The sequence below is a fragment of the Muscardinus avellanarius genome, assembly GCF_963383645.1.
Source record: "Muscardinus avellanarius genome assembly, chromosome: 1".
NCBI classification, from domain to species: domain Eukaryota; kingdom Metazoa; phylum Chordata; class Mammalia; order Rodentia; family Gliridae; genus Muscardinus; species Muscardinus avellanarius.
The window spans coordinates 23,830,408-23,974,586 of NC_137786.1; the positions used below are offsets into that span (position 1 = coordinate 23,830,408).

Below are 144,179 nucleotides of genomic sequence, written 5' to 3' on the forward strand. Positions count from 1 at the left end.
CTACCAGCTTCCTCATTTTTCTTTCCATTTTTTAATAACAATTAAATACAATTGGTAATCAATATTTATTCACTTACTGTCACTTAACTTCCTACTGATTATAAAAGAAAGTTATTCCTTACTATATGTTTGATGTATTTCTAAATCCACCAACTCTTCATCCTCCTGTTCATGTATTTGTCCCACCCATGGTGAAAGAGGGCCAGCAAAGGGTGAATATTACTACCTAAAGTTAAGCAAAAATCTTCTAAGCTAATATTACTATTAACAACTTCTGTTTTCTGTTTTTCTAATTGGTAGAAATTTTTCAAATAATTCATAATTGCCCAGTATGATATTTTTCCTTAGTGTTAAATATTTAATAGATGTTACCTGTTGGTATTATGTTACTGAGTCTTCAGAAATTATGTAAAATATTAAGATAATAACACAGAAGTACCTGTTTATAATTTGGAAAGTGTCTACTCTTTAAAAAATCCTGCTATAAGACTGGTCAACATTAAATTTCTCCCATATAATGCCATCTGTGAATCACCATCACCATGCATTTGCCCCTTAAAGGATAAATAATTAAAGAAGATAAGGATTATTCTTGGCAAGAAAATAGATCCCACCCATTCTCCCTGTGAAGATTTTATCTTTTGGCTTAGGTTTTACAATCCAGAACAATCAGGGCTCATTTTATGTATGGCAGTATTGGGAAAATTTGCAAATGACTTTTATACATGAGTCCTTTCTCTTCTTCTTGTCCTTGTCTTATGGTGTCTATATTCTGTTTTCTAGATAATACCAATATTGAATAAATACCATCATGTCATTTTAGGTTTTTTTTCTCTCTACCTGTCTTTAGTTCTTTCATGATTTTCTTAAATAAAATGACTCTCAGTTACAATAAAATAATCAGTTAAAAATTCTGCAGTTTGTTTATATGCACTTTAAATACAATTACCCAGAGATGAGCAAGTTGCATGAATTGTTTGATCACATGGATATCAGAACTATTATTTCTCATCTTGAAAACAACACTTTTGATGAACAAATAGTGATTAGGTTATACCTAATCTATATTATATGATTGATACATACTTCATTTACTCTCAAATACAATCCACTAGTTGATAAAGACTTGCAAAAAAACTTAGTTTATTATCCACAACTATATATAGAGAGAGATATAATATTTTATATTCCAAATGTATCTCATATTCTATCCATGGATAAATGCCAATGATTCAATAAACATTGTTCATATTTAAGTAGTTGAAACAGAAAAATAACAATTTGTACCAAAGCCCTTTTATATTTCTACCTTAAGTTCTATCTCCAATGCAGTAACTACTTTTCCCTGAGTAAGTCGTGTTTTACACTTAAATATGTAAAACATTTCTGTTGTGAGATCAGAACTACCTCTAGGAATTGAATAAAATGAAATTTATTTTTATAAATGCTAGTTTATTTCATAAAAATACAAAAATATAAATATACATTTATAAAAATATGAATGAATTAACACAAAGACATTCTTCAACTAAATAAATATGGCAGTAATAGTCATTAATATTTCATCAGGGATATAACCTTTTCCATATTAATTTACAAAGCAGTTGCACAATGTTTAATTTAATAGTAAAGGTGACTGAAAGTCAGTTAAGAAAACATTTATAAAGTTCTTATACCTAAGAAAAGGCACAAAAAGCCTTTTAAATAGTTTTATTGATTATTGATATGATATGCTTTTCTCCCAAGATTACTAGGCAGAGAGGGTGAACTGGTTATTATTATTATTGTTTTAAAATCTATATCATTCATATTCATTCACGGAAACTTACTGATTAAGCAAACCTTTACTAAGACAACACCTACGTAGTGTTTGTAATTTTGATTTTTGAAAAAAATTCCTCCGGGGTGGAGAATACAGGCCACTCGATCTAGTAACAAGGACAGCAATTCCACGAATATTGACCCGGTCACACAATACTCTTAGTCCCGGTCACTGTCATCGCCGCCATACATATCGGCGAGTTTTTTAAAGCGAGGCCCCCAGTCGCTGAGGTAATCATAATCTTGGTTGCAGTCGGCCGTGAGAGATTCCAAGGAGCTGAGCGAATCTGCTATGGAATCATTCCCTTCGTAAGCATAGGTGGCCAGTGAATCGTAAGGAGGTGCGCTGGGGTCTGAGTCGTTTTCTTTTAACCTTCGATGGATAAAATCTTGTACGTCAATATTTTCCCACAGGGGCACAGTCCTCCTTATCTGGAAGATTGTTTCTGGCATGACGTCTCTTCTGAGCTTACTGTCCTCTCTGGCTTCTGGGTTCCTTAGGGTGCCAATGTCAAAGGCTTGTGTATCTTCTTCCCCGCCACCTTCGTCATTGTAGGTCACGATGTTGTCCCGGACATCATCCTTTGAAATGATGAGTGGTTCCTTTTTCCTTTGCCTTTTCAATGCAGCAAACAGCACGACTAAAACTATTAATAAAAGAGGAGAAAAATGTGACCGTCCACATACAATTTTTATTCCAAATAAAATATGCTTCTATGTGTAAAGTTTGTGTGATTGGATGAAGTGTATCCTACACAAATACACAGTGCCTGGGGTTCATAAACAAATATCTTGCATTGATAAAAGAATAGATATTACAGTGTGATTCATTTATTTTCAAGGCCCATGAGCCTCAGGCACTGAAAAAGCATTGTTCAATTATAATTATTGCATTTAGCCAATTGCAATTACCTGATACCTCATTCCTTTCCAATACACGTTTCAGAAAATAAAAAAAAAAAAAATAGTGAAAGTTCCAATTGTTGTTATCCCAAGAGAAACTGAATATTTTCTTAGTAACACAAGGGTCTATGTGCAAATCATTACTCATACATAGATACATATTTGCAATGTATTTATATAGTATGTATTTGGGTAAACAAATGCATTTATGTATACACATAAATATGTATAAAATACTGATTTTATCCTATCCCAGTAAAATTTCTTTATTGGTCTTGTTTGGAAAGCCTGCTGAAAATCAGAAGTAAACTCCAAATGCTGTAATACAAGATTTAAACTCAACTTATTTTTAACTTGCACTCTATTTTACAGCACAGCATAGATGCTGTTCTGTTAACACGGACGTCCTTGATTAACAGTCGTACTCAATTCTCATAAATGGATCTGAGAGACATTTTTAAATTTCTTTTTCTCTTCTTTGCCCAATCAAATTTATTGCTTTGTTTCCTAGGTTGAAGTTATTAGTTTATGAGATGGAAACGAAATTTGGAAAGGCTAGAATGAGGAATGGAAAAAAATCCATCAATATATTCACTAATCTGTAAATGGAACTTAGCATTTCTTTTCATTCTGAATATAATAATATATTCACAGTGACAATACCAGCATGAGTGACTTTTAAATAGAAATCACAGATAACTGATATCACATTACAATTTAAAAATATTTCAAATTATGGCTAAACTTGCATTAGAACAAGAGAAGTAGATATTATTTAATAAGAAAGCAATTTTTATGTTTGTTTTAATTTGGTTATGTTTACTTATTTTTTCTATAGGATTTCTTATTTATTTATTTATTTATTTATTTATTTATTTATTTACTTGCAGTGCTGGGGATGAAATTCATGTCTTTATACATTCTAGGCAGTCTACCAGTGAACTTCATACCTAGCCCTTTCATAAATTAATTGTTTTTTATGAAAAAATCAGTAAGATTCATCAGATTGCCAAAGGTGAAAGCGGTTATAAAATTCCAACCTAAGATTTGAAGCCCTGCAAAACACCGAGATTAACTAAGAACTGCATGTCTTCAAAATGGATCAGGGTAGGTCCAAAATATTTCCCATGCTCTGTCCCTGTCTTGTGGAGAGCAATCTTTTCTTAGAAATTAAGTAACTATGTTTGATTATTAGTAAAACAACTTGAAATAACAGCAAGAATGCATTAGTAGTTTTGATAATAAAATCTGAATTAGGACCAATTTGAACTAAAATACTGGAAAATCACTCTGTATTTAGGTAATAGATCAAAAAGGCAAAAAGTAAATGAGTGTGTTTTATCTTACTCCAGAAAGGAAGGAGACAGTCTTTTTAGAATAATAGTAAAAATTGTCTAGGATTCCTACACATAGTAAAACGCTTAATATGATACTTGTGGAATACTGGAACTTATTTGGGAGGTGCTTTTGTTCTTTCATATGTGCATGAATGTCTTTACAAGTGTCCTACATAACATAGAAATTTGAGTGAGGTGCCTTTGGGCATGCCTATAATCCCAGCAATTTAGGAGTCTGGGGCAGGAAAATCACAAATTCAGGTATAACAGATTTGAAGTCAACCTAGTGAGACCCTGTCTCAAAATAAAAATAAAAAGAGCTGAAGATGTAGTTCAGCACTAGAGTACCACTAGGATCAATTCCTAGTAATTATATGTATATATATATATATATATTCCTAATTTCAAAATATATCATGCATATATATACATATATATGTTTATATCAGATTATATTTAATATAAAATTATATCTCTAATTTGAAATATCTGTGTGGAAAAACATATATTATAAATTAGAAAAGCAGGACTGAAAAAACAAAACAGTAAAAAACTAACACTCAGCTAAAAAGGTAAGCCAAATTTTAATCTCCACAAGGATTCAGAAATATTTTACAAAGGATCTGAACTTTCTAACAGCAGGTGGAGGTGGAAATTGCTCATGGAGATGGGGTAGTTCCTACCCTAAACTATTCTGAGAAATTTTTTTTCTAACGAGTTGGATCATTTCAACTGAGACAAATGTTTTCCCCTCATTTTCCTCAATCCCCCACTGAAGTCCTGGGAAGATATCTGGCCAAAGGGATTTCATCCAGATAGCTTCAAAGGATTTACAACGAGAAGAAGCCAGCATATATGATTATTAGAACCTAAATTTGGCTTGCTCTCGCTCTCCTGCCCTAAGCATAAGAATTTTGGATGAATATTTGATGGAAATAATTTTCTGGAAAGCTTTGCAGTGAAACAACTGTTTAATTGAATTAAATTGCTGTCCTGTTAGTACATACTCAAAACATTTGCTATTGGAAGCCTGAGTTTATTTAGAACTTTTTTCAGGGCTAGTATACCATATAGTTAAAATGTATTGTAAAAACTGAATTTTTAACTACTTACCTTGGTGTATTACACCTACATTTAACAAGTCCTACAGGAAAAATGTTTTTGTCATATTGTGATAACTATAATACATTAGGTCACTAGACATCTGTAATATATATGTATATATGTATATTGTGCTTTGTATATATATGTATATTACTTTTTAATATCATTACAACTGTTACAATAAAACAACAGTTTTAATTTTATTTGAAAATATTAAAGACTTAGTTTTGAGGATAATAGAAAATTCAAAGAGTGAATAATTTGTGTTTTAATGCTAGTAAAACCATTTTTTGTGTGTGATACTGGGGATTGAATCCAGAGGTATTTTACCTCAGAGCTCTACCTCCAGCCCTTTTGTTTGTTCGTTTGTTTTAAAACAGAGTCTTGCTAAATTTCTGATAGTCTTATTACATTGCTGAGACTGGTCTGCAACCTGTGAACCTTTGTCTCAGTTTCCCAAGTACTGGGATTACTGGTGTGCACTACCCAACTATAAAAAACACTTTCTAAAGAATGACTCTTGGCATGTTATTTAGTCATTCTGTGGTAGGACAAAACTGTGGTAGAATAAACGTGTTTACCTTATAAAGTTGATATGATGATTTAATAAGTCAGTAAATCAAATGCCCTTTGAACAGTAACCATGGATAAAGATCTAATAATAATACATGCTTTATTATTAAGGTATAAGAGAAAGAACTAAATGTTTAAATGTATTTATAACATATATATATTATATATATATATTTTTTTTTTTTGGGTGGTGGTACTGGGGTTCCTGGAAACCCTTCTACCTCCGGGCTACACTCCCAGACCTATTTTTTATATTTTTATTTGGAAACAGGGTCTCTTAAGCCAGTGAGGCTGGCTTCGAACATGCACGATCCTTTTGTCTCCGCCTCCCAAGCGCAGGGATTACAAGTGTGTGCCACCATGCCTGGCACTTAAATGTTATATTATAATTTTATATTTATAATATATTTAGTTCCTATAAATATATATATATATATATATATATATATATGTATATCTGTGTGTGTGTGTATATATGTATATATATATATATATACACACACACACAGATATACATATATATATATATATGTTTTGTTCTTACTGTTCTTTGCTTTGGATTTCTAGAAAGCTAGACCTAGCTTCCTAGCTTCATGGAGGATAACTGGAATTATTATGACTAGTGGGGAAAAATAGAATAAGATGTTAAAACACGGAATTTTTAGCTATAAACTAGAGTGCTATTTCATGCAGAATTCCTGGCTGGACCATGGCATTGAGAACGTTGTGTGTAAGAAGCATGACAGAGGCACAGCTTACTGAGCAGTATGATGACACAAAGCAGAATGGCCACCAGCGCTCCGGTGCTTAGGCCAGCCGTGAGGATCAAGGCCTCTGCGTTGCAGGACTGCATGTTCCCTTGATTATCACAGGCACACACGCGAATCGTCAGGGTGCCAGTACTGCTCTGAATAGGATAATCATTGTCAAAGATTAAAATTGGCAGTAGGTAAGTGCTCATTTTGTTTCGGCTGTATCCATCTTTTCGAGTCATGATTCCTGCTGTATTATCTGGGGGGAGAAAGGTGAAAATATTTCACATTCATTTTTAACTTCGCATCTTAAGATTTCACACTTTTTAGCTTTAGAAACATTCTCTACCTTTATTGTCGACAATGGTGAAATTTGGATTGAGAGGAAATTCTGGCACGGGTTCAAAGAAGAATTTATGCCCTCGGGGAGGGTCGTCTTTGTCCATAACACTGACAGTTTGAATCAACTGAAATCCAAACAAATACATTCATTTAATTAAAGCAAAACAAAAAGAATCTCTTTTGTTATTACACATATTTTAAAATCTGTGTTTTCAAGAGATACTAAAATTAAAGAAACAAATCAGTTCCTCTCAAATAAATGAAGCCAAGTTATGTTTTCAATGGTGTTACACACCTGTAATCCCAGTACTTGGCAGGCTGAGACAAAAGAATCACAAGTTCTCAGCCAGTTTCAGAAACTTATGACCTTCACAACTTAGTAGACCCAGTTTCAAATTAAAAGAATAAAATAGGCCTGTAGGTATACCTCAGAGATAGAATGCACCTGGGTTCTATCACCATTGCTATACCCCCTACACACAATGAATGTTATACAAAGATAACATTAAAAATAAAAAGTGCTTATCAGTGATTAGTTGGCAATACATCTTAGTGCATCACAACTAAGACATTCAACCTTAAAGAACAAAGTGATTCTTCCAATAACTCTCTCCCTTTGTCATTATAGTAAAGCACCAGTCTCTTATTAGTATTTGATTACTAATCTGTTTCCTGTACTAGAATGTAACTTCTCAAAAGGTTAAACATGAAATATTCCTTTTAAAAATATAAGTGTTAATATCATAACCACTACAGTACATTAAGAGTGCTATTAATAAGTTTTTGAACAAATCAGTAATTTCTCATGCACTATCAAAAGATTTCACAGCTACAGGCATCATTATATCAATTATACCGCTTATTTTATTCAGAGTGCTTGTTATTTTCAATGTTATTTGAAAATATACATTTATTAAAAACATCTTATCAAATTTTATATAATCTATGTTGAAGCTGCAAGTTGACCTGAGTTCAACATAAATCGAGAGTAATCCATAGAAGATGGAATGACAAATTACACATTGGGTAGAGCAATTTCATTGAGAATTTTATAGTAATAAAAGCACTAGGCTACATATCAATGTTCCAGCTTTTCTAGTCCTGGGCCTACCATCTGTCAGACTTGAAATTGCCATAATTTAATTACCCTACTTTCAGTTTACTCTTCTGGAAAAATGATCAGTTGCATCACATGTAGATATACTAGTCCAACATTTTTTTGTGAAGAGTTATTGGATTTCATAGTAGTTTAATTTGCCTATTTTTTTCTTTTCTTTTCCTTTTTCTTTCTTTCTTTTTTTTTTTTGTTTTGTTTTGTTTTGTTTTGTTTGCGGTATTGGGGATTGAACCCAGGGGCATTCTACCTCTGGGCTACAGCCTCAGTCCTATTTTATTATTTTTATTATTTATTTTGACACAGAATCTCACTAAATTTCAGAAGGCCTCACTAAGTAGTTGAGCCTGGCCATGAACCTGTGATCCTCCTGTCTCATCCTGCTTAGTACTGGGATTTCAAGCATGTGCCAAGACATCCAAATTGTTTATTCTTTTTGTGTTCCTCAAAACACATACCAACCTGCATACTCTCTAGTCAGTATTTTCCAACTTTCACTTAATATAAGCTATAATTTTACCATTTGTTCTGGCAGAGTGACATGTGGTGTTCTATTTCTTTATATGGTGCTTCTAGAAGTACACGATTACTTATGAAAAATAATACAAATTTTCTGTTTACAACATTGGAGCACAACATGAGCACCAACATGAGAAAATATACATACTATTCAGTGTTCTTGCTTAGCCTCCATATTCCAAATAGCAATGATAAATCTAATTTTGAACAATTTTTAATGTTACTGAGGATTGAACCCAGGAAATTCTACTTCCAAACTGCACCTTCAGCCATTTTTGTAATTTTCTTCTGAAACCAGGTCTCACTAAATGTCAATATGTTGGCCTCAATCCTCCAATCCTCCTGTCTCAGCCCTCCAAATTCTGGGATTACAGGAATGCACCACTATGACCAGCCAATAATATTTTTAATCATAAAAATATTGAAAAAATAAAAAGTAAGCATCAAGTGTTGGGAAATGTGAAATTATTATTACTGAAGAAGCTTATACTGGAACTCAAAACTCACCTTTCTGGAATGGGTTCATTGTAATGAATACTTAGTTCTTAGCAATTTTTTAAGTACAAGATCTTATCAGGATGGAAAAAAGGAAACAATAGTTTCTGCTCATTTTTCTTCAGTGAAAACTGTACAAATGAAGATAAATGAATATTGATGCTGCTTGGCAGAGTGAAAAAAATCTAGTTGTAATCAGAGTCATGGAGCTAGTCCAGGTTCTGTCACTAAACTAGCCTTTTACTCTGCCCAAGTCAGCCATTCTGTTTTTTTTTGTTTTTGTTTTGCTTTATTTGCCATACCAAAGATTGAAACCAGGGCTTCACGCATGCTAAGCAAGTGCTGTACCACTGAGCTAAGAAAGTCAACAAACATGCATTGAAAGCCTATTATGTAACGATCATTTCATTATTTTTGCACGTTGATAATATTCATTTTCTGTGCTATAGCTCCTTATGCATTAGAATTTCCTACAGATCCTACTTCTAAAATAGGCAGCTGATCTAGGCTTTTTGTTCAGCTCTATTTGACTCAAATCCATAATTTTTGTTTGATTCTTTGTGGTACTGGGAATTGAACGTAGGGCCATTCTATACTCTGAGCTACAAATCAGCCCCAAACCCACTCTCTCTTTTTTTTTTTTTTTTTTTGGTGGTACTGGGGTTCCTGGAAGCCCTTCTACCTCCGGGCTACTCTCCCAGACCTATTTTTACATTTTTATTTGGAAACAGGGTCTCCTAAGCCAGCGCGCGGGGCTGGCTTCGAACCTGCGCGATCCTCCTGTCTCTGCCTCCCAAGCGCGGGGATTACAAGCGTGTGCCACCACACCCGGCTCTCTTTTTTTTAAAACAGGGTCTCACTGTGTGGCTGAGAACCTCCCTAACTTGCTGATGATTTCTGGAATCTGCAGTCCTCCTATCTCAGCTTCCCAAGCACCATCATGCCATACCTGAATTCCATAGTTTTAATAAAACATCCATTGCCTCTCAAAAAATATTTCTTTGTTAAATGAGTCAAGTTTTAAGTTCTGCAAATGATTAGATGGAACTATTTAAGTATATTCTGAGAAATATATTTTACTTTAACTTTGTTGATTTTGCTAAACAAGTAATAGTATATATTAAGTACTTACGATTAGTTTTTATAAATTGTATTTTATTCATCTCAAATGTTAATATGTCTTGCATCAATAACTCACAAATACTAATAAAGGACAAGCACACTAATACTTAACTGAGTAAAGAATATCTGTAGGCTATTGTAGGTTAATTTGTGTTTCCCCTAAAAGATACAAGGAGTCCTAAATCATAGTTCCTATGAATCTGGTCCTGTTTGGAAATTGGCCTTTTGTGGATACAATCAATTGTGAATGATATCTAGAGAAGGCTCTAATCCAATGTCTAGAGTTTTCACTGAAAAAAAGGCAAATTTGGATGCAGAAATAGAAACAGAAAAAATAAAATGCAATGATGGATGATGAGATTGGTTTAATTCAAGTCCACACTCCAAGGAATGTCAAGAAATTACTGACAAGGACAAACAATTTGAAAGCGTCAAGGAAGGAGCCACTTGTACACCTTCAAAGCACAGTTCTGTTCACACTTCAGAACTGGACATAAAACTTCAGAATTATGAAAAAATTATGAAAAATTATGAAAAATTATGTTGTTTAATAATCATCCAGTGTGTGGTAATTTTTCATAGCAATCCCAGGAACTTACTATAAATATGAAGATTAAAAATAAGAGCCACACTTTCATGAAAAAAATGTTCAACTTCAATAAGTTTGAAAGAATGCACAGAACTTACTAGAAATTGACATACTTTTAAAATCTAGGTAACCATATATATTTGGAAGAGGTATCCTTTAATATATGATATATTTAAAAATATTTGGCAGCATCTGTTAGTATACACAGTAAAATTTAAGTAATCCTAATTTAAAATTTATAACAAGGGAAAATAATACTAAGTAGCAAACAAGAATAATATGCCATAATGCTCATTTTAGTACTACCTGCTAGAATAACATTTTATTAATCATTAATGTCACTTAATACAAGAATAGTTGAATAAGTTAATTAATATGTGACCACACTATAAAATTAATGATTATTTATCTCCTGCATAATCATATCATTTGAATATATTAATAAAGATAATTACTTACAGAGACTATACCTGTGACACATTACAAAGTGATAAAAGAAAAACAATTTTGATTCAAAATAAGTATATAGTATATGTAGGCTATAAAAATAGCATTTTCTTTTTGACACATTCCATTATGTTGCCCAGGTTGGCCTCAAAAACTTATGACACTCCTGCCAGACCTTCCTAAGTATCTGGGATTACAGGCATGAGGTGCCACACCTGGCTTTAATTGTGTTTTTGGTATGTAGGTGGAATGTGAAAAAGATTTTTGACTTAGACATCCGGGTTGCCATAACAAAATACGAGTATGGCTTATACCACAGAAATGTCTTTTCTCAGAGTTCTGGAAGTTGGGAGATCAAGTTGCCAGCATGGTTGGCTTTTGTTGAGAGCTCTCTTTCTGTCTTACATATCCCTGTCTTTCTCTGAACCCTCACATGACTGCTCTTGTGTTCATGAGCTCAGGGAGAGAGAACAAGCATGGGATCTCTGGGATCTCTTTCTATAAGGGCATTAATTTAATCAGACCAGCCCTCCTTATAATCACAATCTTTATTTCCTAGCGGGCTCTTGTTCTAATTCAACATATGAATGGGAGGCATCGACATTCTATCCATAACAATCTTAACTGGAATATAAGAAAGACTGTTTTCCATTTTATTTTCAAAATTTCAAAAGAAAGACATGATAAAATTGTAGATGATCCCTAATATCTGCCTACTTTTTCCCTTAATTAACTCCTTAAATTACTTTCAGTAAAATCTATGCAGTTACTTTTTTATCAAAATTAACATATTCTTTGTTTAAAATTACTTTAGATATATTTGAAACACTTTTCTGTGAGGTACTGAAGATTGAACCTAGGGTTCTTAAACTATTATCCTAACTCATTTTAATTTTTATTCTGAAACAAGCTTAGTTACCATACACTGGCCTAGAACCTGAGGTCCTCCTGTCTTAGCTTCACACGTACTTGGATTAACGGCATGTGCCACCATGCCCAGAAGAAATATTACTTTCTAATAAGAATTTATAATTCCAGTGTAGACAAATTTTTAGTTTAATATGATGAAAATTATGAATCACAAAATATCATATAGATCAACCTAATATCTCCAGAGCATACTACTTAAAATGACAAAATATAGTCAAAAAATAATTATGATTCTCTGCATATTAATATAAAAATATTTTATCCTCATACTTCATGCTTGTTATTGTGCTTCCATGTTATTAATGTATATAACTCAACATCAATCTAATTATGAATCTAAGTAGGAACTTTTTACATAAGTGGTATTCATTATATACGTAGTATATAAATAAAAGCATGTCATCATAATTTTCTCTATTATATCCTAAGTTAATTTTAAAATTATTTTTAAAATCACTGATTTTTTTTGGTAAGCAAAGATAAAAAAAGTGGCAAGGAGTATAACACTAAAATGAAAAATATTATAAAAATAAAGCATTAATCTGATCTAGTAAACAGAAAAAAATCTCAGTTTTATAATAATGTCATTTACCTGCCCAGGTTTTGCATTTTCACAAACAAATGTTTCGTAATACATGGCAAATTCTGGAGCATGGTCATTTATATCTAGAATTCTGATGAAGACAGGAATGTGGCTACTTTGTTTTGGATTATCTGCAAAAAAAAAATGTGTAAAATTTTACTTTCATTTACAGAGAAGCACTAAAACCACTTGCCCATTAGTAACTTAGCAACAGATTACTTTTGTGGTATTCAATATCTCAGTTGATTGCTGATGAACAGCTCAACTTCCTTACATGGTTCAAGTGGAAAGCACAATAAAAAGAGGAAAATATGATTGCGAATGAAGTACTATGAGTAACTGATAACTTTTATAGGCTAATTAATGATTTCTACAGGGTTAGGTTACATTTCTGTTCTACTGGAAGGTGTAAAAGAAGAAAAATCTGAAATCAATGAATGATTTGGAATCCTTTAAAAATAGTATTAAAACATAAAACCCCTAAATCTTTTCTCCAAAATTATGATAGTTAAATAACCATTCCACTTGAGGTAAAAATCTACTTAGGGCATTATTGTGTTCTTTGGTAAAAAGTAATATGTCAGATAGTTGTGTTTACAACTTACTTATTTCTGTGGCAGTGACGGTGATGTTGTGCCAAGGGGAAGATTCCCGGTCAAGAGGCTTCAGAGTGAATAGGGATCCATTTTCTGAGTGAATACTGAAAATACGATCCAAGTCAGTATGCCGATCAACAGAGTATCTGGTAGAAAAAAACAAACAAACTTGTAAATCCTGGCATTGTTTGAAGATAATTAGTTCTCTTAACATTTCTTAAAGTTGTAAGCAATTTCTACAGTGATCTGACAGAGACATAAAATATAAAGTGCAGATAACTTTCTTAAGTACAGTCATTATTGAAACAATTTGATAGATTTGATGGTTTCTAATATTGTGATTGCTTTACAATATACACCTTGGAGGCATTATTTATACTTGTGATTCCTTGTGGCAGCTTTAAAGTGAGTTGTTGAGTGTCTCTTGACTTCTTTTATCACAAGCCTAGTTCAGTACTTGAGATTTACCATCATGTAACAGTCATGTTAAACTAGATTGAATAAACATCATTGAATAAATTGCATGCACTCCAAAATAAGAAAGAATGCAAGAAAATGTGTTCATGGAGTACATGAGAAGAAGCTGTTATAAGATGCACTATTATTGAGTCGCTCTCTACTCAAGGAGCATTTCAGCTGAATCAGAAATCTCCCTTCAGTCTATCCATCTAACCTATTAAAAGTAAAGAGAAATGTCATAGAGTTCAGTGATGGTCTCATTAAGGCTTGATACGGCTGAGGCCGCATTAAGCTTTGTACTCCTCTGTGATTTACAAAATGATGTCTCTTCTCCCAAAAAGTTCCATGAGCAATTCCCCAGAACCTGTGCATAGGTACATGACAAAAGTACTTTTGCAGGTATGATTTAGGTTAAAAATTCCAAGAAAGAAGATTGTCCTAGATTATTCAGATGTGCCTAATCTAATTTTTGAACATTTAAGAGTTAAATGAGAGGGAATGCAGAGAAGTGGCTTAGGGAAAAGTTACAAGAGAGAGAGAGAGAGAGAGAGAGAGAGAGAGAGAGAGAGAGAGAGAGAGAGAGAGAGAGGGAGAGAGAGAGAAAATTTGAAGAGTAAGAAGAAATGAGTCATTTTTGCTGGCTTTCAAGTGGAGGAACAAGCCAAGTGATGAAGACGACTTCTAGAAACCTGGAACAGTCTTTAAACTGACAGCCAGAAAGGAAATAAGGACTTAGCCTCCACAAAGTCATGACTTGAAATCTGCTAACATTCAGAATGCTTAAGAACACAATTCTCTTATAGTCTACACCTACACCTTGATTCATGTTACCAGTCCAGTGAGACTCATACCATACTTCAGACCTATAGAATTGTAAGATAATTACTTTGTATTTAAGTTACTATATTTATATTTTATGAAAGTAATAGATAAAAACTCTCAAAATAGTTGTTTTTTTTTTTTTGTTTGTTTGTTTTTTTTTTTTTTTGGTGGTACTGGGGTTCCTGGAAGCCCTTTTACACTCCGGCTACACTCCCAGACCTATTTTATAAAATTTTTTTAAATTTGGAAACAGGGTCTCTTAAGCCAGCGAGGCTGCCTTCAAACCTGTGCGATCCTCCTGTCTCCGGCTCCCAAGCATGGGGATTACAGGCATGGGCCACCACGCCTGGCTCAAAATAGATTTTTTAAAGACTACCTTCTATAAAATTTCTTTAATTATATCAGTCCATATAATGCCATACTAATTAATACTTATACATTTGTCTGAGACTTCCATGGATGAATTTGAGTGTTTCTAAAACATAAGCATTCAAATGAATCACATGTGAGTCTTATTAAAAACCAAATTTGATGCATCTCAGTCGTAGAGCTCTTACTTTGATGCATGAGACCCAGTTCTATCCAGAACACTCCAACACCAATGCTAACTCAAACCTTAGAATTTGAATCAGTAGATCCAATGTGGAACTAGGACTCTGAGCTTTTGACAAACTCTTAGGTGAGTCATGGGTTGTAGGTGAATTGACCAGATTTTATATTCAATATTAAAACGTTGGATAAAGTAGTAAGAACAATGACCGAAGAAGGAGCAATGAAGGATAGCACACAGAATTATCAGCATCTGGTCTATTTCTCATTTTTCTAGGTATCTTATTTAAAGCATTAAACAAAGTAACTTGTTTTTGATCTGCTGATTTCAGAAAAATTTGTTTCCATTATAAATGTGTTTAATAGTTACTATCTGGCACTAACTTTGAAAAATGGTGATAGATACTTAGATTTCCAAACATTGTACAGAATTGACAAATTTTAAATTATTTGATGAAGCTGGGCGTGGTGGCACATGCTTGTAATCCCTGCGCTTGGGAGGCTGAGACAGGAGGATCGCACAGGTTCAAAGCCAGCCTCAGCTACTTAGTGAGGCTTTCAGCAACTTAGTGAGACCCTGTTTCCAAACTAAAATATAAAAAATGGGTCTGGGAGTATAGCCCGGAGGTAGAAAGCCTCTGGGTTCCACCCCCAGTACCACCAAAATAAAAATAAAAATAAAAATAAAATTAAAAAATTTTAAAAATTAAATTAGTTGATGAAAATATATTTACATAAATTCTATGATTTTGTTTGGGCTGTAAATGAAGGACATGTGACTGGGGACTTATGATGAACTTAAAAGATCCAAAAGTAAATTTAGATATTGAAAATAAACTTAATAATTTGACATACTTCACAAAGGTACTTGCTAGTTTATTTTCCATTAAAATTTGTAAAAAGATGGTTTTAGAGTTGGAGTTGTTCTTTTAAATACAGTATTTGGGCCTGGGGAAATTATGTGGGGTTTCACATCAAAGGAAGAATGCCTAAAATATTTTATATAGTCTCAAATTTCTTTCTTAGTCACTTCTCTGTCCTCGGGAAGAATTATAATGTGAGTAACACACTTATATACAAATGGTCACATTTCAGGCTAGGGATGTAGTTCAGTGTAGAGCATTTGTCTTACATGCATAGGGCCCTGGATTACAAAAAACAAAAAAAAATTAAATAATTACTGTAATTTTTCTCCATAATATTATAAAAACTCATTTGGCATATTATCATTGGCCAAGAATAATTATACTTCTGGAATGGGAAATCCTAAGGCAATATAGAATATTTGGAAATACAGATATAAAATCAATCAATACATAAAAGTTATACAAGATTTAACCAACAATTTATTGTTACACAGATTTAATAGACTGTATTTAAAAATAATTAGTAAGGTATTAAAATGGAGAATAGTAAGCACACAGAATTTTTAAAAATGCTAATTATTCAATTTTGCTGAAACAAAACCAGATTTTCAATTTTCTCTCCATGGGTGTTAAGCATTCTACAATTTAATTTCTAGTGTGAGGTTTACTTATATTTGGGATTAAATCTCTATTACAAGGCGTTTAAAGGAAAAGCAAAGAAAGTTATTGCAGTACTAAATTTTTAAAATTTTTCTTAAGTACACCAAATTATACTTATGAATAAAAACAAACCTAAAATGAACACTTGGAAAGCAAAGTAAAAGCATATGACCGCATTTCTGTGTTGAATTAAACTCAATTCATAATAGTCACCTGTAAATATGTTTCTCCATAGTTGGAAAGCTGCATATTTAAACTATTATGTTTCTCTCAGAATAGATTTTAGACTTCTTCCTACTGTTCTCATTGAGATCAAAAAGGAAAACAAAAGGCCTTTTGTCGCCATTGCTATTTTCCCTAGAGACTAGCTTGGGGATTCTATGATAAAGAAATAAACAAAATTTTAACATTAAACATATCAAGCTTTGAATCCCTTATCGCTTATGTAGGATCAAAATAAGTCCTGAGTTTCTGGCGATCCTACCCGATAGTTTAACCTTTAAAGGCACTGTTTTTCAGGTGAAGAATTCATGAAGGAAAATAATTTTGACGCTTTTAAATGGCTCTCTTTTGTCATTAACATTGCAAACTTCCAGATCTATATTTAGAAATTTGCCTCAGTGCAGATGATGTCTCCCAATTAGTCAAAGCCTAGAGTAATTTTCTTTTATCTAGCAGCCAAGTACTATCTTCAACACAGAATAGGAACATTCTGATTTCCCTATTAATAATAAATGCACTGGATTACAACAAATGACCAGAAGATGGCCTATAATAACAATGACATTTTTATTTATTTCTCCACATTGAATTTTGAATAATAAGGTAAAAAAGACCACTGGCATAATTTTTTGTGTTAATACCTTCTCCAGAAATGGGGTCCGATCATATGGGTGGCAAATAAGTGGGGAAAAAAAGAGCAAAACAGAAGCTACACTGTGTAAACTGTGGCAGCTAAACTCTAGATTTTATTTCATTTTATTTTTGTCTGTGTTCCAATTTTATGCTCTACCATTAAACATCAATTACAAATCAGATCGCTTATCCACTACAAAAAAATTAAGCTGCATTAAGACAATAGAATCAATCAATAATATGCAATAATAGGTTACAATAGCCCTACATTTCCTTTACTGGATTCCAATTACATCTTACAATAGCTCAATAGCATCAGGATATGGATTTGCTCCTTTCCAGCTACTGCTTTCTAGAAACAGTTTCTCATCACTGTGAATTATGAAAATGTCATTGCCCTTCAAAGACTGAATGCCAGCTATGCAGTGAAATGACTTATAATTTGATTTGGAAAATACTTCACGCATCTTCACAGGGATTGGTGCCATTATTATATGATTATTATTTTACCCTCTTCCATAAAGCCAAGTAAATATGAGCAAAGCACTGCTATATGTAGATGCACTTAGGCACATATTTCAGTTTGTGTTGGAGTCTTGTATATTTTACTGAAGCATAACTAAATCCCTTGCCAATAAATTCGTTTCATTGCTTACTTTTTGGTTTGACAGCAGTAGAAAGAATTTCTTCTAAAAAAACTACTGAACTTTAACTATGTTAAGCATAAAATAGGTATGAAGTGAGGCAAGATGTTCTTTCAGAACTTTTAAAGCTATAATCAACCCTATAATTTTGAAGATCTATGATAACTAATGAGGTGAAGCAGAGGTGACAACAGCTGCTAATTGTAACCATAATTCCATGTTGCAAACAGCAGATGCATTTCAGAAAATATGTCTGAAGCATAGACTTACTGGAAGGTTGGAATTAGTTCCCAACTTTTCCTGGAAAAAAAAATGTATGTTTTTGAAAAACAATCCAATTGTAGCCTCTTTCTACTCTGGGGACCAATTGCCTTCTAAATAGGATCAGAAAAAATAAGAATCCCCTCTTTCAATGTCACATTCATTTTAGATTATTGCTATTTGCACTATAATTGGAAATCTAATGTATTTATACTTACATGCTAATAGAAAATCAGCCTATGTGCCATAATTTCAGGTATAACTTTTATTATTGGCAGAATCGGTAATGTAAGTTATGGAACATGCTATGAGATTCATTTGTTTTGTAAATATATTTTTTCATCATGATTTTTGATATTTATAGGTGAACTTACAGTGAATTGTTTTTTTTTATTTTTTTTCTGCAAGATTTGAGTGCCATAAAGAAAGCAAACATTTCTGAGAGAAGAATAAATGTAAAAATGTGCCAGCTTCCATTTTAATCTGTAAAACGATGATGAAAATTTTACTACCAGTATTTGACCCAGAAATTTTACTTTATAGTTTTGAAATTGCATCTTCAATAAGTTATCCGTTTTAGGAGTTATTATGCACACATATATGTATATGTAAAAACCATATTTGCAAATATATATAATAACTCAAGTATATATAATATAAATATATGCATATACAAGAAATTGAAATGATGATGAGTTTTAATGACATTAATAAGTATACAGAATTTTAAAATATATAGATTAATGAATTCAAGAATATAAAAATGAGAAAGACTGATAAACTGTTTCTTTGAAAGATGAAATAATTAATAGGAGCGTAAACAATACTAGGGTAACTACTGAGCAGGTAATTACATAATGCCTTTTTGCTACAAAATTTTTCTTGCTATCTGAAATGAATTATAAAATCTAGTAGAATATATTTAAAATAATTTTTCTAACTTTTTCATTTGGAAAAAGTTGAATAATAGATGCCTAATTTTTTCATCTACTCTAAACACTAAAATCAGACAAAATGCATGAAACGATAATCTTTAAAGAACTAGACATTCAGAAACTAATACTGAGAAGTGGGAGGAAAGTGAGGGGAGTGCTAGAACTCCCTCAGTGTGCAGTGCAGAGAGGGTTCCTGTAGCACAAAGAGTAGAAACCCCAATGGCTCCTGTCAACTTCTGAGTTGAAAAGATGGCAAAGCGTCTACATGAACCAATATGGTTAGAGTTGTTGGAGGTAGAACTAGAGAGGACAGATCTTTTCAGAATAACTGTTCAAATCTGAAAAGGATCCCACTCAACTCCTGAGCTGGGTGCATATCAGAACATGAATAAGAAGAGATAGCATATCTGCATAGTGGTAATGGATTTTACAGATTAGTACAAATAAAATATCAACTAGGAATACTGGTAAATTATGCAATTGGGAATAATTCTATTTCTCGCCATCCTTAACAGAAAACTGTAATTCTCAGGGTTTGGGGTAGATTACTGAGAAAGGTTTTATCCAACTAATGGGACAAAATTCCTCATAATCTAAGAGATGCTAATAAAAGCACAAAAGTAAGATGCAAAAGGTTTAAGCTTCAAATGACTCAATCACACATCAGAATAAAGATCATGAATATTCATTAAAAGCAGTTCTCCAACCACTAAATGTGATAAAAGTCACAAATTCTGTAATCCAATAAGATATATATTGGCATTCAGAAAAGTAAGAAAATATGAATGTAGAAAAATAAAACCAAACAGGAAATGACACATTTGATAGAATTTGCTGAGAGTGAGATTTAAAAGTTCTTCAACTACATATTTTACTAGAGGAATAATGATGTAGGAGGAAAACATGTGTAAAGGGCACACAGAAACATATCCACACACAATACACACGTACACATACATACATGAATATAGAATGCTTGTGTGTGTGTGTGTGTGTGTGTGTGTGTGTGTGTGTGTTAACAGAACTCCTACAGAAGAAATTACAATGTATAAGACGAAAAAGTACTTTGGATTGATTTAAGGCTGGTTATATATTGAATAAATAATTAACTTAAAGATGAAATTGAATGTGATATATTCAAAACTGACAAAAATAATAGAAAAAAATACGGAGAGCATTGGTGAACAGTTACAAATTCATGAACGATAATGTACTAAAATTTTACTCCATTAGGGAGAGAAGAGAGTAGAACAAAACACTTCAAAGAAAGAATAAGTAAAATATCTCCAAACCTCAGAAAAGTTATAAACTCACAGATCTGAAAAGCTTAATATACTCAAACAAAAGAAATGAACCGATCTATGTCAGGTATATTCTAGTCACAGGGCTTAAAAATGGTGAGAAAATGGAAATTAAGAAACAATAGCTAAGTTACAAAGGGAAGAAGAGGAACAAAGGAAAAAATTCTTATTGCACTCCTCAAAACAAACACAAAATCTAAAATTCTGTATAAATCCGAATTAGGCAGACAATAACAGAAGACAATGAAGAGAAGAAATAATCAGAAAACCAATGACAAGAAAATAATTAATTTTAATAGCACAAATAATCATATCAAACACAAATGGCCTGTAAATATTTCAATTAAAAGACAACATATTTAATTTGGCTGTAAAGTAATTCAGCGCCATATGTCTCCTAAGCAATTTGTATTTTAAATGAAATCAATAATTAAAAAAGATGAAGCTTATAGAATAATATCAGATCATGGTACAACCCATCTGTTATGATTTGAATTTAGAATGTTTCCTTAAAACTCAAAAGCAAGCAGCCATTTTGAAGGTGGATACAGCTTGGCTACTGAGGAGGAATGTCTTGAAGGTGTGATCTTGGGGATTATATATGGTACCTTCTCCTCCTCTCCACAGCTCCCCTCCTCTTCTCTTTTCCTTCTCCCTCTCCCTCTCCCTCTCCCTCTCCCTCTCCCTCTCTCTCTCTGTCTCCCTCCCTCCTCCCTCTCTCTCTCTCTCTCTCTCTCTCTCTCTCTCTCTCTCTCTCTCTCTCTCAGGAGAGAAGAGCTTATGTGCTCTCTCTCTTTCTCTCCCTGCCTCCATCTGCCATGCTCTGAGCTCCATAGATGTAACCTGGCCTAGCATGGATTGAATCCCTCAAATCTACAAAACTGTGAGCAAATAAATCTTCATTTCTTTATTTTGTTGTCATCAGGTCTTGGATTACAACAGTGAAAATGTTGACTGAAACAACACTTAAAGTTATACTTACAGAGAAAGTTATATCACTAAAATATAAGTGTAGGAAAAATAATGTCTCAAATATAATACTTTGAGATGCAATTGAATGAAGCAAAAAAGCAAAATAAATACATTATAAGCAGATAAAATGTAATAAAAAACAAAAATAATGAAGTAAAATAATTGAAACAAATGAATCAATATTTTTTCTCAAAAGTCATATCAAGAAAAATTAATAGATTTTAAAACAAGCTTAGTTAGAGTGGTCAGAGAAAAATATTGGTAAAAGTTAATAATATTAGAGAGAGTTGTAATCACTATAGATATCACAAGACTAAGATAAAATATTTTAACTAGCTTTTATAAATAAATTTGACAACATAGGTGTAATTCACAAATTTCCAGCCGGGTGTGGTGGCACACACTTGTAATCCCAGCACTTGGGAGGCTGAGACAGGAGGATCATGCAGGTTCAAAGCCAGCTTCAGCTACTTAGTGAGGCTCTCTGCAACTTAGTGAGACCCAGTTTCCAAATAAAGTATAAAGTAGGTCTGGGAGTATATATAGCCCAGAGTTAGAAAATCCCCTGGGTTCCACCCCCAGTATCACACACACACAAAAAAAAAGAAGAGTTAGATAACTTAAATTACTTATCTGTAATGGATTACATTTGTAGTTACAACTCATGAAAAATAAAATTAAAATATTTTTATTTTTAAATCCTTCTTAATACTTAAAAATGCCCACTCTGTACCAACACATTATAGAATTGTTGTACTTCTTGTTACATTGTATAAAGCATTATTAATACTATGAAAACAAACTCAAAGACCTTACAGGAAAACAAAATTATAAAGTTTTATATTTTACAAAGATATAATAATGGTTAAGTGGTATTTATCCTAAGAATGTGAGTTTATTCAATATTTGGAAAATCAATTAAAATAGTTTACCATTTTAGCAAACCATATAGCCATTTCAATAGGCACATAAAATAATATTTGACAAAATATCTAGTTTATTTCTGATAAAAATGGTCAGCACAAAATCTAAACTTTATTTGACATAAATGGTCAGTGCACAAGAAATAGAAAAGACCCCTCAATTTTGATAAAATACACTTTAAAATGTGTACAAAGGTAGCATACTTAATGGTAAAATAATTAAATAATTTTGTCATAAAAAAGGAAGTGAGGCAAAGATATCTGCTCTGATAATGTCTATTCAACATTGTTCTAGGGACTTTTGTCAGGGAAATATAGTAATCGAAAGAAATGCAATAAATTTTTATTAATGGTATGAAAAGAGTTGTCAATAATCTCAGCAAATTTGATAATTCTTGCATAAATGAAAATGGAATCTATACCAAAAACCTATTAGCACTAATTAGTAAGCTTAGCAAGGTTGACAGATATATGACAGACATATAAACAAAAATCAGTTGTATTTTTCATGTACTTAAAAAAATCTACTTAGGGCACTTGGAAGGTGAGTTAGTTAAGAGTTTTTATTATGAAAATGTTTTTTATTGTAGTTGACTATACTTTGTTCAACAGGATTTTTCCTCCTATGGCTTGAAAACAGAAGATTATTATATTTCTACAAACATAACTCTTCTCAAATTACTTACTTAACCAAATTGTTCATGGCATCTGGGTCATATGCTGTGACTTGCCCAATGATGCTGCCTTCCTTCACATCTTCATCAACTTCTATCAAGTATGATAATTTACTGAACACAGGAGGCTCATCTATATCTTCCACAGATATTTTTACTATGGCTGTGTCTTTGAAAGGTCCCAGGTTTAAGAATCGTGGATCAGGGTGAGTGTTACTTGCATCGACTCTTAAAGTATACAGCATTTTTTTTTCAAAATCTAAATTCTGAAGTTAAATAAAATAAGAAAAATTAACATAATTATAAAAATTAACATAATTATATAATAATAAATTCAAATTTTAATAACCTGTTCTTTAAATGATAGTAATGATCATTGCTAAATAATTTCTCAATTATTTCTATAGAGATAGATCAGCCAATTTTCATTTTACCTTCCTCTTATTTATATGGAGTTACTAAATATAATAGAATATAAAGATAGATTTCCACTCATTATTTCAGTATTTTGTCACATATAAATGAAGTATTATATAATGGATACAGAATCATATATTATTATTAAAGTTATAGATAGTTAAAGTGAGAATACGGGTTGAATAAAGTACAAATTAGAATAAAATTATATTTCATAAATTGCAGCATTTGTGGAAAACAATATATTAATGAAATAAATGAAATAACTAATATTGAGCTATATTTTTCCATGTAAAGCTTCAGAATTCTCCTCCTGCACTTCATTGGGAATCAAGCAAAGAAATATAAAACACGTAGTATTATTAGTGTTCACTTATTTAGAGAACCACACTTAGAATTAAAATATTTTGAAAAGTATATGAAATTACATGATGCTTATTTTTCTCATAAATAAATGCAAAACAATTGACTCTGAGTTTACTTCTAGTTTGATTCTTAGCTACTAAAAACACATGCAGTTGAGACAGTATATATCTTTATAAGTGTCAATGATAAAGATGATTCACTTTTTGAAGTGAAATCATAATCACCCCCATTTTTGTGAAGGAGAGACAGGATGTAAAAATTGGACAAAAATAAATCTAAGGCTGTTCTTCCCTTTGCTGAATAGCAGGAATAAACTATAGAGCACTCAATATAAAAATGAAGACAGCAAAAAGAAACCTGTTTGACAGTTATAATCCCTTCCTGTGTATCCTTGTCAGTTGTGACATCGAACATGTCCGCTCCATCTCCTCCAGCAATCTGATATTCCATCTCAGCATTTTCCCCGAGGTCAGGGTCATTGGCTTTTATTCTTCCAACAGGGGTTCCAAGAGGGACAGATTCGGGAGAACTAAATTGATACGTACCTGCAGATAAAATCAGAACTGCTTTGACATCTCATCCGTACATAATTTCTTAAAATTTCCTCTATGTTGTTACTTAAATAAATTAGTCTTTAAGCTGAGAGAATTTTTCATCTTCTTGAATTGTAAGCTGTCAAAATTATAAATTTACTAGGTCGGTAAAATAATGTGTAAAGTCAGATAGCCTTCATTTTGTGAATGAGAAATAGAAGTTTCTGAAAGAATAAGGAAACTTCCCAAGGTTATTTAACTAAGAGATGAAAGCCTGATATTAGCATGAAAAAATTTTGACTTAACAGAACAGGAATCGCAATTATTTATTGCTTCTGTGAGAGCCTCAAAATTGACATCACATATTTCAATATGAATTTAATTTTTTGCCTTTTTGTAATTCCGTAATGTTTCTAAATATTTTTGTTAGTGCATTATACTCTACATCATAGTGAGATTCAAAGGATCCCTTCGTACATGCACACATCACTTGGTGTATTTCCCTCTTCATACCACTCAGCTTCCCCTCCTCTTTCCCTGTTCACGTTAGTCAGTTCGATAGTGACACCTTCATATATGGACATATCATTACTTAAACTGTTCTTTCCTTCAATTTTCACCTGTCCCCAAAACACACCTTAAACCAACCCTCTTTCACTGTTCTATTGAAGTCACTTTTGTTTCTTATTTTCTCCATAGCTTTCACATTTGGAGGAAACATGTGACCCTTAATTTTCTGAAACCAGCTGACCTCATTTAGCATAATATTTTCTAATTCCATTCATTTTCCTGCAAATGACATAATTTTGTTCTTTTTTATGGCTGAGTTAACCTCCACTGTGTATATATATGACATTTTCTTTATTCAATTCTCTGTTGGATTCTAGTCTGCTTGCACATTTGACAACTGTTGAGTTGTATTGCAATAAACTTGGTATGCATGTATCACTTTAATTCAATTGGAAAGCTATAAATAAATGGGGTAGCTGAGTAATATGGAGGTCCCATTATTAGTCTTTTTAGGAATCTCCATGTTCATTTCCATAGTAGTTGCACTAATGTACAATCCAACCAATGATGTATAAGTGATCCTTTTTTTGTTCCCCGCAGTACTAGGGATGGAATCTAGGGACAGTGAGCTACACTCCCAGTCCCATTTTTTAGTCTTTTTTTTTTTTTTTTTTTTTTTTTGCAGGTCTGGGGATGGAACCCAGGAGCATTTGATCTCTGAGCTACACCCCCTGCCCTATTTTTTATCCTTTATTTTGAAAACGGGTCTCACTGAGTTGCAGAGGGCCTCACTAGGTAGCTGAGGCTGTCCGTGAACCTCAATCCTCCGGTCTCAGCCTCCAAAATGCTGGGATTACAAGCATGTACCACCATGCCCAGCATAATCTTCTCATTTTTGAAAGGTCTCACAGGCTTTTTGCCAACAATGACCCTCTGGTCTTCGCTGTACCGGTACTGGGAAGAGGTTTCAAAATGTATTAATGTACCAGTATTGGGAAAGATTTCCAATTTTAAAATATATCTTTGGTAGTGAAGAAAGCCAGGAGCTATGGGGAGAGGGCAGTAGATTGCACCATGGATAATTAGCAAAGGAATAGAAGCCTAGGGCCTTTTTACATTTCTGAAGAGAGGCAAACTTCCTCAAGGATGTGAGGAAATCCCAGATTCCTGATAAGCAATTTAACACATTTTGGAGCATAACAAAAGGTGTGGGGGTCCTTACCAGAGGCAGAACTGCCCCCCTGCCCCAGAGGGGGTGGCTCTGGTTGGGTAGGAGACAGAGCAGGTTACATTGGCTAGATATGGGGCAGGATATCTACATATCAAAGGACCTGCCACAGACCTGGTCTATCTGGCTATAAGAATACTCTGCATCCAGGGATTTTTGGTGATTTCCTTTGAAGCCACCCCAAGGGTAACATGAGGCTGTAACTGTCTTCTGTATTTCTATCTTTTTAAATAAACTTCTTTAAATCTTCAGCAAGAGTCTGAGCTATTGTATATCTATCCTTAGCTCAGGACAAGAACCCGTGCTTTTTTATTTTTTTATTGTTTTTGTGTTTGTGAGAAATTATTCCCAGGGGTCTAAAAAAGTTCCCTGGGGACAGCAGACTGTAATATCTTCTCTGAAAACCATAACATTCGCCTCCTGAATGCTGGGATTTCAAGTGTGGGCCACTACACCCAGCTATAAATGGTGCTTTTTTTAAATAAAAATATTCTTTCACTATAAATCAGGGCTAGAAAAGCAATTCCACAAAGACAAATACCCTTTTTTTTTTCTTGTCTATTTGTTTTAATTTTAATGTCATTAAGAAGTTCTTTGTTTTTCCTGCAGATCAAGCCAATCAGTATATTGCATTTTGCTATTCCTGAAAATGCTTTAGTTTGTAATTATTTGTTTAGGAGACAATAGGGAACAGGGCATGGCAGTACATGCTTGTAATACCAGTACTTGGGGGGCTGAGACAGGAGAACTGTGCAGATCCGAAACCGCCTCAGCTACTTAGATAGGCTCTCAGTAACTTAGTGAGACGCTGTTTTCAAATAAAATATAAAATAGGTCTGGAAGTGTAGTCTGGGATTAGAAAGCCCCTGAGTTCCATCCTCAGCACGAGAGAGAGAGAGAGAGAGAGAGAGAGAGAGAGAGAGAGAGAGAGACAGACAGACAGACAGACAGACAGACAGACAATAAGGAAATCTATTTTAAAAAGTATTTAAAGTCAGAAGTTATACTGTTCTGAACTATATATAAAGTCAAAGGCCCTCTTTATACCTTATGGAAATCCTCTAAGGATCAAAATAGTTAAATTTTCTACAGAACCAGACTCAAGAAAATTACCTTGCAGGTTTGGGAAAAGGAAAATGAAGAACCTAATTTCTCTAATTTTAATTTCTAATCTTTCAGTTTGGTAGTCGAGTATGAGATTATAAATATAAATGTATGTGATAAAATTCTACTAGGCAAATTAGTTAAATTTTCTAAACTTTGATGTAGATGTCTTTATGAAATGAGAGAGACAATAAAAATAATTAATTCATAAGTTTGTTATGAGGAATATATATATATGTATATATATATACATATATATATATATATATATTTATGACTGTGATTTATTTAACTCAAGATCTAGACCTCAACATTTTATTTGTACTCTAATAACTTCAAACATTTGTTAAGGTTCTAACACAATGAATATATACAGAGTAGCCGGGCAATAAATAATTTGTCGATTTACAATTTTAGTTATATTTAAGAAATATAATTGTAAGCTTTAGGCTGGTGTCATTTGGACTTATTATTCACGTTCTCTACAAAACATATTTAGAATTTATCATACAGATGTCACTACCAAAGCTGATTAATCAAATTTTTTTATTTTGTTAATTGAAAAGAGTATTTTTGTTTTAAAAACAATTGTATGAATTTAAATTTTAACACTTAAATGAACATTTTGAGCCTTTTATACATTTACTCATTGCAAAATCAAAAACTTTTAGAAGATACTTAGAAACTATTTTTGTTGAACATAATGAAATTTTTAAAGGACACATTTTTCAAAGTATATTCTAAAATGGAGACAACTGAAAAGAACTAAATAATTTAATATCCATGTTCAATAACTTAGATCTATTAAACTTAAATATATCATCACATATTGAATGATATCAATAAGATGCCATCACAACTAAAGTAAATCATGACCATATTAGCCCTCTAAGGAAATATAGAATGCTGCCAACTTAATATGCTTACATTGATTTTAATAGAATGCCTGACTTTAGAGATGTTAAAACATTAAAATTTGTTTCTAAAATAAAATAAGTGCCAGGCATGGTGGCGCACGCTTGTAATCCCCATAAAAGCTGAGATAGGAGGATTGCACAGGTTTGAAGCCAGCCTCAGCTATTAAGTGAGACTCTTAGCAACTTAGTGAGACCCTGTTTCCAAATAAAATATAAAATAGGTCTCGGAGTATAGCCCAGAGGTTGAAAGCCTCTGGGTTCCACTCCCGGTACCACACACACACAAAAAAAAATAAATAACAAAAAAATAAAATAAAATGAGAATGCTAATGTACAAATAAAAGAACGGAGACAAGGCAACTAACAGGGAGAGAAGTTAGTCTAGAAAGCTTTTGACCTCTTCAAAATTTGAAAAAGAGCCGGGCATGGTGGCACACACTTGTAATCCCAGCATTCGGGAGGCTGAGACCTGAGAATCACAGTTCGCAGACAGCCTCAGCTACTTAGTGAGGCCCTCAGCAACATAGTGAGACCCTGTTTCAAAGTAAAGAATAAAAACTAGGGCAGGGGATGAAGCTCAGAAGTCGAATTCCCCTAGGTTCCAACCCCATACCTCCCAAAAAATAAAAAATAAAAAATTAGGCTAGGGTTGTGGCTCAGAGACAGAATGCCCCAGCGTTCCATCCCCAGACCAGAAAGAAAAAAAAAAAAAAAAAAAAAAAAAACATTGATAAAGATAATTACAGCTGCAAAACAACCCTGTTGTCTTTTTTTTCTTTCACTGTCTACTCAATGATGAAAATGGTCAGAATCACATAATTTGGAGGAAACTGATTTTTTTATGTGGAGGGAAGGATTTGGGGTTTGCTTGTACGCATAAACTAACAAAACACATAGTACAGATACCTTCATCCATAAACGAACAAAACACACAGTAGAGATACTAGTAGTACATTCGAGAAGCTTGTCAATGTGAGATCACCAAATCCTTTCTTACTTTGGGGAAATCGAGGAGGATTGTTGTTGACATCAGTCAGAGTGATGTTCACTGTGGTAGTTCCAGAAAGTCCTCCCATTTGGCCGCCCATATCTTTGGCCTGTATCACCACCTGGTATTGCTCCCGATTTTCCCTACTCATGTCGGGTAATGCAGTTTTTATTATACCTTTTGAAAAGAGTAGACAATTAATATTATTTTTTGAGTAGACAATTATTATTTTTAATTTTTTATTAGTACATTGTATTTATATGACTTAGTGGTTGACTATGATATAAATTAGTACATTGTGCTCTTTAAAGAGTTTCCTTCTCCCCCACTCTCATCCCCACAGTTAAGTTGCCTTATTTGCTCCTCTATAGGATCTCCTTTTTTACCTGGAGTTCCTCCTATGACCCCTTTCACCTTAGCTTTCACATAGTAGGGAAAGCATGTGATTCCTTACTTTTTGTGACTGACTAATCTCTCTGAGCATAATGTCCTCAAGATCCATCCATTTCCCTGTAACTTTTTTTTTTTTTTTTTTTTGGTGGTACTGGAGTTCCTGGAAGCCCTTCTACCTCTGGGCTACACTCCCAGACCTATTTTATATCCTGTCTCTGCCTCCCAAGCACAGGGATTACAAGCGTGCGCCACCAAGCCTGGCGTTACAATTGTGTTTTGTTTTAAAGGAGTAGACAAGCCGGGAGTGGTGGCACACGCTTGTAATCCCCGCGCTTGGGAGGCAGAGATAGGAGGATCGCGCAGGTTCGAAGCCAGCTGCTCTGGCTTTAGAGAACCTGTTTCCAAATAAAAAGTATAAAATAGGTCTGGGAGTGTAGCCCGGAGGTAAAAGGGTTTCCAGGAACCCCAGTACCACCAAAAAAGAAAAAAAAGAAAAAAACGTAGACAATTAAATCAATGTAGTTTTTATAATTTCATTAGTACATCGTAATTACATATTATAGTGAAATTCAAAGTGATACCTTTATAGAAACACACATCACTTTGTATATTTCCCTTACTTTTAAAATTAAATTACACAAGATCTATTTAATAAAATGTAATCATAGCAAATGAGTAATTTATTGATATACTTAAATGTGTCCTTCAAACCACAATCTATTCAATATAATTCTTAAAATAGGAAGTGTTCAGCCATGCAGTCTTCTTTAAAAAATGGGTTTATTTAAAACAGGCGTGGTGGTGCAGGCTTATAATCCCAGAATTCAGGAAGCTGAGACTGGAGAATCGCAGTTTGTGAACAGCCTCAGCTACTTAGTGAGGCCCTCTGCAACTTAGTGAGACCCTGTTTCAAAATAAAGAATAAAAAATAGGGCAGGGGGTGTAGTTTGGAGGTCAAGTGCCCCTGGGTTCCATCTCCCAAAATAAAAAAGAAATGGGTTTATTTAAATAGGTGCAATAATTCTTTTGGTTTAAAAATTAACCTAATTATGTATATATCCCATAGTGTTGCAAACCATTCATCTGTTGATGGGCATTGACCATCTCAACCATTTGTAGAGAAATGGGAGGAACTGGAGAATTCTATGCTAAGTAAGATAAGTCAATAACAAAAAGTGAAAGGTCACAAGTTGTTCCTCATATGTGGAAAGCAGGGAGAAATTGGGATACAAGAAGGACCCCAGACAAAGGTGGAGAAACCTAAGTGGGGTGAAGGAGGGGACATAACTCAGGAAGATGTGAAGGAGGGGTAAAACTTGAAGAGGGAAACACCTCAATGAACATGATGTACATACACAAATTTGTCAGTGCCAATCACAATGTCATATATGGAAAGGTGGGGAGGGGGAGAGGGTGGGGTGAGTACTGGGGAGGACTCAAAATGTACTGTGTGCGTGTATGCCTCTATCGCCCTGAACTTCATCACAATATATGATTACAACGCACAGTCACAAAAAAAGGGAACATAATGACATTAGCTTCCGTCAAAATTTTTTTTGATAACTAAACTTGCTTTATTTTGTTAATGGGCACATTATTCGAGATATGAATATTTTTATGCCACTTCATGTGCTGAATAGCTGTGAAATTTTGTAGTTCGTATCATAAATTTAAACCCCAAATGCATATAGCACTTGGTGTGTTTCTCTCTAGAAAGGATGTCTCCATACTCCTTTTCATGCGCGTGTTACTGAAATCAGTATGATAATTTCACATGAATACACAGCAAGTCTTTTAATGCTCTTATTTTATTAAAATCATGAAAAGTTTTCCATAATTGCACTTGAATTCCATAATGTAGTTGCATATGCTTGGTTTTTCCTATTAGGTAAGCCTTCCCTGAGGTAGTAACCTGAGGGCTTACCTGGTCTTAATACTACTGTGTGAGTGAGTGAGCCTGTGCATTTTCTTATCTCTTCCTTGATTTCTATCCAAGAAACTTATGCATCATTATTTAGCAACCACTGCTGCTTCATAGCTTCCCTCTCTCCAGGATTTTCTGGTTCTTTTCCCAGGATTTCCCTATGTTACGCTTATGTTTCCCATTTTACGCACTCAGTCAACTCTTGCAAGACTTGCCCTTTCTTACTCTCAAATAAACTATGCTCCTTTTATAACACATCTGTAATTTACTCTTGTCTCTTACATCATTCTGCTTGATCTGAAGATCTAGCAGAATGGCTTATCAGAGAAGATAATTTTTTTGCCTCCTTATCTATGCCTCAATGAGAGATATGGTAATAAGCTGACTGTTCTCTGTAGTGTTCCTTTATATCATTCTTTCTTTGAAGAAATGATGTAAAGCTCCATGTGACAAAAATTGCAAAAGCTCCCTACATTTTCTAAGACACATTAGACAATTATCAAAATGCAGTTTTGGTTGTTGGTCATGCAGACCTGAAAGAGACTGAAAAGAATATGAAAAGTGTATGCCATTAATACTCGTTCAGTTTTGATTTATATATATCACACACATAGTGTTTAAAACAGTCAGTGATAAAACTATAAAAATAATAATGCTGCTTCCCTGGGAGAGGTTTCAAAACTAACTATTGCAATATTAACAAAAAATGTAGACATCCACTTAAAGGAACATGTCTATCTCATCTCTACCTCACTACAGTTCCTTCCTTCCTTCCTTCCTTCTTCTCTTTCTTTTCTTTTCTTTTTCTTTCCTCTTTTCTTTTCTTTTCTTTTCTTTTCTTTTCTTTTCTTTTCTTTTTTCTTTCCTTTTATTTACTTTCCATCATACCAAAGATTGAACCCAGGGATATTCTGCCTCTGAGCTATACTCCCATTCCTATTTAATTTTATTTTTTTAAAATTGAAACAGAGACTCACTCAATTGCAGAGGGCCTCACTAGGTTGCTGAGGTTGGCTGTGAACCTGTGATCATCCTGGTTTTGCTTGTAAAATAATGGGGCTACAATTATTTGGACACAACAAGCTAGAGTTTTGTTTTCTAAAATAAAGATATTAAGCCGGCCATGGTGTCGCATGCTTGTAATCCCAGCATTTGAGAGGCTGAGACCCAAGGATCATGGTTCGCGGCCAGCCTCAGCTACTTAGTGAGGCCCTCTGCAACTCAGCAAGATCTGGTTTTAAAATAAAAGAATAAAAAAATAGAGCAGAGGGTGTAGCTCAGAGGTCAATGCCCCTGGGTTCCATCCCCAAATCCGCAAAAATAAAATAAAATAAAATAAAGATATTAGAATTATTTTAAAAATAGTTTAAAGAAATAATGATTCAAATAGCCTGTTTCAATAATAGAAAATTTGCTTTGGCTTTTAGGGTATAACTATAGAAAACAGAAACATGATACTGCATGCATATGTTTTAAAATATAAAGAGAAAAATAATTGTATGTCCATATGTATATATAATTAGAAATAAACCAAATATTTTACCTGATTCTGGGTCCACTGAGAAGTATGGCTGTCCTTGCAGTATACTGTAGACCACCTTGGCACTGTTTCCATAGTTGGCATCGTCTGCATCAGTTGCCGTCACCTGTATAACAGGTGTACCTACAGAAAGTCCCCGGCAGAGGCACATGAGTCCTTCCAAACTTCAAACAATGTTTCCAAAGAGAGTATTGCTGGTAGTGTGGTAAGTTAGACCATGATATATGTTTGAAAAATAGACGGGGCTCACTTTGACAATTGCCATATTTGTTTCAGTGGTATGGCCTACAAAACAATTTAATTCCTTCATTCTTTGTAAAAATTTAAATAGTCCTTAGTTTTTCATTTGTTGTCTAAGATATTTAAAATGGAAATATATTTTGTTACAAGGATAGATATGAGAATAACTAATGAAATAAATATTTAATTGAATAGAAATATTGTAAGGAGCTGAATATAATGAACACAAAATTTTAATTAATAAATTTATTGCTAACTGGTAGTGTGTAATGATAAATCCAATATTTCTAAATTTTCTTTTGTTCTTCACTCAGATAAATTGTGTGAATATTTTGAAGAGGCTGAAAAAAGAGGTCATATTATTATTATGAATAAATAAATAAAATATAACTGAAACAGTGGCACACACCAGGAACCCATGCCTCAGGAGGCTGAGGAAGGAGTATCACAAGTTTAAGGCAAGCCTGGTCAACTTAGCAAAACTCTGTCTCAAAATAAAAATTTGAAAGGCTGAGACTGTAGCTTAGAGATAGAGCATGCCCAAGTTGCAGCCTGGATGATAATTTTGTAAAATATTTCATATGTCAAAAGTTTGAACATTATTTTGGTGTTGCTACTTTTAGAATGTATAGTCTTAAGAGAGTATGACTACACTTTATGACTTACTTTACATGAAAATATGTATGGGATAAAAAAAGTATTGTGATACTTAACTCACTATTCTCTTTATTGTAAATCTAATAATATTTAGATCAAATTTCAAAGCAAACAGCCAAGTTCATAATAGAAAGTCATGGAGAACTGTTAGATCAATAAGTAATTTATTGAGTAACGATTTCATGGAATCAAAATTATTTCTTTGGATATGGAAGAAATACTCATATACTTTATGTTTGTTGCTATAATTTAAAGGTAAAGAGTTTAAATCATGCAAACAATATGTAACATGTAAGCAAACAATAGCATCTGGTATTACATCTACGTTTACTAATTAAGGGAACTTATTCTATATCAGTTGATCTCAGAATAAAAATATTTTAATATGTAAAATAAAAGAGATTTTAATTTATCTTTGTGCCTTAGATTTAGATTAAAATATCTAATTTTTGAAACATTAAAATTCTAAAATATAAGAGTACCCATCTAGTTCATCAGTAGAACTTTTTTTTTTTAACGGTACCAGGGATGAAGCCCAAGGGCATTCCACCTCCGAGCTACACCCTCAGCCCTATTTTTTTAGTCTTTTTTATTTTTTGAAACAGGGTCTCACTGGATTGCAAAGAGTTTGGTAAGTAGCTGAGTATGTCTGCGATCCGTGATCCTCTGGTTTCTGCCTCCCGAATGCTGGGTCATTGGTAGAACTTTTACTCTTAAAATTTAAAATTTAAATGATCCCCAAAATATAGATGTCATATCTAAATATTATCTATGGATAAATATATATTCAAATGCAATAAAAATGCAATAAAAAGATGTATACACAAATTATTTGGTAACCCAAAACTATACTATTTTAAAATGTTTTAATTTGGCAAACACACAATAGTATTGAGAAAGAGAAATATTGCTTTGAATCTTCTTTAATAAATAGAAACTCGTGTAGTAATATTGTAAACTATACATTATAGCCTAACATGTTGTATAATGCTTAATGATTCTCTCTCTATATAGTAATGGATACACACAAATATGCATACTTCTGCAAATGTAGAGTTGTTGATAAAATGATGAGAAGGAAGGGAAGGAGGAACAGAATCAATCTATAAACTAAAGGAAACCAAGGAAAATAAGACACATAGCATAGGTTTTATCCTAACTCATTCTGTAAGACCTTCCTTTTAAAGCATAAATAAAAGATACAGGATGTATTTTAAATTGGCACAATATGAGAATAGGTGATAGAAGTTACAAAAATATGAAGAAGAAAGTCATCCTTCATACTTTTCTGCCATAGGCTCTGACAGTCATTAACTTTGATAGCAAGACAGGTCACCCTTGCTGTTTATGCTGCAGGGCCACCAACAGAAGAAAGGGTGATATTTCCAGACAGTACAGCAGAACCATTTTTAAATGATCTATGAATTAAATGAGTAGTACTTAAAGTTACCCTTTGTTAGATATACATGTTTTGTTTGTTTTTCCTGTGAAATGTAAACTCTCCAGTAGCTGATATCATGTCTGGTTTTATATGCAGCCTTTTGTCTCGAAAACTTAGCAGAATACTTAGCAGTAAGTCATAAGGAGAACTAACATTTGTGAATGGCTCCGTAGGTTAGCCAGGTTACCAAGTACTTTATTTGTATTGTTATTTAATATTCTTGGTATTTTTAGGATGCAGGCTTTGGGAAACATGGAAGTTGCTCTTGATCACAAACTAAGTAAGTAAAGACTGAATTAGACACTTAATATGTGTAAAAAATAGCTATTCTAAACACTTACCAAATGGTCAGTCTAGTGCTGTGGATATGACTGGATGCACTACAGAATCCACAGGGAGTATATCTCAAAGAAATGGTCTCATTAGAACATGAAGGATTTATTAACTGAGTTATTTTTGTGAAAATCTACAAAGCAATTCTTAGTTAGAAAAATGCCTACAGTGTGGAGAGGAGTACTGAAATATTTTATAATACAGTTAGGGACAAATCTAGACCTTGAAAAATATGCATCTCAGACTATCAAATTTATACACTAGCAATTTGCTTAGATAAAGATAGATGCATGCAAATATAGAAAGTTGATAAAAAAAATCCTTAATCTAGATCAAATCAATGCATGCAAATACAGAAAGTTTGTAAAAATCTTTATTGAATTATGTCATGACCACAAAAAAGGGAAAATATAAAATATAGAAACCTTCCTCTAATGTTTTAATCAAAGTGTGTCCCATATTCCATACTTAAGTATCATGTTTGATCAAAAGATACTAATTCATTCAGCTGTCATAAATTTATTGGAATCGTTGAATTTAAAAAATTGATACGTGATTCTATGATCTAAAATAAAATATGAAAAACAGTTTTGACAGAAAGAGACAGAAGGGCAAACATTAATTGGTGAGGGGAAAAAGAAATGACAACTACCTTAACAAACAAAAATAAATGAAAAGAAGAGGAAACTGGAGGAGATGGCTAGAAGATAACAAATTTAATATCATCTGTATGTACTGGTGTAAGCCTGTATTCCCAGCCCTTGAGGGGCTGAGATAGAAGAATGACAAGTTCAAGGACAGATTTAGCAACTTAGTGAAACTCTAAGCAAAATGCAAGACCCTGCTTCGAAACAAAAATAAAAGTGGCTAGGAGTGCAGCTTGAATGTAGAATGCCTTTGGTTTCATTCCACACAATAACACACACACACACACACACACACACACTCACACAAACACACAAAAAAATTAATTTTATTTCATTAGACCTTATATCTCTCCAAAACTAATAACAAATGTAGTTTATCAACTCATTTATTTAAATAAAATCAACAATGTAATAGAAATAGTACTGGAATTGAATTATTGCATATGATGTCACTTATAGGTTCATTCTTTATTTTGTAATTCATGAGCTCCAAATTTAATATATGGATGATACAAGCAAAGTTCCCAGGTGTCTGCCCTTTGTTTCCCACTATAAAATGGTTTATTTGTACAAGTAAAAATAAAGATTTTATATCTGCACTAATTATGGTAAGTTAATGTTTTATTTTTAAAAATAAGATATGGGAGTGATAGCAAAGGAGTAACAACTTAAGAATGTAAAATGTATCTACTCTTTACTTACACATTGCATGTATGTGTATAAATATATCTAAAATTATATTAAACATGTAATGTTTTATCCTGTTGTACCCTCATTCAAATTTAATTTTATTTATTTTTATTGAACAAAATATTTGATTTATAAATAAAATATATAAATACTATTTGGTGGGAAATACTAAGAATCTAACAAAATGGAAGATTTTAAAATTAAATTTACCCAACAAGCATATCGAACAGTGAAACTAACAGTGGAGAAAAGCATTAAGATTGTCTAGAAATCTCTTCATCTATTAATATCATATTTTTTTAAAATGTGGTTAATAGTAAGCTGACTCTTGGTACTTTTGGGCAAGACAATTTAACTCTTTTGAAGTCATTGGTACATTTTTATTAAACAACACTATTAAACCAAATACGGTATCTTCTGATTATATGTATCACATACACTAATATGATTCATAGTTTAAAAAATAGAAGCACTTACAAAGTCTCTGGGTGGGCCAAAAGGAACCACTTAATACATTGATGTCAGTAGTAGTAATAAAAAAAGTAGTAAATCTCCCATACACTGGATCAAAATTTATCACATTTTTAAATTTGTATTATTTATTTATTATTGTTTAAAAAATTACAATTGGAGCCACACAGCTGCCTGCTGTGTGCTTTTCTCAGTTTTGCGGAAATCCTAGACGTGGAGAAAATACAATTGGCAGTGGTTCAAAGTATCATTTTGAGGCATACACTAATCAGAAGTTCTACTACTCAGAACCTAAATGTAAATGGAACATAGATTATCTTATAATGACAATTGTTCTAAACAGGTAATCCACAAGCTTCCTTTCATGCATAAATTTGTATGTCATATATTTTATTATGATTAGTTTAGTCCTGATATTACATATTTAATAAAAATCAATAGTATCTAAATTAGACTAGTATTTAATTTCAGAAAGAATAGATTTCATCATGCAGATAGAGCAAAGGAATGTATACAATGAATAATAATAGTTTATTAGCTATCAGAATTACTAAGGAGAAAACACAAGTAATTTGAATTTATATATCAATAGATTCTTATAGAGAAATATTCGCGCCCAAATAGTGAATTAACTCTTAGAAAAAATTTAAAGTATATTCAAAATTAAATTATGATCAAAACTCCTGAAGTTCAAATGCTTCTGTCATGTTAATTGTGCTTTTTAGTTTTCTAAATATGCCGATTCTTTCTGAGCATGAATAATTTAAAGTTTTTGTATTTTCAGATGTCAGACTATCTGACAAGATAAGCTATATACAAAAATGTAAAACAAATATGTTTGACAAAATTTGTAGGGTGTTATTAGAAAAACAAATCATTTGAAAATACTCTTGATAACTAAGGTAGAATCTAGATCCTTTATGCCAAGTAGAGCTCGTTAAGATACCATGATGTGTGTAGCAATCAGCCTTCTGGTAGACCACTTTAGATCAATCCAAATACCAGTACCAGGCTAACAGATAATAGAATAATATTAAAGAAAACACACTCGCTAGCATTTCACCCCAAAGATTTATGATATTTTAGGAATCCTGTGTAATCTAATAAGTCACTTTTATATTATTGATAACGGTTATCTGAAAAGGAAATAGAACTGCACTTTCCTCAAATAGATGAGATTCCATCTGACTATAGAAGAAATAACTTCTTTACAAACTCTTGCTTCTTCTGGCTAGATAGCACACATTGGTAAGAAACATTTTATATCAAACATTTAGTAAATGTATACGTAATTTTTTTCTTTCTCCATAAAAGCTATTTTAGACTAAAACATATTAACTATAATAATGCCAAATATATACTTAAAATGATTGTGAAGTAATATTTGACTAATTATAATAAATTTGGAAAATTGCTTGCATATTTTGGGTATTATAATTTTAATTATTTTTGAAATGTTTTATGACTTAAGAATCAGCACGTATTAGCCAGGCTTGGTGGCGCACCCTTGTAATTCCAGCATTCGGGAGGCTGAGACTGGAGGATCGTGGTTTGCGAACAGCCTCCGCTACTTAGTGAGACCCTCTGTAACTCAGTGAAACCCGGTTTCAAAATAAAAAATAATAAAAATTAGGGCTGGGGATGTAGCTCGGAGGTCGAATGCCCCTGGGTTCCATCCCCAGACCCGCAAAAAAAAAAAAAAAAAAAAAAAAAGAATTAGCACTTAGTAAAAAATCTAAACCTTTCATATGAATAGAGTTACATGTAGTCACACATACAAGTATGTTTTTCAATGAGGAAAGTTTTCAAAAGGTTGGGTAGAATTAAAAAGAGAAACAGTTATTTTCTATTTGAGTGATAATCAATGTTTAGTAATGAAAAATGCATAAGAATAAAAAAACTTGGAATCTTGCCATGAAGCTACCAAGTTATTTGATCATAATTCAGTTGTTAAATCTTTCTGAATCCTTGCTGGCTAATTAGCAGAATGGGGATTTAAACTTCTATTTCCTATGATTACTAAGTGGGTTTGTTATAAAAATCAAATGAAACAATAGAAGAAATTTGTCAGTTGCAAGCATTAGGTGTTATCATTCAAAATAATTCAAGCAACAAAATAATGCCCAACACTGCTGAATATATGTTATTATTTTTCTTTCTACCTGACTGCTTTTTGAGGGACAGTGGAGTATAGGTGAAGGTGTTGAGTCCAATACAAGAAAAATGATTAATTTTAAGTAAATTTATAGATATCAGGAGATATTAAGATATATAGAATTCAAAATAATAAGAAAGGGATTAGTTTATGTCAAATTATAGTATCAAGTTACAGAACTTTTCTTCAAAGGCTACATATTATAACTACATCTCAATAATAATTTTAGCAAACAAACATACATGTCAGTTTACATAGATTTGTATATACCTACCAACTTCAGACATTTCAGGTACACTGGCAGTATATAAGTCTTTCGTAAATTTTGGCTCGTTGTCATTAATATCATGGATTTTAATGATAAATTCCGACTCAGGCTCCACTTGGCGACCAGTCTTTCTGTCTATAGCCTTGGCTCGAAGAATGTACAGGGATTTTTCTTCTCTGTCTAATTTCTTTGCAGCATGAATGTCTCCTGTATTTTCATCTATAACGAACAGACTGCCAGCCCCATCTCCTGTTAATATATATTTTAAATTTCCATCTCCTTTATCTTGGTCAGTGTGGAGCTTCAAAGAAGTAGAAAAGAAGAATTCTGTAAATACATGCATTATTATGACACTGAAAATAATTTCAGTACACATCAATTAGTATAATAAAACCTCATAGCAATAATGATCTTAATGGCCATTTTAATTTTTATTAGAAGGAAACTATACGATTCAGTTTTGTTTTATTCCAAGATTTTAAACAATTGTATTTAGACATTTAAGGGGCTAGATCTAACATTAAATGAATATAAATATACCTTTCAAAACTAATTGCTTCAAAGACATTTATAAGATTTAAGCCTCTAGTGCATTACAGATAAAAAAAAATCCATTATCCTAGACCTTGTGTTTAAAACACCAATTTATCTCAATTACATTTAAAATAACTCAACCTAATGATATGAGGAATTCCTGAAATTATCACAAGATAAGATTTGGGTGGATACCTTAATTTTATGATGATTTTTATCCCCCTTTAATGTAATATTGTTGAAGCACAGGCTTTGTTTTCAGGGATACTAGTTAGAAAGAGAGAATTATGAAATCATAGATTATTTTCCATATGACTTTCACAGACTCATTTTTCAATCACAATGTTCTCATTTGGGAGAAATGATGTATTTTATAGACCTGTTAAATTTCAAGTGATATAAAACAGGTAGCTTTCCTACTACTGTCTTTATAAATTATGTCTTAAGGAAAACATTAGGATTTTTTTTTTTTTTTTTTTTTGCGGGTCTGGGGATGGAACCCAGGGCCATTTGACCTCTGAGCTACAACCCTTGCCCTATTTTTTATTCTTTATTTGGAAACCGGGTCTCACTGGGTTGCAGAGGGCCTCACTAAGTAGCTGAGGCTGTCTGCGAACCACGATCCTCTGGTCTCAGCCTCCCGAATACAAGGATTACAAGCCTGCGCCACCACACCCGGCTTAAACATTTGGATTTTTTAAAAATTAATTTCTTTCTTTTAATATATGTTATTCTATCAAAATAACTTTTCTTTTTCTTTTGTTGTAAGCTTAAGCTATTTTTATTATTACAAGGAAAGATAGAACATAGCTTAGAACTACGCCATAGAGGATGACATAGTGGGGTAACTTGAAGTCACCTAAGGTTTCTGGATAGAGTTTCTTTATAACCAGTCGTCTGACCCGACTAGATCCACCCTTTCTCCAGGGCAGGGCAGGTTTTTTTTTTTTTTTTTTTTTTTTTTTTTTTTTTTTTTTTTTTTTATGGTACTGGGGTTCCTGGAAGCCCTTCTACCTCCGGGCTACATCCCCAGACCTATTTTATACTTTTTTTATTTTTGGAAACAGGGTATCTTAAGCCAGTGAGGCTGGTTTAGAACCCGCTTGATCCTCCTGTCTCGGCCTCCCAAGCACGGGGATTACGAGAATAGGCCACCACACCCGGTGTGGGGCAGGTTTTTGGACGAGGGGATTCCTTTCTGTAGACCTGCCCTGTCTCTGGCACAGACCCCACACCTTTTTCTACACTCCAACATGTGTTGATTACTGGGGTCTGGGATCTCTTGGGGCTCATGGCATTTCCCCTCATCCTTGAGGAAGTTTGCTTATCTTAGAAATTTAAAAGACCCTAGGCTTTGGGGCTTCCTCTGTTCTCTTGATAATCACCCTGGGTACCTGAGTCCTCTGCAGCCTTTTTCCTGAAGCTGAAGTTATTTTCACATTTTGAAACCATTTCCCAATACCGGTACATTTACATATTTTAAAGCCATTTCACAATACAGGTACATTCCCCCCTCTTTCTATTAACTTCCTGACACCTGTTAGGCAAAAGGTAACCATAGGAAATACATTTTGACTTTTTACAGCTCTTCTTAATAATCAGCATAAGTTCAATTCCCGGCAATCCCCCCACCCCATCTTTACTACTGGCATGCACCCATAGCAAAGGAATAGGGACACTGAAATTTCTGTCATTAACTTCTTCCATGCTAAGAAGGAATGGAGTGGGGGCCAGCTTTAGGGTGCATGTAAGCAGCTTGGCTTTGAGGGAGTCAGATGGGTGAGTGTCTTAAGTCTATGACCATCCAAAGGTTTTTGGCAGATGTTCATCTTAAGTTTCATCTGGAGCATTATCCTGGAACTTAACTCTGTTAAAGACAAACTCAACCACATAATTTAGAAACCATAGGCTAAATATAAGTATGAATAGAATGGCCAGTAGAGGTTTTAAAAGAGGTAGGCTTAATAGAAACTTATTATCTTTTAACTAATAAAACCATCTTCATCACATATGCACACAAACATCCCACAAATGCTTCCAAAATAACGTCTTAATATGGAAAGTCCATCATTAAGTACTAAAAACAGTTGTGATATATAATCACAGAAATGGTGAATTGTAAAAATCTTAATTTTTAGTAATCCTAACATTATTGTTAAAGTGGATTCTTTTTTAAACATTGAAGTGACAAATAATAATTTTATATATTTTATGATTATGGAGTGAAATATGTTTTATATATGTTTACACTAGAGAATTATTAAATCGTTATAGAAGAATTAAATCAAGCTATTTAACAAATCCAGCATCTCACTTAACATTTTCTTGTGGTAAAAATATTAGAGGGAAATAGTTGGAGAAGGTGTGATGCTGATCAAAATGTTGAAAGTTTCAGTTAGACAGGAAGAAAAAGCTTCAGTCATCTAGATAATAGGTTATAATAATAGGCACTAAAATAATAATGCATGTTTCAAAGTTTCTAAAACAGTAGATTTTAAGTAAAACTGATATCCTCCCTAGCTTACTCCTCGCATATAGTCTGACATTATATACTTCAAATTTATAGTAAATTTATTATTATAGTAAATAGTAATACAATGTTTCTAAAACAGTAAACTTTAAATAAAACTGACCTCCTTCCTAGCTCACTCCTCATATGTAGTCTAACATGGAATACTTCAAATGTCCATATCCTGACCTTATTTCTTTCTTCTGTGTCTCTTTTGTCTGAATTATTTGTTTATCTGAACATTGCTTCTTACTATAGCCACAATTTGAAGATCATCTTCTATTTTACTCCTCTTTTTGCTTTTAAGCCCATCAAAATAATCATAATAAATTCTTCTCCTTTTTGAAACATCTTCTCCACCCGTCTCATCCCTTTGGCTAACATCCTTGCCTGTGCCTCATCATATTTTATTTGGACAATGGCAAGCAACCTCCTGATCATGCTGCCTCTATCCTTACTCTCTTCTGAGTAATTTTCTTTATTAAATATGGTGATATTATTTAACATCACAAATATGATCATATTTCTACCTTGCTTAAAGTACTCAACAAAGCACGGTGTTTAAGACTAGAAGCTTAAATTCCCATAGGGTTTGAAGAAGTTTAAGTTTAATTTGAGGAACTTAAGTTTATTATGCTTATTGATTTTTTAATCTAAACCCATTAAAAGATTATAATAATGTTTACTTCTATTGTGATTGTAATTGATTGAAGACTATTGTCTTTTATATGCACCCTCCACAATCTGGCCCTTGATGCTGAAATTATCTCTGTCACCTTTTCCGTTTTCAATGCATTCTCTATCTATCAAATGTTCTGCTTCCCATTGTTTTGTTACTGTTGCTTATTTTTCCCCCCATAATGCCTGTTCCTGCTTTCACACATGATTTTGAACCTGTTACTATCAGCTTTTAATACCCTGCCTTATTTTCTGTGTTTTCTCTTAACTAAATATTTTTTTACATCTCACATTTATATTTCTTGCTTGGGGACACCTTCTGTGGTAGGTTATGATGGATGCTTCTGCACTGGAATAACATCGCACTCTTCACACACTGTCATGATACTCATCATATTTAGTGTAATTTTTAACCTTGTCAGTGAAAATGTAAAACGCATTAGGGAAACACTAATACATGTTTTAAATCACTTAACATATTTTAAAGACAACATGACAACATATATTTAAAGACAAAATGATCCCCCCCTTTAGCAATATCTTTTCAAGTAATACCAAAGTTTTATCTAGTACTGAGTATTAGAAAAATTAGAGCAGAAATAAAATTATCAAACTTGTCCTTTGAACCTAAACTGCATCTTATAAATATTCAAATGATATTATTTTAATGACATTAATGACTCAAAGTATTTATAATAAATGTTTTTGTGCCTATATCTTTATATTACCTGTACTTATATTTCAGGGGAATAAAAAGAAAAAATACATTTAAAAATTTTATTGATGCATTCTTTTCATACATTTTTTTGGGTGGTACTGGGGTTCCTGGAAACCGTTCTACCTCCAGGCTACACTCCCAGATCTATTTTATACTATTTTATATGGAAACGGGGTCTCTTAAGCCACCGAGGCAGGCTGCGAACTTGCACGATCCTCCTGTCTCCACCTCCCAAGCACAGGGATTAAAAGTGTGCCACCACGCCCGACTGTATTCAAACATTTTAATGGGATGCCAGATGGTGGAAACATATATGCACATATAACCCAAAACAATTACAAAACATAAAAGATAGATAAAGAAATATATATATATATATATATATCGCATATACTATATTAACATGCATATATATGTATATATTCATTTAGGCAAAATTGTGAAATTAATTAAAATGTTTATTCATTTGATTAGGCTAATTGATGTATAATTGAGTCATCTGCAGATTGTAAAATTATAGCCAAGATAAATATTGGATGTAAATCATTGATTAAGCAACATACTTTATAGTATTTACATTATAAGGTAGTTTAAAGAGTACATTTTTATGGATTTATATAAATATTTTTATAAAAATACTCTCAACAAATACATATATTAGTAACAGTTATTACATTTTTATTTTATATTATTTTTGTGACATCTCAATATATTAATTTTTTGAAACACAGAAAAGCAAAAAATAAGAAACAAGGTATAAAATAAATTAAAAGTATATATTCAGAGCTTTTCTCTATAGTTCTCAATAGAAAATTAAACATAAGATTCATCAATTATATAAACTGTCAAATATATTGTCAGAATTAAAACAAGAAAATCTGATGAGTATGCTCCTCCATCAGCCTCCTAGATGCTGGAATTACACACGTGCACCAGGATCTAACTTTGAATAGCAATATTTTGTGTATTATTAATTTTAGTATAAATAAAATTCTAGAAATAAAAGTAAAACCTATTTACAGAAATTCAATATAAAATTAAAATTTTACATACGAATCTAAAGTTCAATATATTTCTATAGAATCAATGAAGTAAAAATCCAAAAGATATTATTTATGTATTACAAGATTAAGTCCATTAAATGCCTTATGAAATACAGATACCAAAATGAAATTATTTTCTTTATGTCTCAATGAACCATCTAGTCCTCCCTCCGAAGAAGTAATTTATTTTACTTTCATAAACTTGACACAATGCACGGGAAGGATAGTGGACATGAATTCTAGGAAATAATTTTGAAATTCCATTGGGTAAGGGCTAATTGGGTGATGTGTGCATGTATGCCTCCACCATCTTGTACCTCATTAAGATATATGACTATAATGCACTAATTAAAAAACATTTTAAAAAAGAAATTTCATTATTTTCCAACAGTGTTCCAATTTTCAGTACTCTGAAAATTTAAAATATACTTGTGATGATTTTTTTTTTTTTTTTTTTTTTTTTGGTGGTACTGGCGATGGAACCCTTCTACCTCTGAGCTACTTTTCCCAGACCTATTTTATATTTTATTTAGAAACAGGGTCTCTTAAGCCAGCAAGGCTGGCTTCTAACCTGCAGGATCCTCCTGTCTCCGCCTCCAAGTGCCGGGATAACAAGTGTGCGCCACCACGCCCGGCAATGTGATGGTATATTTTAAGTGTCAACTTGACTGGTCCATGAAGTGCTCAGATATTGGTTATGCATTACCAGGTTATGGTTGTGTTTATGAATGAGTAAAACATTTAAATGAGTGCATTTAGTAAACCAAATTCACCTTTCTGAAGTGGATGGGTCTTATCTTTATTTTTGAGAAGCAGTTCTGAGCCTGCTATTGGTTCTCAGATACTAAATACTAAAATATGAGTTATGAATTTACCATGTGACCAAAGCTTCTCATGATGTACTGAAAGACAGGAGTTTCTTTGGGTGTAACTCTGAGTATTGCCATGTGCTGGACTAATGAAAATAACAAATCAAATAAAATCAGGCCCAATGGTCCAGATATTCAGAAATAAAGGTTTGGAACAGTCAACCACAAAAAGAACCAGAATTCACTGGCATATTTGCTAAAGAAAAATAAAATATTGAAAATAGTGAAATAAAATTGTTATAAATATCAGTTATGACCACATGACCATTTACATAAAGACATATTTTAATGAGTTTTTTTTGTTGTATTTTTGTTTTTTGTTTTTATGTGGGCCTTGGGATGGAACCCAGGGGCATTTGACCTCTGAGATACACCCCCTGCCCTATTTTTTATTCTTTATTTTGAAACCAGGTCTCACTGAGATGCAGAGGGTCTCACTAAGTAGCTGAGGCTGTCCCCGAACCATAATCCTCCAGTCTCAGCCTCCCAAATGTTGGGATCACAAGCATGCACCACCATGCCCAGCCTTTTTCTTGTTTTGATTAATATATTTGCATGCCTATATTTCAAATATATTTTTCTTCAGACTCTTTATTCTCTTATCATGTAATAAAAGATTATGATTTTAAATCGTAGTATTTAATTATTGCTAATTTTATATCATGGTATTTAATTTATAGGATATCAAGGAGAAATTAAACACAACTCAAGGATTTTGTGTTTTTTTCTGTGTAAGAAAATTATGGTTTTGATGTTTGCTGGACTGTTGTGTCATATTAGATAGAAAGTGACCTTGTTTCTGGTTTTATTTGAAAACTATGTATGGTTTAAAGAGCTACAATTGAGTGCCAAATTTGAGCAAATTGGACTTTTGATGTTTAGTTTTATGGGTAAACTATTCTGTATCTGTGCATATATTTGGTTATATACTATTGTGTGTCTTTGAGAATGTTTTTGAATGAGATTAATTTCTAAATTGGTAGAATTAGCAAAGCATATTGGCCACTTGGATGGGGGTATTCTCTCTTCAATGCCTTAAAGAACTGAATAACAAAAAGCCTGAGTAAAGAATTTACTCTGTCTACATAACTGTGTGTGAGCTGACACACCATTCTTCTTCCCTTGGAGCCAACCCAGTCTGGACTTTATCATTCACTTTCCAGGTGCTCAGGCATTTAGACTCACACTGAAATTATACCATTTTCATTCTTTAGTTTTCAGCTGGCCAACTGCTGATCTTGGGTTTACCAGCCTCCATTATCATGTAAGCTAATTCCTTACAATAAATACACATATACATTATTTTTCCCTGAAAAACTCAAAGAAATCTAAATTTGAAATTAAAAATTATAAGAAATTTAAGTAAATACACCCATAGTTTTATTTTATCTTTTTAAAATTAGGAGTGAGGGCTTTGTTCTTTTTCTTGTTTAAACTTTTAAACATTATTAATGTAGCCGGGCGTGGTGGCACACGCTTGTAATCCCCGCACCTGGGAGGCAGAGATAGGAGGATCCTGCTGATTCGAAGCCTGGGTCTGGGAGTGTAGCCCAGAGGTAGAAGGGTTTCCAGGAACCCCAGTACCACAAAAATAATAATAATTAAAAAAAATTATTAATGTAGAATTGATATCCAACAAAATCTGCATGCTAAATGTATACAATTTGACAAATTTGACATATGCATATATCCATGTTGTATGTTTCTTAAGACAATTGTAGCAATAACATTATAATTATTTTATGCTTTGTTTAAAGTGTCTAAGTGCAAAATATTAACAACTTCCCAATACTTAATATCAACAATCATAGCATTTTAAAAAATATTTGGAATTTTATAGCTTCTTGTTCAATGTTTAATGTGAAAGGCCATGAAACAATTGCTGACAGTAACTAAAATAACAAATATAATGTGTCTGATGTTTTCTTAAGGTTAAAATACATTTCCAAAACATTTTCAAAACTGATATTCAGAAATGATTTTCTTAAAGTTATATTTGTATTTATTTCAAAGAAGTTAATTTATATGTTTAAATAAACTCATATTATATATTGTTTTATAACTAATATGTTAGTATTTGTTTTGGTGGTAAATAAAAGCTAAATACAACATAATTGCTTCACAATATATTTACACCATAAAGACTTTCAGATTCAAGTTAAGTTACATTTGCATGACACAAACTCTCCTATTAAGCAACTGTAAACCCAGAAAGAATATGTGAAAACACTGTTTTTAGGAATCAGGCAGTAAAAGGAAAGCAACATACAGTATTTATTCACCCAAGCATTCTTCTTTAGAAAGAATATTATTACAGCCAAGTGGAGCATAAATAGAAATTGACAATCTCAACAGGCAGAGAATAAAAGGTCAGAATTCAGGGAGGTATTGTGTCACTAATTTTCTGGATGACATAGAAAAATGAAAGAGCTACAGAGAATATCCCCATGAAGTTATATTTGTAAAAGTTCTGCTAAGGACTTCCGGGAAGATGGAGACCGAGAAAAGCAGAGTTTACAAGTTATGATAAAACTCGATATATATTGCCACAAAATCAGGGATTTTCATAGCCAGAAAACACTATCAGCAGAGAAATAAAAGTAGACTAGAAGAACAACCAGAGACCAGAAAAGAAACCATCCTCTGTTGTGGAGATGCACTGGTGCCATCATGCCTCACAGCACCAGGCTCCAGAGAGGAAAGGTAAACAAGGAGCTGAAGTGAGAAGCTGTGGATGATTTAGGTGCAATTCAGAAGTTCTTTCTGCCCAAAAAACATCTAAAACTCCCAGTGGCCAAGCTCATCATGCCTTTCAGGTACTCAGAACAGAGCTCAAAACCAGAAAAGAAATACACCAGCCTCAAGGCCGAGGATGTGGCAGCAGCACCATATTGCCAGCAGTGGTGGTGAGATCACCACGCCCATGGCAGCTCCAGATCAGTGCCCACAATAACTGTAAGTTAAATTGTGGCACCTATAGGAGAAATCCCAGCACTGCACCTCAGGGACTTGCACAGCTTTGATAATCTCCCTGGGTCTGAGATTTTGCAGTCCAACTCAGTGAAGGAGTAGTGGTGGCAAAGATACCACACCCTAGTCACAGCTCCCCATTGGAAAATGCCCAGCTTAGCACCCCACGGTCTTGCACAGCCTCAACTAACTCCCTGGGTCTGAGACTTTATGATACAACCCAGTAAAGGAGTAGTGGTGACTGAGTTTACCATAAACTCCAGATCCAGAGTACCCTAAGTGAAGTTGTGGTCACCCAGGGAAGATCCCAGAGAAGGCACAAACTTCTGAAATCATGGGGAAGAGGAACAACAATAGAGCAATGAATGCCCACAAACCCATAATATCAGAAACTGATAACACAGAAATTCAGAGATCTCCAGAAGGTCAAATCAGGAATATAACTGTATAAATAATACAGGACTTTAGAAAATAATTTAGAGAGAGTCTAAAAGAAATAAAGGATTTAATCATTGAAGTAAAAGCATCAATTCAAACTATAAACAATTGGTTAGATCACATGGAGAATAGAATCTCGCTCCTAGAAGATGATCACTCCAAAAACGAAAACATAATTTATAACTTAGAAAAAAAATCAGACATCAGGAATCTGACATTGAAGAAATATGGTCCCATTTTAAGAGAGCTAACCTAAGATAATTAGAATAGAGGAGGGAAAAGAAGGTGAAACCAAAGGGATCAATAATCTCTTAAAAGAAATAATAGCAGAAAAATTTCCAAATATAGAGAAAGAGGTTGATACACAGGTCCAGGAAACTTATAGAACTCCTTTTTCACAGGATCAGAAAAAAGGTTTCCCACACTGTTGGGGACTGCTTAACTGCCTGACAGAAATTGGGATGAATTAGCTACATGTAGCACTGAGTGCCTTGGGGTCTGCACAACTACCTGACAGAACTTCAGATGAATCAGCTACATGTAGCATCAAGCACAGGTCTGCCTGAACTTTAGATGAATGAATCTGCAACATGTAGCACTGAGCGGATAAGGAGGGTGTAACTACTCTCCTTGCCCCCGCTAGCCCAATTTGGTAATGTTGAGCCTTATTGGCTCATATAATGCTTCCGTGCTCGTGAACCTCTCGTGCATTGGATAATAATTGGCTGCAAGTTATGTGCTTTGCTCATGCAAGAGTGACCTTTACCTTGATAGGTTAGAATAGTTTCCTGTTGAAAATCCCCTTGCAGTTTTTTGCTTTAAATTGGGTTGCCGGGGAAAAATAAATGAGATTCTGCTTGACACGTCTCCCGACTCATGTGGTTCTGTTCGGCCGTCAGCACCCACCTTCCTTCTCAGCCCCACTGCTGACGGGCTGGACCCATCACCACACCACATAATTGTCAAAATGACCAATGTAGAAGGCAACCAGAGTATCTTAAAGGCAACAAAAGCAAAAGGCCAAGTGACATTCAGAGGCAAACCAATTAGAATCACTCCAGACTTCCCAAACCAAGTCATGAGAGCCAGAAGGGCTTGGAGTAACATATCCCAAACTCTGAAAGAAAACAACTTCCAGCCAAAAATTTCCTACCCAGCAAAACTATCTATCAAATTAAATGGGGAAATAAGAAGCTTCCATGACAAACAGAAACTGAAGGAATTTGTCTTCAAAACCAGCACTAGAGAAAATACTCAAAGAGATTAACTACAAAGAAGAAATAAGTAAAATACACCAGAACCAGAGAAACAAGATTTTTCTTCCAGCAGACAACTAAGCAAAGAAGAATAAACAATATTTCAAACAGAAATAAAATCTTAACATGTTAGGAATTAAAAGTTATTTCTCAATAATCACACTGAATGTAAATGGCCTCAATTCCCCAATAAAAAGACATAAAGTGGCAAAATGAGTTAAAAAACAGAATGCATCCATCTGCTGCTTACAAGAAACACACTTTACAAGTAAAGATAGTAATAAACTCAAGGTAAAGGGCTGGAGCAAGGTAATTCATGTTAAGTAGCCATCCTAACAAATGAGAAGTAGTATTTCACTATAGTTTTTATTTATATTTCCTTAATGATTAGTTATATATGATAATGATGAGTGATATTCATGTGTGTATTGGTCATATAAAAATCTTTGGAGATTCATTATCTATTTTAGTCTTTTATCTATTTCTTAACTGTATTGTTTGCTTTTATTGTTGTTAATTTTTAGGATTTATATTTGGAATATTAATATACCTTCAGATATAGCATTTGGAAACATTTCATCCCATTCTATCAGTAACTTTTAATTCTGTTTACATTGTCTTTGGATGTACAATATATTTCTATTTTGTATAAAGTTTGTTTATTCTTTTGTTGCCTGTGCCTTTGGAATCATATCCAAGAAATCACTGCCAACTTCAATGTTGTGAAGTTTTATGACCCTGGTTTTCTTCTAAAAGTTTATAATCTTAAGATTTACATTTATATATTTTATCTATTTTGAGTTAATATTTATATATGGTGTTAGGTAAGGCCCCAATTTTATTCTTTTTCATGTAGTTATTATTTTTCAACAATATTTATTGAAAAGATTATTATTTCCTTCTCATTAAATGTTCTTGGAAACTTTGTCAAAAATAACTTGATCATATATGGAAGAAAAAAAACCAAACATATCAAAGTTAATCAGGAAACCAAGCATGGGAAGGAGGGAGGGGTAGGGAAGAGTTAGGGATTGGGTAGCGGCTGACTGGGTGATGTGTGCGTGTATATCTCCACAATTTTTTTTTTATCCCATTAAGATGTATGACTACAATGCAGCAATAAAACTTTATTTTAAAAAGTTCAGCTAATATTTATATTGGGATCATAAACCCTGCATGAATAAAACACTCTAACCTAAAATATTTCTGGAGATATGACATATTAATAGATAATTTCAGAGATTATAAAATATGAGAAGAAACAGAAGTTTTGACCTAACCACAATAGTTCTGTCGTCACTGAACACCATGGTTATTAGGACTTAATAAAAGCCATGCCTTGCAAATAAAATCACATTATATAAATAAATAGTGCATTCTAACAAAAGTAAAACTAAAATGAACACATTCAAACAAAGCTTAAAATCATTACTTAATATTGTATTATATTATCTATGATATCTAGAATATAGTACTATAAAAATAATTACTACATAGAATGTCGGGAATCCAGCCCGACAGCTGGCGGTGCTTGGAGAGATGATGAGTACCGATGACTCGAACACAAACCCACGAGCCGAGCTGGGAGTCAAGTCAAGCAAGATCTCATTTATTTCTCTCCAAGCAGTCCTATATATAGCACCAAGCCACGAGGGGAATTTCCATGAGAAATAGCCTAGCCTATCCGGGATAAAGATCACTAGCACGTAGTTTACAGCCAATCCCAGGCCAGTACATGAGCCATTCATGTGTGCAGGAAGCTCCTTTAAAGGTAGAAAGGGAAAAACCGCTCAGTCTCCCCACCCATGATGAATGGGGAAACCACGCCTTCCTAGCTTCCTCCAGGCACCATCTTTAGTCCATTTTCTGCAGAATCACTTTACTTAAAGTTTTGCCTTAGGCTGTAGGCCGCTCAGGCGGAGGAAGGCTGCATCTTGTTAGGCGCTGTATGGACACACCCAATCAATAGAATATCAGGATATCAGAAGGAAGTGTGTGTGTGTGTGTGTGTGTGTGTATGTGTGTGTGTGTGTGTGTGTGTGTGTGTTTTAAATGAGAGCAGAAACACAAATAACTCAGATGTATATATTCTAAATTCTACAAATCTAGGTAATTTGTGTTTCTATTTTTCATTTACTTAGGACACACACACACATACACACACACAGATACACACCAATGTAATGCATGTATAATATATACATATATATCACATTTAATATATTGTTATTGTTCATAGAAATTATCAGATATACATATAATTTGAGAAATAAATATATATGAATGGGAAGTTACAAAAGGAAAGAAAGACTATGGCACTCAAGAATTTATTAAAGATTCTATCTAACAAGTTAATGATTATCATCAGTCCACACATCCCAATTTAGGGAATTTCAAATAAAAGAATTATAGAGAAATATAATAATGGTCACATCATAGTCAAATTGATAGAAATAATTTTTTTTTAATTCTCATGTTTTATAAATTATTTCTCCTTTTCCTCAGTGGTTATTTAGAATAAGTTATTACTTACAGATGTTTGAATATATTTTTACAATTCTTACTGGATATATATATATATATATATATATATATATATATATGGTGTATTATAAAAGTAAAATCTTAAAAATACTCAGCAAATAGCTATATATTCAAGGCAAATATAACACAAAAACCCTGCCTTCAAATAAAAATAGATTTCTTCAGTAAGGACACTACCAGAATAAATAAATAATGACCTCTTTCATAATATGAAAATACTTTATATGTAACAGTAGTTTTAGGCTCAAAGAAGAATTCAGAAGTTCCCATAGAAGTCTTCCCTTGAATTCTATAGCCTCCCGTCTTAACAACATTCCTCAGAAAAGTGATGTTTCTCAAATAATCTGCATTAAAACATTATTTCACCCTACTTCATAGTTTGCATGAAGGGCTATTCTTAGTATTGTAATTCTTTCTGTCTGTAAAGATATTTTAAATATACTTTTATTGGTGCATTGTAATCACACATTATAGTGAATGTCCGAGTGATAGGGACACATGCCCTTGGTGAGCTTACTCCCACTCCAGCCCCTCTCCCGCAGCTTCCTCATGCATGATATTGACACTGGCATTGATTATGGCATGTATGTGCATGATGTCAAATAAAGTGTTTCCTTCTTCAAGTGCTCCCCCATCCTCCTTGACATTCTAAGAGCAAAATATACTGAGAAAATTCACCGTTCTGAATCTCTCAATTGAAGAAACACTAATTGGCTATTGGCAGAATTGAAATCAAATTTAGATTGAATCTTTGACAAAAGATACAAATGAACAACAGTGGAAAATGCAGAAGAGTTGTTAAAAATGAAACTATTTTAAAATTTTTCCTCAAGACAATTGACTGCTTAAGTCTAGTATAAGTATATTATAATGTACATATAATATAGTAAAATAAATTTTACCACAAATAGTAGCCAGATATGTATATGGTAAATATAATCATTCTGCAAAGTTCTGTCATTTTGAGATAATATTAATTCCAACTTAACTCTGTTAAATTAAAGGTTCATGTGGTGTAATCCTTAGAGCGACTACTAAACAAAATCTGAGAAGTTGGATGGTCTTTCTAATATGCAGAAGCTAGGGAGAAAATGGAACGTAGGAGAGACTCCAGATAAAGAAGGAGAAACTTTAAATAAGTAAAGAAAGCGACCTAACTGAAGGAGACTGGAGTGGGAGAAGAAAACATCCTAATGCACATGATGTACTTTCACAAACCTATCAATCCCTAAGCCAAACATGAAGAGGAAGGGGTAGAAAATGGGGTAGGACTGGGGAAAGGCTGAATGAGTGATGTGTGCATGTATGCCTCTACCATCCTGTACCTCATCAAGATGTATTATTAAAATGCATCAATAAATTTAAAAAATTATGAAACATTTGAAAAAATTATTTGATATTCTAATAAATTTGTAGGATTGCCATGAAGAAAACATTCTATATTTAGGATGAAATAAATAGGACAAATAAATTAAGTAACTGCACACACTATATTATTGGAAGATAAAGCTGAATATTACAAATATGCCACTTATCACAAAGTTAATATTTATAATAATGTATAATACATAATATTAAATTATTTGTTTGAAGTTAGCCAATCTATTTTAAAATTATCTGAGATATTATGGTAATAGCTATTACACAGAAAATAAAAAGTAAAGCAGAGGATATATACTGGTAAAATATTATTAAAATATTGAGCCGGGTGTGGTGGTGCACACTTGTAATCCCAGCATTTGGGAGGCTGAACTGGAGGATCGTGGTGCGCGGACAACCTCAGATACTTAGTGAGGCCCTCAGTGAGACCCTGTTTCAAAATAAAGAATAAAATTTGGGCAGGGACTGTAGCTCAGAGGTCAAATGCCTCTGGGTTCCATCCCCAGACATGAAAAAAAAAAATTATCAAGTGTTATTGTTTTTAAAACATGAATTATTATAAATACAAAAGCAAACACTAGTTAGAAATTGAATTCATGATATAATTACAGCTTGCAAAAAATACACTAAGAAAATATCAATTCTAATTGATTATAAAAAAGTTATATAAAATTTGAATATATTATATCACATATAATATTTAATATGATAAATATTAAATGTATATAATTTTAATCTATACAATATGTTTTGCTCCCAAATTTACAAATCAAGAGGAATGATAATAACGTTGGGATTCATAAGTAGATACAAAAGGCTCTGGTGACTATGTAAATTTGTTTTAAAACATTCTGGAAAGCAAATGGCCATATTTTGTCATATAATTAAATTTGTACATTTCTTGGTCTGGTTATCACAATGAAGATTTTTTTTTTCTATAAGGACATAAAAAACACATACTTGAAGGTATTCTATAAATATATTTGTTCATCATTATCTCTGACTTAATATAACAATAAAGGCATCATGACATAAAAATGGTTTATAAATACATGAGAATTTTTACCTCTTATTCAATTAAAATAGACAAAATAAAAATTAATGTATTAAGAGAATATATGAAGGCTGAACATGGTGGTCCACATCTTTAATCTCAGAACTGGGAATTTAAGAAGATTTCCAGTGTGGTCATTTATTGAAATCATGTTTCAAAATTAAAGTTAAAAATTGGGATGGGGTTGTAGCCCTCAGACCTCCAGTGCCACCAAAAAAAGAAAAAGTGAGAGAAAGAAAAAAGATAATAAATGAGGGTTTGTGACAACTTACTAAGTAAAAAATGAAAGTATATGTCATAATACCTAAAACATAAGATGACTGAAAGCATATTTTAAAAATGAAATTGCAGGTATTTTGTTGACACACACACCCATTTGTATGTCCTAGAATATTTTGTTCTGTATATCCTGAAATGACATACAATAGTTTACTCTGAAAGGCAAAGAAAGACACTGGTAAAAAGATGAGCTCATTCAGAACCTTTTAACCTGCTTCCCTTTCTGTGAAAGGATTCCCAAGGGCCTGTATTAGTGGTTAAAATGGAGTCACCTATTTTAAGTGATAGGAAATTAAGAGCACACATTATCAAATACCAGACATTTAAAGAAAATACAGGGCCAGAGAACTTAGAGTTATTAATTCTGCCTTCAGAATATTCTACCAAAAATGTTAGAAAAATGATGACATTTTAGATGCACTTTTTCAGGAAAGATCTAATAGCATCTCAGAAATAATTTTTATTTCAGTGACAAGAAAACAAAACAAAACATTTCTTTCATTCAGGCACTAAAGTGAGCAGAGTCATTGTCACAAAGGTTTACTCATTAATTATCTGAACTAAGGCAAATGTGATGCAGTAGAATTGATGTTTGAATTCAGGCAGAATTAAAGTGATAAGAACAATTAACCAGGATATATTATTGGAGAAGATTTACTAATATACGGAGGGCACTTTCCTTAATTGGTGAAGTTAATGTCAGGTATTAGAGAGAAAATGTTCGCTATTTCCCACAGTACACTACTGAAAATATACTGAGTGCTTCCAGGTTGAGACAGTTGCGATAAATATGTTTTTAGAAACCTGAAATTGTACTTCGCAAAATACGTGCTTCATAAATGACCACTGAATGAAAAAAAAAAAAAAGAATGAGCAACTTCTGTCAAGTCATCAACACATTAATGTGGCTTCTTAAACTAGTCACCTTAAGACAGCTTCAAGTATCTCAATATTGCTCAGCTTTAAACAAGTATTAATGTCACAACCTTGCATTTCAAGAAGCATTCTTGCAAAATACAAACAATGACGAATAATCAGCCTTCCTGGTTCAGCAAGACATTGTGTTCTGTAAGGTAAAGGCGGACTGGCTTTGATGTTACCTGTATCTGCAAACTTTTGTTATAGAGGCCCCTTTAGTTGCATGCATTTCCCTGTAAACATTATGCAAAGTGAGATTAGTCAGTCACAAAAAGTAAAAAAAAAAAAAAAAAAAATCAGTGCTTTCCCTAATATGCGGAAGCTAGGGAGAAAAAGGGTCATAGGAGGAGCTCTAGATGAAGGAGAAACCATAGACGAGTAAATAAGGCCACCTCACTGAAGGAGAAGGAAGGGGAAAAGAGGGAAATTCCCTAATGTGCACGATGTACATTCACAGATATATCAAAGTCAATCACTAAGCCGCTAAGGGAATGGGGTGGGAATTGGGAAAGGGCTAAGTGAGTGATCTGTGCATGTATGCCTCTACCATCTTGAACTCTATTAAAATGTTTGACTACAATGCATCAATAAAAAACTTTTTTTTTTTTTTTTTTTTTGGTGGTACTGGGGTTCCTGGAAACCCTTCTACCTCTGGGCTACACTCCCAGACCTATTTTATATTTTTATTTGGAAACAGGGTCTCTTAAAGCCAGCGAGGCTAGCTTCGAACCTGCGCGATCCTCCTGTCTCCACCTCCCAAGTGTGGGGATTACAAACGTGCACCACCATGCCCAGCATAACAAAAAAGAAAATTTAAATAAAAATAAAGATCCCTTTATTCGGCTGAAGTTAACTTCCCATGGAGGATAAGGTCCACACTCTTTTTAAACCATAAGGAAATTATTGCTGTTTTTCTATGCCTCTTTAGAATGACAACATCTTGGTGGCCACAACTCAGAAATTCTCTGTCCCTGGAATAACATATGGATTTGACTTTTTTAAAATTTTTATTGGTGCATTGTAGTCATACATCTCAATGGGATACAAGATGGTAGAGACATACATTCATACATCACCCAATTAGCCCTTACCCAATTCCCACCACATTCCTACCCCTCCCTCCTTCTCAGGGCTTAGTAATTGATATTGATATGTTTGTTAAAGTACATCTGTGCTTTAGAGAATTTCCCTCTTTCCTCCTCCCATCCCTTCAGTTAGGTCAGCTTATTTGCTCATCTATAGTATCTCCTTCTTCGTCTAGAGTTCCTATAGACCCATTTTCTCCCTAACTTCCGCATGTTAGGGACAGCATCCTATTTATTTTTTTTGCCACTGACTAGCACTTAGCATAATGTCCTCTAGTTCCATCCATTTCCCTGTAAATGACATAATTGTGTTTTCTCCATTCAGCTGTCTCCTCTTCTTGTAGAACAGAGAATGAGAAGGAATCTATCGCTTATTGCAGTTAAGGAAAGAAATTAGGACACTCTTCCCTTTATCTCAAATACTCAAATTTTCTGCGTGTTCAGTATGCTGAGGCCAAGTTCTAAGACCAAAATTGATTAAAAAGCCCTTATAATTGGAATTGAAATTCTAACTCCAGATTTTTCACAGAGTGTGAATCTTATCCTTGTGTGGTAAAGTCGATAGGGTAAAGGTCAAGGGAAACTAGAGTATGGTTACTCATTCTAAGAGTGATTCTACTGCCATGTACTGTGTGTATTATCCACTATATTCATTTAGACATGGATTGTGACAGTTCTGTGTTTCTTTCCAGGTTGCATCAAAATCTACTACCAATTATTCATCAACACAGGATGAAAGGGGAAACCAGTGATCTATAACAGCTATTTGAAGTTCTAAAATCTTGGAGATATCTTGGGTTAGTTTGCTTATAATATTCAGAATGCTGTACATTTAGGGCATATAGTTGGTTTAGTCGATTAAGGAGTCTAGCTTGCCTATAAAGCTATGGGTATACAACTATATTCTCTAGACATTTTTGCTATGGCTATGTTGATATGAAATACTTGAGTGCATCTTGATATTTCATACTTGACTAAGATTTTAACTTTTTCCTATTTTGTACACAGCAGTTTTGAATGTGCTCTTCATTGACAGACATCCCCAATACAGGCGAAAAGTATAAATAATGATGACAAGTTCAATTATTTTTTGTGCTATCTAAGATAAGACCAAAGAAACCGAGTCTTATGGAATAAGATGAAGTTACTTTTCTGCGAATACTAGCAGGGACATTTGCTCAGATACTGTCTATAAAGAAAACAAATGGAAACTAAAGTGGGAACTAAAGTCTCTGGTTTTTAATTAGACAGTGCTGAATAATGTGCTCCTGATGTCCTGGCTATCGACAGAAAGCTGTCATCACTGGGATATACAGATGACTTGCAGGGATTTCATGAAGTCCAGAGGGAAGGATAACCTGGTGTAGACAGTATCAGTCAGAACAGAATGACATAGGACGAAAAATATCCAAGGGCAAAGACAGTTGCAAGACCAAGACTCAGTAGAGGCTGCGAGGCTAGCTAAGTGATAGCAAATTAGTAGTGCATGCTGTTGGAAATTGGCTGACATATCCATGCTTATACAGAGATAAGAATGAAGATGACAGATTGCTTTCTGATGAACAAAGTGTACTCGCTAAAACATTTGTTTCCAAGAGATAATTAAGTCTCGTTCAAGTGACAATTGGGTTATACTAATTACCTCACAATATTATTTAAAGTTTAATGAGATAATGTTTTCAAAGTCTTAGCTCAGTTCCTAAACTTTAACATCTATTCGATAAATTAGATTGTGATTAAGACTGCTCTTTTGGTATTTTTATTAAGATCTGTTTATTAAATTTGATTTTTATATTCCCATATATTTGAATGCACAATTGAATCAGCTCATTCTATCGCATATCTAGCAGCAGTTTTACTATTTTTACTTTCTTATAGTTAATTTTATTTATGGTACATTTTTTCACCTCATTCATTAATTATTGTTTTTACTTCTGATTTGTTGTTGTTGTTGTTGTTGTTGTTGTTGTTGTTGTTGTTGTTACTGGGGATTGAATCCAGGGGCATTCTACGTCTAAGCTGTAGCCTATTTTTCTCCATACCCCACCTGTCCTCAAATAGGTGAGAATGGTAAGAAAACCTTCATGTATGGACATAACACTATTTGAACTGTTCCCTTCCTCTCTATATATATATATTTTCAATAAAGATGATTTTATAAAGCACAGATAAATCAATAACTCCTTAACTTGGAGTAATTTTATAAAAGTTATTCTATACAGATAAAATGTTTCCAGGAATAAATAGGCTATTGATACAAATTAGACAGTATATGAGATCTAGAGACTGAAAGGTCAGGAATAGCTGTGTGCTTGGGAGACCATGCACACACAGAGCCTGGGCTTATTATTTTGAAACAAGATTTCACTAAGTTGTAGAGGGCCTCACCAAGTATCTGAGGCTGTGAGTGAACCTGCAGTCCTGTCTCAACATTCCAGGTACTGGGATTACAAGTGTATGTCACCACACTGGCTCCTGTTTCTGATTTTTTCCTCTGGAAATGCTATTCTTTACTTTCTCTGTTATAATTACATATTGAATTTCCAAGGGTTCTGCTTTATTGCACTGATTTTTCAATTTCCTGTCATTATTTCTTTTTTATCACTTACTCTTTTGTATCCCTTGATACAGTGTTCTAGAAATTGTTTTCTATTAAAAGAAATCAAACAGTTTTCCAATTTTTTTTCTAAAAAGGATAATTTGCTTTTCTTCTTCCCTTGAAATAATTGTTTACTTGAGCATTTATATATTTCTGTATTTTAATTGCAATTTTTCCTTTCTTATGGTTTTCTTTACTTATATTTCACAAAATATGCATTTGCCTCTATTTCTAGTGCTGACAAGCTTAAGTCTACTGTTCAACATTAAAGCATAATTATTACATAATAAAACTAAAGTTATAATAATATCAAACATAGAAATGTTGGGATAAATTCTCAATAGGACTTTGCCTGAGTGAGACGCTATCCTCCATGATTATCAGACATCTCTTTAAAACTCTTTCCCCTAATTTATACTTAGTGGGTTTAAGAATTTGCACCTTTTCTCATGCGTAAAATTTTGGAGATAAATGCCTATTTGTTATAAGTAGTCTTTTAGATAATATTAAGAAATTGTATAACTATCCTCTAATTTTCATTTTAAATCAGTAGTTCAATTTTTCGTATTTTTTCTGGCTCTCTTTTCTTTCTGCTAAACTAATTACATGGCAAATATATAATGGCTACTGAGGAGTAGATAACCTTTTGTGGTCTCAAATGTGTTCTCTGACTTTAACATAAGAATAAGTCATAATTTATTATTTATAAATTGATAAGTAATAAGCTTATTAGAAAAACATAGATGTGTATCTTTTTTTTTTTTTTTTTGGTGGTACTGGGGTTCCTGGAAACTCTTCTACCTCCGGGCTACACTCTCAGACCTATTTTTATATTTTTTATTTGGAAACAGGGTCTCTTAAGCCAGCGAGGCTGGTTTTGAACCTGCACGATCCTCCTGTCTCCACCTCCCAAGTGTCAGGATTACAAGCGTGTGCCATCACGCCCGGTAAGAAAAACAGATATGTATCTATTTTAAAAAAATAATTTGTGGCTTCATCATTTTGTTTTTTCTTAGAAACTGTAGTAATTATTCTCTACTTTCAACTTTTTATTAATCTCTGCCCTAAATAGATTAAGGTACTGATGCCTAATGAAACTAATCTTAAAATTTAGAATAAAGAAAAATAGTCATAGGCATACAACATTTTTATATATTTTTTTACTTTTTTAAAATATTCTGTCAAGTAATCATTCACAGATTCAAAACTCCAAACTCAAATGTATTAAAGTGTCACAAACTCCCAACTCAGAACTTCCAGTCCAAAACTCCCAACTCAAATGTGTCTTAACGCTGATAAGTGAGTTGAGTAAAGTAATGGATAAAATATTTGTTTGTAATGGAGTAAAAGCAAATAAGCAGTAGGTATTGCCAGCCATATTTTGCTATTATTAGAGGAATATTTTTTCATGAATAGGTTATTAAACAAACTAAGAAAAGAATCTTGACTCAAAGATAGCTTTAACAGGATATTTGTGATTTCGAATTGCTGTGCTTAAAATTTGTAAGCATGATGAAACAGGGCCTGCTGTATATTATCACACATGCTGCATAATTATCTGATTAAATAGAGATATTTGCTATATTCAATTCATCTACTGCCTAAATGAAATAATCATACATTTCAAATGCATTTTTGTTTTTGTTTTCCTTTCTTCGATCTGCACTGAAGAGAATTCTCCATGTAAGAAGTAAAATCTGGTGGGACCTGAATATTCCAGATTCTTCCCTGATCCACCTCTATTTCCCAATTGTTTGAATCCTTGAAATTTATCATAAATCTTGATGGTAAGTATAATCTATCATTAACTTAAGTCTCATTTGTAAATACTTTACATTAGATTGGTACTATTCTGCAAGATACTATTGGAACTATAGAGCCTCATATTTGAAGTCTCTTTTGGAAGATAAAATAGGACAGTATGCTTACAATGAGGTAGCAATTCAGGATATTTTGTTATTATTAAGTGAGAAATGTTTTGTATCAGATAATGGGATAGGCCCAATAACTGAATTTAAGGATAAGATACTTTGATGCGAGATGAACAGGATAAGTGGATTGACAAGTGAAGGACATCAGAAAGAATTTAGTGATTTTTTTTTTCTGGCAACTGTTTGTTTCGTGTTATAAATTTGACTTTTCCAAGAGGATTTGATCTCAGGTCTTCTCATGATTCTGTGGTTCCATGAAAAATTGTCCTATTTATTTAAAAAGTGACAAAAGGCTGCTGATTGCCTGAGAAAGTATACAGGTAGCTGTAGGTCGAGAACAAATGACTCCTGAATCCTGAAGGTATTCTGTTAATGAGTTAGAGAAATATCAGCAGGGATACATTCTGAAAATGAATGGTGTTGGGAATACGTTAGGGTACATTCTGGAATGTCAAAGTGTGACTAATGAGATATTTCAATGGCTGTGTGGCTTCTACCTGATGCATAATTTTGATGGATATCATTATGTATAAAGGGGCCATGTTGTCTTTAGTCTTTTCTCAGGGCCATTCCACTGTATTTGTCATTCAATCATATTTAATGGGAAGCTTTGGACTGTCACAGTCCTTTTTGATGGGAAACAATAAGCAATGCCAAATTCTGGAAGTTCAGCAATACATCACTGCAGAGCTTAAAGAAATGATTGCAGTGACCGATGTGTTTCTACTAACTCCCTTTTAGACAATCTTTCTTGGTCAGCATGTACAATTTCTCTTCCTAGAACAAAATATGAATTTGAGTGAAGCCCTGAGCAGGAATAACCATTAAAATATTTACAGAGAGGGTGGTGGCACTAGCAGTCCCAGAAAGCTCATAGGAGCCACTTTTTAATATTAGAAGTAGCTGGGACCAAATCCCATGCTGACAGCAGCCTTTGCAGAAATCATGCATGGCTACTTAGCAGAGACCTCTTGAATTTTGTCCTCACACATTGCCTCAGGATGTTCTTTGTTAGAGCTTATTTGGAAGGCAGTTGCTAATACTAGTAAAACGTATTCTTATCATAAACAGGCATCAAGAAAGACTGAAGTTGTAAAATAGTTCTGGTCTCGGCTAATGATAGAGAGATCTCAGAATAAGGAAGCTACAGAGTGAAAGTCACGTATGAAGAGATGTTACTTAATATGGAACATGTCATGAGAGAAAAGATAAGGATGAGTCTCCCACACACATATGTTCATTAGCTGGTCGAGTCACTGGCCATAAGCTGGAAGTAGGGTGTCCCAATAATCTTCTCCCTACTCTCTATGTGGCCAAACCTATCATTTTCTCCTGGCCAAGATACAGAAGTGTATTTTGTTCATTCATGAAAAATCCTGGGTTGAGGGTCCTTTTGCTATTTGACAAACAACAGACATGTTTACAAAGTTGAAAGTGGATTCAAGAAGAAACAGGCAATTTTGAATACTGGATGTTGAGAATCACCTCTCTGGCAGTGGAAGAGAAATGTTTGAATATTCTTAGATTCTTGGGCTATAGAATTGCTATGTGGTTAGGCAAATTTAAAGGAAGACTTAAGTGGACTTAACCACTTACATAGCGTTGCCAAAAAAAAAAAAAAAAAAAAAAAAAACACTACAGATGACAGCTCATGAGGGAATAGAATGCTAAGGCAGTGACTTAGATTGGAAATTGCTATGTGGGTTCCTGAAATGGAAGGACACGTTTGGGGATCATCCAATCCATCACTAGAGGCATGATGGAGAGCATATTCTTTTCGTATCTAACACATTTTTAATTTGTCCAGAATCTCACCCAAAATCAAAAGGGAATAAATTGCTCAAAAGTGTCTGTGGCTAAAAGTCTCTAGGGACTGAAAGAGCACATAGCACACAAGATGTGACATCTACTACTAATCTTAGGGGTTGCAGGTATACTTTATCTGGTGCTGGCTCTGATTTTAGTGGTAGTTTAGTTAATCATGTAATAACAAAATATACATTAAAAGGCTTGGAAGACAGCGGGGCATGGTGGCGCATGCTTGTAATCCCAGCATTTGGAAGGCAGAAACAAGAGGATCACAGTTTGCAGAGAACTTTTGCTACTTAGTGAGGACCTTTGCAATTCAGTGAGACCCTGTTTCAAAAGAAAGAATAAAAAATGGAACTAGGGTTGTAGTTCAAAGGTAGAATGCCCCTGGGTTCCATCCCCAGTACTGGAAAAAAAAAAAAAAAGGCTTGAAAGAGCAAATTTTCTTCATGTGGTCTACATGGGTACATTTCTTATGCACAGGTACAACTTTATGTCATCAGTATATAGAGACAAGATATTACATTTTTTATGAATGTAACACACTCAGGAAAGTGATCTATTTAATTACATATTATATGTTTCAGTCAGTGACAATATATGATACATGGAAAAATATTAAAAATGAGCAGTTAAAAATGACTATGGTTCACGATGAATTAACTAAGCTTAAGTATAAGAAAATATATCATAGAATTTTTAATAAAATTGTATCCTAAAATTTAATGAATGATAGAGCTAGGATTGAGAAAGCAAGAGACCACACACAATTCAACCCTGCTTCATATTTTCATCTGACAAAGTTGTTTTTTTTTTTTTATCCAGAGTTACCAGATATGCTCTTTTTAAATTCTGTAGATCTAAAAAAAATGCACTGTACCTAATTTCAATGTCATATAATTTACCTGTTCATATTTTAAAAGATATTTTGGAGTGAGTCAGAACCTCACTACTTGTTGTTTAATTAGGACTACCAGTAAATGCAGTTCCATTACCAATAAATGAGGCTTTCCTGTGTTCTCTGACTCCTGAATCTCTCGTGGACCTGGAGTTTAGGGCAGGCAGAGAAGTACTGGTAAGTTCTCTTTTCTTTTTTTTTTTTTTTTTTTTTTTTTTTTTTTTTTTTTTTTTTTAATTAATTTATTTTTTAAATTGGTGCATTGTAGTCATATATCAATCACATTGGAGTACAAGACTTGAGAGGATATACAAGCACACATCATCCAATTAGCCCTCCTCCAGCCCCCGTCCCATTCCCTCCCCCTCCCTCCATGCCACACTTCTTTGGTGATTTACTTTGATACATTTGTTTATGTACCTCCTGCATTTTAAAGAGGCTCCGTCCTCCAGTATTACATACCCTCTGATTGATCACATTAGTTGCTTCACTATAGGGCCCTTTCTATAGCTCAACCTCTTCCTGTTGCCCTTTTCCTCCTAGTTATTGCTGATTAAGAGAAGCGTCTGATTTATATTTTCTGCGATATTTCTCTGTGCATGCTGCGTTGCAGGTACCAATCCCACTCTTGATGGTCCCAGTAGTGGCCTGGCTACTCAGTGGACTGATCCAGACCTCGCTGGCTCACGCAGCGGCCTTGCCTCATGGGAGGACCCAGTTCTGGTCTCGCTGGCCCCTGAACCGGTCAAACCCCTAAGCTGGCTTTGGTCCCGACCTTGGAGGCCGCAGGAGTGAACTTGCCTCACGCCAGGCTCCGATGCTGGCCATTGGCCCCTGCACCGGTCTAACCCCTTGGCAGGATTCCAATCCCGGCCTCGGAGGCCCCAACACTGGTAATGCCTCACGGCAGGCTCCGATGCCGGCCTCACTGGCCCCAGCACCGGCCTAACCCCTTGACAGGCTCTTATCCTGGCCTCAGAGGTCCCAGTACCGGTCTTGCCTCACGGCACGCTCCGATGCCGGCCTCGCTGGCACCAGCACCGGCCTAACCCCTCGGCAGCATCTTATCCTGGCCTCGGAGGCCCCAGTACCGGCCTTGCCTCACGGCAGGCTCCGATGCCGGCCTCGCTGGTCCCAGCACCGGCCTAACCCCTCGGCAGGCTCTTATCCTGGCCTCGAGGCCCCAGTACCGGCCTTGCCTCAAGGCAGGCTCCGATGCCGGCCTCGCTGGCCCCAGCACCGGCCTAACCCCTCGGCAGGCTCTTATCCTGGCCTAGAGGCCCCAGTACCGGCCTTGCCTCAAGGCAGGCTCCGATGCCGGCCTCACTGGCCCCAGCTCTGGCCTAACCCCTCGGCAGGCTCTTATCCTGGCCTCGGGGGCCCCAGTACCGGCCTTGCCTCACGGCAGGCTCCGATGCCGGCCTCGCTGGCCCCAGCAGCGGCCTAACCCCTCGGCAGGCTCCGATCCCAGCCTCGGAGGCCCCAGCACTGGTCATGCCTCAAGGCAGGCTCCGATGCCGGCCTCGCTGGCCCCAGCACCGTCCTAGCCCCTTGGCAGGCTCTTATCCTGGCCTCGGAGGCCCCAGTACCGGCCTTGCCTCACGGCAGGCTCCGATGCCGGCCTCGCTGGCCCCAGCACCGGCCTAACCCCTCGGCAGGATCCGATCCCAGCCTCGGAGGCCCCAGCACTGTTCATGCCTCACGGCAGGCTCCGCTGCCGGCCTTGTTGGCCCCAGCACCGGCCTAACCCCTCGGCAAGCTCTTATCCTGGCCTCGGAGGCCCCAGTACCGGCCTTGCCTCACGGCAGGCTCCGATGCCGGCCTCGCTGGCCCCAGCACCGGCCTAACCCCTCGGCAGGTTCTTATCCTGGCCTCGAGGCCCCAGTACCGGCCTTGCCTCAAGGCAGGCTCCGATGCCGGCCTTGCTGGCCCCAGCACCAGCCTAACCCCTCAGCAGGCTCTTATCCTGGCCTCGGAGGCCCCAGTACCGGCCTTGCCTAACGGCAGGCTCCGATGCCGGCCTCGCTGGACCCAGCAGCGGCCTAACCCCTCGGCAGGCTCCGATCCCGGCCTCGGAGGCCCCAGCACTGGTCATGCCTCACGGCAGGCTCCGATGCCGGCCTCGCTGGCCCCAGCACCGGCCTAACCCCTCGGCAGGCTCTTATCCTGGCCTCGGAGGCCCCAGTACCGGCCTTGCCTCACGGCAGGCTCCGATGCCGGCCTCGCTGGCCCCAGCACCGGCCTAACCCCTCGGCATGCTCCGATCCCGGCCTCGGAGGCCCCAGCACTGGTCATGCCTCACGGCAGGCTCCGCTGCCGGCCTCGTTGGCCCCAGCACCGGCCTAACCCCTCGGCAAGCTCTTATCCTGGCCTCGGAGGCCCCAGTACCGGCCTTGCCTCACGGCAGGCTCCGATGCCGGCCTTGCTGGCCCCAGCACCGGCCTAACCCCTCGGCAGGCTCTTGTCCTGGCCTCGGAGGCCCCAGTACCGGCCTTGCCTCACGGCAGGCTCCGATGCCGGCCTCGCTGGCCCCAGCACCGGCCTAACCCCTCGGCAAGCTCTTATCCTGGCCTCGGAGGCCCCAGTACCGGCCTTGCCTCACGGCAGGCTCCGATGCCGGCCTCGCTGGCCCCAGCACCGGCCTAACCCCTCGGCAGGCTCTTGTCCTGGCCTCGGAGGCCCCAGTACCGGCCTTGCCTCACGGCAGGCTCCGATGCCGGCCTCGCTGGCCCCAGCACCGGCCTAACCCCTCGGCAGGCTCTTATCCTGGCCTCGGAGGCCCCAGTACTGGCCTTGCCTCACGGCAGGCTCCGATGCCGGCCTCGCTGGCCCCAGCACCGGCCTAACCCCTCGGCATGCTCCGATCCCGACCTCGGAGGCCCCAGCACTGGTCATGCCTCACGGCAGGCTCCGCTGCCGGCCTCGTTGGCCCCAGCACCGGCCTAACCCCTCGGCAAGCTCTTATCCTGGCCCGGAGGCCCCAGTACCGGCCTTGCCTCACGGCAGGCTCCGATGCCGGCCTCGCTGGCCCCAGCACCGGCCTAACCCCTCGGCAGGCTCTTATCCTGGCCTCGGGGACCCCAGTACCGGCCTTGCCTCACGGCAGGCTCCGATGCCGGCCTCACTGGCCCCAGCACTGGCCTAACCCCTCGGCAGGCTCTTATCCTGGCCTCGGGGGCCCCAGTACCGGCCTTGCCTCACGGCAGGCTCCGATGCCGGCCTCGCTGGCCCCAGCAGCGGCCTAACCCCTCGGCAGGCTCCGATCCCAGCCTCGGAGGCCCCAGCACTGGTCATGCCTCAAGGCAGGCTCCGATGCCGGCCTCGCTGGCCCCAGCACCGTCCTAGCCCCTTGGCAGGCTCTTATCCTGGCCTCGGAGGCCCCAGTACCAGCCTTGCCTCACGGCAGGCTCCGATGCCGGCCTCGCTGGCCCCAGCACCGTCCTAACCCCTCGGCATGCTCCGATCCCGGCCTCGGAGGCCCCAGCACTGGTCATGCCTCACGGCAGGCTCCGCTGCCGGCCTCGTTGGCCCCAGCACCGGCCTAACCCCTCGGCAAGCTCTTATCCTGGCCTCGGAGTCCCCAGTACCGGCCTTGCCTAACGGCAGGCTCCGATGCCGGCCTCGCTGGCCCCAGCACCGGCCTAACCCCTCGGCATGCTCCGATCCCGGCCTCGGAGGCCCCAGCACTGGTCATGCCTCACGGCAGGCTCCGCTGCCGGCCTCGTTGGCCCCAGCACCGGCCTAACCCCTCGGCAAGCTCTTATCCTGGCCTCGGAGGCCCCAGTACCGGCCTTGCCTCACGGCAGGCTCCGATGCCAGCCTCACTGGCCCCAGCAGCGGCCTAACCCCTCGGCAGGCTCCGATCCCGGCCTCAGAGGCCCCAGTACCGGCCTTGCCTCAAGGCAGGCTCCGATGCCGGCCTCGCTGGCCCCAGCACCGGCCTAACCCCTCGGCAGGCTCCGATCCCGGCCTCGGAGGCCCCAGCACTGGTCATGCCTCAAGGCAGGCTCCGATGCCAGCCTCGCTGGCCCCAGCACCGGCCTAACCCCTCGGCAGGCTCTTGTCCTGGCCTCGGAGGCCCCAGTACCGGCCTTGCCTCAAGGCAGGCTCCGATGCCGGCCTCGCTGGCCCCAGCACCGGCCTAACCCCTCAGCAGGCTCCGGTCCCATCCTCGGGGGCCCCAACACTGGCCTTGCCTCACGGCAGGCTCCGATGCCGGCCTCGCTGACCCCAGCACCGGCCTAACCCCTCAGCAAGTTCCGGACCCGACCTCGGAGGCCCTAGCACAAGCCTTGCATCATGGCAGGCTCCAATGCCGGCCTCGCTGGCCCCAGCATCGGTCTAACCCCTCTGCAGGTTCCAATCCCGGCCACGGAGGCCTCAGTAGTGGCCCTGCCTCACAGCAAGCTCCGATGTCGGCCACTGGCCCCGGCGCCCGCCTAACCCCTCAGCAGGTTCCGATCACTGTCTCTGTGGTTAGTATTTCAAAGGTTCCAGTTGTAATGTATCAGATCTCTGCCTCCCCCGAATATTGGCCACTGGCATTGCCACTGCCTCCACCGTTTCAAATCCTTCCCAGGCTCTTTTTCCACTCTGAATGTTGTCCAGTGTTCCTAAGCATGCGTGATGGTAGCATTCGACATTTGGTGTAATTTCTCCAAAAAAATAAAGTTGGTAAGATCCGGTTTCTGCTTCTCCTGAATACAAGTCTCTACCACCATCGCGAAGAACTCTTTCAACACCGCATTTCTCCTTGGTCTCCGCTAAACTCTCTCCTTATATGTGATGTCTGAGATTCTTAACAATATAGAGAAATAGCAGTCCTCTTTCACGGCGAATTTTTCCATAAGTTCCAGTGCATTTAGATAAGTTTTGTCTGCATCTCCAGTGTCCTGGCATCCATAACGGCTTTCTTACCACCTCTCCGATATTTTTCTTTATCTTTTTCTGTTCTGGGCCCGGTTTCTCCAGGGGTCTGGCGTGCTACTCGCAGTTCGGCCGGGACCCAGAGTCCCACGATCCGGGCCCCAGCTGGGGTGCCCTGTGCTCGACCCCCGCTCAGAACCCAGCGTCTTACTGGGCCTTGTTTCTCCATGGGTCTGGCGTGCTACTCGCAGTTCGGCCTGGGGCCCAGAGTCCCGCGACCCGGGCCCCATCTGGCGTGCCCAGCCCGCGACCCCAGCCCAGAACCCAGCGTCTTACTTGGCCTGGTTTCTCCAGGGATCTGGCGTGCTACTCGCAGTTCGGCCTGGGGCCCAGAGTCCCGCGACCCGGGCCCCATCTGGCGTGCCCAGCCCGCGACCCCTGCCCAGAACCCAGCGTCTTACTGGGTCCGGTTTCTCCAGGGGTCTGGCGTGCTACGCGCAGTTCGGCAGGGGCCCAGAGTACTGCGACCCGGGCCCCATTAGGCGTGCCCCGCCCGCGACCCCCGCCCAGAACCCAGCGTCTTACTGGGCCTGGTTTCTCCAGGGGTCTGGCGTGCTACGCGCAGTTCGGCCCGGGGCCCAGGGTCCCGCGACCCAGGCCCCGGCTTTTGTGCGCCGCGCGCGACCCCTGCCCAGAACCCAGCGTCTTACTTGGCCTGGTTTCTCCAGGGGTCTGGCGTGCTATGCGCAGTTCGGTCTGGGGCCCAGAGTCCCGCGACCCGGGCCCCATCTGGCGTGCCCAGCCCGCGACCCCCGCCCAGAACCCAGCGTCTTACTGGGTCTGGTTTCTCCAGGTGTCTGGCGTGCTACGCGCAGTTCGGCCGGGGCCCAGAGTCCCGCGACCCGGGCCCCATTAGGCGTGCCCCGCCCGCGACCCCCCAGAACCCAGCGTCTTACTGGGCCTGGTTTCTCCAGGGGTCTAAGTTCTCTTTTCTTTCTTTTATTTTTTATTTTGTTTGTTTGTGTTTTCTTTAATCAGCTTTGAGTGGAAGTAATACCAATGTTGAGAAGAAATGTCAATCATATGGGGAAAGAAAAGTAATAAGTAGAAATTGGAAATATAATAGATGGAAAATATACTGGGAAGAGGATTAGTAACACAGGGAAGGCTGAAACTATGTGATTTTCAAGTGAGCATGTCTGAACAGGAAAATAATACTCCTAATTATTTACAGATCTCTTGACCAATGGTAGTTAGGGGTAGAAACTTCAGTATTTCTTATATCCACAGAAGAAATACTGAACTAACTCCTCTTGCTCATTATACCAAAATAACAACATATCTGGTGACTTGAACTACATCGGTCCCACTGCTTCAAGTGCTTTGTAGTTGGATTAGGAACTCATCTTAGAATTCTGAATAGGAAGAACATGGCAACATCCTACGAGCTTGTCAGCCTCAGAAAGTCTTACTAAGCAAAACATGGATGCAAGGAAGTGTCACATTTCCAATAAATTGTCAATAGCTGAAAATTGATCTCGAAGGAAAACAAGCTCTAGTTATATGAAATAATTAAATAATAACATTAGTAGAGCTTCTCACAATGATGGAAAGGGCTGATCCATTACAAAGAAAGGTTATATCACGACTCTGACATTTTTGATACTCAATTACTACGAAGCTTAGAGAGACAAAAGACATTAATTGTTTGAATACTATATGGGCCCATCTTAAGAGAGCTAACCTAAGAATAATTGGAATAGAGGAGGGAAAAGAAAGTTATACCAAAGGGATCAACAATCTCTTCAAGGAAGTAATAGCAGAAAATTTTCCAAATATAGAGCAAGAGGTTGATACACAGATCCAGGAAACTTATAGAACTCCCTTTAGACAGGATCGGAGAAGAGGATCCCCATGCCATATAATTGTCAAAATGACCAATGTGGAAGCCAAGCAGAGAATCTTAAAGGCAACAAAAACAAAGGGCCAACTGACATTCAGAGGCAAACCAATTAGAATCACTCCAGACTTCCCAAACCAAGTCATGAGAGCCAGAAGGGCTTGGAGTAACATATTCCAAACTCTGAAAGAAAACAACTTCCAGCCAAAAATTTCCTATCCAGCAAAACTTTCTATCAAATTAGATGGAGAAATAAGAAGCTTCCATGACAAACAGAAACTGAAGGAATTTATGTCTTCAAAACCAGCGCTAGAGAAAATACTCAAAGAGATTAACTACAAAGAAGAAATAGGTAACACTCACCAGAACCAGAGAAACAAGAGTTTCCATCCAACAGACAACTAAGATTGGTTATCTGTGGAGATTCATTATTTATGTTAGTCTTTTACCTATCTCTAAATGGTATTGTTTGCCTTTATTGTTGTTAATTTTTAGGATTTCTAGTTGGAATATTAATATACCTTCAGATATAGCATTTGGAAATATTTTATCCAATTCTATTAGTAACTTTTAACTCTGTTTACATTGTCTTTGGATATACAATATTTTCTTTTATTTTTTAGGGAGTTTGTATATTCTTCTGTTGCCTGTGCCATTGAAATCATATCCGAGAAATCACTGCCAATTTCAATGTTGTGAGGTTTTATGACCCAGATTTTCTCCTAAAAGTTTATAGTCTTAAGATTTATATTTAGGTCTTTTATCTATTTTGAGTTAATACTTGTATATGGGATTAGGTAAAGGTCCAATTTTATTCTTTTTCGTGTAATTATTATTTTTCAACAATATTTAGTTAAAAGATTATTATTTCCACCACCAAATGTTCGTGGAAACCTTGTCAAAAATAACTTGAAAATATAGGGAAGAATTTAGCTCTAGGCTTGTATTTAACTCCAATGGTCTATATATCTGCCTTTAGAACAGTACTACACTGTTTCAATTATTGTAGCTTTATATGGTTTGAAATCAGAAAATATATATCTGCTAGCTTTGTTCTTTTTCACGATCGTTTTGGGTATCTAGAATTCATATTCCATATTAGAATAGATTTTTTTCTGAAAAATAAATATATAAATATATGATAGTTTCACCTAAAAAAACAGAAAAAAATATGCTCTAGTAAGAAAGAAAGCAAAAAGAAATATTGAAATGCTATCTTTAAATCATCAAACGCTTGGTATCAGACAAATGAAACTGTTATGTGAGATTATCATTTTTAATTTTGGATAAATTGCTATAATACTAGATGTCAACCACTAAGCCAAGCATGGGAAGGAGGGATGGGGAGAGAATGGGGTGGGGATCGGGTGGGGGCTGACTGGGCGATGTGTGCATGTATGTCTACAAAAGTTTGTATCCCACTATGATGTATGAATACAGTGCACCAATAAAATAAAATTTAAAAAAATTTAAATTATAATAGGAAATCACAATTAAGTGCAACTTTTGTCCTTTTATAATGGCCTGCATATCACAGATTAATAGGAGTTTTTCTTCTATGTAGTATAATTCACTGGGATTGAACAGATATGTGGACAAAGCTATATTATCGCTACCAGTATACATAAACACTAGGCAACATGTTGACCCTAGAAGCTGGTACTCTAAATTTTCCCCATGATATCTGGGGTATTGTTATAGCCAAAACAAAAATGTAATTATTAAAGTTTTAAAATTAAAATTATTAGCTAAGATTGATGCTGGGTAGTATCTGTAATCCATCTGAGTCTGATTTAACCAATCTTATTTTTGTTAGCTCAGGAAGAGAGGGAAGTTTCTACAAAGAAAATATTTCTTAGTCAAATATAATAATATGGTTTTCATATGTATCTCTTTGGGTCAAATGTGTCTTCAAAACTTGTGTACTAAATGCATAGATACAATTTTTTAAAAAGTGATTTTTCCCTGGAAATTTTTCTAGAAAATTCTCAGTGCATTGAAATAAATGCCTCATTCCTTAATGAACACAGGGTTTCAAAAGAAAACAAAGTTGAAATTTTTATGGTGAGGCAAATAACTTTAAAGTCTTAATACAAGAGCACATTAACATGAGTTCTTTTGTGAGAAAAAAAATTGCCTCCTCCAGATCATATTTGCAGTGGAAATTAAAACTGAACAGGGAGCTTGGCATGGTGGCACACACCTGTAATCCCAGTACTTGGGTGACAAACAGGAAGATCATAGTTCAAGGACAGCCTCAGCAACATAGTATAACTTTCAAAACAAAAAATTTAAAGGTCTAGAGGCATAGCTCAGCTGTAGAACACACCTGGATTAACAACATTTCAGAGAGAAAAACACAACCTTCAGTGTAAATTTAGTCATAGTATCACTTAATTTCTAGTGTTTTGTGTTGAACATAACTACAAAGTAGTTACATTTTATAGTAATTCAAAACCAAAGTTGCTAGCATCATTTCACTGTTGAGCCATTTAATATTAATAGTCATTAAATGCAATCACAGAGAGAATATCAAATGCAGAGGAAACCATTGGATAAATGGATTTCCAGTAGGAAAATATACCATCGATGTCTGCTTCTGGACTTTGTCACTTTTTCTGGTTAACTTCAGTGTCTCAGACCTTAATGGCTGGACACCCAACTTGGCTTCTTGGATTTCTGCCTTGTGGTATTTAATACTGTCCCCTCTTCAGTACCGTTCGTTTGTTTCAGAAAATACTGTGATTCAGAAAATGTACAGAAGCAAAGAGAAGAGTATTTACTACCTTTCCCTCTTCAGTATCATTAGTTTGTTTCAGCAATAATGTGTTTCAGAAAATACACAGAAGCAAAGGGAAGAGTATTTTAATTGCTGGTCAGAAGCAATCATGTTGATAATTTTATATACAGCATTCCACGCTTTTGTATTCACGTTTATGGTTTCAGTTTTTTTTTTTTTTTTATCAAAAGTGAACTCATCTAAAACTACATAAAGCCAGTTTGTTTCCTTAAAAAATTCTTAACACTAGCCGGGCACTGTGGCGCACGCTTGTAATCCCCACGCTTGGGAGGCGGAGACAGGAGGATCGCACAGGTTCAAAGCCAGACACGTTGGCTTAAGAGACCCTGTTTCCAAATAAAAATACATAAAAAATAGGTCTGGAAGTGTAGCTCGGAGGTAGAAGGGCTTCCAGAAACCCCAGTACACACACCTACACACACACACACACACAAAAAAAAAAAAACCTTAACACTAAAAAAAAATCCCAAACAAAAAAAAATGGGTAAGTGAACTAAATAGACACTTCACAATAGAAGAAATACAAATAGCCGATAAATATACAGAAAAAGATCCAATATCATTAACAATCAGGGAGATGAAAATCAAAACTACTCTGAGCATCTATCTAAACCCAAGTAGATTACAAATAATTAAGGACACAAACAATAATAAATGCTAGCAAGGATTGCACATTAGTACTAATGCTCTGGAGATCATGTGGCTTCCCAGAAGACTGGAAATTAAACCATCATATGATCCAACTATATAATCCCTGGGTATTGCTCTATAGGATTTGAAACCAGAATATTATAGTGATACATGCACAGCTATGTTTTTAGTAGCAACAAATCACAGTAGAGAAATGATGGAACCAGCTTAGGTATTCATTAACAGATTAATAGATTATGAAATTATGGCATATATATACAAAAAATTCTACTCAGCCAATAAGGAAGAAAAAAATCATGACTTTTGCAGGAAAATGGGTGGAACTAGAGAACATTATTCTACATGAGATTAGCCAGTCACAAATAGTGAAGGGTCATATGTTTTCTCTCATTTGTGAAAGCTAGGGAGAAATAAAGATACAAGAAGGACTCTAAGCAATGCAGAAGGAAATTCAGTGGAATGATGAAGGGAATCTGGGGTGGGGGCAGATTTGATACAGAAAACACTTCAATGAACATATAAAAAATGATCAATGTCAGTCTCAATGTCAGGTATGGGGGAGGGGCAGAGGAGGAGGAGGAGTGGGAGGGAGCTGGGAACACAAGAAGCTCACCAGTCGCTGCGTGCATGTATTTCCCTACACTCTCAACTTCATTATGATGTGATTATAATGCAACAACAAATTACATTTAAAAAAATTAAATCCAATGTGTCACTAGGAAATCTTATATAATTGACATTCTACACAGTATCAGCACAAAACATGCCATCTGCTTTGAAGTCCTCACTTCAACATCAATGTATCCTCAGTATTTATAGAAGCTTTTATAGTTCTGCAATGTTTTTCCTTCATTTTGATGATAAAACATTAAAGTTCATACTCAGTGGCATATCAAACACTCTTTTTCAGAAAAGATAATGAGGCAATAACTTGACTTTTACAGAGACTATGTAATTTTGATCCAATTATTGCTTGGTGAATTTGAATATGCGACTATTATTCTATTAAATATTTCTCTATTATGCTTCAAAAATATTAAAAAACAAAGTAAAACTTGGGCACTTATACTGCATAATTGTACTCACAATGCACCTTCTCCTACACTGTCCTGTAGTTATGGTTTTAATGAATTTATTACAAAAAATACAGGTCCTTACTTTGTCTTCCTGTTATAATTTATCCATAAGCATCATTCCTAGTAAAATAACTTTATATACAAACTATATGTAACTGTTTCCATAATCACTTCTATATCCTAAATTCTTCACTGGCATTTTGAATTAGATTTTTCTATTGCCTGCCTTAACATCCCCACCAATGTGTCGAATAAACCACTTAAAACTTTATGCAGCTTAGTTCATTTTCCATTTATAGAAAAAAAACACCTAAGGATGTTTTTTTTTTTGGTGGTACTGGGGTTCCTGGAAGCCCTTCTAGCTCTGGGCTACACTCCCAGACCTATTTTTACATTTTTTTTTTTTAATTTGGAAACAAGGTCTCCTAAACCAGCGCGCGCGGCTGGCTTCGAACCTGCGCGATCCTCCTGTTTCTGCCTCCCAAGCGCGGGGATTACAAGCGTGCGCCACCACGCTGGCTCTAAGGATGGTTTATTTGCAATTAAAAAGAGGAGTATTTAGCTCCAAATTGTGGCTGCTGATACTCCAAAGAGCACAGAGATGAGGTGTCCAAGGTACCCCTGACTACATCACAGCATTTTGGATGGCTAACAATATGGAGGGAGAATAATGAAAAATGTGGTACATATTTAAAAATCTAAAAGAAATGATTTTGAATGTTTTTGCATAAGAAAATGATACATGTTTGAGTAGACAGATATGCTTAACCTGATTTATTTTTATGCATTTATTGATGCAGTGCAGTCATACATCATAATGAAATTTATTCAAAGCAACACAAATAGATATGCACAATAAATGCATGTATATATTGAAACATTGCATAGTTTTCGTAAGTAGGCACAATTTATTTGTCTTTTGGTAGGTTTTAAAATCATTTTTACTTAAATAAAATGTAAAGAATAAAATTTAGATTAGAAATAAAAAGTTAGTGAAGAATTTTTTTAAACTTGCTGAGTTGACATTCTCATGAATATTTGGAGTTGTCTAAAAGTGTTTTTTTCTTTGTTGTCAAATTTGATACACAGCTGCAAGCATAATGCAGATTGCGTTGTACACATATCTGTGATTTGCCTACCTCCAATAAATTAATATTTTTGCCACTGCTTATACTTTAGACAGATTACCATTATTTTACATATAGATTCTAGAGATTACCTCAAAGTCTTTGTGAGGCGTCTGATTTAAGAAGACAGATGAAGAAACAAATTTAGCTTCCTGCTCTTCTATCAATACCTTAATGAAATACGGATTTTAAAATACTACAGTGAATTAATTTGTAATAGCTCTGAGAAGAAACTCTAGAAGATTCCTTTTTTTTGGAAATTATATTGGAAATTATGCCTTGACATTCTTTAAAAAATGATGAAGTATATCAGTAGACATTGTGATATAATCCCCAGAGATTAGGTGTCTCCGTGAATGTTAATTGAATCACAAAATAAGAAGATGGAAAGTACATTTATATTAATAGAAAGAAATAACACTGATTCAGAGTTTGAAAACCTGTGTGATTAAATCCTAGTATCCTCTTAGAAAAGACAATTAAAGGACCTCACTGACTACTTGAAGATCTTTTACCAATTATATGCAAGATCCATGGCAGAATTAACATTATAGTCTTCAATAAAAATAAAAAAAATTGAGTGTTCATGCTAAACACAATCAAGAAATTGTGACTAGTATTTTCACAAGCTTCGTAATAGAGCTGTCATGTTATTTTATGTTTTAGGTTTTGTTCAAGAAAGGACTCTCTTATCTTTATAAAACTTATGTTCAATATAAAGCAAGCTTTTATGATGAGTAACACATATATACACATTATAGAAGATAGGAAATGAGAAATATTTTTCAATTCTGTTTTAAGCTCTATTCCCCCTAGCACCTCAGGGAAACTGGGTGTTTTATCCCTTATTTTGTCACTTTGGTACATTTATTCATTGTGTTCTTTCTCAATGAATGCATAGATATAAAAATCACAAAATACTTAAAGCTATAAGGAATGTGTTATTTTCTCTTAGTTTATCTATTCTACTCACCCATTATATATACATATATATATAATATATATTATAATATAGATAGATAGATAGATCAAACAAAATATATTACTTTTTTGAATTGGAGTTTCTATAACTGTTTTTAAGTACCTGTTTTATTGATTGGGTGTTGGATGGAAGGAAATAATGAGAATCCCTTTGGGTCCAGCACAATTCCAAACAATTGTTGCTTTGGTAAAAATTTCCAGTTACTATTAATTTATTTTTAATATTCTTTTATTGGTGCATTATAATTTCACATCATGCTGTAAATCATGTTGACTGCGACATTCATGCACATAGCACTTGGTAGCCCCCCTTTTCCTTCATCCCCTCTTCCCATTACAAAATACTGAGATTGACATTGGCATTTTCACATATATACACATAGTCGGTGGTAATAATTCTATGAATGTACCTCACCTTTCCCTTTCCCCTTCCCTTAGACCACCTCCCTGGCTCCACTGAGGTTTCCCCTCCATTATCTGGAATCCCTCTGGTATCCCAATTACTCCCTAGCTTGTGCATATTAAAGCAAACATATGACTCTTCACTCTCTGTGATTGGCTAATCTCACTTATCATAATGTTCTCCAGGTCTTTACATTTTCTTGAAAATGACATAATTTTATTCTTCTTTATTACTGAATAGAATTCTCAGCTACTAATTTTTATTCTTACCGGTATAGTGATACTATTTTTTATTTGTTGGAACTGCGGATTGAGCCCAGAGGCATTCTACCTCTGAGCTACACTTCTCTTTGTTATTTATTTATTTTTTGAACAGGGTCTCACTAAGTGTCTGAGGATCTTGCTAAATTTCTGAGCCTGGCCTCATATCTGCAATCTTCCTGCCTCAGCCTTCCTATTCATCAAATTACCACAACACTTCCAGAGTGTCTTTTACCCCAGATATTCCCGTTAAACAAAGCAGTTTTTCAAATTTTTTCATAACACATGTTATCTCTTTTAATTTAAACATTTGGGTACCATTTTTTTTAATGTACTGTATCAGTGAAATAGCTACCTATTTTATCATTAAAATAAAATACTTTCCTTTCACACTTCTGAACTTTAAAACCAGAAAACAATAATTGGACAACTCAAATGCACATGATTTTAGCTTAATTGTTTAAATACTTATTGGGATTGTTCCAGAAAATATAGAACATAGTGTGTCAAAAAAAGCCCAAGTGCAATATTAATTTTATTTCTTTTAACATCTACCTAGAACTCATTCACAAGCAATGCAACAGCAGCAGCAACAACAAAATAAGATTTGAAATAGGTCCTATGATAATATAAAGCAAAACACTACACTTTATGTTCCTATAAGCATATAAAATGTGAAATAATTATAAATATATAAATATTCTTGGTATACTTAAAGCTATTTTGTGTCAAGTCAGACTATTTTTGGCCGACTAAATTTGCACTACCAACATGTGTGTTCCAGTCAACCTGAGCTCCCATAAACCATGACACTCATTTCCCAACTCATCCAGGGGGGTCCTCCTCAGTCACTGCTCTTTGGTGAAGAGAAGCCAGCTCACCAGATTGACACCCCTCTCCTGGGGGTCCATACATATAGTAAACCCATGTCCGATCTCACTTGGGGACCACTTTGAAGAGTAATCCCAGCCTCAAAGTTCCCCACAGGGCTGGCTCTTGAAGTCATATCACAGTTGAAGGTTTTCTTCCATCCAATCCTGAATCCATCACTGTCTGAAGGGTCTTGTTTCAAAAGCACTCCTATTTGCCCGGTGTGGTGGCACAGGCTTCTAATCCCAGCTCTTGGGAGGCTAAGACAGGAGGATTGTGCAGGTTGAAAGCCAACCTCAGCTACTTAGTGAGGCTCTCAGCAACTTAGTGAGACCCTGTTTCCAAATAAAATAAAAATAAATAAATAAATAAAAATAAAATAGGTCTGGGAGTATAGCCCGGAGGGGTAGAAAACCCCTGCTTTCTACTCCCAGTACCACCAGGAAAAAAAAAAAAAAAAAAAGCACTTCTATTTGACCTTTTTCATGAAAAACACTGCTTCAAGCTGCTCACTTGAGAAACAAGTAAGATACAACCCATGTTTAAATCGTTCCTCTAAATGCCTGTCGCAGCTCAGCTCAGCCAGGTGTGGTGGCACACTCTTGTAATCCCATTACCAGGGTAGGGCTGAGGGTGGAGCGCAGAGGTAGAATGCCCCTGGGTTTAATCCTCAGTACAGTAAGTAAATAAATACATAAATAAATAAACAAACAAGCAAACAAATAAATAAATAATAAATACAGAAATGCATATTAAACATTTCCTCCTAATTATCCAAAGAATCAACTTTTATCTCCACATTTTTTAATCTGTACTGTCCCTTAATCTGTCATTTATTTTTCTCTACAGTAAATGAAAGGTCTCTACTAGCTCTGACTTTTCTCCAAGTATCCCAAGAGATTTCTTTCCATTAATAAATTCTGTTTTTCTCTCTACCCTATTAAAGTAATGCCACTCATTTGCTGCGAATGGTCCTTGCTTCAGCTGTATCATACTGAATTTTTCTCGTTCTCCTGTTGGTCCTTCCTTTTTGTATTTTTTTAACTCTTTTGGAAATTACTAGGACAGTTTTTTACTTCTCAGTGTATCTTCAGTCCCTCATTTCTTTTATTGTCTTCTCCCCCAACCCCTCCCCTCAGGGGTTTAATCTTTAACAGGGGAAGTGTTTTGATTCAACAAGGGAAATAGGGCCATGTCTGGAAAGGTTTTTCTGTGGTGCAAAATAAGATAGCAATGCTAACCCTTTTCTCAGTATAAAATCAATATTTAAAGATAAGAAGAATTAAGATATTACTCTGTTTTTTACATTGCGTAATATATACAAATATTGAAACATCACATCGTTCCCCATAAATATAGATTTATGTGTCAGTAAAAATAAAATCACAAAATAAAAAACAACTGATACTCTAAAAGTATATAAATAAAATAAATATGGCACCTGTTCTCACATAACTAAACTGAAACGCACTATGGAATACATCTACTATGTTATGTATGTAACTATTAATTGATATTTGTTGTCATTTTAATTTTTAAAAATTTCTGTACATTTTTCTATATTTTGCTAAATAATTTTTCAGAGTCTCTCCTATCATTTGAACATTTCCATACATATATTTTTCACAGTGGAAAAATTGCTCATTTTCTTTAAGCGATCTTCAGTAAATGTAAATTTAGATGCTTTCTTTATTGCTTTTATTTATTAGTATATTGAGTGCTATGATTAATCTGCTTTTACATGTATCTGCTGATATTTCTAAGAACATATATATTAGTAAAATCCTAGTGAGAGAATTGCTGCATCAATACTAATTATTTTTTTGTTCTTGGATACTAATGCATTTCAGATTCCCTTTCCAAGCATCAAATTTACTTTTTTTTTTTTTATGAGATTCATTATAGAAGAGCTACATCATCGTATTGTTTTATTGTTAGTATTATTCTGAGTAAAGACAAAAATGTTTCTATCTTAATTATCGAGGAAAGGATGGTTATTATTTTAAATTATTAAAAATTGATGTTATTAATTAAAACACACAAGTAAGGGAGAATACGGGTTTACATGCAAATAAGGGAGAAAACAAATTTGCAATTAATTTGGAGCTTAAAAAATATATAGCATTTGTTGTCTAAATATTTCGTGCTCCCTAGGCCATTGGGCTCTGTGGTTACTCAGAACATTCTCTGCCAGTCTAGAATATCCTGATATATTGCTTAGAATTAATAGGAGTTTAGTTCATTGTTATAAAGATTAACAGTACTGATATTGAGACTTCGAAACTTTATAATCCCCCGATACGTATCTTGTTTGACCATCTTTCCTTGTTTTATGGCTTTTGAAATAAAAAAATCTTATAATTTTTTAATTTATTTTCTATTTATTTAATTGCCTTGTTAAAGATTGAAATTATCTTGGTTAAAAAGATTGTTTCAATATTAATCATATTATTGTGCAAACTTTGTAACAAAGCCAATTTTAAGAACTTAAAATCTTCAAAAGTAATATTTTTAATTTTTAAATTATAATGAATTAAGAATATGCTTATAAAACCTGAATTCTAGTATTATGAAATGCATGAATTTTGTTTTGTTTTTATGTCCGTGTCAACAAAATAAATGTTACTCATTTTGATATTTTGGTGGTACTGGAGATTGGACTCGGACATCCTACCTCTGATCTACACCCCTATCCCTATTTTGTTTTCTTATTTGGAAACAGGGCCTTGCTAAGTTGTTAAGAGCCTCACTAAATTACTAAACTGCTGCGGCTAGCTTTGATCCTCCTGTCTCAGCCTCCCATGTACTGGGATTACAGGAATGAGTCCCACACCTTACTTACTCTTTTATTTATATTCCTAGTTTAAATTACAGGTATTGAGCTTAGAGTAGTTTCTGATCACTTAAGTATTTTTCAGTGGCTGTGTAAAGAAGGGACCAGGAAGCAAATTATTTTATGGTGAGAAATAACCTAACGAGTCCATTTACAGTTTTACTAATAACTTACCAAGCCTGAAAACTCAGCACAAACAGCTTACTGTATCTGTATACATACACACATATAATATGTGTCATTTCATGTACAGCATAAAATCTATTTTTCAAAATAAAGTAGTTCTTGTTTACTCATGATCAAATTACGTTAAGTTACATTATATTTGTAAGACTTAGGGTAAGCTTAAGACAAGCATAGAAAATAAAGTATTGCCATAACATGGCAAAAAATAGAATAACTGAGTACCACTGAAATTTATGCACTAATAATCAGAAACTTTTTTTTCTGTCTCCACTAAATTTCCTTTCCACGTATTTACAAAAGCTAAGCCTTATTTCTTTGAAGAAAAAGCTAATTTTGTAACATTGATCTTATTCTGTACACCTGCATAAATATAAATAAGATAGCTTTTCTTATGAACCTCGCAAGTCCTATAGTGATTCAAATGTCTAGCATAAATACTATAAGAATGGTCCTAGGATGTTCATATATAATTCAAATTGAATACCAACATAAACCTTCATTTCCTCTAAACTTTCTGATCCATAGAGGGGAAAAAAATGTTAGAAATGCTCCTGACACAGAAAAGGCCATTCTTATCCTAATTCACACATTTCAGCTACCTTTTATCCTATGAAGTTCCTTTTGACATAAATGCAAACTCTGCTTCTTTTTCAGTTTTATGCTAAGCTAAAATGGGAGCCTCTATTTCTATCCTTGACCAGAAAGTCAGAAGAGAGTGTGTACTGTATTATTCCAGCATTATTCACCATAAAAATGGTCAAGATGAAACACACATTACCAGGAGTAAAATGACATGAGAGGAAATTAGGATTCACTCATTGGTCATATTATATCTCACAGAATACAGATGAAGGTTATAGCCTTGAACACATCATTTTCAAGAGGCAATTTTTACACTCTGGAGAGTGCTAACTATAGCAATGTATTTTCATTCTCGCTATTTCATTCCAACTTTAGAGAAATACCTGTTCAGTAGGATGAGCTTTAAATAATAATATCCTTTGTGCTTGAAATGGACAAATTTTATTAAAGGCAAAACCCACAGTCAAAAAGGAGAAAGTTTAGAGGGAATCATTATTCTACAACACATTATTTGTATATGTTGCTAAAACTGAATACAAGAATGAAATGTACCTTGGCAATAGAATTTATTTTAGGTTATTGTCTTGTGACTTTTAATCTTTTTACAATGAATCTGCACCTGTGTTGATCTAACATGTGTGTACATATACCTGACCCATGCTAAATGCCTCAAAAATGTAAGACTAAATAGCTTTTCTTTTTATATCCTGCACACAGTGCACTTATATACACACAAAAAGCCAACTGCATAATAAGAAAATATAAAAACACTATAAAATATATGACAACATTACAGAGAACACAGTAACTGCTGACTGATGTTGGAAAAACAGCTCCTAAAAATGACATTTGAAAAATGTTTAAGTAGATACAGGACTTAATATTCATAGAATAAAAGGAAAGGGACAAATAAACTGTGGAGATGCAGAGATCAAATGGTAAATTAAATATGGTATGAGTATGTTGTAAATAATAGTGAATGCCCTATACTAAAAAGGGCTTTGTTGCTGTTACTGATGGTTAAATCCAGAGATATTCTGCCTTCAAGCCGCACCCCAGCCCTATTTTATTTTATTTTATTTTATTTTATTCTTTTTGAAACAGAATCTTGCTAAGTTGCTGAGGGACCTTGCTAAGTTGCTAAGGCAGGCCTCTACCTGTGATCCTCCTCTTTCAGCCTTCCAAGTACTGGAATCACAGTTACAGGCCACCACAACTAGCTTGTAGGTAAGAGTTTTTAACTAATGGCAGTCTCAACATTATTGTGCATTTTTCCATTACAAGTGTTTCAGGAGAATAGCATGGTGATATATAGTTAAAGAAATCTCTCTGGAAAGAGTACATAAAGTGAATTTGAAAGGAAGAGAAAGAAATCCAGAATATGAAGGTCAGTGAGGGGTTTATTACAGCGTAAAGACAGCAAGGGACTGATTGCTTAGAATAGCAATGGGCACAGAATCACATCCAGGATTCTGGGAGATGGATCAATAGAGTTTGATCAATCACTAAAAAGAAATTTTAAAAAGAGGGAATATCAATAACAAACTAAATAAATTCATTTTTCTGAAATCTTGTGTTTATACAGTCTTTCTACCCAATGTTTTCTAATATTGTTTGGAGCATAATTTTAACTTTTTTCAGGACTCACAATATATGGACAAACATTGAAAAAACCCTGCTAATCTTGCATCTTAGTTGCAGTTTGGGGGGAAGAGAAAGAAAGTAAGGATAAGTGACAATGATGAGTCTCAAGTTCAGTATTTTCTACTGGAACAAGGGAATAATGAACACAAATTCTTATCCAACTTTGAGGCAAAATGGTATCACTGGGGCTTTACTATTAACTCTTGAGTTTCTAAAAATTTCAAATTGATGACTTGTTAATGACTTAAAACATCAGAAAACTTAAAACTTAAGATACAAAGCTCTCCTTCGCCTCTAGAAGTCACTACTAAGTATCGGATTATCTAGCTATACTATTTTTTTGTACATTTGCTGGCAATCCCATTTTTAATATACATTTTTGTTTTGCAGTTTTTATGAAAAATATTCCTTGAAGATTAGCAGTGCAAGCCGTGTTAAGTACTGTTACACAGTTGAGACTGAATTTAAGTTTTTCAAAAAACATGTAATAAAATTATGCATCTACTTCAATTTCTTTCATCATGAATACTTTGCAAGTAATTCCAACAAGAATAAATTTCACTGGTTTGAGACTGGCTCTCTGCCTTAATATGCTTTAGGGAGCACATGTCAATGAATATATTTCTTTGAATAAATTTTCTTTCATTTTGTGTTGCTGTTTCATTTTCTACTTTAATACGAAGAATAAATTTAAAGGTTCCAAACAGTGTTTATGATGCATTTTACATGCACAAAATAGCATATACTGTTTATGTTATTGAGTACAGCTCAGTTTAACTAAGTATCTTGTATTCATCTGAGGAAAATATCATCTTTAGTGAGCAAAATGACGATTTTGTACTTATTGAGATAAATAAGTAAATGGAAATAATAGGTGCTCCTGACCTCCTTTGCACACCTCTAGCAAAGCAGTTTCGGGTTTGAAAGATATTTGCCTGATCATTTTTAGCTGTTATAGCTTGTGCTTAAATCACTGCTGTAATTAAAGCAGGAATAAGCATCATCACAGTCCTGTTCTCAAAAGCCAAGATTTAAATCAATACTGAATTGAGTGCTATGTGCCAGACACTGAACTAGGTGGGTGAGATATCTATATTTTTCAGAAATCAGTCTGAATAGGTATGATAGGTGTTTTGTATAATAATCTATGAAGAAAAATGAGAATGTGGGTGTAATTTGTTTTTCCCGGCTTTATTGAGGTAGAAAAGACGAAGGATATATTTAAAGTGTACAATTTGATGTTTGATTGTACATATATATTGTGATTGCCATAATGAAATTAATTCATTCAATGTTTATATTATCTCATAGTTTACTATTGTGTTTGTGTATATGCTCATGCTTGATGAGAATACTCTGTTAGCAAATTTCAAGTACAAAGAACATTATCATTATCCATACCAATTATCCTGGAAGTTTGATGTATAGAATTTATTTTATAACTCTAAGTGTATTATCTTTTTATCATTTCTCATCTTCTTTATTACTACCTCTGTATATGCATTTTAAATATATGAAATAAAATGAAAGGTATAAATCTCAAAAGACAAGGCTGCTGAGTAACACTTGATGAATGCTTAGTCCTTTATTGATATAGGAATGGAAACACTGGAAGCACCGACAGTTGGATTTGAAAGAGCAAAAGAAAAGTATTAATTTTACAAGAACTTGAAATGTCGGGAAAAGGAAGGGGAGTGCTCTGGTTCTAAAAAAAATAGGCTTGCGAGGTCAAGATAACTGATGGATAGAAAAATAGTTTCTTAACATGTTATAATGTCTCTATATACCCAAAATTATATCCTTAAGCATGACCTTTCTGTTTAAAGAAGTAATTCACACCATCATGTGTGATAGAAAACGCTTCAAAATTTCTCCTGATTTTAACAGATTATGAACTAGAGCTAAGAAATATAGATTTGAGGAGGACAAGAAGGGTTTATTTTGGCTCCGAAATTTTGCAAAAAATATTTAAGTATTACAATATTGGAAGCCTTATTAATTTATGAATTGTATTTGTTTATATTTTACTTTGTTTCATAGAAATAATCATGGTGCACAACTGTCTTTAGAAAATAATTCATTTGAGAGGCTGAGACTGGAGGATCGCAGTTCACGGACAGCCTCAGCTACTTAGTGAGGCCCTCTGCAACTTAGTGAGACTGTTTCAAAATAAAGAATAAAAAATAGGGCAGAGGGTATAGCTCAGAGGTCAAATGTCCCTGGGTTTCATCCCCAGACCCGAAAAAAAAAAGAAAATAATTATATTGGACAGAGCTACCTCTTATAATTTTAAAAGCCCAAACAAACAAATATACAGATAGGAAAATTTGGATATCACTGGAAATCAACAGGAAAATGAGGAATTATGGAAGCTATGATTCTGAATTGAACTTCTTATGACCTGTCCTATAGCCAAATTTCTTATGAAAGATCAAAAAGCCTGAAGATCTGAGAATATGTTAGCAAGAAAAATAAATTAGTTCAATCTTTTGCCAGTTAGTATAGTTATATAATTGCAAGTCCTTCTGACATTCTATAGAAATCAAGACAAACTGAGTATAAGAAATAATGAAATAGTAGAAATGATTAAACTATAACATAAAATCTGTATAGACAGTTATAAAACAAATCAGATAAATGAAATATTGATGATTGATGAATCCAGCTGAAAAAGCTGTTTATTTTGCACAATTTGAGTTATTCTCCAAAAATTTTACAATAATTTCAAAATATGGCTACCAAAAATATGTAGGTATATTGATTGGGTAGGGGCTGTGTGATGCATGATGTATGTTTATACAAGTTTTTATCCAATTATGATGTACAAATACAATGCACCAAAAATTTTTAAAAAACAATATTTTATCTTTAGGTTACTTTTTAGTCTTCTACACTCATTCACATACTGAATTCCTCCATGTATTGTATTCTTTAATGTTTCTTGGATGTGTAATTCAACCTGAAACTATGAGAGTTTTAGCTCATTCAGATCATCATCGCCCCTTAGAATTTTCTGTTTTATTATAATTAGTCACACTGGTTCTTGAGTGACTTAAATCTATATTACCCTTGTAAGCTCCTTATCAGATGATTTCAGAGCACTTCATTATCATCTTTTGTAAAGTATCTGTGTTTTGACTCACTTTTCTATTTTTATCTTTTTAAAATTGATTCATAAACTTCTAGATGCATAAAGTATTTAGTAAATAAAATAATAGGTAACTATTATTACACATATTATTTTATTAGATTTATACAGACATATGATTATTCTCCTAAATGAATATTTCAGTATCTATAGTCTAAAAATAAACAATAGCCTAATATAAAGATGATATTATTATAAAATTGAGATACTTAATAATATAATTATATTTAACATTAAAATAAAGTCTATCTTCAAATATGCCAACTCTTCCTATAATTTCATTTCAACATTCGCATCCAAGATTCACCCTAGAATCAAATTTTCTTAAATAGACATGCCATTTTTGATTCTTTAATCTTAAAAAGTTTCTCAGACCAAAGAAATTGAAAACTTAATGCTAAAAATTTTATGGTAGTACAAAAATTATTATGAAAAACACAGTGATCTTTCTGGCAGCTGGAGGGTGAGGGTTACTGACCGGATCAAAAAACAAAACCCTGAGCCGAGCATGGCGGCGCACGCTTGGAATCCCAGAATTCAGGAGGCTGAGACAGGATCACAGGTGCGCAGGCAGCCTCAGCTACTTAGTGAGGTCCCTTGCAACTTAGTGAGACCCTGTTTCAAAATAAAGAATAAAAAGTAGGGCTGAGGGTGTAGCTCGGAGGTAGAATGCCCCGGGGTTCCATCTCCAGTACCACACACACAAAAATAATAATAATAATAATGTTTCCGTAATCGAAGTAGTTTTGTACTAACACAAAAATTAGAGAAAACATGTTAAAAGGAATAAAGCAAACATAAACAGCTACATTAAAGTAACAACAAGAAAAAAGAAAGGAAGGAGGGCAGTTGGAGGGAAAGAAGAAAGGAAGGAGGGCTGTTGGAGGGAAAGAAGAAAGGAAAGAAGGAAGGAAGGAAGGAAGGAAGGAAGGAAGGAAGGAAGGAAGGAAGGAAGGAAGGAAGGGAGGGAAAAGCCCATTGGAGTTAGATACAAAAATGGCCTTGAAAAAACAATGTTGGAAAAGACTTTAACTTTCTAGATCTTTGTGTGTGTGTGTGTGTGTGTGTGTGTGTGTGTGTGTGTGTGTGTGTGGTACTGGGATTCCTGGAAACCCTTCTACTTCCGGGCTACACTCCCAGATCTATTTTTTTTTTATCTTACATCTACCTATAAGTCTATTCAAATCTATTTATACGTGTAAATGTGATAAGACAAAACAATGAAGTTCTAGAAGGAAACAAAGAAATGACATTAATGGCAAATAATCATTTCTTAAATAGAAATTTGCCTACATACCGAATGTTCATCTCTTTCCCTGAGTTATGTTAGACTCTAGTTCTTAGTGTAGTGGTATTTGGAGAGGTGACCTCTAGGAAGGGATTAGGTCATGAGATGCCAATTCTCATGCATGGGACTAGTGTCCTTACAAAAGAGATGCCAAAAAGTGTGTTGCTCTCTTCTAATCTGTAAGGCATAACATAAATAGAGCATAAACGAAAATATGGACCTCAGCAGACAATCTACTGATGCCTTAATCTTAAAATTAAAAAAAAAAATTTATAGGTACATTGTAGTCATACATCTTAATGGGATACAAGATGGTGGAGACATACCTGCACACATCACCCAATTAAATTAGACCTTACCCAATTCCTACCCCATTCCCTCCTCCCTTCTTCTCATGTTTGGCTTAATGATTGATATTTATATATTTGTTAAAGTACAAGATGGGCGTGGTGGTGCATGCTTGTAATCCCTGCGCTTGGGAGGCTGAGACAGGAGGATGGCGCAGGTTCGAAGCCAGCCTCAGCTGGCTTAAGAGACCCTGTTTCCAAATAAAATATAAAATAGGTCTGGGAGTGTAGCCCAGAGGTAGAAGGCCCCTGGGTTCCATCACCAGTACCACAATAAATAAATAAATAAATAAATAAATAAATAAAGTACATCATGTGCATTAGAGAATTTCCCTCTTCCCCCTACTCATCCCCTCACTTAGGTCACCTTATTTGCTCATTTATAGTATCTCCTTTTTCATCTAGAGTTCCACTTATGACCCTTTTTCTTCTAGAATCCACATATTAGGGAGAGTATCTGATTTCTTATTTTTTGTGACTAGCTAATCTCGCTTAGCATAATGTCCTCCAGTTCCATTCATTTCCTTGCAAATGGTGTAATTGTGGTTTTCTTTATGGCTGAGTAAAATTCCATTGTGTTCACACCATTGCGAAACTATGGAGCCAGCCATGATGTTCATCAACAGGTAAATGGATTACAAAACTATGGGATATGTACACAATCTTGTACTTTTCAGTCTATAGAATGATATGAAATGTTTCCATCATTGATAAACCAGTCTATGCTACTTTGTAGAACAGCCTGAATGGACCAAGGTATAATAAAATCAGCTTTGTAGAAAAGATTACAATCTTGAATTCAAAGAGAAGCTTTCTTCATTAAAGGATAATATGAAAGTAATAAGCTAATATTGACATAAAATATTTCAACACATATTTAATAAATAACTTGTATCTACTATACATTAAGAATTTAATACAAAACCAGATAATCTAATAAAAAGTGAACAAAGGCTTATACAATCAATTAAAAATTAAATAATCAAATTGCCAAAATAAAGTGAAAATATGCCTAATTAAAATATGCCTAATTATTAAGGTCATTCAACTTAAAACTGCAGTGAGATAGTACTGACACCACCAAAACTGTTAAAACTAAAATAGCTACATAGAGTAGCAAAATAAGCATTTGTGAGAAAATGGAGTAATTAGAACTCTTACTAATTCCTGATGAAAACATTAATATGTACAATTTTTTGTGTGTGTGGAATGGGGTTCCTGGAAGCCCTTCTACCTCCGGGCTATACTCCCAGACCTATTTTTTATATATGTTTTTTTATTTGGAAACAGGGGGTAAGAGACTGGCTGGCTTGGAACCTGTGCCATCCTCCTGTCTCAGCCTCCCAAGCGGGGATTACAAGCGTGTGCCACCACACCAGGCAATATATACAATCTTGAAAAACCTTTCTTAGGGTTTCTACTATAGACAAAAATTGAATATGCCGAGGAAAATGCATATACATATGACAATAATATGTAAAAATGTTTACAGCAGTTTTATTTATAATAGTCTCTAGAAAAACAGATCAATATTAAGTGGATAAAACAATTGTGGTATATTTATATGATATATTTCATGGTTGCTTAAAATATAATAAATCTTATGCACTATGCTATGGAATAATGTAATTTCTCTATTGAATATGAATTATGAAAGTCATTGATTTGAAAAGGGAAAGAGAATATTTTCCTGTATTCTAGAAGATTTCTGTATGTTGATATTGGTCATAGTAACACAGTTATATAAAGGTAAAGCTTCACTGAGCTATACAATTATTATTTTATACAATAGTTTATGTATGTGCACCTTCAAACAATTTATTTTGTTAACACATGCACATGTTCATTCATTAAAATTTGTAACTATTTCTCCAGAATTTATGTTCACAATGATTAATTTTAAAGAGGCTATTCATGATTTTATTTTCTGCATGATGTAATATTGCATAATAATTAAAAACTTTTCTGGAAAATCATCTTGAAACACACTTTAACCTTAGGTACAAAAGGCAGAATATAATTTTTATTTTCCATATAATTAATAGATACATATATTTTACTGCAGAAAAGAATAGAAAAAGAAATTTATCTCCTCATAGTTACCAATAAATTGTGGGTTTATGTATTTAATACTTTTTTATTTATACTGTTTTTCATATTCCCAACTCTCTGTTTTCAATAAACATTTAATCTTTTCTTTCATACCAGGAGAGAAAATGTGTTCTTTTCCTTTATAAAAAAGAATATTTACTACTGGTCACCTCTTGTTTTAAAATTATTAAAAATACTCTCATTTTATTTTCTTAAGCTCTGATTTTAAATCTCCATACATTATATTTCCACTTTTGACTTAGATTATTTATTTATTTATTTATTTATTTATTTATTTATTTATTTATTTATTTTTGGTGGTACTGGGGTTCCTGAGAGCCCTTCTACCTTTGGGCTACACTTCCATACCTATTTTTTATACTTTTATTTGGAAACAGGGTCTCTTAAGCCAGCGCGGGTGGCTTCAAACCTTCTCGATCCTCCTATCTCCACCTCCCAAGCACAGGGATTTCAAGCGTGTGCCACCACACCCAGCTTGACTTAGATTTTTAAGAGAATAGAAAAGAACATTGTGATAATTGATGGCCAATCCAAGAGAAGGAAAGCAAATTAGCAAGAAAAAGTTTTGGAGGGAATATGTAACACCATTTTCCTATCATTTATGGAAGTTATGTTAAAATTAATTGCGTGTATGCCTTGGCTGGATAAGTATTTCAATCTCCCTAAATCTCCTAATAAGTGGTCAGTAAGTTACCTCTATGAAATTAATTCTAAAAGGTTATAAGTGTTAATAATCAGAAAATCAAATTGAATTTAAGGACATTCTTAAAACCACAGGGTTTCAGTGCTTTTTTATTCAAACACTTTCCAAGGCTTTTGCCTCTAAGCCATGACCTCAAGAGGCACAGTTTAGAGTTGAGATAGACATCCTCTTAGAAGGCATCTATCTATCTATCCTTCTCTCCTTCAATATTGTAAGTTCACCCTGATTTTTAGATGTGTCACCAGCAGAACACAATGTTCTTAGCTAATGTTAGCCAAATAGGACTAGAGGAAAAAATACCTTTTTGAATTTATTTTTATTGCTGCGTTATAGTCATACATCTTAATAGAGTTTAAGATGGTAGAGACATTCATTTTTTAGTATTTTGATATATATTTTATAGACAGATACTGAAGACTTCTGAGTTACTTCAGAGTAGCCACTATAATTAATTTATAAAAATTAACAATTATTTTATTTTTATTACCTTTCATTACCCTTTTTTTTGTTGTTTTTTGTTTTTTGGTGGGAGTGGGAGTGGAACCCAGAGGCTTTTTACCTCTGGGCTATACTTCCAGATCTATTTTTTTTTAATATTTTATTTGGAAACAGGGTCTCACTAAGTTGCCAAGAGCCTCACCAATTAGCTGAGGCTGGCTTCGAACCTGTGTGATCCTCCTGTCTCCGCCTCCCAAGTGTGGGGATTACAAGCGTGTGCCACCACGCCTTTCATTACCCTTAAGTGATTCTCTAACTTCAATTTTGAAATATAATGTAAACATTTCTTTGTCTAGAATAATTTTGAAGTATAATTGTATATATTCATTTATATGAAATATATTTGCTAATTTTTAAAGATTTTTAAAAATGTATTTTGTCAAAAACAGTATATTTTGTGACAAACTTTAGAAAAAATATTATTTAATTTCCTTTTGTTTTACACGAGTACAGAAACTATTTTATAATATATGGTAAAAAAAAGTTCCATGTTATTTGACTAAGCTATCTTATTTCTTCATGTATACAAAAAAAAAAAAAAAAAACCTCTCCTTTTTTTTTTTTTTTTTGGTGGTACCGGGATTCCTGGAAATCCTTCTACCTCCGGGCTACACTCCCAGACCTATTTTTATACTTTTTATTTGGAAACAGGGTCTCTTAAACCTGTGTGATCCTCCTGTCTCTGCCTCCCAAGCACAGGGATTACAAGAGTGCGCCACCACGCCCAGCTTAGTGGAAATTTTAGTCTTGAAATTTTTAAATCAAGAGCTGCACCGAATTAAATTAGCATAGAGTGATTTTACTTTTTGCTGGAACAAAACTCAACAATTGAGGAAGATTAACAGAACCTCAGATATCCACAAAGTATTATTCATAAGGCCAGCATGTAATCTAAGCATACCAGAGATTTAAAAACAGAAAAATTGGCCGGGCATGGTGGCACACGCTTGTAATCCCAGCATTTGGGAGGCTGAGACCGGAGGATCACGGTTCATGGACAGCCTCAGCTACTTAATGAGGCCCTCTGCAACTCAGTGAGACCCGGTATCAAAATAAAGAATCAAAAATAGGGCAGGGGCTGTAGCTTGGAGGTCAAATGCCCCTGGGTTCCATCCCCAGACCCGCAAAAAAATAAAATAAAATAAAATAAAATAAAATAAAATAAAAAATAAATAAAATAAAAATAGAAAAATTAAAAAATAAATAGTAGAAACAAATAGATACAAAGACACCCCATATGAAGGATTTAAACAGGAAAAACTTCAAAAATAAGTGACATGAATATATCAAAAGAATTATTGGACATAGTAAAATGCATGGTGAATAGACAAAGAATGTCATAAAATATGCAAACAGTCAAAGAGACAAACTACTAAACCTAAACCTAAAACTAAAAATATAACATCTAAAATAAAAATAATCTTATTCTCAGGGGAGGAGAAAAGTATGATTAGGATTGTTGCCATGCTGATCTGGGAATGAGAACATCTCACTGAACCAGATGTCATTTCCACTGATCAAAGGCCCCCCTATCCAGAATCCAAACTGGAATAACAATAATACTTTCCAAAGAAATCATATGAAGAAGCTCAGAGAAATAATTCTAATGGAAGTAAGAAGTGGTCCTTCATTTTCAAAATCTCACCAAAGCTTCTGATATTCAGGAGGGAAAGGAGGGGGAGCCCTCTGTGTGCTTAGCCAGATTAAAGAAACAGATGAGGGAATATTCAGGGTTAGAATCAGAGGGTTTATTGTGATAGAGAATGCTCAAAATATATTTTGTGACTAATAGTTGACCAGATATACCTAAAAAGTTACAAAAACTGAAAAACTGAAGAGATAGAAACCTTGACAAACTTTTTATACTTTTATTGGTGTATTACAGTCTCACATCACAATGTAGTTCCCGCATCATAACGTAGTACTAGTGACATATATGTATGCAGCACTAGGTGAGCTTTCCCCTGGCTCCCTCCCCATACAGGGCACTGACATGGGTATTCTCACATATGTACATAATGTTGACTGAAGTAATTTCCTTCATCAATCCTCCCTCTCCCACCCTTTCTCCTGGACCACTTTCTTAGCTCCTCTGAAGTTTCTTCTCCATTAGCTGAAGTCCCTCTCGTATTACAATTACTCCCTAGATTCTGTATATGAGAGAAAACATATGACCCTTCATTTTCGGTGACTGGCTAATTTTCCTGCAAATTACATTATTTTGTTTTTCTTCTTTGAGGAACTTTTAAGAGAAGCCCAAAAGGCCCATGTAAAAAGAGATAAAGAAAAAAAAGTTAGATTAATGTTATCAACCACAGAACAAGTAACTCATAAAAAAAAAAAGAAGAAGGCCACACAGATAAAGGTCAGGGAGATCAACAAAAAGTAAATTCACAAAATCTAGATGTGAGAGCCCCACCAAAAGGAGAAGTAGAAAGTAAATGTTACAAATATAAAAAGACAAGGCATTTTAAGAGGAAATACCCTGAGAGAAACAAGAAGGAAAAAGTGATCCCTCTGACATTTGATGAAGATTAGGTGAACCAAGGGCTCTTTTATTTGGAAGATCCTACCAAGAGCCCTTAATAAATTTAGAGGTGGGATCCAACAAGGGAGAAGTAACCTTCCCAGTTGATTCTGGAGAAGATCTCTTGCAACAAACTCTTATCTCTAAAGGTATGCAGTTATCAGACAATCAATTAGTCCCAGGAGACCAGAAAGAAGGATTTGAGGTTCCATCATTCAACAAAGCTCCCATAAAATATAAAATTAGATGAGTAAAGGTCACTCTCCTCTTTGTAATTGAAGGGTGAGCTGTAATTGTAGAATTATGAATTGAATTAGGCATAGATAAAGGAAAGAGGGTTCAATTAAACCTAAACTTCCTGACAGAAAAAATGAAAAATAGATTCATCATCAGGTATAGGTTAAAGAGGGCATGGGGTGGGCAAAATATCACACCTATCTGCATTAATTAAAAAATAAAAGTGAAAGCATAAGGAGAAAACAATATCCCATTACTCTTGAAGCCTGATGGGGATTACAGACAGTTATAGAAAGGATAATCATATATTAATCGCTAGAACTCTGCATGGCAGCCTATAATAGTTTTTTTCCTGCCAGCAAAGAAGCTAAATGGGTCTTATATTTTGGTGCAGGGTTTCAGGGCCATTAACCAAATTGTTCAAAGCCAACATCCTGTTGTGCCTAAATCCTATACACCCTTGAGTAATGTGCCTCATTATCAAAAATGGTTCACTGTGGTTTGTTTGCTTTTAAATGAGAAGACCCAACCACGGGGCAGAAAAATAAATATTACTGGATAGCCCTCCCACACCGATTTGTAAGATTCTCTAGTTTATTTGAACAAATCTTAGAGTTGGTCACATAAGGATTTAACTTAGAACTCCAAACAGCACTCTTATAATACGTAGATGACCATTAATTTCAGGAGCTAAAAGGAATAAAGTTACTAAGGCCACCATAAATCTCCTCAACTTTCTGGACAAAGAAGGATTGAGAGTTTCCTGAACCAATTTACAGATCATAGAATCAGGGATATTTGATTAGTGAAAGGAGATGAAAGGTAAATCATGAAAGGATGTCTGGCATAGTGGACATGCTCTTGCCAAAAACCAAAGAAGAGCCGGGCATGGTGGCACACGCTTGTAATCCCAGCATTTGGGAGGCGGAGACTGGAGGATTGCTGTTTGAGGACAGCCTCAGCTACTTAGCAAAGCCCTTTGCAACCCAGTGAGACCCTGTTTAAAAAAAAAAAAAAAAAAAAAGGAGAACTTAGAAAATATTTAGGACTAATCAGGTACTGCAGTCTGTGCATTAACTCCTGTGCACCGAAAACCAAAGATTTTTAACTAAAATTCCTGGATGAAGAATCTGATCCCCTCTTTTGGAAACCCATCAAAATCCTACAAGTAGACAACCAAAACAAAACCTTAATTACTACCCTTGTCCTATCTTCGCTGTACCTGAGAAAATTCTTCAGTTTCTCTTTTATTTGTTTTCACAGATCAGAGGACAATGTTAGTAGTCTTAACTCAAAACATGGCAGGAAATGACTATTTTTTTATGTCTAAATTCTTAGATCCCATCTTCTGAGGATGACCATAATATACCCAATCTGTGGCTGCTACAGCCATCTTACATGAAAAAAAACAGAAAATTAAATTTTGGGGAAGCTGTTATGTAAGGAACACCCCCATCAGGTACATGCTATTCTCAATTTTAAAGGATGGAAGATAGCTGACTGATTCTAGAATCTTAAATTATGAAGCCATACTCCTAGATAAAAAAATGACTTAAGTTTAGCAACAGAGAACTGCCTAAATCCAGAATTTCTAATAGGATAAAAATCTTTCTTTCCCTGGAACATGGCTATTTTAATCTAAATAAACATCAGACAAAGATTCCCCCAGACTTACAAGAAATTCCCTTTCAAACTGGCCTTAAATTATTTATAGATGGTTGTTTTAGGAGTAATTCAAAGTATAAAGCACAATGGATGTTCTGTAGTGGATAGAGAAAAATTAAAAGTGTCAGAATCTGGGAGATTTCCTAAGAGTTGGTCCCCCTAGGCTCGTAAATTGTTCACTTTAAACTAAGCCTCAAAAACTCTCAAAGAGACAGGAGAGAACAATCTATATGGATTCCAAATATGCCTTTGTGATGGTACGCACTTTGGGAAAGATTTGGGAAGAAAGAGTTCTAATTAAAAGAAAGGTGAAAAAACATTCTGTAAGAAATTTATCTTTTAAGTACTAGAAAATCTTATACTGCCAAAAGAAATAGCTGTAGTCAATGTCCTGGGCCATTAAAGACAAGAATTTTAGAGGCTTAAGGAAATAGGGTATTTGTTGAGGCTGCTAAGGAAACTACAGTCTGAGATGCCTATCTTATACTTGATAATAGCTTTGCTCCCTATAACAGTGTCTTAGTCAGCATTACACTACTATCATCTAAGTTTGATCACACAAAGAATGATTTCTTTTCTCATGGTTTTCTTGGAGGATTTTGGGTTCAGTCCATGTGAGGCCGGGGACCATGGATCTCAGGGTATGGCGGCAGCAGGAAACAGAGAAAGGGAGAGTATAAGTCTCCACTCTCACATCATGGAGGGCAGAAGCAAGAGTAAGAGAGTGATCACATGTATTCAAGACATAAGCACAGTCCCAAAGCCACACTTGTGAGAACCCACATTCTTCCTCCACATGCTACAAGCCCTAGCCACCACTCAGATAAATTCTGTACATGTCAAACCTGAGCTTAATACATGAGCTCTTTAGAGGCCATGACAAAAAGTCAATTCAAATTTATCCAACAGGAAAAACAACAGTTAATTGAAGTAGTGACTAGCTAAAATGATGAAGAAAAGTAGAAATTAACAGATGGTCGTGAATTGGTAGCCAAAACAATCATGAGAGAAATTATGACTTATCTCCACAGGGATCATCATTGAGGACTTTGCGTGATGCTATTCTTAGGACAGGTAGGTACATGGAAACATATACTGTAGCCAATCAGGCTAAAAGGGCTTTTGTCCCAAATCTCTCATCTTGAATTTCTATCTCATCAACAACAACCTGATGATTATGTTCTAATCAAAATCTGGAAGGAGGTTAAGCTCCAGCCCAGCTGGGAAGGTCCTTACCAAGTCTTCTCACTCTTGAGACAGCTCTTCAAACCACAGACTGTGACTGGACTCATTATACTCAAATAAATTGGTTCTAGATAGACCCAGATTCAGGAAAAAACAATTCAGACTGTACTATCATCAAATTTCCTGATCCACTAGAACTTGCTATTCATAGGACAAAATGAACCCACTTTTGTTCTCTGTTATCTTTCTTTTCTTTTTCAAACGTACAAGTACAAATATTACATGTCCCTTTCCCTGCAGGTAATCAAAGACTCAAATTCTCTAATCATTATTTTTATGCTTGCCAGATACAGTCATGTTAAAAAAAATTTTTTTAAGAGGCAGTTTTCAATAGAGAGTAAGGTTTTCTGTCCTGAACAAGTAAATGAGTATATTGGGGTGGGGCCCTGTCCTATCTGGCATGATATATGTTGGACAATAGAGTACCAAGGGTGGTCTTCAAACCTGGAATGGGTAACTCCATTCTTGAAACTCCTGAATGAGTTAGGAGCTAATATTTATGACCAAGATCCGTTGTAGTGATCCTTAAGTATATCCAACCCACCACAACAGCCCTGGTCACTGCCACCCACAATGTTATCTTTTTCTTACAGTCTTCAAATCCTATAAATGCTCCTAGAAATTAGTAATTTTAAACAGACTGTAAAAATATAAATGAGTTATAAAGAGCAAATGTCTGGGTGGAATTAATTAAATATTCTGTAAGTACTCTTCATAAAAGTAACAGTTATGCTTGCAGGGCAGGAAGGCCTGAGGTATAAGTAGAACTTTTTTGAATTTCATAGAAACTGTTAGCCCTGGAATATCTTGCATAATATCCTCATTACAGAAGAAAACTTCTTGGAGAAATGAGACTCACAGAAACCTCTTGCTCCTCTTTCTAGTGGTAACTTTAAAGGATCCTGTGAGGATTAAGGACTCTGTTAGTGTGAACTATACTTCCTGATTCTCTGGGTAGGATAAAGAGTACATTAACTTTTCAAGCAACTGGTCCAAGTGCGTGCATACCTTAGTGCCTGGAGAAAATAAGAAAAATAAAAAGAGCCAAGAACTCTGCTCTTAACATTTCTAGAGCTGTTGGCTGGTGGCACTGTGGGGGAAACAACTTTCTTGCTACCATGCCTAGTAATTGTAGTGGCACATGTGCCCTCATTCAATTGGGTATTCCTTTCACCCTAGCATTCTAAAGTGCTACAACAGCCTTGACCATGCACCAGAGCTGATTCAAAGGAAGGGCTTTGAAGACTCATTTCACACACACACACACACACACACACACACACACACACACACACACACAATGAAGGCTCATTTGATCCAGGTATAGAGACAGATAGATGACAGATAGATAGATAGATAGATAGATAGATAGATAGATAGAGATGCCATTGAAGTGCATACAAAAATACCAAATTAATTTAAGGCCACAAACCAGATTTCTGTAGGATTTGCATTTGTGTTATTCTGGTGGTCAAAAGTTAATAAAAATGTAGAGTGGATCAATTATATCTATTACAACCAACAATGGTTTGTAAGTTATACTTGGGATGCAGTAAAAGGTATAGCAGAACGAGATCCCACTATCAGAATGGCTTGGGGAAATTGTCTAGCCTTAGTTATGATATGAATGAAAACAGAAGAGTATATGTTATGAATAATAATATTGCACTTTCATCCCCAATAACATGGCCCTTGAAAGAACAATCACTAAAGCTTTACAGAGATTTGAAACCTTACCAACATGCTAGCTGAAAATTCTGGAATTGATGACCTCTTGAAATGATTAATGCAGTTTTGGTTTGGAACATGACAAGAAATAATTAAATATTAAATAATCACCTCATTAATTATTGTTTTAGGAGTAATAACTGCAGTTTGGTGCTATGTCATTTCTTGCATGAGGGCTTAATCCAGAGACTAATTGAAACTGCCTTTACTAAACTAATCCCAGTAACTTCTCAAAATAATCTCCTCCTAGATATTGAGGAACATGAAAGCCAGTTGATGATAACAAAATTTAAATAACAAAAAGCATAAATAAAAAGGGGGAAATTTATAAAAAGTATAATATTGTTTCTGTTAAATAGGTAGCCAGACAGCAGCCATTTTAGCTCATATAAACTGTGACTGATCTGAATCTGCCAGAATCTTAAACTTTGTTTCAAAACTCCCACTCCTACTAGAAGTAATCCAGTGACTGCAGAGTTATGTGTTAAAATGTGTTAAAATGTGTTTCTTTGCTAAACTTTGTTTCAGAATCTCTACCTGTCCTAGTAAATAGCTAATTATGCAAGTTTGTGAGCTGAAGGCCCCCCCAGTCAGGGCAAGGGGGTCACGTCAGGAATAAAAACCTGAGTAGATTTTTTACCCAGTTTGCTTGCTTATCAGACCTTGTCTCATTTGCACACCCTTCTGCAGCAGTTTCAGGGCACAGGCTAAGGAAAACATCTCATGAAAAAACACAATGAGTCTCCTGAAAAATCTGAGAAGAAGAATCTTTGTCCTGAGAATATAATCTATCGTGCAACATGCATAGTGCTGTCACATAGTCTGTAACCTATAATAACCTTCAGGGTCCAACTGGGGTATAAAACCTTGAAATCCTGAAATAAATTGACTATTGCTTTAAAACTTTAGTACTGTCATCTATGCAGCTTCGCAGTCCAGGTTCAACACCAGCCTAGAGAGTGGTGGTCTATAAGTGGCGCCCAAACAGGTACCCGGAGGGCTTCAGAAAGAAAAACTGTGGAGACCTCTACAGAAAGAGCTTAGTAGGCAAAGGTGGGACAAAATCAGGGGAGAATAACCACGTAATAGAATTAATACACCACTTCTTAAAGAAAAGTGGAGCAATAAAAAAAAAAAAAAAACAAGAGGAACAAATGCTGGTACTATTTTGTGTCACATGGGCTTTAACTTGGATTATTATTATTGTGCTACAAAATAATAAAGAGGTATGGACCAGGAGAAATTAATGAGAAATTATGTGAGTATAAAACTTTAAATTTAATCAAAGATGCTCAAAAACAAATATTATCGGTGCAATTAAAAGCGGAAATAAAATGGCCATACTAAAGACTCTGGGCACCTACAAATTTAGGAGGGGAGGTAAATTGCCTGCTAGGCTTAAACCCTCCTCACCTAAAGTGGAGGACAAGTTCCTTGATCTCCCTGGAGGTCTGCAGGATGTTGTGGAGCTGCCTTTTCAAATGCTAAACTTTCAGCAGAGAGACACCCAGAGTACTCAAGAAAGCCTGGAGCCCTGAGCAAAAAGGCAGCAGCAGCCCGAGTTATGCTTACAGTAAAACTAAAATGTCTATGAGAGGTTAAATTTTGCTATGAAAGAATTTAAGAAGGCATATTCCTCCTATGGCTATAGAGAGATAAATTAATTGGTAAACTAAAAGATGCTATAAAAAAAGCATGTCAAAGGAGATTTACAGGATAAAATATAGGGTTTTTTTTACTTCTAAAACTAAGTCTTTTTTTTTCCTTGAGCTCAATTATTAAGTTAAGTAAATACAAAAGGTAATTAACACATTAAAATACTTTTGGCTTCTTAGGAGCTAATCCTAAAAAGTAATGGTTTGTCTTTAAAAGGCATTACATTTCATATAGGTGTCATCAGTGAGGGTTACAAAATATAGAAGGCAATAATGATCTTTGTTCCTGTAGTTTAAACATTAAAAAGGAAAGCATATAACCCAATTACTGTTAATACCTTATATACAGCTTAAGAGACAAAACATGCAAAAACAAAAAAGGATATAATAGTACAAACTGATGACTTTGAGTACTATTCTGAACTCAGAAGAAAACCCACTTTTAGATTTGACAATTAATGGCCACACATTTATAGGATTCAGGGTCAAATGTTTCTATCATTATGAAAAGTAAATGAACCAATCCTCACCTACTATACCTAGAAATATTTTGCTTATTGGCCAGGAAAATCAAGATGCAGATAACACTGAGCAAAGTGCTTGAAAGCTGAGATGTGTAGGACCAGAAGAAATTGTTGCTACTTTGCAAAATTATGTAAGCGAGATTCCCATTAATCTGTGGGGTTGAGATTTTTTTTACCATAGTTGAATGCAGAATTATACTTCCCACTTTTTAGTAGCAGTTCTCCCTAGTGTCCTAGCACATTAAAAAAAAAAAAAAATTAGGTTATGTTCCAAAAGAAACAAAAAAGGACTTGAAAAAAATGTACAGGGGCTGGCAGAGCCTATCTTACCACAATCTAAAAAAGATCAGCATGGGCTGGGTTTTTTCTAGGGGTGATTAAAAAGTTAAACCTATTCAAATTACTTAAAAACTGAAGAGTCTGCTTGGACACTGATAGGTCGGGTCCCTCCCTTCCCCTCTTATATCCTACAGCATGGACAGAAGGAGGAACCTGGGAAAACAGAAACAGAGATGTCGCAAGACTCCAGATGGCACAAGACTCCAGATGTCTCAAGAGGACCAGCATTCCCACGCCACTAGCTCCACCTCAAACTCTGGCTACATAAATCCTCTTGCTTCCTCTCTGCTGGGTGACTCTGCTGACGGCATGACTCTATTGCTCAGTCATTGGTCCCTTTCTCCATGGTTGGCAGACCTCACCTGAAGGTGCTGGTTGATTGAAGAGTTCTTTAAGAACTTAACTGGTGTTTGTCTCCTTCGAGATCTCCAACTACTTTCAATGTTACATCTGGTGCTGAAAACCTCCTAACCCATGAGGACTTATATTTTATTTTATTTTATTTTTGTCTCTTTTTATACCCTTCCCTAAGCCCCTGTGACTCCTGTCAGGAGCTCTTCTCTTTACCCCTCCTTCAGCCCCAGACTCTCCAACCTGACCCTCAATTGTACCAAGTACTTTTATTTTAGATCGGTCACACCCCTGAGGTCCCTTATCAGGCTCACTGGAGAACATGCAGTCACTAGCAGCTCATGCACCACTGCCGCTGCTCTGGCTTCACAGTCCCGCCCCCTGTAGAGGTCTTTCAAACAGGGTAAGTTCCTTCCACTTCCTCTGGGCAGCGGGTTCTAGCTTCTTGCCTCCTCTCTGGACTTTGGTCTTCCCTTTCTGCTTGTCCAGTGGGATCTAAAATCCAAGTATTTTGTGACCCTTTCTTTGGTCTACTGTGACCACTCACCTCTTAGACACTGGTGACAACTGGGTTTCTTGATTGAGGCCCCCCAGACGACCTGGTCATTTTCCAGTCTTGAGAAGGGAGACATCTCTCCTGCCCTCTTGAGTCCTGTTTTTGAATGTTGATCAGGATAATTGGGGACACCTGTTTTTATTCTTCATTCTCACCCATGGACCAGACATGGGAAGTCAGAATTCCAAAATAATGGGTCACTGCAGCCCAAATTCAGAACTCTGGATTTTAATCCCTGACCAATCTCAGCAACTTTTGTAAGTGGTCTGGTAAATGGTAAGAAGTCCTTTACATCCAAGGCTTCTTTTTTCTGCACTCCTGCCCCTCAGACAGCTCTCCCCCATCAGCTGCCATTTTTCCATCAGCCACCATAATGTTATGGCATGTAGTCACTACCTAGTTACATCACAGTTGCCATCTTGGTCGCCATCTTGTGACATTACATAGTCATGACCTTGTGACATTACATGGTCACCATTTGGGTTGCAATCTTGTGACATTACAGTTGTTGTATTGTGATGATGCATGGTCGTCATCTTGTGACCTTGCTGAGTTATAGGTGCCATTTTCTGATTTTTACCCCCATCCCCTAGGATCGCTCTTCACTGCCCCAACCACCACCCTACCCTAAGACAGCCTCTCATTCTACCCTGCTTCTCCTACCCCCCTCCACCATCCTCCCTTACATTGTGCAAGTGTACAGTCTCACATGGCCGGATCTTCATGTTATTTTAACCTCTGCTTTAACTCTGGATGAATAGGATCGTATGGTACAGGCCATCCGAGAACAGGCTGACCAGGCTTATTTAACTACCTACAGGAGCAGCCATGGTACCTTCTAAAAATCCTCACTGGGAGTATTAGCCAGCCCCAAATGGTGGGGATAAGAGATTAAAAATGAGAGATCATATGATACTATGCCTTCTTGATGGCATGTTGGCTGCTTCCCATTAAGCAGTTAATTACAATAAACTTAGGGAAATCACCCAGGGTCCAGATGAAAACCCAGCCATTTTTCTTAATCGGTGTCAGGAGGCTTTTAGCCCCTATATCCGCTTAGATCCATCTACTGAGGCAGCATCTGTGGTGTCAGCAACCCATTTCATTGGGCAATTCACTCCACCTAGGGGTGGAGAACAGCAAGGACAACTACCTTCAAGAGCCTGCCTCAAGTGCAGCAAGGCCATTTCTACCAACCAGAGCTTGTCCCGTGTGTGACCAGGAGGGCCACTAGAACAGTGCCCTTAGAAAAGCGGTCCACTTATTTATATGGTGCAGTGCTCTCCCTCTCTGGATCCCAGACAGCCACAACTCCTCATCTGTTAAAGTTTATTCAAATGTGCATTACTGAGCTGTCCAGGGTAACCTCCAATAAACTCCCACTGCAGCCATACTCCCACCTGCCTACTTCCATTGGAACCAACCTCTTCTGGCCAAGGGGCCCCCTATGGTGCCCCCTGACAGCAGGAAGTCATTATGGACTCAATCACTGCCCAATATCACTAAAAGGGCAGGATGATAGGTCGCGTCCCTTCCTTCCCCCATGAGACCCCACAGTGAGGATAAGAGGCAGAACCCGGAAGCCAGAAGTGGAGATGTTGTGAGACTCCAGGTGTTGCGAGACTCCAGACATTATGAGACAGACTCTAGATGCTGGGAGACTTCAGATGTTTCAAGAGGACCAGCATTCCTAGCTCCACCCCAAAACCCAGACTACATAAATCCCCTTGCTTCCTCTCTACCACATGACTCTGCTGACCATGTGACTCTGCAGACTGAACGTGACTCTGCCGACTGACTCTGATGACTGCCTGACTCTGCTGCTTGGTCATCGGTCCCTTCCCCCAAAGTTGGCAGACCTCGCCTGAAGGTGCCAGTTGATTAAAGAGGTCTTCAGTAACTTGGCTGGTGTTTTTCTACTCTGCAACCCCTAACTCAATTTTGTTACGAACACCTCAATAGACCTTAAATATAGAGAAATTACAGACTCTACAGAAGTTTGTTCAAGATCAACTACTGGTAAAACATGTCAAACCCACCTTCTATCCATGAAATTTCCCAGTGTTTGTTATTTTAAAAAATTAGAAAATGAAGATTGCTTATTAATCTAAAACATGTCAATGCCACTATGTTATCTTTGTGGGCCTACAGTGAGGTTTTCCTGTACCCACTGCTATACTTCAAGATTGGCCTTTAGTAGTGTTATATTTGAAAGACTGCTCTTGTACTGTATATATACATCCCCCAAACCAAAAAAGCATTTTGCTTTCCAGTGTCTTCTATAATAGCAATAAACCTCAACAATACTATCAATAGGTTGTTCTACCACAATAAATGAGAAATTCTCCTATTATGTGTCAATACTGTGTTGGTAAAATACTGCAACCCATTCGCCAGCAATTTCCTCATACTTATTGATTACATGGATGACATTCTTCTGTCTGTTCCAAATAAGGCAGAGTTACAGTTACTTTATAAAAAGACTCAGCAACAACTAAAGCAACATGGACTAATCATAGCTCCAGAAAAATTTCAGAGCAGTGACCCAATTTTATACTTGGGGCAAGTAGTCAATTGGACAATGGTGTGACCACAAAAATGCCCATTGAAAAAGATGACTTACATACCTTTAATGACTTTCAAAAACTTTTGGAGATATTAATTGGTTGTGGCCCACTTTAGCAATTCCAAATTATGCATTAACATATTTGTTTAAAATCCTAGAAAAAGATTTGGTATTGGAGAGTCCAAGGATTCTGTCTCAAAGTAGTCTTTGAGATATTTTTTTACCTGTGTGGATTCACATTGGTAAAATGAATAGGCTTATTAATTTACTTCAAATAAGCCAATAAATGTGCTTGTTTTTCCTACTCCCGTATCTTCTACAGTTATCTTAACATAGGAAAACAAGCCACTGAAAAGTGTGTATCTACATCATAAGGGTAGCAGAGTAGTTACATTCTATGTAGTCCTAATGGCTACGTTGATCACTCAAAGTAGCATTAGGAGTCAACAAATTAAATGGGTATAACCCATAAAGTGTCGTTTTTTTTTTTTTTTTTGCAGTACTAGGGATGGAACCCAGGTGCATTGAACCTGTGAGCCACACCCCCTGTTCTATTTTTTAGTCTTTTTATTTTTTTTTGAAACAGGGTCTCACTGAGGTGCCATTTTTACCCCTAACTAATCAACAATTCAAAGATTTTATGTCAAAGTATCTTGATTTTCAGATTGATTTTGCTGATTACGTGGGAGCTATAAATATTCATTATCCAGATAAAAAAAAACATTGGGATTTTCTGCAAAAGATACAACTTGTAATTACAAGGGTAATTACAAATTGTAATTATAAAATACAATAAATTACAATAATTTTTAATTACAAAGATACACTCTTCTCCTATTCCAGGTGTTCCTATTTATTTTATAGGCAGATCTTCTACCGAAAAAGGAGGCATTCATGGTCCTAATTGACACATTGAGGTACCCACTAATTATACTTCTGCTCAACAGGTAAAACTTGCCTCTCTAAATTATTTGCTAAAACATTTTTATAGACTATTTATATGTGACCAGCTTATTCTTTGCTATAAAAAGTTTTATTATCATTTTATCATCCTCTAATGCTCTGTTTGCTTTAATAACTCAAACTTCTCAATCTACAGTGGTCTAAACCTTTATTTATTACTCACACACAAGCACACTCTAATTTACCAGCCCCTATAGCATTAGGCAATGCACAAGCTGATGCATTTACATTATGTCCTTTCAATTCTCTTTCTGATGAGCATCAACATTTACGTACAAATGACAACAGGCTGCATGTTAAATATCAGATCTCATTACAAAATGCTTGAGCTATTGTGCAACAATGCCCTATCTGTGCACCTCTATGCTGTACCTTACACATATCAGGAGCTAACCCTCATGGGAAATAAACCAATAAGCTATGAAAAGTGGATGTCACACATTATCTTCTAGGCTCAAAATTCTCATATTTACATGTATGTATTGATACTTTCTCTAACTTTATTCAGATGATGCTTTAGACTTCAAACCCAGCTACTGCAGTATGTTCATCTCGAATTCAAACTTTTGCAGTTATGGTCATTCTGGCCACTACTAAGACAGACAATGGTCCTACTTACAACAGTTATAAATTTGCCCAGTTTTGTGCTTAATGGAAAATTAAACATATTACTGGTATACCATATAATCCTGAAGATCAGCTTATTTTTAAACTGGCCCATAGGACACTTAAACTTCAACTTTTACAAAGCAAACAGGGGGGAACCCCCATGGATATATTTGCATTAACCCTATTTACTCTTAATTTTTTAAATTTGCCTCAAGAAGATGTTGTGATGTGCACAAAAAAGTACTTTTAAAACTGATTTGTCATGTCCAATTAAGGATATACAAAAACCTGTTTGGTAAAAGCAATTTGATGAATGAAAACCAGGTTTTATTAAAAAAATTGGAAAAAAAAGGATAGGATTCTGTGCTTGCAGATGGATTCTCCAAAACATTATTGATTCCTCTTCGATGGCTCTGGCCTCAGGTCAGTGCATGGAAATCCAAAAGTAGCACAGGAAACAGAGAAGGTCACCCACAAGATGGCCAATTTTCAGATTAAGACAAAACACAGATATAGGCCTTATTCATCATAAGGCAGACCTGCCAACTTGGGGTCAAATTAAGAGCCTGTCAGCATGTGGGGAAGCAGTTCTTCACAGTGCTAGGAGTCCTTGTACTTCAGAAAATTTATTCCTTGCTATGGTGGCCCTTATCATCTGATCTTCTGGGGTAAGTACACAAGACCATATGTACTGGTCATATGTTCCCCATCCTTTATTGCAGTTGGTGAAGTGAATGGATCCTGCTCCTATGGTGTATAAAAATGATCCCATGTTTATACCTGGACCCTGGCATTCCCAGTGTCCCACTCATCTTAAAGAGGAAGGAACTCCTTTTAATTTTTCTCTAGGTTATGAGACCTTGGCTATTTTTGTGAGTCATAGTCAGAAATGCTTGCCTCTGCAGCGACAAGTATGGATTTATGAACTAGACCACAACCTGCTGGGATTGTTTTCAATACAGTCATTTGATTTTTTGGACAGACATCATTACATCACCAATATCACAGGAATAAGGCTGATCCTATTTGTGAGACAATGTCTTATAGATATTACATGTGTTATAGATATTTTTCAGAAGAAAACAGCATGGATGCAACCAATTGGTGTCAGCATACTGTTTCTGTGCAATGACATTTACTTAGTCACACTACTGCACTTATTATGGACTTATGTCATGGCACGATGGAGCCTTGCTTCTCCACAACCATGGTTATATATCACCCAGAGTAACTTACCAGGACCTGAACAGTGGCATCTTGAAAGCTTGCTACTGCCATATAAAGCTTATAGACATGGAATGAAAATTTTACTTGATCCACACCTAGTGAATATACTTTCCATCACAATTATTCTTTTTTTATACAAGCTTGTGTAAAAATGCCTTATGTTCTATGTACATTGTACATGAATGTAACTTTACATGGTGTGGATTGTTGGGATGGCCAATTGTATACTTGTTTAAACCAGTCAGTTAATTTTAACACATCACAACACTCAATTATTTTGCTAAAATATCCAATGGGAGTTTGACTCCCTATAAATTTGATGCAACCATGGGAGGAAGGACCCATGGTTGGATTGTTGTCTAATGTTCTAAAAGAGTTATTACATCAATCTCAACAATTTATAAAATAAATCATTATTATTATCTTTGGCATATAATTATCTTTGGCATAATTGTCATTGCAGCTATTGCTGCTGTGGTTGCAGTGCCTTGCAGACCTCCATACAAACCCATGACTCTGTACGTAATTGGCAAAAGGATTCCCATGATCTGTGGGTATGGCAAACTCAGATAAATGAACAATTGGTATCCAAAGTACAGAATCTACAACAAGCTGTAAAATGGTTGGGTGATCAATTAGTTAACGTACAAAAACAAATTTCTAAGAAATTTGATTAAAATACTACTTCTTTTTGTATTACACTTGCTAAATTTTATCAAAACAATCATACCTGGGGAGAGATTAAGTACTACTTACAAGCTCTTTGAAAAAACCTTAGCCTAAATGTGGCTTAGTTACTAAAGGCTGTTTTGGAGGATGGTTTAGCAGAAGGAATAGCTTGAGCCCTTCAGGAGATGGATCCCTGCACATGGTGGCAAAGTGTGACTCACAATTTTATCTCTAGTTTTGTTGTTATAACTCTATGTCTTCTTTGCCTTGTTCTAGGATTTTCCTGCATCTGCAAACAAATGAGTAGGGATCAAAAGCCCATATTGTAATGGCCCTTGCAGTGTTACATTTAAAAAACAAAAAAGGGGAGATTTCAGATCACAGGCTAATAGAAACATCTTATGAAGGAACACACTGAGTCTCCCGAGAAAGCTCTGAGAAGAAGGACAAAAGTCTTTTTCTCATTGTGCCTTGGACCAAGATGTGGTATTGGTTGTGTTCTGATACTTTCTGCCAGATCAGTATGTTTTAATCAAACAGCCTTAAAAAAAAATGCATATTCCTTGTAACCAGACAGACTTTTGCAGAAGTCCTTGACTTGGCTATTTCTGAGAATATAATCGAGTATGCTATGTGCATAGAGTTGTCACATAGTCTGTAAACTCTAGTAACCTCCTGGGTCCCTCTGGGGTGTAAAACCTTGCAAATCCTGAAATAATTTGACTATTGCTTTAATACTTCAGTCCTCTCATCTATCCTGCTTCGCAGTCCAGGTTCAACACCGACTTAGAAAGCAGTGGTCTATACAGCAGAAGTAAACATTTTTTTTTTTTTTGCCTTGCTGAATGACTCGAGTGTTGATAGTCACTTACCACAGTAATAAAAATTAGAAGACAGGATTTTATTTTTAAAGTGGATTTTTTTCACACAAAGTGTGAAACAAGTCTTATAGTTTGCCCTGTGAATCTGGTTCTAAAGCTTAGTATTTTTCTCATGTATTCCGAGTTTAAAAAAAACCAACATACAGTGAGAACTTTGAAATATTTTGATGTATTTATATATCAGAAGTGGCTGCTACATGTATTATGCTATAAGTAATGATATTATAAAACCTTCATAAAGATATTTTATTTAGATTTTGAGAAACACTACAACATGCCGTAAAAATTTATCAAAACGTCTTCAGTAAATCTGAGACTTTATTTCTGTCTCTAATTTCTCATCTGCCTGTTACTTATCCACATCAATCTGCCATTCTCTAAAAGCCTAAGAGAAAATTCCATCCAATAATTTACATGTTATTCAGAAAATATCACTATTCACTACATATATCATCATATGTAAGTGTGAAAATGAATCACCTCACATTTTGATAATTAAATATAAACCAGACTCAAATCTGTGTTACATTTGGTACCTGTGGTTCCATATTGTTTTCTGTAACAACTAAATCAAATATAATCAAGTACACAGTGCTTAAAAAGTATTAAAATCTTCTCCTAGATTTATTATTATACTCATAATGATTTTAATTTTGAAATAACAAGTTTCTGGATGAAATTTATAAAATGAGAACTAACTATAACAAAGATATCCTCTTATATTCTATTGAGGATTATTTGTAGACAGTTCCTTGATACTGTGCACCTTGGCCTAAATAAAGCAAATGTGCTAAAAACTTATCTTCAAGTTAAAATGTAATGGCAAATTAATTTGATATTAAAAATATTAACAAGTCCTTTTCCTTCTAAAAAATTAGGCACTATGTCTGGAAACTGGGCATCTCTTCATGCAATGAACAAGGTTTAACAATAAGATATGAAAATCATACTGGGAAACTCTGTTCATTTATTCAAAATAATTTATGTATGATTGATTACTGACCCATGTTAACCAAAATTCTTTGGAAATTTGATTTATGTATATAAAAAATGAAGTGTGGCCTGTGGTTATAGCTTAGTGGTAGTGAGATTGCCCTGGGTTTGTTGCTTAGCACCAGGAAAGGAAATAATAAAACTCAGAAGCATGTGAAGATTATCTAAGAAAAAAGTGGAAAAATTTGATTAGCTTCCTGTTAAATTTATTTTAATTTCTCTATTGAGTAGTTTTATTATTCTGCCTAAATAATTAAATGTCTATTCAGATAATACAGAAGCTAGATGACAGTATGTCATGACTTTGTAATGCTCCTGAGTAAGAACAAAAGATTTTTCTTATTACATGAAACAGTATTAGGAAATCTCTGATAGCTTTAGTCAAAAAGATCAACTAAACTTCAAGTTGCATTTTTGAGAAAAACAAAATGTTTCTCTTAATTTCAATATTTCTGTTTTTTTGTCATATATTACCAATAGCAACCAAGTCATAAACAACAAACTCCTATGTTTATTTCTTATAAAAACATCATCTTAATTCATTTTATTGACCCTCTAATCCATCATAAAAATAAAGAAAAATTAGTTATGTTACATTCATGTCCCACCCACAACAAAATTGTACCAGCACTTTGAACATGTTATTTCATATTCCATAAAGTGTGTGAATAACTCAGCTTTTAATTCTGTACTTTTCATAATAGAGAATTACATTCATCCCAAAAAACCAAGCTTGTTCTAGCTATCATCTATCTATCATTTAGTTCTTCTTGTCTCCTCTCTATCTCTCTCCTGTCTCTCTCTCTCTCTCTCTCCATATATATATATATGTATATATATGTATATATATATATATATATATATATATATACATATATATATATATTCTTGCTCTCTCTCCTCAACATGTATATTAAGTATATTAATATATTTAAGTACATTAATTATAAATATATTAGTATATATTAAATATATATTTAATTTGTCTACATCAGCTATCCTATTAAATTTTTACTACAAAATGTGGCTTCTCTTGCCACATTTGTAGACCCCTACAAAATCCTAGGTGACAGAAATTTAAAATGGAAGAAATTATAATAACCATCATTTAATCTAATAAGAATTTGAGGGTTGGAAAATTCAGTACAGTTACTGAATGGCTTATTCAGGATTAAATCTTGTTAGTTGCACGTGTGTGTGTGTGTGTGTGTGTGTGTGTGTGTGTGTGTGTGTGTGTGTTCACATATATAGCATATTAGATTTTCTCCCCGTGCTTGGGAGGCTGAGACAGGAGGATCCCAGAGGTTCGAAGCCAGCCTCAGCTACTGAGTGAAGCTCTCAGCAACTCAGTGAGACCCTGTTTCCAAATAAAATATAAAATAGGTCTGGGAGTATAGCCTGGGGGTAGAAAAGCTCCTGGGTTCTACCCCCAGTACCACCAAAAAAAATATAAAAAATAAAAATACATTTTCTGCTATTTTTTTACTCTTAAAGTGCTTTTTATATTTAAGATTAAACTAGTTTTTAAAATTATATGTTCTTCCAGTTTTATATAATTTTATAGCACCTTTAAATTGTGTTTTAAACATTTTTTTCTGTTACAACTAGTGTTTACAAAAGCTAAAAGCAAACTATAAAAATCTATCAGTGCTTACAAAAACTAAAAGTAAACTATAAAAATCTTAATAATTGCAAGGAGTTATTTTTCTCTTCCCCATTCTGGTGCATGGTGAATAAGGCAAGTATTTTCTTTACAAAATGTCTTGCCACCATTGCATTGCATTTTGGAAGGATAGGCTTGGATTTACTCAGGACAACCTGAAGCAATATGATTATTTAAAAAATATGTGGTATTTAAGAAGTTAAATCTTTAATAGAATTTATGTGTTTGACCAAGTTCAAGATTAGGGGATATAGGTAGCCTATGTACATACTAATCAATAGTGATGTAAAAAGCTGGAGAACTGCTTGCAAGACAATAAGTAAGCCTTTAAAAACTTAATAATGCTAAAGTGTATTATTTCATTCATAAACATATCAAAGTCAATCATCAAGTCAAATATGAGAAGGAGGAAGGGGGAAAGGAATGGGGTGGGAATTGGGGAAGGACTAAAGGAGTGATGTGTGCATGTAGGCCTCTACCATCTTGTACCTTATTAAGATGTATGACTACAATACGCCAATAAAAAAAGAAAATAAATAAATGCATACATACATAAAATGGTTAAAAGTAGTTGGAAGCCCACTTTTAAAGTGATATATATATATATGTGATATATATATATATATATATCACATATATATATATATATATATATATATATATATATATATATAATCTCAAAGGGCCTTACACAAACACCGAGAAAAAATTTTATTTTCAAAAAGTAGCACAAGCATCTTATTTTGTTAAATTCTTTCTTTCTTTCATATGCATATTATTTTCTACAAAAATGTAAAAATACTGGACAGGTAGTTTTCCTTTGATTATTTTCATTGGACAAAATATTTGTATTACTATACTGAGTTTTCCACTATCATCTCCTGGCATATTTGTTAAGGCTAAATAGGCACAAAAAGACTGAATTCCTTAATTTTTCATAAGTAAAAATAGATTATTTTCTAAGACAAAAATAAAACATTTTGTGAAAAGTAAGTAAAAACTTTGCACACATTTTTAGTAATTGCTTTGACAGGTTATAAAACTTATTGGAAATAAGTAAGATCTTGCAGAAAGATTTAAAATATATGTGTGCATCAAATTATCAGTGTAATAACGAGTCAGTTTCGAAGTTAATCAACATACATTCAGCGTTCAGAAGAAAGCATTTGTATTTACAACTACAATTAAAGGCTTGCAATAGAGCTTTAACAGCCTAAAGATTCTAGTATCTTTCTACCTGGGGTTATTTTTCTATATCACTGAATTTCCAAGGATGAAACCATTTCTGTAAGGCCCTGTGACCTGAATGTGCCTTTTCTACACTTCTTTAGAGAAAGAATCATAAGGCAATTTCAAGTTCTTAGACACAATGTTTTCTCATTGAACTTGAAATGTCCTGATGTTAGTTATTAACCAGAGTGTGAAAAGTGATGTTAAATGAGAGATGCTGCAGGTGCCATAGGACTCACCTGAGGAGAAATAGCAGAGAAAAAGCAACAGCAGCAAGTGAACTGGGTGGTGCCAAGTGCGCGTGACCCGGGACCCAAAGAAAGAACTCAAAAGGAGAGGAGGAAACAAGCCTCTGATATTGAAGCCTGCCTTCGGAAAAGCACCATGGCCCACATACAAAAGGAAAAAGTAGACCAAGATTTTTGCAGTTTTACAGAATAAATGTATTTCTGGCTTAAAAGATAAAGGCAGCTCAGTGTGGTGGTACATAGCTCTAATCCCGTACTGTGGAGGCTGAGACTGCAGGTTTATGGCCAGCCTCAGCAATTTCACAAGGCCCTCAGCAGCCCTGTCATAGTAGCCATAGTAGTAGTGGTAGTAGTAGTAGTAGTAGTAGTAGTAGTAATAATAATAATAATAATAATAATAATAATGCACAAATAGAAAATAAATGTTCAAAGAAAATCTTAACCTCAGCAATTGCTAAAGTAAAGCAAATTAAAAATATAACAGATGCCAGTCAAGGTGGCGCATACCTATAATCCTAGGGAGACTGAGACAGGAGGATTACAGGTTTGAGGCCAGCCTCAGTAACTTAGTGTGACCTTGATTTGAAATAAAACAAATAAAAAAGGCTTAAGATGTAGCTTAGAGGTAGAATGCATTCAAATTTAATATCCAATACCACAGAAGTTAAATAACTGATTTTTTTTATCCATTAGATAAGAATATGAACAATATGAGTTTTGGAAAAGTTGTAAAACAGCATGAAACCTTTGCAATTAGCAGTTGATGTCAATGCAATATTTTTAAAAGCAGTTTGGTAAGACCCAGTTAAATAGAACAATCTCATACTCTATATACAGCAATCTTTTCTTAGAAATATACCTTTGAAAACCTCATGTATATCTGGATATCCTAAAAATATTCCTAGCAGCATTAGACTTAATAGTTAAATATAGAAAACATCCAAATATCTATTAGGTAAAAAAGTAGATATATAGTAAAATATAGTGTAATAAATTAGCAATAAAAATGAATAAATTATTACTTTTCCCTTTAATATAAATGGATCTTATAAATGTAATCTTGTATGATAAACACCTTCCAAATTTTCTCATTATTTGCTTATAGTATTTTTATTAAATATAAAGGCTTCAGTGAATTAGGTTTTTCCTACAGTTTGAGCCAAATATAATATATTGTATGTTACATAGGCTATATGCTAGTTAACTAACCATATAACTAATATAACTAACTATATAAATACATATAACTAACTGTATATAACTAATGTAAATGGATTAGTTAGCTAACAAACAATTGTTAAATAAATTGAATGGTGCTTTATGTATTCTTTTGGGTCTTCCTTTCATCATTTTGTCTTCTACCATTAAAATTTTAGTCTAGATTATAGGCAAATAGTAGTGAAGCCTGATTCAAAACCTCACAGGATATATTGATGCTTATTGCAAATACTGATTTAAATAGAGCACATGAATAAATTTGATTCACATATTGCCTTATATTACCCTACTGAAAGAATTTGTAACATCCTGATTTCTGAACATCATTAGTCAAGGACTTTTTAATAATTTTAGTCGTATGGAAAGTGGGTGCAAATAAAAAACAAATAGGTATCACTCCATATTTGAATTTTTCATATAAACATTCTTACCTTGCCTACATATTGTGTGTCTGTACCTGTGTACTCTTCCAACAAGAAAAACTGATTCCACATCCAGCCTCTCTTGGTGCGATGCAGCACTTTACCATCATCTTTTGTCAAACTCACTGTCTTTCTGCTTGGTAGATGACTACTAGTGTTTTCTTCTAATGGGATGGCATCAACTATGTAGAACATGTAGGTCCAGATGAGTAATGGTAGACAATGGCAAGTCCTCATTATCTGCAACTTCAGAAGGATGTCCAATTCAATGTATTGTCTGTTTCTCCTAAAACTGAGGCAAAACATGGTTTTAATAAGTTGTGTTAGATTTTCACACAACCTTTAAAGTTGAAAAATGTATTATGAATATTAAATTTTACAAATATATATCATTCTGCGGTGTTAAATCAATGAACTTCCATTAAAAACTCATATGCCATATAAATATCTATCGATCTATCTCTCTCTCTATATATATATGTAGGAAACAAACATGCACACACACAAATGTATATATTTTTTAAAAAGTCTAATGTATACATAATGTAAAAATCTATAAAGATTTATATGGTACCCCATCAATATGTACATTTTAGGCTTTATGTATCATTTAAAAATAAATGAGCTAGAATTACTTGAGTACTGTATTCTTATTCATATTCTCTATTCCCCTGTCTTTATGTCTCTCAATCTCTCTCTAACTCCTTTTTTTCCCTTACTTTGACTAAGCCTCTCCTATCTGATCACATATGAATAATAATATCTCCTGAGTTCAGTTAAAACCTTCCACTCAAGAAAGACTAATTATAGTATTTTCTACATTGAATTTTACAAAATTCTAGGAATAGAAAATGAGTATTTGACTTACAATAGTTACTCAATGCTATATCATGTAGTTATGTATTCATTAATGGGGCTTTCAAGGTATAAAGAACAAATATTAATTTATTATTTTTTCTTCATCTCTTAATATTGATGAGATCTCATTATCACTTGTTATCCATTATTCTATTTGTAAAAGAAAAATAATTTGTATGTGTTTCATGAGGTAGTTTTCTTAAGTTAGTCTTGAATGGTGACTTTGGAATTCAACACATTTCAGTAGCTATAAAAAACAAAAATCAACTACCACGAAGCAGTTCCTTGACAAGAAAATAAATTTATGAATGAAAACACAAAAAAGGAAACCACGATAGATTAAAACCCAATACCCAGAACAAAAGATCCACAGTAAAGAAATTGAGCATGCAACTAACAGGGTTTGGCAACCTGTGCCATCGCAGCCACAAGTCTGAACTATGACTGTAGGCTCTGCAGCCCCAAGAAATTCTGGCAGGTAAACCGAGGACTTGAAGTGCAGAAAGTGTCAGCAGAGCTCCAACATCTTAAGTGACCAGCATCAGAAGGTTTAGGCCCATAAGGCACAAATCCCAGGGCCAGAAAGCAGAGCCCATTTCCAGAAAGTGTAGAGCTGAGGACCTGAAAGCACAGAGGTAAGGGGCTAAAAGCACAAAGCCAATACCCAGAAAGTGCAAAGCCCAAGGCTGTAGAGCAGAGCTCAGGGTAGAGGACACAAAACCCAGGTTAGGAAAACGCAGAACCCTGTGCTTAAACACAGCTCATTTACAGTGACAGCCACTGGCCTGACACCCGAGCACAAAGTGGTCAGAGATGAGAGAAGGCACAAACACTCATAAAGTGGGTAAAAAAGCTGACAATAGGTTATGGAGTAAATGAGAGATGTTGAACCATATTCCAGAATCTACTACAGTAAACAGACATTATGGAAGTCCTATATGTATAAATTAGTAGTACTGATTTTTTTCTCACTGTTGTTAGTTTTTTATGTTGCTTGTTTTGTTCTTTTATGCAAGTTTGTTGCTCCCTTCCTCATTTTTTACAAGTTTCCTCCCTCTATTCTATCTACTCTCTTTTCTCAAAACATTTTTCCATACTGTATCTCTTTGTTTTGTCGTCACACTATTTCATATCTCAATACCTAAATACTCTATACTAACTACAGAGTTTTACTATATCACCATCTCTTATTCTTAAGAAGACACTACCTTATTATACTTAAGTTCTTACTCACATTAATCATATACCCTATTCTACACCTGTACCCATCACCCCTGCTCTTTGATCTTCAACTATCCCTCACCTTTGAAAACACAATACATGCATAAAAACCTGCTGGCATCTATAAATCCCTACTGCTAAGATTGGATCAGAGAGGTTATGCACATACTCACAGACAAAAGAAAGAAGATGCCAAGACAACAGAAACACAAACCTGAGAATTCTGAAAATATGAGATTGAGAAAAAGTGAGGAAATAAGGGAAATCACAAATACAGACATACAAAAAAGTGGAAGGAGATTTACAGAACCTGATCTTCAATATGATGAAAGGCCTCACAGTAACTGTACAGAAAATAAAAGAGAGAATTGAGACATTAAGAAAGAATCAGAGAGATGCCTTAAATAAAATGAAATAGCCAATACATGAAATGAAGACAGCAATAGAAACAAAAATTCTTGAAGATTAGATGAAATGGAAAGCAGAATATCACTGTTAGAAGATAGTTCACTCAAAACTGAAAACACAGTCAATAGTGTACAGAAAACTTTACAAGAAAAACCCCTAAACATCTAACATCTATAACTTACAGATAAAAGGCATTAAAGAAGGGATAGAGTCATAGACCAAGGGTATTTATAATTTCTCCAGAGAAATAATTCAGAGAATTTTCAAAACTTGGATAGAGACTTGGAAATCCATTAAAATAAGATGAAAGTAGAACCTCTCCATGGCCTAAAATAAGCAAAATGACCAACATAGATCTTAAGTGAGAACAAAAGAACAGGTGACATTCAGGGGGGAAAAAAATAAAAATTAATCCAGACTTACAACCCAAGACATAAATGCCAGAAGAAACTGGTATGATGTTATCCAGAGCCTGGAAGAAAACAACTTCCAAATAAAACTGCTATATCCAGAAAGGTTATCATTAAAAATTGATGGAGAATTAAAAATGTTCCAAGATAAGCAGAATCTCAAAAAAATTATGAATACTAAGCCAACACTAAAGAAAATACTTAAAGATAAAAATTATAAAGAAGAAAAAAGAGACAAATTTTAGAACAAGAGAAGAAATGAAGTGGATAAGTGAGGCAACTAAGCAAAAAAAAAGAAATAACATTATATCAAAACAATACAGAACATAAATGGCAGGAAACAAAAATCATATCGTAATAATAACACTAAATGTCAAAAGACTTAACTCATCAATTTAAAGACATAGACTGGCAGTGTGGATTAAAAAAACATAATTCAAATATACGCTGTTTGCAAGAAACTCACCTTACAGCCAAAAATACTCATAGGATAAAAATAAAAGGATAAATAAAGATATATCATGCTAATGGAAACCAAAATAGAGCAGGGATAGTAACGGTGACATCCAATAAAACAGACATAAGTTAAAACACATTAGAATGATAGTAAATGTTTATGGCCAAATGTGGATGAACCCAAATTTGTAAAACAAACCCATCAGGGCATGAGATCTCAAACAGACCCAGATGCAATAATACTCAGTTTTCAACACACAACTAAATTTATCTTCAAGGAGAAAGATGAATAAAGACTCTCCAGAACTAAAGAAAACTATAAACCAAATAGACCTAATAGACAAATACAGACTATTTCAATCAGAAACAGCAGACTACACATTCTTCTCAGCTGCCCATGAAACTTTCTCCAAAATAGATCACATCTTGGGCCACAAAGCAAGCACCAACATATTCAAAAGATGTAATATAATTCCCTACACATCTTCAGATCACAATGGAATGAAAGTAGAAATCAACAATAGGAAAACCAAAAGAAACTACTTAAATACACAGAAATTGAATGATACACTATTGAATGATGAGTAGATAAGATCAGAAATAAGGGAAGAAATTAAAAAATCATGAAATTAAATGAAAACAGAGACATAAAATAGCAAAATGCATGGGACACTTTGAAGGTAGTGTAAATAGGAAAGTTTATAGCATTGAGTGCCCACAAAAGAAAAATAGAGATGCTCCAAGTAATAAACCTAGTGACACATTTCAAGGACCTAGTAAAACAAGAAGAGTCTAATCACAAAGTCCAAAGAAGGAAGGAAATAATTGAAAGCAGAGCATAAATAATAAAATAGATAAACTAAAATAATACAAAGTATCAACAAAATAGAAAGCTGGTTCTTTTAAAAGATTAGTATTATTGATAAACCTCTGGCCAACCTAACCAAAAGAGAGAATCTACTCAAATCATTAAAATCAGAAATTAAAAAGGAGATATCACCAGAGACAGTGGGGAAATTCAAAGGATTATCAGAAACTACATTTAATGTTTACACTCCAATAGACTGGAAAAATGGAAGAAACTGAAACATATCTAAGCATATATAACCTACCTAAATTGAACCAAGAGGACATAGCAAGCTTAAACCAACCAATTGCAAACAAAGAAATAGAAACAGCAATACAAATTTTGCCATCAAAGAAAAGCCCAGGCCCAGATAGGTTTTTAGCTGAATTCTACAAAACTTTTAGAGAAGAACTAATCCCAATACTTCACAATTTGTTTGGGAATTGGAAAGGATTGCATTCTTCCAAAATCCTTCGAGGCCAGTATCACAATAATTCCAAAACCAAATAAAGATACCTCAAAATAAAATTGCAGACCAATAGGTTTGATGAACATAGATGCAAAATTTTTAAGCAAAATACTAGCTCTACACATTCAAAATCATATCAAGAGAATTGTACACCACAACCAAGTTGATTTTATTCCTGAAAAACAAAGCTGTTTCAAAATACACAAATCAATACATGTTATTCACCACATTAGCTGAACTGAGAACAAAAACCACATGATCATATCAATAGATGCTAAAAAAGCATTTAGCGAAATCCAATACCCATTCATATTAAAAAAAAAAAAACACTGCAGAAAATTGGAATAGAAGGAATGTGTCCCAACAACAGTAAGGTAATTCAAAATAAACCCAAAGCCAACACCATATTGAATGGAGAAATGGAGAAAAACTGCAAAAATGTTCTCGAAAATCAGTAACAAGACAAGAATGCCCACTATCACCACTTCTTTTCAATAGAGTCCTGGAGACTCTTATTACAGCAATAAGACAAGAGAAGGATATCACAGGAATTCAATTAGAAAAAGAGGAATTAAAATTATCTTTGTTTGCAAATGACATGATCCTTTATCTAGAATACTCGAAGCACTCAACCAAAAGACTACTGGAACTAATTATCCAATTCAGCAAAGTGGAGAGATACAAAATCAACCTAAAGAAATCAGTTGCTTTTCTTTATGCCAACCATGAATCCACAAAGAAATAAGTAAATAAAACCATTCCATTCTCAATAACCTCAAAACCAATACCACATTTAGGAATAAACCAAAACAAAGATGTAAAAGACCTCTACAATGAAAACTATAAGACATTAAGGAAAAAAGTTGAAGAAGACTTTGGAAAATGGAAAGAACTCCCTTGCTCATGAATAGGCAGAATAAATATAATCAAAATGGCCATTCTACCAAAAGTGATCTACAGATTAAATCTAATTCCTATCAAAATACCAACGACATTTTTCATAGACCTAGAAAAATCAGTCATGAATTTTACATGGAGCAAGAAAAGACCCAGAACAACCAAAGCAATTCTCAGCAATAAGATCCATGCAGGAGGCATCACAATCCCCCACTCCAAATTTTACTACAGAGCAATATTAGTGAAAAGAGAAAGTTGATGGCACAGTAACAGACATACAAACCAATGAAACAGCATAGAAAATACAGAAACAAACTCACAAAATTATAATCAATTAATCTTTTACAAAAGGCCAAACTCATACGCTGGAGAAAAGACAGCCTTTTCAACAAATGGTGTTCAGAGAACTGGCTGTCCATATATAGAAAGATGGAACTAAGCCAGGCGTGGTGGTGCATACTTGTAATCCCCGCGCTTGGGAGGTGGAGACAGGAGGTGCAGGTATAGGTATGGGAGTGTAGCCAGGAGGTATAAGGGTTTCCAGAAACCCCAGTACCACAAAAAAAGAAGGAAAGAAAGAAAGAAAGAAAGAAAGAAAGAAAGAAAGAAAGAAAGAAAGAAAGAGAAAGAAAAAGAAAAAAAAAAGAAAAAGAAAGATGGAACTAAATTCTAAATTCTTACCTCTCACCCTGCACAAGAATCAGCTCAAGATGGATCAAAGACCTGAAAATCAGACCAGATACTGTGAAGCTATTGGAGAAGGGCATAGGGTCAACATTCCAACATATAGGCACAGGTAGTAACTTCTTCAACAAGACCTCCCAAACACAGGAAATTAACACGTGGGATGGCATCAAACTAAAAAATGTCTGCTAATCCATCAAAGGAAACCATCAAGAATCTAAAGAGAAAGCCTGCAGAATGGGAGAAGATCTTTACCAGCCACCACTCTGATAGATATCCAGAATATACAAAGAGCTCAAAAGGCTCTAAACTAGCAAAACAAATAACCCAATTAAGTATCGGGCAACTGAATTGAATGGACGCTTCACAAAAGAAGAGATACAGATGGCTAATAGATACGTAAAAGTTGTTCAACATCCTTAATTATCAGAGCGAAGCAAATCAAAACTACGCTGAGATTCCATCTAACACCGATCAGAGTGGCAAGCATAAAGAAGTCAAGTAACAACAAATGCTGGCAAGGATGTGGGGAAATAGGAACTCTTTTACACTGCTGGTGGGAATGCAAATTAGTTCAGCCACTTTGGAGATCAGTGTGGAGATTCCTCAGAAAACTGGAAATGGATCCACCATATGATCTGGCTATATCACTCCTGGGTATTTTTCCAAAGGAGTTGAAATCATAAAAATGTTTCCACATAAAAATGTTAAAAAATAGGTCTGGGAGTGTAGCCCGTGGGAGTGTATCCCGGAGGTAGAAGGGCTTCCAGGAACCCCAGTACCACCAAAAAAATAAAAAAATAAAAAAAATAAAAATAAAAATATAAAATAGGTCTGGGAGTGTAGCCCAGAGGTAGAAGGGCTTCCAGGAACCCCAGTGCCACCAAAAACAAAATAAAACAAAACAATAAAAAACAAACAAACAAAAAAAAACAGGGCTGTAAGTGTAGCTTGGAGGTAGAATGCTCCTGGGTTCCATTCCCAGTATTGCAAAAAAAATAAATCAAAATAAAAATAAAGATAAAAAATATAGTAATAATGTCATTCACAAGAAGGTGGAATGACCTGAAGAACATAATGTTAAGTGAGATTTGTGAAGCACAGAAAAAGAAGGAATGTACATTTCTTCTAATATGCTCAAGCTACAGAGTATTAGGGATACTAGAGAGACTCCAGATAACGGAGGGGAAACTTCAGTGAAGCCCAAAAGGAAGGGTAGTGGAGAAAGAAGGCTGAGGTTAATTCATGGAAAAGCTACATTTGAATATGTGAATGCATGTGAATATAACACTGTTAACCTGAGCACTCAGTGTGGGGAGAGAGGGAAAAGGGGAAGTGGGGATGGGGGAGGCACCAAGTACTCTGTGAATATGCCATTATCAACATGATCCACATTATGATGTGAGACTATAGTGCACCAATAATAAATAAATTAAATTAAATTAAATCAACTGCCATATATATTTTAAGAACACACTTTTTAAAAACTGAATATACTATGCAATAACTATGGCATAAGTAATTTGAGAAAGTTCATAACAGAGAACAGGTGTTAGAACCATGTTTCAAGCTCAGGAATAAACACTAATTTATTACATGTAAAATGCATGTGAATCTGTTAGCATAGAGATAGAACATAACATATTATAATTATTATCACCATCAACATTATCAATATTATCATCAACTATAATTTCTCCTACTCTTGATTTATAAATAGGGATCCAACACAGCAGAAAGGAAAATGAAAACTTGCAGAAAGTGTTAAGGTCCAGAGCTATGGGCTCTGACCAACATATTTATGTGACCTGATTTTCATGTCTATTACTTTTAAAAGAAAAGGCTGACTTATGATAACACATATATATGCTTACAAATAGACTCTGTAATAAAAAAATTACCAATCCTCATTATTTTCTGGTTTTGTAATCTCAGGTTATTGAAATTGTCATATATCAGGACCTTTATGGGTATTCATACCCCTGTGGAATAGTTGGGAAATATAACCATGATCAGTGAAAAAACTATGAAATGAATATTAGAAGCCTATAATGTCAATTAGTACTTAGAAAATTTATAATGGAAAAGAAACATCTTAAGACTAGAACATGCCATGGATTTTATAGATCAGTGATAGTGTGTTGGGAAATAAACAAGTAGAGAATCTCAAGAATAAAATAAAGTACTAAATATTTTCTTAGCTGACCACACTGGTTGTTCATCACACTTGCAAGAGAAACTGAGAAGTTCTTCATTTTCCATTGTATATTAAAACTTAGAAGCCCACTTTTTGTGCAATATATACCTTTGAGCAGAAAAATCTAGCCCTGCTAAATGGATAGAAACTTTGGGAGGGGCCAGGATTCCATAGACCTTCATAAGCTAGAGCAAGAAATACACATTTGTATTTAGTGTAATGAATAGCTATATTAAAATTTTTTACATAACAAATTTAGAAAAATATCAATATAACTGATAACAACAAAAAATAGCTTAGAGAGTATAAAAGGAATTTGTTTAAGGGAGAGATCAATTGGAATCTGTGAGTTCTTTTTTTCTACTCAGCTATGTAAAAATACTATAAGAAAACTATAGACTACAAGGTAGAAAGAATACTTCTCAGGCCTTAGATCTGCTGGCTACTCAACCTTGACTCTTAGCCTCCAGAACTGTCAGAAATAAATGTTTGTTACGTAAGCCACTTAGTAAATGATATTTTGTGATGAAGACAAAGTGGCATTACTCCACTTGTGCCCACCTGAAGGCCCCTTTATGTGCTTTACACACTTTCCAAGTTCAGGGTGGTTGTCTTTACTCACACGCTGACCTGGAGGAGTCCCACATGGCCCACCTACACGCCTTTCTTTCTGATTGTTTGCACTCTCTATGTCACATTGTTTTTATTTATTTTTATACTTTATTTTACTTTATTTTTTTATTTATAAGTAGAACATATTGAAAATGGTGTACATTTAGATTGTACCTCGTGCCCTTCCCCCCACAATTCCCTTCCCCCCTCCCAATAGAGAGTGTCCAGGTTAATCATGTTGTATTTATGCTATTACACATATTCATATGTAGCCCTCCATTGAACAACCTCAGCTTTCTTCCTCTCCTATCCTTCCATTCTAGCTTTGCTGAGATTTCCCCTCCATCATCTGGAGTCCCTCTGGTATTACCACTACTCCCTAGCTTGGGCATATTAGAGAAAACATATGTCCCTTCTCTTTCTGTGCTTGACTAATCTCACTTAACATAATGTTCTCCAGATCCTTTCATCTTCTTGCAAGTGCTATTATTTTATTCTTCTTTATAGCTGAATAGAATTCCATTGTGTGTATTTCCCATAATTTTGCAATCCATTCATCTGTTGATGGAGATCTAGGTTGGTTCCATATTTTGGCTATTACAAACCGTGCTGCTATGAACATGGGTATGCCACTCCTGGGTATCTTTCCAAAGGGGTTAAAATCAGAGAACTACATTCTGTTTTTTGAAAAGTCTATAAACAATCTTTCCAAAAACAGCTTACCCCAATTCAGATTTTACAACTTTCCTCTATCATCCTTTTTTTTTCATGAGTTAACACAACTTTAATTATTTCTTTCATTTAATAAAATATATCCTTAATGTTTTCCCTACCTACAATGTTGCTTGCATGGTGTGGGAAATTTTGTATATTTCTAGGTCCTGCAACAAATAATTATTGGCAGAGAGAAGGCAATTATATATTTATAAATGTAATAGGATAATTTATTAATTAATATAATCCTTACTTGGAGCTTAGGATCACATAGAAGATTGACTTTATATTCTGTTGTATAAACACAAGAGTAAGTAAATTGAAAGAATTTACCTAGAAGAAAATATCTTTTTTGAAAGAACATAGAGATTTTGAAATTTTTTCTAAAAATTGAATTAGATCTGTAGATATGAATAATACTCATAAAAATTTTGATGAAATGGGATTAAGTCTGAACATTATAATGTAACTGATATAAATTATGAAATGTTTGGGTGGGCTATATAGCCTTTTGATTAAATATTATTATGTTTTTATAACTTTCTATATGATTGTTTCATATTTAGGGAATATTAGTGAAACCCTCTTGTGGGCAATTTATCTAAACCGGTATACCCCTTGGCACTTAGACAAAAGTTCAATTTTTTTTATTGGTGTGTTGTATTCATATATCTTAATGGGATGCAAGGTGGTGGAGTCAAATATACACATATCTCCCAATTAGCCCTTATCCAGTTCCCCTCCCATTCCCTCCCCCACCTCTTTCTCCTGTTTGGCTTAGTGATTGACACTGATATGTTTATTAAAGTATATCATGCGCATTAGAGAATATCCCTCTTCTTCCCTCCCATTCCCTCAGTTAGGTTGCCTTATTTGCCCATATATAGAATCTCCTTCTTTGTCTAGAGTTCCTATGACCCACTTTCTCCCTAGTTTTGCTTCTTAGGGAGAACATCTGATTTCTTATTTTTTGTGACTGACTAATCTCACTTAAAATAATGTCCTCCAGATCCATCCATTTCTGTGTAAATGACATAATTGTGTTTTACTTTATGGCTGAGTAAAATTCCATTGTGTACATATCCCAAAAAGTGCAAATTTTAAAAGCTTTTCTGCTGTATTTGATTTTAAGGTTAGCAAGTTCTTATGAGATTTATTAAAAATTCTTTATATCCTTTATTCATTCAATAGCAACAAGCTGATTACTAAATTTTCTATGCCTAATTATCTCTATCAAGCTTAAATACTTTGCATTTTAATCACATTTTTGTTGATAAATAACATCAGATGCATTATAAAGCACAATATTTTAAATTTGGTTAAACTTTGATTTTGTAATCAGGGAATTCACTTGAATCTTGTTAACATTAAAAACTGAAAATTGTTTTATTATTATTGCCTTGTTTCTTTAATTATATTTCAATTGCACTTAGAAAATGTCTTTTGGCTATTTATGAATCAAGAATAAATGTGCATTATTATAATTACTACAATGTTCAACATATAAAGTACTCATCTAAAATTAAACTATATTGTTTTGGATCTCTCTCAGTACATACACATTTGTATACTTTTGATTCAGATAAAGTATTGAAATCCTGATTTTAGGCAATCTTTTTCAGTTGAATTGTACTTATAAAACAAATTATGTGTGGCTACATTTTACTATTTTATTATTATACAACTTGGCAACAATGAACATTCACATACATTTACCTACTGATCTTCAAAACACTGTGAGATAGAATTATACAGTTTAAATTATTTTTATATGATATATCTGAGTTTGGGAGAGATGCAACAAACCATTTTTATCACTTGGTAATTCTGTGGTTTAGAAAAAATCATACATATATTGTTTAGTTCTTTGATTATTATCATCTTTCCAACTCTTTGTTATGTTTCTTATATCAGTTGTAGTTATATAAGTTTCAACATTTAAGTAAATAATAGAGAACTCATTCTGAAGCTGGGTGTGGTGGTACACATTTGTATATCAGTACTGAGACAAAAGAATCATAGGTTTGAGGCCAATCTCAGCAACTAAGTAAGATCCTGTTTCAAAATAAGAATTAAAAATATAATGGCTAGGATGTGGCTATGAGATAGAATACCCCTGGGTTCAATTTTTAAATACAAAAAAATTGAAAAATATTCTGAACCAGTGATATGGTCAGATATATAGTGTCCCCTGGAGAGGTTATGTATTAATGCTCATGGTTAATATACTTAAGTCATGAGGATTGTAATATCATCAGTAGATAAACCCATTGTTGTGGATTTGTCTGGGTGGTGTCCAGGGCTGTTAGGGTGTGGTTGAAGAAAGTCAGTTCCTGGGAGAGTGGCCTTGGGGATTATATGAAGTTTCTCCACCCCTTGCTTGCTCTGCTCTCTGCTTCCAGCCTTGCTACTATGAGGAGCAGATTCCTTGTCCTCTCCCTCTCTCGCTTTGTATCCCACTGCCATGCTGGAAATCCAAAGACAAACCAGCCTCCAATAGACTAAATTCTAAATATACAAAAAATTTCGAGCAAATAATCTCCCTCTAAATTGAATGTCCAGGCTTTCTGAATTACAACAGTGAGTATGTTGCCTAAGAGAATTGGGCATGGTGGTGCATGCCTGTAATCACAGGACTTGGGAAGCTGAGACAAGAAGATCACAGGTTTGGGACCAGTCTCACCAATTTAGTGAGACACTGTTTCAAATTTTTTTAAATAATTAAAAAGAGGGACTGAGGTGTTGTTCAGAGGTAGACTACCTCTGGGTTCTATCCCCACTAGGTAAAAGGAAGAAAAAGAACATATTCATAATTATCAGTTTTATAATGTCAATAAATCTTTTGGGGTAATATGACTTAACAAAACTATTATATAGTAATTGATAACTGTAACATTTTTATACAGATATACATGTATATATGTGTACTTAAATACACAAATATTCCATTGCTAGTTTTTGTGTTTATTATATATTTGTATATAATATACATTTAAGTGTTCTAAGAAACATTTACCCATGTTTTTTATTCAAAAATCCTATGCCCAAATAAATAGTATTAAATTAGCTCAGTTAGCTCAAGGAAAACAAATTAAATTACAGAAATATGATCTTCCAGCTTCATATATCCCATCTTCATTACATATCATCAACAAATTTCAGTTTTAAAATTTTCGCTTAAGACTTCCCTAAAATGTGGTGATTTAAGCGAGTATATGAGAAGTTCTTACATCAGGTCTGGTCAATGGCCTATGAAAATTACAATAATAACATTATGTATTGTAGAATATAAGAAAACATAAAATATATGGAGTGATAGAATGAAGACATAAAAACAAACAATTGCCAGGAATTAAAATAAATAAATAAATACCATTAACTATAATAATAGTGGAACTACATTAATGAAATAAATGATCAACAATTTTCTATGACATGTCAAAAAATCATATCTACTTTCAGTTAAAATAACAGAGCAATCAACTTTTCTCTAATACTAGCTCCTTGAATGAAGATACATGGAATCAAACCCAGTATGTAGAAAATACTACAAATATGTGCCTTTTAGAGGTCACCAAGATTCTATAATATGTACTAAATTAATGCACCAGAAGGATATAAAAGTAAGAGCAAAGTTGAGAAAATAAAAAGTGTTACATTATATAAATATTTTCATTTGAAGATATGCCCCATGGGTTAATCATTTTAGCTAATATCAGATATTAAAAATACCTTTTAATTGAATGGTATGTCTGTGTTTATGATCTACTTAAGAATGTTAGTTATACTTTTGTTATTAGCTTAGGTGCAAGTAGAATTTTTTTCATCACAAACAAATGGTTATAGTTTTATTTAATGTGCTCTTAAACACTTGGAACTGGGAAAAATTTGCAAGTTGGTGGTCTCAAAAATATAACAGGAAAAGTGATGTTAGATTTAATAAAGCCAAGGCCCATTCACATTGAACTGAGCAAAGGCCATTCAATGAAAAAATACTAAGTTTTCAAATGGTTCTGGTATAACTGAACAATTACATGCAAAAAAAAGTTTTAAATTAAAAATAAATCCAGATACTGACCTTAACCCTTCAATTGAGTTTACTCAATATGGGTCTCAAAGGTGAATATAAAATTCAAAATTATTAAACTTCTCAAAGACAATACAGGAAACTACCTCAGTGACTTTGGGTTTTGAAATGAGCTTTAGATAAATCACCAAAAGTATAATTCATGAAAAAAGCTAAGATGGACTTTACTAAAACTAAAAATGGATGCTTCATTAAGAGGATGAAAAGATAATGTATAACATGAAAGAAAATATTTGTAACACATATCAGATAAAGGACAATTAAAATATACAAAAATAAAAACCCTTAAGTTTAACAGTACAGACTAAACAAAAAAGTAACCAAAGGTCTGAAAAGAAACCTCATCAGTGGAGAAATACAGGCAGCCAATAAGCATACAAAAAAGTCCTCAAAATCATTGGCAATTAGTGCACTTCATTACCTACACACCTATGAGAATGGCTAAAATTTAAAAAACTGATCATTTCAAATATTGGCACAAATGTAGAACAACAAAAATTCTCATTGCTGAAAAGAGTGCAAAAGATTACATACAAAAAGTCTGAAAAACCATGTAAAATTTGGGAGGGTTTTATTTCTGTTTTCATTTTTTACAATGCTAAATATCATTTTACAATGTAACACACAAATCATGCTTCTAGGTATGTACATAATGATCAAAAAATATTTCCACACGGAAAAATGAGCATCAATGATTATGTGAACTTTATCTATAATATCCAAGAACTTACAAAAGAATAAAAGTAAACTTTCAAACTTTATGAGACCTTGTTTCAAAATAAAAAGAAAAAAGTAAATTGGGCCAAGTGTGGTGGCTCACGCTTGTAATCCCAGCATTCAGGAGGCTGAGATGGGAGGATCATGGTTAGCAGACAGCCTCAACTACTTAATGAGGCCCTTTGCAACTCAGTGAGACCCTGTTTCAAAAATAAAGAGACTAAGCCGGGTGTGGTGGCGCACGCTTGTAATCCCCGCGCTTGGGAGGCAGAGACAGGAGGATCACGCAGGTTCAAAGCCAGCCGCGCGCTGGCTTTGGAGACCCTCTTTCCAAATAAAAATGTAAAAATAGGTCTGGGAGTGTAGCCCGGAGGTAGAAGGGCTTCCAAGAACCCCAGTACCACCAAAATAAATAAATAAATAAATAAATAAATAAATAAATAAATAAATAAAATATAGAGACTAAAAATTAGGGCTGGGGGTGTAACTCAGAAGTACAATGCCCTTGGATTTCATCCCCAATACTGCCAATAAACAAAGCAAGGAAGGAAAGAAGGAAGGAAGAAAGGAAGGAAGGAAGGAAAAAAAGAAAGAAAGGAAGAAATAAATAAATAAATAAATAAATAAATAAATAAATAAATAAATTGGGGGTATGAAGAGTATGAAGAGTAGTATGTCCCTGGATTCAATTCTTAGCACCAAAACAAAAAAGCCTTCCAAGTCACACAAAACACATGAAGAAAGACCTGAATAATGCAAAGTGATAGGTAATAGTTTACAAAGGCTACATACTTAATTAATCAAAGTATATTCCATTCTAAAGTAGAAAAAACTATAAATTTATAAATTTTCAATAGCTTCTGAATGTTAGGTAAGGAGATAAAAATGATAAATAGGTGAAACACAAGGTAAGTGTTGGGTAATACAACCTATTTTGTGTAATATTCCAATAGTGAGATGTGAATCATGAATTTATTAAGACCTATGAAGCTTTATTTAATTTTACAAAGAGTGAACATTAATGTACACTAAAAATTAGAAGAAAAATAATGAATGGAAAGTGAGAGATGGAAGAATAGTACCAGGAAGAAGTATGAATGTGACATGAGAATTTAGCTGTATTACAGATGTATGAAACAGCTGTAGTAAAAGAAGTGTGAGGAAAAGCCCTGACTCCAGCATGCCTGGAAGTGAGTAGAGTTTTGAAGTAAAGAGAAAGGAATTACGCTTATTCATTGTTCTGTCATTGATACAGCTGTTTTCTACAACACATGAACTGATCATCCCCATGTTGCTATATTTATATACTGAAACAACTAAATCTACTACAGATTAGTAGAAACAGTCAGGTTTCTCAATCCAGTAAAAATTTACGGATAAGAGATAGATACTAGCATGACCTCTACCAAGTATCTGAGGATTACTCCTTAAAACCATCAGTGTCATCAAAAAATAGATAATTCTGAGAGGCTCTCTTTGCCAAGAGGATGCTTATGGAAGAGCCCATCAAGCTATAGAAAGGACAAAAGCTCATCTACAGCTGAGTGAGCAAGAGAGAAGTACTTAATGAGGTCAAAGTGGCAGAGAGTTCCAGAGTATTTACATTTGTCAAGACTATAGTTATAATATTTGAAGTCATGAGGATATTCTACTATCAAAGATATAATAGTAGTTTAAATGATATTTTAAACAATTTTAGTTTCAATGAAAGACAAAAATAGACATTTTAAAACAAAACCAGTGTTTGAGGTTGCAGGTATTTTATATTATAAACATGTTTTAGTTAAGCTGGGCACACGCTTGTAATCCCTGTGCTTGGGAGGCGGAAACAGGAGGATTGTGCTGGTTCAAAGCCAGCCTCACTGGCTAAAAAGACCCTGTTTCCAAATAAAAATATAAAATAGGTTTGGGAGTGTACCCTGGAAGTAGAAGGGTTTCCAGGAACCCCAGTACCACTAAAAAACAAACAAACAAATTATATATATATATATATATATATATATATATATATATATATATATATATATATTAGATAATATTATATACATATATATATTAGATAAATTGCTGACAAAGAAGGACAAATAAGAGAAATAACTAGTGCTATTAATGAAGTAATACAGTAGTTATAGGTATTGGTAAATAGGAAAACTAAAATAATTATTTGAATATTTTTAAGGGTGGAAATAGAAACCATGAATTTTTTCCTTCAATGTAATTTGATGATATATACATAGGTCATAAAATTGTTTACAGTGTTTGACTGAGTAATTCAAGTTCTAGAAGATATCTTAAGAAATTAGTCATTTGAAAAAGAGGTTCAGGTAGAAGCATACTATCATTTATTTCTAGATTTTGCTAGAAATTTTGTCTCTTCAGATCAACTTGTTTTAGTGCTGCAGGAGATAAGATTCCAAGAATAGGACCTATGGGCTCACTGTCCTGGGTTGATTTCTCCAGTAAGAAACAGGAGCAGGAGATGATGTCTGGGGGAGCCAGGAAGTTCTATTTTCCTTCATGCAGAACCTACTTCTAAGATATGCCTGCTTTTTCCATAGTAAGCCATGGCTTCTTTCAAATGATACTCTGCTAGAATGACAGGTTACCTTCATTGGAGTATCTACTCAAAGTCAATGTAGCTTCAGGCCCAGGATCAGTAAAAATTTCATGCTGGTAAGAATTCATCTTAAGGAACTGTCCTTAGTTCCTCCTTTTAACCATGCCCACATCCTCTATTAAACACGTCCCAAATATTTCATTTGAGTAAATCATTTGCTTTCTGAAAGAATCCTCATGAAAACATTGAATGAACTAAATGTTGAAGTGGAGAAGATAAAAATATCATATCAGTGTTATGGAATATAATACCATATTATAAAATATCAATAAATCTACATAGATATTATTTGACCCAAAGCATATGAAAATGCCTTCACCTATGCTTCTCTGGACATTTTTCTAAGTGATCACAATAGCCAACTTGTGTGTGTGTGTGTGTGTGTGTGTGTGTGTGTGTGTGTGTATGTGTGTGTGTGTGTGTGTGGCACTGGGGATGGAACCCAGGGGCTTTCTATTTCTGAGCTATACTCCTAGACCTATTTTATATTTTATTTGGAAACAGGGTCTCACTAAGTTGCTGAGAGCCTCACTAAGTAGCTGAGGCTGGCTTCGAACCTGCATGATCCTGCTGTCTCAGCCTCCCAAATACTGGTATTACAGTCATGCACCACCACACCCGGCTACAATAGCCAACTTTAAGGAGAGTTTATGTTGTAAGAAAATAGCCTAAATGCATGTTATGGTCAGATAAAGAATGCTCCTGAGGAGCCAAGATTTGATATAGTTAAGTTCGAGGATTGTAATCTCATCAGTAGAACCTAGACCAGTGGGGTGTGACTGGAGAAGATGAGTTCCTGGGGGGTGTGGCCTTAGTGATTGTGCTTGTGTCTTTGAATTGCCTTGCTTGCTCACTCTCTCTTCTGCTTCTGGCCTTTATGAGGAGAAGGTGGAGTCTTTTTCTTTCCTTGTCTGTGCTTTTGACCTCCTTGATATGAGGGTGGAGCTTTGCATATTTTCTATACACTTTCCACTGCCAGGCCCTGAGCTTCAGATCCTGTTTTTACCTAGACTGAACTTATAACCTCCAAAGAACTGAGTAAATGAATCTTCCTTCCTCTACGTTATAGAGTCAGTAATTTTGGATTATATCAGTGAGAATGTTGCCTTAGACAATGCATAATAAGGGAGAACGGCAAGGCTCTGAACAAAGTACTGCTATTAGAGGCCACTTACTGAATAAGATTTAATCTCCCGAGAAAATGAAAGAAAACTTACAATTGTATGCCAAACTTTTAATCAGCAGAGAAAGCTATAAATGAATTTCCAGGCTGTGGTTTCATGTCAGGTTTCAGCTTCGAAAATGAACAGCAAAGTCTGTCAGCTACAAGTTAATGAGTATCTCACATGAGTCAGCCTACACTAAGTACTTCTCGCTTAAGAAAAACTTTTGTGTAAAAAAAATTGTCCCTATCTAACACTGTATTTGATTTGAGAATGATTTCTGAGTTAATTTTAGAAAGCACGAAGGTAGAAGGAGAAGAATGGAAATAGATAAGTAGGCAAGGTTTGTTGCAATACTGAGGAGACAAAGGAAAATTAAATACTGATAGAATAAACTATAAAACAACTAAACAAGCATTCATAAAATGTGCATAGCAAAGATAAAGGTGATAAGCAATGTATTTATCAAATATTCAAGAGATATTTTGTCTTAAACTTTTTTTCAGTCTGACAACAAAATAATTTTTTTAACTACAAATTACTATATATTTCATATAGTTTTCCATAAAAAAACTATTTATGACCACCCATGGTGGTATATGCCTGGAATATCAGTACTTGGAAAGCAGAGACAGGAGAATCATCAGCTTAAAGCCAGTCTCAGCAACTCAGAAAGACCATCAGCAACACAGTAAGATCCTATTTCAAAATTGAAATAAATGGCTAGAGTGTAGCTCAGAGGTAGAATATCTCTGGATTCAATTTCCTATCTTCAAAACAAATAAAAAATAGAAGAAAAAAACCAATTTTATCAAAATATATCCATGACCAGGTGTAGTGATACACACACCTGTAATCCCAACTACTTGGGAGGTAAAATATGAAGATCATAAATTCAAGGCCAGCCTCCACTTTAATATCCTGTCTCAAAAATAAAATGAAGCCGGGCGTGGTGGCGCACGCTTGTAATCCCCACGCTTGGGAGGCAGAGACAGGAGGATCGCGCAGGTTCAAAGCCAGCCGCGAGCGCTGGCTTAGGAGACCCTGTTTCCAAATAAAAATGTAAAAAGAGGTCTGGGAGTGTAGCCCGGAGGTAGAAGGGCTTCCAGGAACCCCAGTACCACCAAAAAAAAAAAAAAAAAAAAAAATGAAATTAATAAAAAGGCTGGATATGTAAAGCTCAGTGGAAAAGGCAAATGGGTTCAGTTCCCAGTACCAAAAATAAAATTAACACATAAAGTATATAAAAATAAATAAAATACATCAAAGGAAACATTTTTAAATATATGTACTTCTCAATGCAATACATAACAAAATCCACCAGTACATCTGATAATTGCCATAATTTCTAAAAATCAATTAATATACAAGGCATTTAGTACAAAATTCAATTTCAAAAGATGATTAAATCTTAGATATCTATTTCTGATTATCAAATGTAGATCGATATGTATTTCAGTCAGCATCTTTATTGCTGTGACTCCCAAAACCTGATAATAACAATTTAGAGGAAGCAAGATATTTTGTTCAAATTTCTGGAGATTTCAGGGTTTCAGTCTATGTCAGCCTTGTGTAGTCTGCAGAGCTCATAGCAGAAGCAGGAAGGAGAGAAAAAAGCAAAGAGAAAGTAAGAAAGAGAGAGAGAGAGAGAGAGAGAGAGAGAGAGAGAGAGAGAGAGGGAGAGGGAGAGAGAGAGAGAGGAGACAAGGGCTCTGCTCTTGCATCACTGAGGACATAAGCCAGAGAGAAAGCAAAAGAAGGAGAAACAATATTTAATCTCCTAGGCCAAACACCCCTCTTCAGCAAACAAACCCTACCTCCAATATGGCTGCTGTATCTATGGGAGGTCTGAGAGTATATCCAAATCCAAACCATAACAATAATCATAATTATAATTGAGGAATATATTAAATTTCACTTAAATTTTTGATGCAATATTGGTGTAATGGTTTTAGCTTAAATTTGTGGACTAAGAATTCCTAGAAGAACTTTCAGAACACAAAAAATGTTAAATTATGAAAAGCATGAAATTTTACATAGACAGGAAGGTCTGGGACAAAAGAGTGGAATAAATATTAAACCTAAAATAGAGATCAATATTCTGAGCTTGTCACACTCTTAATGAACTTGTATGAATTTATTAACTCAGTTTTATTTTCAGGACTACAGTGAGAATCATAATAAGGATATATTAAATTAAAACATGTATAGAAAGAACTTGAAATGCAGTAGATTCATAATATATAATTATATCCATTCTTTCCTTCATCTGGGACTATTGATTAAGAGATAATATAGCTATATTATATTAAGGAGCATTAAAACAGTATACCTCTGCCTACATAAAAATAAAATTTGTGGGGGTCAATAGAAGCTATTTCACTGACCATTTTAAAGGCATAACCACATTAATAGGTTATTGCAAGTATTCACATGATTGTTTAGTAGATGTGGTGCTTTATGCAGATCCCATTAACCAAGGTAATGTACAAACTTTAAGACCCAGACAACTACAGATCATTATTTGTAACATTACAAAAAATAAAACCTTCAAAGTTTTATGGTGCCTCCATCTAGAATTTAAAGCACTTGTACAGTCTTATAATGCTTCCACCCAGAATCGCTACACATCCATTGCAATAATTTCTCATGGAACAAATTAATTTTTCTAACTTCAAAGTTATTAGTGAAGTATCTTTTCACTCTAACTTTGTATATTAGAAATAGCTGATAAATAATACAGATAATCATATCACTAAAGCCCTGGTCACCAAATATGAGACTGATAATTTCTCCTGGAGAAAGAAGTTTAAGAAATGCAAGTCACAAAGGGGTCTGTCATCAAGTGCAAGTGGGAGGTTTGACAGTTTGTGCATTGATTCAAAGTGTGCTTGTGGTGAACAGAGTATAAGGATCATGTAACAGGGAAGTGTATTTCCATTAGATTCAAAGGAAGCTGCTTATGACCAAGAGATTTATGAGCTAAAATATAATGTACGTGCTCTCTACCTAATGCAATTAACAGTGATAACACAGAAGCAATATACTTCTCTTCTGAAAGGAAAAGAAAAGAAAACAGAGGGCGTTCATAGTTTTTTTCTTTTAAGGTAAATTTATTTTTTAATGATGCATAAAAATCATGCAATATGTACATATTTATGGAATATTATGTGATGCTTCAATGCATGTGTATGCTGTGTAATGTTGAAATCACATTGAATATAGCTATCTCCCCAAATAGGCATCATTTCTTTGTCATGATGTCTCAAAATCCTTTCTTCTAGCTGGGCATGATGGCACATGCTTGTAATCCCAGCATTCAGGAGGCTGAGACAGGAGGATCCGGGTTCGTGGACAGCCTCAGCTACTTAGTGAGGCCCTTTGCAACTCAGTGAGACCCCATTTCAAAATAAAGAATAATAATTAAAAAAATAGCACTAAGAGTGTAGCACTAGAGTGTAGCTTGGAGGTAGAACTGCCCTGAGTTCCATCTCCGGTACTACAAAAAATAAAATCTTCTCGTCAGGCATGATGGTGCACGCTTGTAATCCCAGCATTCAGGAGGCCGAAACTGGAGGAATTCAATTCAAGGACAGTCTCAGCTACTTAGTGAGGCCCTTCACAACTTAGTGAGACCCTGTTTCAAAATAAAGAATAAAAAATAGGGCAGGAGCTGTAGCTTGGAGGTACAATGCCTCTGGGTTCCATCCCTAGACCTACCAAAAAAAAAAAAAAAAAAAAAAAAAAAACCTACTCTTCTAGATTTTTTAAAAATTTAGATCATCACTGCTATAGTTTCTCTCTTATGCAATAGCACACTAGGACTTCTCATTCCTAGCATTGAATCTCCACTGATTAACATCTCCTCCATACCGGTTATTGCGACAGCAATTTTGAAAACCTGTCACAGGCCTTTGATTTCAGTAGGCATTCTCACCACTGCACACTAAATATCTGACACATGAAACTTAGAGAAAGAAAGACATATTGGGGCTTATGGTTTTCGAGGTTTCAGATCATAGCACCGGCTCTGAAGCAAAAATATTGGTGGTGGTGGTGGTAGGGGTGGGTGAAGGAATATGACTGTGGGATTATAAAGGCCGGAACCAGAGAAAGAGACGGGGGGGTGCATAGACATCTATAGTCACCCAGACAACACCCCCGGTGACCTAACTTCTCTCAGTACGCCTATTCACATCATCACCCAATAAATCCATTAAAACTATCAATCTATCAGTAAACTTATTAATTAATGAGATTAGAACCTTCATGATTCAGTTATTTCACCTCTAAACATTTTTGCATTGCCAATATATGACCTTCTCCAGGAGACATTCTATATATACCCTCCTCGCGCAAAACTGGAGAATCAGACTAAAAGCAGAACTAATTCTTCAGTTCTGCTTCCTGAGAAGGGCTTCATGTCTACTCCTCTGTACGCACCTTCACTTTTTAGAATTATTTTAGTAATCGCAGTGATCAACACTGAAGCAGGTTGAAGACAATACACACACTCTGGGAGACAGATTTGCAACCAGCTTATTGGCCGTGGAAGCTGATGTCCTGGGGGTCATTTTTAACTTCAATGAAATCAGACTTTTTTTCATTTTCTCTGTTGGTTCTTTGGCAAGACAACTCTCTTAAAACTTAAGGGCTTTTTCTCAATTCGACTCCAATCAATGTCATCTATCAAGAGACATGACACAGAGACAATATCTTTTTAAGCATATTCCTTGAGGTATTTTATGTTTATTTCATTACTACCGGTTCTCAGCTATGTTGGTTCAGCCACTTTAACATGAGAAGTTTAACATGAGAGATTTTGTAAAGCTTTAATATGAGAGACTTTGACTAATTATAAGCTTTTACAAGAAACCGAATTTTTAAGTGTCCTTTATCTTACTTAGATGATGCATTTGGATGTTTAAAATTAGATGTAACTGCCATTCTCTTGATTTTCATTTTGCTGCAAGATTGTAAATAATTCAATTTCACACAAAGGTTATCTCATTTACTATATTGTGATTAAAAAATAAACACTCACACATACCATCAGATGTATCTTCAACAATTTCTTGTCAATCATGTAGTACATTTAATATTAACTATGAATACAATATTACACACATCTCTAGAACATTTTAATCTTTCATAACCAAACATTTATTTTCCTAAAATAGCATTTATGACCATTCCTTACACCCAGTGCCTTCTGGAAATCACTATTCTACTTTTACCTTTTTGACTTTGACTATTTTAGATACTTCACATGAGTGAAATCATGCGGTATTTGTCCTTGTTTTAAATGAAATAATCCAGTTACAGCAATCTGGCAAAAAAAAAAAAAAAAAGTCTGAATTAATCCCTTTTTAAAATAGTAACTAGGTGTGGTGGCACACACTTGTAATCCTAGCATTTGGGAGGCTGAGACAAGAGGATCACGGTTTGAAGACAGTCTCAGCTACCTAGTGAGGCCCTTTGCAATTCAGTGAGACCATGTTTAAAAATAAAGAATAAAAAACTAAGGCTGGGGGTGTAGCTTGGAGGTAGAAAGTCCCTGGGTTCCATCCCCAGTACCACACACACACAAAAAAAAATAATAATAAAAATAAAATAATTCTTTCAAGATAGTGCTATGGTAAAAACCTCAACCTAGTAATATTCTATTTCCCCATATTTTCCCATATTTTCCCATAGTGCTTCAAGTTCATAGCATCTAGGATCTACCTCCTAAGTTATCACAAGTAATAGTTTTATAAAATATTACACCATGCATAAAGTCAATCTCCATTTTTTGAAATTTTGTCAAGATTTTCTATACTGCTGTGAATGACCAGGCCTTAATTGAATGCTACAAATTTTATGCATTTTTGTTAAGACAGCTTATTGCTTCTGGTTAGATATTTATGTACTTGTTACATTGGGCTAAATTATCCTGTAGTAACAGGCAGCTCTCAAAATCACATAGACTTTAAAAGCAAATTTTTATTTCTTGCTCCAACTGTCTGAACACTGTGTTTTGCTAGCAGACTGTGACAAACTTCATTATCATGAATTCAATCTAAGGGAAGTTCCATAACATTTCTCCCATGATTCCCAAGAGAAGAGAGGATATGTAGAGAGTCCCATGGCTCTTATTTTCCACAGTGAAGAGACACACTTATTGGTAGAGAGTATCTCATGTATGTTTAAATTCAGAGGTGGGGAAAATGTACAATCAAGTTTTGTGCCAAGTTTATTTATTTATTTTTGCAGCACTAGGAATCAAACCAACAGAGCCATACATGCTAGAAAAGTGTTTACCTAGAAGCTCTACCCTGACAGAGGACATGGACGAAGCCTGAGGAACGTAAGGTTCCAAAAGAGTTAAAGGAGATTCTATGAAAGGTCAAATCCTCCAAAAACTCTGGGTGTTACTTCTGTCCTCTCCGGAATTTGCCCTCCAAGGCCAACCAGTGAGAACAGGGGTCTGATCTTAATCAGGAGTTCTAAAATGTCTCAGGAGGTCCTTTTGTCTTGCTTATGACCTATCCTCTACCTAATATCCCCCACTGTTTTTGGTGTTTACTCTTTCCCATGCGTTTGAAAATTGACCTAACTGAAGAAGGGGATAAAAATCTTAGTTTTAGAGAATAAAAGTGTCAGTTGCAGGAGAGGCAATTGTCCTAGTCCTTAATTCAGGTCTCTCGCTCCCAAGTACCTGAGAGGAATCTCAGACACTACCCCAACCACAGCTGATACATTTAGATGAGAGAAAGCAAAAAAGTATTTTGTTAAAAGCTTCAAAGATTACTTCAAGAACATATAATTATGCTTGTTATATGTCCAATTGTGTACCCATAAAGAATACATTGAAGTCCTAATTTCAGTTGCCTGTGAATTTTCTATTATTGGGAAATAACGTTTTTCCAAGTACTGTTGTTAAGATGAGGTCATCCTGAATTAAAGTATCTCTAATCCAATTTTACCTGTGTACTTAAAAGAAGAAAACAAAGATGCTGGCACAGACAACATTGGGAAATGGCCATGAGGAGGTGGCAACTATAACACAAGCTAAAGTACCAGGATCCAGAAAAGACAAGGGAAGACAATTCTGTACAATTTCTAGAGTGTGTATGACCCTGCCAATACCTTAATTCCAGGCTTTGAGTTTCTGTTATAAGAAGAGAATATATTTCTCTTGTTTTGAGCTCTCCAGTTTGTCAGATTTTGTTAGGAGATCCCCAGGAACTAATATTATGGTAACTAAATGTAAATATTTATTATACCTTTGTAATATCTCCTTGATTTGAGCAAGTGAGGGTAAAGGACAATTTTGCCTGTGTGGGAACAGCACTGAGTGCATAATGCTAAGGGCAGAGAATTAAGATGAAAAATTTATTTAATATTGAAATTGTTCCAGAGAGCTCTGCTACTTACTAGTTACATACCTTTTGGAAATATACTCATCTCTCTTCTTGCATCCATTTACTAATTTTTTTTATTTGTAAAATGAGTTTAAAAATAGGAAGTCTCCCAGGGCGTGGTGGTGCATGCTTGTAATCCCTGCGCTTGGGAGGTGGAAACAGGAGGATCAATCACGCAGGTTCGAAACCAGATGTGCTGGCTTAAGAGACCCTGTTTCAAAAAAAAAAAAAAAAAAATATAAAATAGGTCTGAGAGTGTGTAGCCCGGAGGTAGAAGGGCTTCCAGGAACCCCAGTACCACCAAAAAAAAAAAAAAAAAAAAAAAAAGGAAGTCTCTGAAATTAGACTGGTAAAGAACAGGAAGGAAATCGGGAGGGGGAGAAAGGAGGGGAGATTAGGTATTGGGAAGTGAAATTGAACAAGTGATATCTTCATGTGTATACAAATATTGTTTGAGATAATATGGTTTTGGGGAAACTGTCCCTGAGGACCCCTTTTAGGGTTCTGGACACAATTTCCCTCAAAACACACAAAAAACCCAAAACAGAAAAACAGAAAAACCACAGGTTCTTGTCCTGAGCTAAGAATAAATATACATTAGCCCAGACTCTTGGTAAAGATTTAAAGAAATTTATTAAAAAGATAGTAATACAGAAGATAGTTACAGCCCCATGCAAGAATGGCATGGGGAGATGGTTCAAATGAATGCCCCAATACAACATGTGGACCAGACTTTTTATACAGGATACCCTCCATCTTGTTCACGTAATTCTGTCATAGTAAAAAACATGTAAGGTTCCTCCCCTACCCTATAAGGTACCTCCCCCTGCCAAGGTGTCTTTCACAAAGGTCAATCCCCTCCTCCCATCCTAGGTAGATTATTATGTAGATCTGTCTTTAGAAAGAGGAAGTCCTAGCTCCCCTCTCCTATGGACTTGCTAATTACTTTTAGCTAAGTCAATCTAAGTTTCAATAGCTGTTTGCTTCCTGACCAAAACCAAGTCTTCCTTTCCCCAGGTCTGCCATTTTGACACAATTATTTTTGAAATATATCTATTAATAATCAGAGCTTTCTCAAATCTTTCTAGGCCATTCCCAATACTGGTACAAATATGCCACAATGAAATCTGTTATCCCATGTGC

At 35.1% G+C, this 144,179-nt stretch overlaps 1 protein-coding gene across 1 annotated transcript; it reads right to left on the bottom strand.

The window, feature by feature from the left end:
- Positions 1-1,980: 1,980 nt before the first annotated feature.
- On the bottom strand, positions 1,981-117,510 carry CDH9 (cadherin 9; the record flags this gene model as incomplete). The annotated part of the gene is made up of 11 exons (XM_080713719.1): positions 1,981-2,468; positions 6,498-6,749; positions 6,840-6,957; positions 12,641-12,762; positions 13,237-13,373; positions 23,161-23,414; positions 24,289-24,476; positions 29,221-29,388; positions 33,072-33,191; positions 39,977-40,271; positions 117,283-117,510. 11 exons carry the CDS (start codon positions 117,508-117,510, stop codon positions 1,981-1,983), a joined length of 2,370 nt encoding a protein of 789 aa, XP_080569845.1.
- Positions 117,511-144,179: the final 26,669 nt, after the last annotated feature.